General features: G+C 38.5%; 5 protein-coding genes across 5 annotated transcripts; 4 read left to right on the forward strand and 1 right to left on the reverse strand.

The window, feature by feature from the left end:
* The first annotated feature begins 1,127 nt into the window (after nt 1-1,127).
* On the forward strand, nt 1,128-16,501 carry c3h7orf25 (chromosome 3 C7orf25 homolog). Its single transcript, XM_034059077.2, has 2 exons — nt 1,128-1,314; nt 14,486-16,501. The coding sequence occupies exon 2, from the start codon at nt 14,502-14,504 to the stop codon at nt 15,750-15,752; it is 1,251 nt and encodes a 416-aa protein (XP_033914968.1). The 5' UTR covers nt 1,128-1,314; nt 14,486-14,501; the 3' UTR covers nt 15,753-16,501.
* Nucleotides 16,502-24,065: 7,564 nt separating this feature from the next.
* bag1 (BCL2 associated athanogene 1) lies at nt 24,066-28,768 on the forward strand. The gene is made up of 7 exons (XM_034058228.3): nt 24,066-24,175; nt 24,849-24,974; nt 25,279-25,361; nt 25,934-26,047; nt 27,629-27,736; nt 27,968-28,030; nt 28,522-28,768. The coding sequence occupies exons 1-7, from the start codon at nt 24,139-24,141 to the stop codon at nt 28,609-28,611; spliced, it is 621 nt and encodes a 206-aa protein (XP_033914119.1). The 5' UTR covers nt 24,066-24,138; the 3' UTR covers nt 28,612-28,768.
* Nucleotides 28,769-49,624: 20,856 nt separating this feature from the next.
* LOC117394701 (uncharacterized) lies at nt 49,625-59,011 on the forward strand. Its single transcript, XM_033993182.3, has 7 exons — nt 49,625-49,819; nt 51,101-51,245; nt 52,480-52,593; nt 53,266-53,410; nt 53,830-53,978; nt 57,470-57,609; nt 58,309-59,011. The coding sequence occupies exons 1-7, from the start codon at nt 49,708-49,710 to the stop codon at nt 58,494-58,496; spliced, it is 993 nt and encodes a 330-aa protein (XP_033849073.3). The 5' UTR covers nt 49,625-49,707; the 3' UTR covers nt 58,497-59,011.
* A 614-nt stretch (nt 59,012-59,625) lies between these two features.
* On the reverse strand, nt 59,626-70,671 carry LOC117394702 (cytochrome b5). The gene is made up of 5 exons (XM_033993183.3): nt 70,400-70,671; nt 64,683-64,811; nt 64,120-64,149; nt 63,551-63,585; nt 59,626-60,198 (listed from the first exon to the last, which is right to left on the reverse strand). Exons 1-5 carry the CDS (start codon nt 70,532-70,534, stop codon nt 60,117-60,119), a joined length of 411 nt encoding a protein of 136 aa, XP_033849074.1. The 5' UTR covers nt 70,535-70,671; the 3' UTR covers nt 59,626-60,116.
* On the forward strand, nt 69,087-117,111 carry LOC117394524 (uncharacterized protein C18orf63-like). Its single transcript, XM_059015064.1, has 15 exons — nt 69,087-69,172; nt 74,063-74,202; nt 74,336-74,414; nt 74,589-74,645; nt 77,226-77,337; nt 78,308-78,349; nt 104,689-104,759; nt 105,393-105,505; nt 105,739-105,835; nt 105,917-106,002; nt 106,326-106,509; nt 112,188-112,838; nt 113,835-113,960; nt 114,262-114,351; nt 116,447-117,111. The coding sequence occupies exons 2-15, from the start codon at nt 74,069-74,071 to the stop codon at nt 116,567-116,569; spliced, it is 1,965 nt and encodes a 654-aa protein (XP_058871047.1). The 5' UTR covers nt 69,087-69,172; nt 74,063-74,068; the 3' UTR covers nt 116,570-117,111.
* Nucleotides 117,112-124,306: the final 7,195 nt, after the last annotated feature.

Here is a 124,306-nt window from a genome sequence, read left to right on the forward strand (position 1 = left end):
AAAACACAGGAACTGGGGTGCAGAAAAATGGCAGCAGGTGCTCTGGACTGATGAGTCAAAATTTGAAATATTTGGTTGTAGCAGAAGGCAGTTTGTTCGCCGAAGGGCTGGAGAGCGGTACACGAATGAGTGTCTGCAGGCAACAGTGAAGCATGGTGGAGGTTCCTTGCAAGTTTGGGGCTGCATTTCTGCAAATGGAGTTGGAGATTTGGTCAGAATTAATGGTCTCCTCAATGCTGAGAAGTACAGGCAGATACTTATCCATCATGCAATACCATCAGGGAGGCATCTGATTGGCCCCAAATTTATTCTGCAGCATGACAACGACCCCAAACATACAGCGAAAGTCATTAAGAACTATCTTCAGCGTAAAGAAGAACAAGGAGTCCAGGAAGTGATGGTATGGCCCCCACAGAGCCCTGATCTCAACATCATCGAGTCTGTCTGGGATTACATGAAGAGAGAGAAGCAACTGAGGCTGCCTAAATCCACAGAAGAACTGTGGTTAGTTCTCCAAGATGTTTGGGCCAACCTACCTGCCGAGTTCCTTCAAAAACTGTGTGCAAGTGTACCTAGAAGAATTGATGCTGTTTTGAAGACAAAGTGTGGCCACACCAAATATTGATTTGATGTAGATTTTTCTTCTGTTCACTCACTTTGCATTTTGTTAATTGATAAATATAAACTATTAACATGTCTATTTTTGAAAGCATTCTTACTTTACAGCATTTTTTCACACCTGCCTAAAACTTTTACACAGTACTGTATACTGACAACTGTCAATCAAATCACAAGTGATCCCACAAGTACAATATGCACTACTATCAAGCCATTCATATAACAAGCAGCAATTGGCTTCTTATTAATCCTAATTATGTCTTGCCCATGATTGTGTTACTTTGTATACAAATGATTAATAACCACATGATGACGACATCACCAAGAAGCTCTTGACATGAAATTGCATATAAGAACATTAGAAAGACAGTTAGTTATGTGAGTATGTAATGACCTCTAGTGGTAATTTTTATACCGGCATCTTCACCTTTCTCGGGTTTGACCAGCGCACACACTGCTATTGTCCTATTTTCTACCTCATTCAAGTTCGGCCAATAAAATTGCTGAAAGTGATACCTGTCGGAGGATTTTCAACAACACTCCGCTGAAGAGAACGGAAGCGGAAACGTTTCTTGAACTGTAAAAATACTGTATCTCTGAGATTGCGTTCTCTTCCTGTTTGAACGTAAGAGGCCGAAGTGTTGCTGGGTACAGAAACAGCACACATTAATTTACAACGTGAAGGGGAGAAATAGCGTGAGTATATTTACTGTAGATATTTTGGAGTTATTAATTTATTTTTTAAGTGTAAGACGCATATCATAGATGTTTTTTTTTTTTAAATGTTGAATTAACTTTGCAATACAAAAGTAAAGTCAAGCGAGGAGGTAAAACAAATACACAGGACACGTATTAGGTTTCATCTAGTATTTAAGACTGTGTCGTTATGTGTATTGGCATTTTATCAGGTTATTATTAGCCCAACAACATCCATATACCGGTCAGGTATGAAATCGGATTATTCTTGACAACTGTACTGTAGCGCTACTTATTTATATACTCGTTAAGTATTGGTTTCGACCATTCACATTAGTTATGTTTTTATACAGAATATTTCAGTTTTTAAAGTTTATAATTAAATAGATATGTTTAGCACTCGTGCCGGGTTTTGTCATTCTCAAATTCATCGTCTTTTGTCTGAATTGAAACAGAAACGTACGGCGAGCCGTTGAGTATAAATAGTGACCGTGAGAAATTTGCATGCCTAGTATTGCACCAAACAGATGGTTGGGATGGGGGTTCGGGGTATCCCCTTCCTCGAGAATATTTTGGACAATTTTCTTATTAATATTTGTCAATGGTTTTATTCACATGAAGCGCTTTGTGGCAATTTCTATTGTGAAGGGGGGGGGGGGGGGGGGCTTGATAATTGGCACCCGAAGGCGCTCTGGTGCTAAACTTTCATAATAGTTTATCACCAATTTTCAAAACGATTTGGATCCATTTAACTTATAGCAGTAAACCATTATTGGTTTGTTTGGTGTTTTCAATGAGAAACAGTGCAATGATTGGTTTAAAAGTTTTGGGGTTTTTGTGTGTGTCATTAGAAGTAACCCCATAGAAGTGGTACACATTTGTGGTCTTTTCAAATCTTATAAAAGTATTTTGTGAATCTGTTTCACGCTTATACATTTGGCTTAACACTCCTACAGGTGCCCAACTTTGTTCAGTCATGTAACGTTTTCTTAAGAAATATGGTTGCAGTCTTGTTATCCGATTTAAGTATGACTATTTTGTGGGAGGTGAACCGCAGGCCAGCTACTGAGTACGTGTCCCTGCTTCCATAAATTATGTGTATTTTAAGAAAAATAGGTGTACATAATCAAGGCATCATTTATGATTCTGCTGTTAGTAATGCTTCAGGACTGTTGGTGTGAAAGTGTATGCCCTGACTGCGCTTCCAAGCAGCTTAATGCTGCAGACATCTGGGTACTTTTCATATGAACAGGTCCAGTGCCTACAGATGGCACGAGAATAAGAATATAAGAACATAATTTAAACAATCTTACAGTTGCAATGTGTACAATAGCTTGGTCCAGGTCATTTTAAATGAGGAACAGTGATAGCCCACTAAGTACATTACCCCCACCCCTATCCCATCCAATTTTACACCTCTCAGAATTACACTCAGCTTTCTGTTTTTAACCAGTTCTATGTCCAATTGCTTGTCCACCCCTGTGTTCTGATTTGTAATTATCAATAAGGATTTCATGCAGGACTTTGTCTAAGGCCTTTTGAAAATCAGGATAAATTATATCATAAATGTTGCCATCATTTACATTAGCTGTAACAGCCTCAAAAAAGTCAAGCAGGTTAGTTAAGCATGACCTCCCTCTTCTGAATCCATGCTGGCCAATCCCTAGTGTTGCTGTACACATAGTCTTAAAGCTTACCACTTAATATTGCTTCCGGAAGTTAAACTACTGTAATATGTCTGTAATTACCTGGGTCTGTCTCATCCCCGTTTGCAAGCTTCCAGTCTTCAGGGATCTCACCAGTGTATATTTCTACCCTTGGTTCCTTAAGAGCCTTTGGATAAATCTCATCTGGGCCTGGTGTATTTTTTAGCTCCTGTAGCTTATTTAATAACACTACTTCACTGATGCTGAAATATTTAAGACCTGTGTGTGTGCAAACTGGCGGCATATTATTTGTATCCTTTGGTGAAAACATAAAAAAAATGGTTTGTGTTAATACATCAGATATTTAGCAGTCCTCATAAACCATGTTATCGTATTCATCCCTTAATACCTTAACATCCTGTTTTAACAGTTATTTTATAATATTGGAAGAATGTGGTATTATGTTTAGCATCCCTGGCAATACTTCTTTCTTGATCTCTTTTGGCCCTGCTAACATCTATTTTTACCTGTTTAAGCATCCTCCTGAATTCTTCCCAATTGTTTGCTCTTCCATGTTTCCTGTAAGTCATATATAGCCTTATTTTTTTATTGATCTGTTTAACCATCTTGGTGACTTCTTGTTAAACCTGGTCTTTTTCATTTTTGGTATATTCTTGTCCTGCATGGCTTGCATTATAACATAAATCTGTTCTATTGTACTTCAGCTGTCATATCCTCCAGTTCCCCTGCCCAGTCTATTTCTCTGTTCATGTCTTATCCCGTAAGTTAGCCTTTCTGAAATGATACGCTTTAGTTTGCACACTTTAGTTTTTTGTTTACTTGACCCTAATGGTTCTTCTACTTCTATATTACATAGCAGGTCCTGGTTGTTTGAACACCTGATCTGAAATAGCTCTGTCCCTTGTTGGGTTTTTGACACACTGGGTCAGGAATCAATCATTTACTGCATCGATCAGTTCAGTTTCTACTGTACCACATTCCATTGAAATTGCCCATAATTACAGTATTCCTGCCCCTACATGCATTTCCAGTTGCTTCATATAATGTTTTGCTATCATTCTAACCTGGGGGTCTGTAACATACCCCACTAGAAAAAAACTTCAGTGCTTTAACCAACCAGTTCTAGCCAGATTGAGTCGCTTTGTTTAGCAGTTTAATAGGCTTGTAACAATAACGATAATCAAATTGTTTATCGATTGGGACCCCACGATAACAAATCGATAATATTATTGAAATCGAATATTCCATGAAATTAAAAACATGTCTTGTATATATTAACTTACTGTCAAGAACATAATCTGTGTTGTTACTCTAAAAGTTACTGAGAACATGCATCTGTGAACAAGGATGATGATGCAGAGGTCAAGAGTAACCTGTATATATATTTTGTTTTAAATCAGTCCCAACTGTAGCAGCTTGAAACTAATAATATTTAACATTACTACGTTGTCACGTGCAGCTGTTTTAGAAAGGTGTTTTTTTTGGGGGGGGGGGGGTTTACCTTTTCATTTTGAAGCAATGCACTATCCGCAACCTTTTTCTGGATCGTAGCTCAACGTATGTGAGCCAATGAAACATTGCAGGTTGTACAAAATAGTCTGCCACCAGTAGAATGCAAAATTATTGCACACGATCTGCTGCAGTATTTGTAGATTATTATTATTTTTTTAATATATTAATTTTGGACACTCTCGCAAAAATGTTCACTCTCTTAACAATATCAGTTGAGATCTCCTAGGATACTTAACCCGCACCGGATGCCCAGATCTACCAATCAGTGAGGAGAACCCAGTGTGGTTATTGGCTGCTGTTAAGTTTCAATCAATAAATCCTGTCCAGTTTTCTTTCTGAAATTGAAACAAGCTTAGAATCGCATCGGGAACCTGTAACGTTACACTTAATTGGATTTAAGTGCAATAAATACAAAAGACAGTTTTCACGGTGAAGAATGAATTTCACGGTCTGTGTCACATTTCACGTCCGTGAAATAGGTAGGGCCTTAGTAATGTACTGTATAAGTGTAAGCAAATCCACGTGGGTGAAACGCTTCTCTGAGCACGCCAGTATGTGACGCGTTTTTGGTTGCGATGTGGTATGTAGATTGATTAGGACTATACATGTATGAAAGATATTGTACATGTCTTGGTTGCGATGTGGGCAGTAAGTCAATTAATAAATCCACATACTATTTATTATTTATTATTATTATTTATTTATTAGCAGACGCCCTTATCCAGGGCGACTTACAATTGTTACAAGATATCACGTTATTTTTACATAAAATTATCCATTTATACAGTTGGGTTTTTACTGGAGCAATCTAGGTAAAGTACCTTGCTCAAGGGTACAGCAGCAGTGTCCCCCACCTGGGATTGAACCCACAACCCTCCGGTCAAGAGTCCAGAGCCCTAACCACTACTCCACACTGCTGCCCAGACACGTATGAAAGCGATATTATACATATTCAAGTATGGGTATGGAAAATAAAATTATTAACCAGAGTTGTTGAAAGTTCTGTTTCAGGAAAGGGTAGGTTACCTGTAATGTACTGTTTGGAAAAATAACAATATAGTTGTATTCACTGAAGATAATGCAAATCTAAGTGGCTATGCAAAGTCATATAAAGTTTTGATTAAAATATGACAGCAAAAAGTGAAATGCATCTCTGCAGCCGCGGCACACTGGAAGGGACTGCTGCTTTCGCTAGCACAAGCTGGGCCATGTAATTCATAAAGGCCACCATACATGGGGCGATTTTTGTCGTCGGTGAATTTATCGTGAGAACCTTCTCACCATACACGGGGCGATTTTTGTCGTTCAGTGAGAGAATGGCAGAAGGATGACTGGCGGTGCAACTTTTGCTTTGTCTGTGTTAAAAGTTGCAGCTTGTGCAACAAATTCACGGCCCGCGATTTTCTTACAGCATATATATATATATATATATATATATATATATATATATACACACACACACAGAGCATATGGACTATAGTAGCATATATCAACCAAAAATTATAGCAGATCGGCATACAATGTAATTAAGTGTGTGCTGTATATGTAAGGTACTTTATAGCATTGTAACGACCCGACGAGCTGGCAAGAGGATTGTGTATGAGAAGTGTAGTGGAAACGACGCAGACAGAATAACCACAACAAATTAAGAGAAATACTAATTATTATTTTGGCGTGGACTGTGGCTGACAGCGGTTCTGTTTATTGTAAAAAAAAAAACAAAAAAAAAAAACTAGTAAACCGTGAATTTCAAAAAACGAAGACCCTGCTTGTGTGAGTCCGCTTTATTTTCACACGCAGTATCATAGCGTGTTAATGCATCATTATCTGTCCTATTAATTGTGTACAAAGTAGGACTACGGTAAAAAAATAATCATAAAAAAATAAGTGCGCTAAAACCATTTAGTTTCAATTTTAAATAATCATTTTTTTGCATTGTACAGTAATATGAACAAAGCATCACAATGCATTTTTTGTTACCGGTAGCTTATATGCTAAACTGTAAAGGAAGTGCGCTATAGCTGTAGATGTTTATTTGAGCTTATGTACTAAGGCCAACTGTAAGAAAACACAATGTTATTTTTCAGGGCAACAATCTATTTATTTCAAATGTAGCACTTATGTTTGTGTTTTTTAAACCGGTCACCTAATTTGTTTGGACAATCTATCTGATGTCTGGTTTAGTGAGGGACGGACTATGTCTTTTTTTAAATGTAATTTCAAAATGTATTTTCTAATATTAGAGATTGACTGGTAGGTCTGTCCTGCCTAGGCTTTTCACATCTAAATATCAAAACCTCACCTGACGTTAATCTCGGCGGCAATTTCTTTAGTTGCCTTACTCCTTTCATTTTTATCATGATACTCTTTCTTTTTCGTATTATATAAAGATGTATATTTCTCATAGAGATCAATCATTTCGCAATGCACTCCTGTTGCCACGTAACTACAGACACCATTTATTTTACCACGTGACATCAACAGCAGAACTTATAGGTTGATTCCGAGCGACTTGTTGCCAAGAGTAGAGGGGAGCTCCATTCTCTGACGACCTGTTTCTCACAGACGAGAGAAAATTTGTCATCGTAGACGGGCCGATTTTGTCGGACCGACATATCACAGGCGACAAATCACCCCGTATGGTGTCCTTAAATTGTGACCAACCGCTCTATAAAGAGGACTTATTGTTCATTTTTTAAACTGTTGCTGTGAGGGGAATTTTTTTTTAAGCTTTTTAACTTAATTATCTTAATTTTTAACTTAATTATCTAATGATAATCATCATTAGAATTTGCACGATAATCGATGTCAGCATCAGAGTTCGATTTACAACACGAGTTTTTAAAACAGAATGTGAAGCCCTCCTGTATAAGCAAAACTAATGTTGGCAAAATAGAAATCTGAAATTATCTTTAATTTTTTTATTTTAAAAATCTGAAATTGTGTATTTCTGGGTGTAATTCCAAGTGCCTGTTTAATACTGTGTACAAAATAAATTAACATTGTATATGGGGATTCAGGGATGTAGATAGAAGCCAGGAAAAATCCATGTCTATTTTCATAAAAATCCTGGCAATTTTCATGAGATGTTACTGGAAAAACTCTTCTTACCTATCTTATGTCTCTGTGGCAAAGACAAGTGAATGAGTGGCCTCTTGATTGGTTTCTGGAGATTAGGTGGATTCAATTGGCTATCTCGGTTACTAGTTACTGTCCCGCAAGTTTCAGTGACGGAAAGAATTATGTAATTAAAGTAGAAAGCAAAAAATAAGAAATAGGTGCTGTTTTTTTATTTTATTTTTACCGTTTCTAAATTGGAATATTTTAATCTAGCTAACGGTGTGTCATGAAAATGCTGACTTTTTAGAACTATGGCCCAGGCAGCCCAGGGCCGGCCCAGATTTAGGCCGCAATTTTGATGTGGCCCAGGGCCTGCAATCCGAGACCAATGTGGTTGCATAGCTCAGTAGACACTCCCATACTCGAAAGGTAAATAGAAAGCTGAATGCTCTGCTAGCAAAGACAGCAGTGGATCAATATTGAATGGTCATTATTTCTACATCATACAACTTTTGATTTATAAAAAATATGAAATAAAAAAAATAAAAATAAAATTTAGCAGGTTAACTCTCAGGTTGCTTCTTTCACATAATACACGAGCTGCAGTGCATTAATAATTATGCTTAATTGTAACAATTACATAAGAACATAAGAAAGTTTACAAACAAGAGGAGGCCATTCAGCCCAGCTTGCTCTTTTGGTTGTTAGTAGCTTATTGATCCCAGAATCTCATCAAGCAGCTTCTTGTAGGATCCCAGGGTGTCAGCTTCAACAACATTACTGGGGAGTTGTTTCCAGACCCTCACAATTCACTGTGTAAAAAAGTGTCTCCTAATTTCTGTTCTGAATGCCCCTTTATCTAATCTCGATTTGTGACCCCTGGTCCTTGTTTCTTTTTTCAGGTCAAAAAAGTCCCCTGGGTCGACATTGTCTAGCCTATACCTTTTAGGATTTTGAATGCTTGAATCAGATCGCCTCGTAGTCTTCTTTGTTCAAGACTGAATAGATTCAGTTATTTTATCCTGTCTGCATACGACATGCCTTTTAAACCCGGGATAATTCTGGTTGCTCTTCTTTGCACCCTTTCTAGAGCAGCAATATCCTTTTTGTAACAAGGTGACCAGAACTGATCACAATATTCTAGGTGAGGTCTTACTAATGCATTGTAAAATTAACATTTTAACATTTTTTATAGCTTCCCCACATTGTCTAGATGAAGACATTTCTGAGTCAGCTTAAACTCCTAGGTCTTTTTCTTGGATTCCTTCTTCAATTTCAGTATCTCCCATATGATATTTATAATGTACATTTTTATTGCCTGCGTGCAGTACTTTACACTTGTCTCTATTAAATGTGATTTGCCATGTGTCTGCCCAGTTCTGAATGCTGTCTAGATCATTTTGAATGACCTTTGCTGCTGCAACAGTGTTTACCACTCCTCCTATTTTTGTGTCAACTGCAAATTTAACAAGTTTGCTTACTATACCAGAATCTAAATCATTAATGTAGATTAGGATATCAAAGGACCTAATAATGATCCCTGTGGTACACCACTGGTTACCTCACTCCATTTTGAGGTTTCTCCTCTAATCAGTACTTTCTGTTTTCTACATTTTAACCACTCCCTAATCCATGTGCATGCATTTCCTTGAATCCCTACTGCGTTCAGTTTGAGAATTAATCTTTTATGCGTGACTTTGTCAAAAGCTTTCTGAAAATCTAAATAAACCTGTCACAAAGACTGCCGGAGTGGGTGGAGCCAGGAAATAAAACAACGAGAGAGGTGGAGTTTTGGTGAAGCTGAGCGAATGCTTTCGCTCAGCATTTAATAAATAAACAGAACAGAAAATAAAAAGGTTGTAACAAAACAGCACACGGCACGTGAAGCCAAAATAAACAGACAAACAAAAACGGACTAGACAGACAAACACGGTGAGCAGATATTTTATCTATTCTTTTTAACGTTAACTTTACCTCCGTCTCCAATCCCGTTCTCCACTCACCGAACACCCAACCCCGAGTGAATGAAACGTGCATCTATTTATACTGTTGTGCTGGGATTCAATTACTAATCAATTATTCACTTGAATCCCAGCACGTGAATTAATTCTGTGCAACCCCGTGCTCACATACTATACTTTAAATGCACGTGCAGAGATGTGCAATCTCGTGCCTAAATACAATTATACATTTTAAATACTCGTGTTACACAGACCCGTTTATATCCCGTGTACCAATGACTATACACCAACATTTAACACACCACACGTAACATACAACATATCACACACACATGCATACGGGCAGGGCACATTGCCGCATATACCCCCCCTTGTGCGCAGCACACATGGCCTCAACGACCACCTCCCCCCTTAAAAACCCAGCAGTCCAGGACAAAGTCTCGGGCTGGGAAGGAAGGCTTCAGTGGGCCCATGGCTGGCAATGCTGTCAGCACCCCTGCCGGTAGTGGCACGGCTGACAGCATGCTGGTCCACTCCTGCAGCGAAATTGCTGCGGGGGATGCTGGTCTCCTGACCTCTCCCCCTTTCTTCGTAGCCAGTAGCTCCCCTTGGTGGGGTTCCGACCACAGTACTTCCTGCTGTGATGCGGAGCAACAGGCAGCCCCAGGCGATGCGGAGCGGCTGGCAGCCCCAGACGATGCGGTGCAACAGGCAGCCCCAGGCGATGCGGCGCGACAGGCAGCCCCAGGCGAAATGAAATGCAACGGGAATGAACGAGATTCCCAACTCTTGCTGTAATCATTTTCTGCATACAAAAATGTACTTTGGGATGACCGGTGCTCCAGAAAGGCATCAAACATGTATCAGAATAATATGTAAACAAACAAACCAAAATGTAAAATAACTGCAAACTGAACCACAGCAGAAGCAACAGATGCACACAGAGAGTCTTTTTGAATGTCGAGTGTTTTTTTTTTTTTTTTTTAAAGGTATGCCTACAGTTTTTGTTTGCTATCCTGTAGAAACCCCACCATATGTTATGTAAAATGAACATTTTTGTTTATAGTTGTGTATGCTTTGGAGTTTACCGATTTACAGGATTAAAACTGGAACCTGATGTTGTGAAGACCATAATACATAAATATTTAAATTGATTTTCCCTTGTTTAATAGACGGACTAATTGTATGTTGTAGGTAATTAGTATTGTATTTAAAAAAAAAAAAAAAAAACGGTTGAATTGTCATCCCCGTGACGTCACACAACATTTCCCCCTTCCTCCGTGATTTTGAACAAGTTTACCGTGACTGCTTCATGATTTTTAATACAAATTTCTGTGATAAAATCCCAGCCTTACTAATCAGTTATAAAAATAGGAATAATCAAACCAAAAATGTCACTCTCCTCCATCTAAAAGACTGAGGTTGGCTTGTCAGAAATATCGAGAGGAATTTACCACAGAATGGTCATGCATTAAAAGTGGAGTGTCTCAATCTCACGTCTGCTGTGAATTCTGCCGGACAGACTTCTCTGTGAAAGATGATGGGCGTCATGACTGTATCGCTCACATAGGCACGAAGAAACACCAGCAATAAGCAAAATCTGACACCTCATTACTGTACGTTTGTGCAAATGGGTTTTGAGGTTTAACTTGCTTTAAATAATGAATTAAGTATTGGATACTAAACAGCATTTTGTGTTTTGATAGTTGCAGAGTAGTAAAAATGGAAATAAAAAAAAACTATGTTAAATCTTTCTTGAGGTGTTGTTATTTTTAAGGTTGAATATTATTTCAGTCCAGGTTTGATGGCACTTACTCTTCATTACTAATATTTAAATCCAGAATAAATAGAATAACAAATTTTTTAAAAAAAAGTGTTTAAGTATTTTCTATTGGGGTTGTTCATTTCTAAATGTCATGTGTTTACAATTACCAAATTATAGATTTCTAGGGCTAGCAGCCCCTGTCCTTAAAATTCCGCTATTATATTTCCGCTAGTATTTTCTACTTTCATAAGTTGGCGTCTCTGTATATACTATACAATTGCTACTGTGCTGCATTGAAAAAATATATATTAATAAGAAACATCTGCTACAAATCAAGGATTACTATATATCCCAGTAGGTCTTCCATTCTGAGTGCAGGCTATCGTTCCATAAAAAAAACCAAGCAATTCGCCAAATTTTAGTCCAGCGTTTCAGTCACATGTGACTGCGCAAAGGCGCCTTAAACCACAAATGTGAACAGGGTTGCAGACCTTAATCTGAGGTGGCCGTGGCTCAGCCCTGTAGCGTGAAAGGGGTCTAAGCTATTTGGTAACAACATTTGGATTAGTAGGCTACGACTATTTTATTAGTGATGAGTGATTATCAGTTTTACAAGTTGATTCGATATTTGAAAATAATCCCGGTTATCGGTTATTCTAATAACATCATTCTTAGGGGGGAAAAAAGTCACAAAAAGGTTCCTGATTAAATGTAACTTTTTTCAACAGCACTTTCAAACCTACAAAACATACAGGATGCATATATTGAAGTCACTACTAAAGCAGCATAACCAATATATAAACAATACCATTACAGAAACCATTTTTAAATAAAGAAGAAAAGCACTTGCAATCTGACAAAGCACTCTCTTGCTCTCAACTGCCTGAAATCTTCTCTTAAGCTCTTTTGAAGTGAACCGCTGGAATTGAAAGTGGCTGAGATGCAGAAGTAACTTTTATGATGAGTGACCATAAAGAAAAAGTGAAGTTTTATAGTAATAATAATCAATCAAAATTGTGCAGTTTATTAATCGTTTTGAAGTCAGTTTCAGTGTTTAATAATAGGAAATTAACTGTATTTTCGATTAATCGCTCATCACTACTATTTATATATTTTAATGAATATTTGCTGTTATATATTTAAAAAAAAAAAAAAAAAAAAAAATGCAATTCAGAATCACATGCATTGCATCTTGCCTTTATTATACTGGTAACTGTACACAATCTGTATAACTAGGGCTGGGGGTTTTCAATTAAATCTGTTTTTCTACAAGAAATGTGTTTTCTGTAAATTAAGTTTTTATTTTGTATAAAAGTTTCAAGTGTGTGGAAAATCTCTGTACAGCAGAGATCCGGTAAAACTACAATTCCCAGATTCTCCTCACCCTCACATGCAATCAAAGATGGGAAGGATGGGCCTGAAACTATTTCGCTGGTCTGGTGTACAGAATGCCTCCACATACGGTTCTGTAACAAGAGAACAGGAAAGCTTACTGTGAGAGATATACAGTATGCTGAAAACAAAATGTATTTTTAAAGTGAAATGTGGCATTGTGAGCAAATGTTACTGAGGATAGCTCCCGCGAGATCAGTGTTTCAAACTTTATTTGAATGAAGTATAAAAAAAATAAAATAAAAATAAGATTGTTGGCTTTCTTATCATACAATATGGATACACATTTTGGTGATGCTACAGTATACACAGATCTGAAGAAAGAGAGGAACTATAGCTAAGTGAAACTGTAGACGGGTTGGTCATTAAAAATAAATAAATAAATAAACCTTGTGTATTGTGCAGAGGAGATTTACTTTGTAATACAAATGTTTTATATTACATTATGGAGGTATCATTAGCATTGCACTGGAGGAAATCTCAATTTAACAATGAAACCATTAATCAAAAGTCAAATATTAAAAATATAAATAAAATCAAAACAAACACCCAGCCCCTTACTAACAGGAATGTGTTTATGTAAGTTTAAGGTGTTTTGAGAAAATCTTCAATTTAGTATCTGTCAACCTAATATTTAATTACAATTATGCAGATTGACAGATAACCTAGAGAGTGTGCTTTCTCTTATGCCTTACCAGTAACTAAAGTTGCTGCTCCAAAAACTTGAAAAATACCTTGCTGAAAAATTGTAGCTTTGCTGCTTTCCGCAAAGGGAAGCTTCATGTTCATATCAACATGACGTTAAATAATTTATAAAATGAGATGTAGAAACCTCCAGTGTAAAAATTCCACTTTGGAAGATATGATTACAGCATACAGTACTGTTGATGGCATCCCTGCAGGTGTCATCACTGATTTACATTTGTCTAACAGTACTATAAATGAGCATTGATGACCCAAAACTTACTGCTTTAATAAGCCATTTCTGTAATTTTCTAAATAAACTATGGGTGCACTGATAATCGGTAGCCTATCTGCATGGCCCCGATTTATAAGGGGGAGGGGACACAATTGGTTATCGGCAGTTTTTGTTATTTTAGCCGATTTTAATGTACACCGATATTCAAGCTTGAATTTCTTCCAGCACAGAATTTAATGTTTGGTCAGACGCGCTTACTAATGACACACTAACACTCATTTTACCAGTGCTTTGTAAAGTGCAATCAAAATGTAGTTAACACGACTCAAAAGACCAGTGTTTAGATTTGTTTTTAAGTTTCTGAAGACAATAGGATAGCGAGTTGTGTGCAGAACAGACTTGATGCTATATTAAATCCAACGATGAACTAAACTGCAAGTAGACTATTATTCTGATGCACGTCGTGTGGAACAAACACTAGATCTCTTGCTCGAGTTTTGGTTTCTTTTTGTTACTAATGCTTCCTTACGCCTCTACACTCCCATCACAAAGCTATAGGTTAAGCCACTTCTATCAAGGTGTCATTACCTTTAACAAGCAGTTAACCAATTGACTATTATCTGTAATTCGTTCAGGAAAAGCAGCTGTGGATTTTTCATGGGTGTACATACATGTGGGAACCCATGACATCTAGTGGTCAACCCATTACATTGCAGCCAGGGAACAAGCTCTTATTCGCATACTAAGTTTTGATTCTGCATCACAGTAATCATATCGATCCACTTTTAAGAATCAAAACACCCGGGGCGGATGTGATTCTTATAAACGGACTGCACTGTAATACATAACTTGAATGTTCATGATGCTTCTAATATATTTTATTGTTATATTGCAGGAATAATGCAACCATCATGTCTGTCCAGTCCATGCTTCGTGAAAGGATTGCAGTCGCCAAAGCACTCTTAGAAAGAGTTGAAACACTGTCCTGCTCTCGCAAGGGTGGTGTAGAAGGCAGGGCCAAGCTGTGCAGTAAGCTGAGGGCTGAGCTCAAATTTCTGCAGAAGGTCGAAGTCGGTAAAGTGGCAATCAAGGAGTCCCACCTCCAGAGTACTAATTTGACCCACTTAAAAGCCATTGTAGAATCAGCTGAGAGCCTGGAAGATGTAGTAAGTGTGCTGCACGTCTTCACATATGAAGACCAATTTGGGGAGAAGCAGACACTGGTGGTGGATGTTGTGGCGAATGATGGCCACACTTGGGTGAAGGCCATTGGGCGTAAAGCAGAAGCTCTTCATAATATATGGCAAGGGAGAGGGCAGTATGGGGATAAGAGTATTGTTGAGCAGGCTGAAGATTTCCTTCAAGCTAGCCGACAGCAGCCTGTGCAATACAGCAACCCTCACATCATTTTTGCATTTTACAATGGGGTCTCCAGTCCTATGGCAGACAGCTTGAAGAAAATGGGAATATCTGTTCGAGGAGACATAGTTGCTGTAAACTCAGTGCTATGCATTGAAGAGAGCGAGGAGCTGACAAGTGACAGCAGTTGTGATGAAAATGATGATAATGATGAAGAAGAGACAATACCTGTTACCAAAGTAGACAGAGACACCATCGTCGCCAGCTTGGCTTTCCCAACTGAAGTAAAAGTAGATGTATGCAACCGGGTCAATCTAGACATCACCAGTTTAATCACCTATGTGTCTGCACTCAGCCATGGCGGATGTCACTACATATTTAAAGAGAAAGTGTTGACTGAGCAGGCCTCCCAGGAAAGGCAGGATAAGGTGCTACCAAAACTGGATGAGTTCATGAAAAACAAAGAACTTTTTGCCTGCCAGTCAGCAGTCAAAGATTTTCAGACCATTCTGAACACTTTAGGAGGGCCTGGGGAAAAGGCCCGTGCTGCGGAGCTGATCCGGAGACTTAACGTGGTACCGGATGAGCCTTCTGAACGTGCCTTAAGATTGGTGGCTAGCTCCAAGGTCAACAGTCGCTCTGTCACGATCTTTGGGACAGGAGACACTCTGAAGGCAATCACCATGACTGCCAACAGCGGATTTGTCAGAGCAGCATCGAACCAGGGTGTCAAATTCAGTGTGTTCATTCATCAACCAAGAGCGCTGACTGAAAGCAAGGAATGTAAAGCTACTTCTTTGTGAAAGGACTGCAGCATGAATGTGTGTGTGATTACACAAATTAAAAAAACATCTCCCAGTTAGATTACTAACATACTGTGATCCAAAAAATAAAATACTTAAACTAATAAACACAACAAAGAAAGGGATATGCGTTCAACAATGTCGTTGAGTGCGCTGTAGCTCAATAGCAGAGTCAAGTTTCTAAAGTAGTATTTTTACGGGTTTACCAAAACTTGTTTTCCTTTTGTCCCTCTTTTAGTCAGTTTGCAGAATGTAAATGCACATATACACACTTAATTAAGTAAAAATCATACATGATGTTCATTTTCCTTCTGTTGTATTACAAAATATCTAAAATAAAAAATACAAATACCTCTCCAGTTTTTGGGTCTATAGAGAAAAACTGCAAACACTTTAATTTATCAAATCTAGCAGGGGTGGCGACAACAGTTCAAATTCTTCTTATTGTGTTTTGTTGAAGTGACTTATAGAACCTTTGGAACACTAAGCAGAGCAGGCTAATTCCTGTTCTGCTTAAGGAGTATAAAATGGTATTAATTAGAAATCAATAGGAAACTATTTCTACAAGTTGTGTGATGCTAGTTGTTTAAAGTGCATTAATATAATCTACATTACACGTGTATGCAATGTTGGTGCTGCTTTATAAGTTGCAGATTGATGCACTACAGTAATACAAATGTGTATCAGAAATACAGTATAAAAATGCTTGGAAACATACGGTTAAAATAAAGCTGCACTCTCAAAATAAATTCTTGCTTTCAGTGTTATTTTGTATTAATAGTGGCATTGTATTTGGAGACTGAGTTATGGAATTGCCTCCTGTGCACGTTACATAAGCACTAGATTTGAGATAGTTTGGATGCAATCCAGGATTGTGGTGGCCATGGAGGACGCCTGAAGTCTCTGTCATGCTCCTCAAACCATTTGTGCACAATTCCGGCATGGTGGATGGGTGTATTATCATGAAAGTAGCCATCGCCATAAGAGTACAAGTGCAGCATTTTTAAGTGAACTCGTTCGGCCTTCCGGATTAAGCGAGAGACCCATGAGAACATGCCCCACACCAGGACTTTGTTAAATCTAATTGGTTAGATATGTGCTAATGCCATGGCCAGGCAGTGTCTGTTTATTTATATGTTCATACATCTATGGCACTGATATGTTAATCTATTCATATATTTAACACCCTAAATAATGCAAGATGTTGGTCATAGTTAAGTTACGTTTAGTAATGTCTGCTCAAGCGCAGTCTAGGGCCAAAAGTAGTAGACTTTTTTAAACATTCTATGTAGTAGTATTATTATAGCAGGACTTTACTGTGCTGCTTGTAAAACTAAAGTTTACATTGCTTATATGGAAGGTCATTCATGATATTTCTTAAACAAGCTGGGTGAATTGCAGCATACCAAAATTAGTAACTAGTGGATTAAGCAGGTATAGTCTACTTGATTGGACTAAAGTTAGTACACCTGCTAATCCAGATTGCAGCGTACCAGAAGTTAATCATCACAGATAGATCATCTGCTAAATCACACTAAACAAGATCCTGATTGCAGAGTACCAAATCAGATTTGTGATGATCCTCTTCAAGCGGATTAGTACTATGAAGGATTACACTAATTTAGTATGCTTGCTCGTCCGAAGCATTTACTGCTTGTGTGTGTTTGTATATATATAATTTTTTTTTTTTTTTTTTTTTTTGCAGACAGCTGCATTTTTCCTCTGAAATGACCAATACATCTGAAAACTTTATTCCATACATTTCTAATGTCCGTCACGTTCGGGCAGTCAGATCTGTGAGAATAAAGTCTTGCACTATATATATAAATGCCCTACATTTAAAATAAACATTTTAATCACGTACCTTTTGATACCATGTTTTGTTTAATGCAATACCATTTCAGTTCATATGCTTTAACTAAACAACAAATGGTCCATTCATTAAACTTTTCTGTGCACAGCAGTGTCGGCAATTTAAATGCAAGTGTGATCTGCCAGATTGAAATGTGCACAAAATATGTTTGGTGTAATAAAAATGTGTCTCTCTTAGTGCAGGGATCCCTTTATATATTTATCTGACACTGAATTCCGTATAACGGATGTGTAAGGTTTACACAACTATGGCCAAATGTTTTGCATCACCAGAATTTTAGGATTGAGACATAATAAAGAAAAATATATGAACATAATTTTTATCTTTTATTTAACATCTGGAATCAAAGAAACTACAAAATGATATCGCAAAAGTCTACCGGAAGCCATAATAGTATAGTGTTAGATTTAGAAATGTCACATTTTTCAATTTGTCAGTTTTTTGTTAAGTATATGGAAAACTACAAAGCGGTATGTAGTTTAATATATTAATGTAACATTATTCAGCAGGTTTCATTTGACTTTATGAAGCAAAATGAGTTAATTCTATGGGGTGATGCAACACTTTTGGCCATAGCTGTAGGTTAGTCCACATTATCGGTCTAACTTGTTCCGATCAGTTAAACCAGTTACCGGGATTATCTGCTTGGTACGCTGCAATCAGGATTAAGTTAGTGCAGGATTGTCTAGTCCACAATGTAGTCCACTTGATGTGGACTAAATCACTGGTACGGTACAATTGACCCACCAGATTTTTTTTTTCATTTATTTGTACTTAAATTTTCCAACATCATGTCTCTGATGTCTAAATAATTTGGTCAATTTTCTCTATTATGTAATACTTAGGGTGTTAAAAGAACTTGAAAAGCAAATCAACAGAAAATCCAACCACAGTCTTAAAAAAAACAAAAAAACTATAACCAGATAGTGGAGAAAGCGTCTCTGCAGACAAATTAGTTAATCAAAGTCAGACTTGTTCCAATTGCCTTTTTTGATGCATTTGCTAGTTTTGACACAGTGCTGATATAATGTACATTTGAGATGCCTACAGAATTTTGAGTTAGCATTAAAAATAAATAATTAAAAAATTCTTGTCAATGGATCCTGTAAATCAGTGTTCAGGTAGTGACTACTGGTATGTATGGTTGTCAACAGCAGTGGAGACTGAAACCTAAACTGTAAGTGAACACCATGTCCTTACGAAAGGCTCCAACTTCACATCATTCTGAAATAGTAGCTTTTGAATCACTATTTCTTACAAGTAATAGTCTAGCTAGTTACTGTTGTCTCTTGTTGTATTGTGTATTGTGTATTGCTGCACATTTATTTTCCAAATGATTGTGATTTTATGTTTTTTTATGTGTAAATGTCCGAGCCACTGTGGGTTGCTCCTAAAGCAATTTTACTCCTCTCACATCATACACTACTGGGAGAAATTCACAAAGCCATTTACTTCAAGTGACATGAGTTCCATTTTATTCTGAAAAGAGAAATTTATATTTAATCACAAAACTAGAATTAAGCACACTACGAATTACATTGTTGAGTTATTTCAAGTTTTGTTGCTCAACATGAGCTTTTCCTTTCAGAAAAAGTGTTAATTTAAAGTTAAAAGTATAAAAAGTTGTCAGGATGTGAACAATGAAAATAAAAAGTAACAGTACATTATTTAAACAGTTATAGCAACAGGTGGGGACGTGTAACGCTATATTTTTCGGAACCCTGCTACTTGGTCTTTAAGGCGTGTGTTTGTGTAACAGAAGGGCTAAATATTCACCTTCATTTACACATTATTAACATTGTCGGTTTGATGGAGGGGTTAAATGCCAGTAGGGGTGGAGAGAAGTGAAATTCAGTTGATAATGTAGGACCATAAGAGTATTTAAAGGGTTAAACTTATCTTTAATGATTTAGCACAAGAAAGAAAGTGAGAGGTTTGTAACAGTGTAGCTTGGGGGGGGGGGGGGGAGGGGGAATAGGCCCCTGGTCACCATAGTAACATCTGAGTCCTGGAATTGGCTTTGAGTTAGGCGAGAATGGATGCACCTGGTTGTCAAGGTCGGATGTTGCAAAAGGAATAATTCTGTTTAAGGGAGAAGCTGTTCTTTGTTCAAGAGAGTTATACAGTCAATCAGAGGAAGGGAAGAGCAGGCATAACATCTTAAACTGCAACGCTGCTTTCAACATCAAGCAACAAATAAGTCAGAGAAAAGGCAGCTGGCATATAACATCTTTAACCAACAGCTCCAAACATGCTGGCACTGGTCACATTTACAGCAAGAGATTCCCACCAGACACTGAGCGAAACTGGGGGTGTCTGGCCAGGAATAAAGACAAACTCTACTGCAAGTCGGCCCTCTGACGCTAGTGGAACCACAGACGATGTTAATCATACCCTGCATCGAGTGCAAGACAAAGACGGAGTATTCCCAGTTCAACTGAAAGAGATTTAACAGAATCTAGATGTGTGAATGTAACACACACACACACACACATATATATATATATATATATATATATATATATATATACACACATATACACAGCGCCTTGAAAAAGTCTTCACACCCTTGTTCCACATTCAAAATGCATTAAAGTAGGAGTTTGTTTCACTGATCTACACAACATCATCTACACTTTCAATGTGAAAGAACAATCCACCCTTTGTCATAGCAAACCCAAATTAGCTCAGGTACAACAAATTGCCTTAACAAGGGACATAAGTTAAATAGAGCCCACCTGTGTCCAATCACAGTAGATCAACTGATTCGAATACACCTGGATGAAGAATCAAGCTGTTTCTGTTGTATGAAGTGAATTAGAAGCAAATGGCAAAACATGCCGAACAAGGAGCTGCCAAAAGAACTCTGGGTTAAAGTTATTGAAAGGAACAGATTGGGGGAAGGCTATAAGAAACTTTCAATGTCTTTGAATATTCCTTGGGGCACTGTCAGGTCCATCATTGTAAAGTGGAAACAGTTTGACACCACCAAGACACTGCCTCGATCAGGCTGTCCCTCCAAAGTCAGTAGCTGTGGCCTAAGGAAACTGCTGAGGGAGGTCACTGTGAGGCCTAAGATTGTTCAACAATTTCAAGAGTACTCCACAAACATGGCCTATATGGGAGGGTGGCAAGAAGGAAGCCATATGATGTGCCGCATAGCTTTTGCAAAGAAACACTTAGGGCACACTGCACGCATGTGGAAGAAGGTTTTGTGGTCTGATGAGACCAAAGTGGAATTTTTTGGTCTCAATGCTAAGCGATATGTGTGGCGTAAACCAAACACGGCACATTACCCTGCTAACACCATCCCTACAGTAAAGCATGGTGGTGGCAGCATTATTATTATTATTATTATTATTATTATTATTATTTATTTCTTAGCAGACGCCCTTATCCAGGGCGACGTACAGTCGTAAACAAGAATACATTTCAAGAATCATAGTACAAGTATTAATACAATTAAGAGCAAGATAAAATACAATGACCTTGGTTCTAGCAAGTACAAAAAAAAGTATATGACAAAATACGATTCAATAACGGAGAAGATAACAGTGTCAGTGATAGTTACATCAGGATATAATTAAATGTAAAATACTACAGATTAAATAACACTTGACAGATTACAGTATTCTAAAGTACAGGATTAAATGCAGTAAAATAAGGAGCAGATAGAGCAAATAAAGCGCATTTAAGGAAGAGTGATAAAGTGTCCAGAGGGAAAAGAGGAGTTCTACAGGTGCTGTCTGAAGAAGTAAGTCTTGAGGAGGTGCCGGAAGGTGGTCAGGGACTGGGCAGTCCTGACATCTGTAGGGGCGAGGGTGGAGAAGGAGCGGGCTCTGGAGGTACAGCCAGTCTTCTAGTGCAGGAGGAGCGGAGAGGTCGAGTGGGGGTGTAGGGAGAGATGAGGGTCTGGAGGTAGCTGAGTGCAGTCTGGTCAAGGCATCTTTAGGCGAGAACACAATCTTGAACTGGATGCGAGCGGTGATCGGGAGGCAGTGGAGTGAGCGGAGCAGTGGAGTTGCGTGGGAGAAGCGAGGCAGAGAGAACACCAGGCGGGCAGCAGAGTTCTGGATGAGCTGGAGCAGACGGGTGGCGGCTGCAGGGAGGCCAGCCAGGAGGGAGTTGCAGTAGTCTAGGCGGGAGAGTACCAGGGCCTGGACCAGAAGCTGGGTGTAGTTGATGAGGAAGGGTCGGATTCTTCGTATGTTGCTCAGGAAGAATCGGCAAGTGCGTGCCAGAGTGGAGATGAGCTGGGAATAAGAGAGGCAGGGGTCCAGGGTGACTCCGAGGTTCTTAGCTGAGGAGGAGGGAGAGAGTGTGGTAGATTCCAGAGGAATGGAGATAGAGAGATCAGAGGAGGGGGAGGAGGAGGAGGAGGGAAAGAAAAGGAGGTCAGATTTAGAGAGGTTGAGTTTGAGGTAGCAGACAGACAGGTAGAGATACGGGAGGAGATGGTGGAGTCAGAGGTGGGGAAGGAGAGGAAAATCTGAGCATCATCAGCATAGAAATGGTATGAGAAAACCATAGGATGCGATGAGGGGGCCCAGGGAGCGGGTGTAGAGAGAGAACAGGAGAGGAACCAAGACTGACCCTTGGGGGACTCCTGTTGAGAGAGGGCGAGGTGTGGAGGTTGCTCCATGCCAGGTTACCTGGTAAGTGCGGTTGGAGATGTAGGAGGAGGACCAGGCCAGAGCAGTGCCAGAGATTCCCAGGTCAGCGAGAGAGGATAGTAGAATAGAATGATCGATAGTGTAGAGGTCGAGGAGAATTAGGACAGAGGAGAGAGAGGCAGCTCGGGCAGAGTTTAGTGAGTTAGTGACAGACAGGAGGGCGGTTTCAGTGGAGTGAGCAGAGCGAAAACCAGATTGGAGAGGGTCGAGCAGAGAGCTGGCGGTGTACAGCCCACTCGAGGGTTTTGGAGAAGAAGGGTAGGAGGGAGACAGGATGGTAGCTCTGGAGGGAGGTGGGGTCAAGGGTAGGTTTTTTGAGGAGGGGAGTGATAGAGGCTTGTTTGAAGGCAGAGGGAAGGGGAGGGGGAGGGAGAGGTGTTAAAGAGTGCGGATATCAGAGATTTTAGAAGAGAAGAAAGAGGCAAAGTCATCAGAGGAGATAGAGGAGGGAGGAGGAGGTAGAGAATAGTTTACGTGGGTTGTTAGTGGAGGCTTGGATTATAGATTGGAAATAAGAACATTTAGCAGAGGAGACAGCGGTAGAGGTCTAGGGCAGCAGTCCATCTTTTGCAAGGAGCAACAGGTGCATACAAGTAGGTGGCAATGAGGTTTCAAGGTGGAGGAAACTTAAACTACCTTAAGTGAAATATAAACAAACTGGACTGTCAACAAAGTAAACAATGATTTATAATTCCGTGTGAACGTGTAGGCCACTGCAAATTAAAATTAAGACAGGTTATATAGAAATGAAAATAAGCAATATACACCGACTCGGGGATATAATTAACATGTATCATTGCACTTCAAAGTTTTGCTATACGTCAGACAGAGTAACAGTTTAATCAGATTGTTGATCTAATGTTTGTTCTCAGTAAATTAATTGTCTTATCGTGTAGACTGTAATCCCCATCTACACAGTCTTTTTCTTCACGTAGTCAACACAAGCTAAAGTCAGCAAAACATTCATTGGAATTTCCGGTGTTTATTGAAATGCCGTTAACATCGTGGATACACATTTTTGCTGAAGTCGACATTTTTCATGAGTGTTTTCTGTTGCACTGGATGTGTTTACTTTGTTGGCGCGGCGGGGATAACAAAGTTTATTTTTTGTTTTGATTTGTAATACACTGTTTCGTGCTTTATGATCTCTCACTAAAATGTTGCTAATTTTCATTAACGATATAGACATGATTCTAATTTGTAATTTTAAATTGTATTGCAGTATTGTGCTTAAATTTTAAAGCTGGTTTTATCAGCAGAACAAGTTTCTATAGTTACATGTATTAAACAGCAGCCTCGCAACAAAACTGTACACCATAAGTTCAATAGTATATTCGCCTTTATCGTTGTATTAATAACAACAACATGGTATACATATATTATGTGGAAATATTGGTACAGTATTTCACACAAAGTTATAAAACGTGTGTAAAATAACTTCTTTAAAAAGTTTCTGAAACGTTCCTTATAGCGTACAGCATGTAAGTACAGTGAAAGCATCACGGGTAAACATTGTAAAGCCCATAGAGGTATGATAAAGTATATTAAAAGGCAAACCAAAACTATGCTAACTGCATAACCACCGTGGAAATGTTCCACAAACCTATGAGATTCCCTTTTGTGCTCTGCACACGGGCCAACCAGGGCAGTAAAAGGCACATTAAAGTGAATAATTTCTGCCGACGAGACAGAATCAACAACAACTAGAAACACGCCATACTGAATGAATAAATAATAAAAAATAAATAAAACCCTTTGCCCCGCAAAAAGATGCCTGGAGTTTGTGTGCTTCCTGTCTACAGAGGAAGTGTTTCAATATTTGTGTACACCTACCGCAGACATGGCCGAAAACGCAGTGACATTGACAGTTGCACATGGTATTGTTTTATTTTTTGAGCCTTATTTAAAACACTGGTTTGTGTAGACTATTATTATGTTGGTAAATGGAAACTATGGATCATTTTCTTGTGTGGATATCGGTGGCATAAAATGTAGGTCAACGAGCACTGCGTTTCTTTGCTTCACAATTTCCCCCGAAAAAAAGGGAGCTCGTATTTATATCGGATATATTTTCTATTTTCGGTATTCTGCCTGACAAAAAAAAAAAAAAAAAAAGGCATCCTAAAAAAAGAATATGATTCTTGTCAAAAAAAAAAAAAAAAATCCGGCATACAAATAAATGCATTGTACCACTTTTGCACGAAAGAGGACACAGTAGGGCTCTAAATATGTTTATACATTACAGGTTCTATTTGGGGGTATTGTTATTTAATTTGTAGTATAGGCATGCATAATAATAACACTACGCACAGTTAATTTTCAGTACAGTTGTTGGGGTCAAATGGAGAAACTAACTGTCTAGAATAGTTCAGGTATAGCCTGCACAACCCGTTTTAGAATGATGCAAATGTGTTTATCGGTTTGTTTAGCATCAGAAAAATCTGCTTAGAAGAAGAAGAGCAAAGCAGTTCTAATTATTATCGTTCTAGTAGAAACAGACCAACATCTCAGTTTGCATACACACAATTAATACCCGTGTTCTGCTTTCAGGAACCACCAAACATAACATCGAAGTGAGAGGAAGCGAGAGTAATGAACCACTACTGAATGATTTGGCAGAAGCTATTGCCCAGGTCACTGGTGTACCTCTTCCATCACAAAAACTTATATTTAAAGGTAAACGGCACTGTACAAAGGTGTACTTCCCTGTGGTATTCAGTAGATGGCAGCAATAAGTTACACATGTCCAAGCTCTGTTTTAAAAAAAGACAATACAATAATTAAAAGTACTTTAATTAAAGAAATACAATTTAACAAAATATATTCAGGCTTTCATTGCAGGCCGAGTGCATTAAAGGGCTAATTTTTTTTATTTTATTTTTTGTTTACTGTGTTGGGATCTACATAAATAACAAAGTCTAGGTAAGTTAGAACCAAATTGCATCAATAAATACAGCCATGTTTTCCTCTTGTCCAAAAGGCAAGTCTCTAAGGGAGATGGAGCAGCCTTTATCAAGTTTTGGTGTGAAACAAGGTTGTAAAGTCATGATGATTGGAAAAAGGGTAAGTACTGTATAAAGTTAATCCTGCTTACCGGTATAAAATGAATATAGAGAGGTGTGTAACAGTCTTAACACCAATACTTTAATTTTTCTTGTGTGTCTAAAGGAAGTTGACAATATACGTAATTACATAATGAAGCAGATAATGAAAAGCGCAAAGTGTATATGCTCATATTTTCTATAAATAAATACATAACAATTGTAATATTCTAAAAATCACTAAACAATTTAGTTGTATGTAAGAGCAGTGTAATGATGACATTGCTTCTTACTAGTTTCATAACATTAAAATGATTAACATTTTTACAGAAAACTAATTTATTATCATAAGAGGTTATTTTTATCTGTTTTATGGTGATCTACTTTTGCAAGAGTTCAAGCTCAAATCTGACCACCAAAGGTGACCTCATTTTTCACAAAAGGAGCAGTTCATTGGCTAAGCTACTGAAGACTACGTAAATGTTGAGAACAGATTTTGATAATTCTGTGCATGGAATTTGTTATAAAATGTTATATGTTTTTTGTTATGCTTTTAATACTAAAAAGTACATATATTTGCATTCTTGACAACAGAATAGTCCGGAGGAAGAGGCAGAACTGAAGATATTGAAGGATCTAGAGAAGTCAGTAGATCAGACATCCAAGAAGCTGGAGAAAGTTGATGGTGAGCTAACAGGTTTAAAGAATGTAAGTATCAGGGGTGTAACGAAACACTAACAGAAGACAATTTTTATTCTTATAGATGGTATTTATTCATACCAACTATAAAACACATTTCTAATCTTGGTGAACTACGATGAGCTATGCTGGGCTTGTAATGATACATGCCTCAGTTACATTACGACATATCTTGTAAACAAAGTATTATAATTCATCAATACACAAAGAATCGTGCCACTCCTAGTAAGTTTTGTATTTGGTTAGTGCAGATTGTTCTGAGAGCTTGGGCAGGTTTAGGTTCTGTCAATCCGTGAACCATTGGGTAATCAAAATGGGGTCTGTAAAATGCACCTATGTACCTATTCTCACTCAAGAGTTCAGTCAAGCTGAAGTGGTGTTTTAGTTCCCCTGAGCAAGCTGCGTCAGCTGGCTTCGGCTGCAGTCTGCCTGACGTTACCTGCAGCAGCGAGCAGAGCGGCTAGCTTGCTTCACTGTGCGACACCTCTTGTGTTGGTCCCATGTATGCTATCATAGTAAACTGAATAGCTTTTGAATTTGAAGATAAGACCAATGTGATTAATACCCCATTCAGCTATTTAGTATGTTATAGACATGTTTCTGTTTTATTATACAGTATATATTTGTCACCAGTAGATACTATTACCATTATTATATACATTTGTGTTAGTGTAGATATTCAGGGGTCATCCAAAATGATCATCAATTACAGAAAACGTACACAGTATGCCAACACCATACTTCCCCAGCAGAACTTTCATATCTAGTTGTATTTAAAAAACATTGTAGTTTACAGATGTACTGTAAATGGCCCTTTTAATACTGTTTGCCATTCAAATGTACATTATGTTTTACTGATAAACACATTTTATCAGAAAATAACGTGATATGCCCAAGACAGGTTTTAATACACTGAGAAAAATACTCAGAGCCTATTGATGTTCCATTACCTTCGTAGTCTCTTGTGGACTATGTAAAGAAACTGTGTGCTAACAGGATCCTTTGTATGATGCTTTGCAAGATTTCAGAAAATGATAATTTTGGACAGCCCCTTATAAAATAAATGTCATACATTTAATACAAGGTCACATTTATATGAATAGTTTGTACATGATGATTATTATTATTATTATTATTATTATTATTATTATTATTATTATTATTTATTATTTTTTAGCAGACGCCCTTATCCAGATAAGGGCATCTGGCTAATTGTTACAAGATATCACATTATTTTTACATACAATTATCCATTTATACAGTTGGGTTTTTACTGGAGCAATCTGGGTAAAGTACCTTGCTCAAGGGTACAGCAGCAGTGTCCCCCACCTGGGATTGAACCAATGACCCTCTGGTCAAGAGTCCAGAGCCCTAACCACTACTCCACACTGCTGCCCTTATTAAACAAAATCCTGTCATAATTATAAGAAATAATGCAACCAAGTTTCATTATAAGTAAAAATCGATTCTTAGTCTTTGTAATAAAAATGACCAGAAACAAGATGGGGAAATAATAGCCAGGTGGATATGTGTGTACAATAGCTTGATCAACATTGATTAATGGGTTTGCATTTAACTTGTGTTACACAGGGTTTCTTAGCAAAGCATCTTCAGGCTGAAGCTTTAAGCAAGCTAGATCAGCGAGTTAAGGTGGCAGCTGAACAGTTTATGAAGATCCTTGAACAGATGGATGCCATGGTAGGTGAATATTGTTACATTATAGTAAAAGAAAACAAAGAAAGATCAGAACTGCATTTTATGATGTTAAACTTATTTGATGTAACAAATACCTTAGTTGATGTTACAGTGTCAATACAAGTCGAGAAAACAAGAAATTCCCTTAACTGAAATTGTTTATAGTATGTTTAATTGCCAGGTATAACAATGAACGCCAGATTAAAATAAATATTGAATCTCCTGTGTTTTTAGAGTTTGCCTGAAAATTTTAGCGACTGCAGAATGAAGAAGAAAGGATTGATTAAAACTGTTCAGGTGAGTTATTAGATAAGATATATATGTAGTGCTTTCAAATGTTTTCTTCCGCGCTTCCATAAAGCACATACATAACAACAGGCAAGCACATAATTAAATAAACTGAAAGGTGGGATTGTCAAACCAACTATATACAATTTGTACACTTTTCTGTTCATTTCAATAATGGGACATTTATTTAAAAGCTGGTAGTGCTACAGTATTATATTTCTTGCCCATTGACTGCCCTGTTCTCTTCCTGATTTACATTCATACTGAGAATGGTTTCCTGGATTTCATCAGAACATCATTGTTTTCATGTACAAGAGAAGGTTATAAGGTTTTTTTTGGTTGATTTTATCCCTACAGTCCTCTGCATCTACAATTTGTATTCTTACCATTAATTTCATATTTTTCCATTGGTTAGTGCTTCTACAAATTGAGTCATCTTAATAAACAAGTTTTAAATTAATATTTTGTAATTTTATGTTGTTTTTTTGGTTTTTTTTCAGGCCTGCCTCGCTCAGTGTGATAAGATAGAAGCAGGCATTTCAGATCATCTTGCAAAACTGCAATCAAAGAACTTGGCACTGTCTGAATAGGAAGAGCTTTCCTAGTAACCTACAGTACATTGCTCTGTGAGCAATATAAACCATATACAGTGCTCCTTCTGGTGGAGCAGGTTATTTATCTGTAGTAAATGATAAATGTGAGTGCTTTTTATGGACACCAATAAATATTATTCCTGTGTCGATTCTATGTTGTATTCTAAATTGTGCTTTAAATTGTGATGATCAGCAGAGGTGTGGTATCTGCTATGTTATATAACATGTATCTACTTTGATAAAACATCAAATCTAAAAGTGACCACCTTGGGTAAGAACAAGTCACAACTCAAAAGGAATGTTTATTTAATTACTACACTTTCATACAGTTGTCATTAATGAAAGATAATTTCATTCTTGAATAATAATTTAAAAAAAAAACACATCAAGGTGAACAGTGCTCCAAGATACAGATTTTAAGTCCTGTGTTGATCTCAGTATTTTTGCTACAAATGAAGAAACTGTATCAAGTAATTGTCATTTCACAAAATATATTCAGCAACTTTTGAGTAAGTGTTATAAAAGCAAGCAATCATAATGGTTGCAGTTTTCAGAGACATTTTCTTTGTTGTTGTTGTGTTAGAATTGTTGGAAATCATCAGCTAAGTTTGTAGCTGTGTGGAAAAATCTTCTTATGAAGGTACTCTACTGTGTCATCCCAGTCACGCAGCTTCTCAAACTCATAGGATGGTATCTAGGAAAAGAACAGTGATGTCAGTTTTATCAGCTCAATTAAAGGGATCATTAGAATCAGGTGTTTAAATAATTAGGTAGATCTTCAGGGGTGAGTTTGGGAGTTTGAGTTTGGGAGGCCCCACCCTATATAAAGAAACTTTGTGAGTTTGGTCTTCACCATACACGTCATGCCACGATCAAAATAAATCTCTGAATACCTCAGAAAAACAGTTATTGATGCTCATCAGTCTAGAAAGGGTTACAAAACCACCAATCCACTGTCAGACAGATAGTCTACAAATGGTGAAAGTTCAAGACCACAGTCACTCTACCCAGGAGCGGTCGTCCTACCAAAATCTCTCCATGAACAAACCAGAAAATCATCAAGGAAGTCACAAAGAACCCCAGAGTAACATCCAAGGATCTGCAGGCCACTCTCACTTTGGCTAATGTGAGTGTTCATGACTCAACTATCAGAAAAAGACTGACCAAGAATGGTGTTCATGGAAGGATAGCCAGGAGGAAACCACTGCTCTCTAAAAAGAACATTGCTGCCCGTCTGAAGTTCGCCAAAGAGCACATAGATGATCCACAAGACTTCTGGAACAATGTTCTCTGGACAGACGAGACAAACGTAGAACTTTTTAGCCTCAATGAGAAACGTTATGTTTGGCAAAAATCAAACACTGCGTTCGAACAGAAGAACCTCATCCCAACCGTCAAGCATGGTGGTGGGAGTGTGATGGTTTGGGGCTGCTTTGCTGGCTCAGGACCTGGACGGCTTGCCATCATTGACACAACCATGAATTCTGCATTGCATACATATGAATTTCCATGGTAATAGCATGCGTTTATGGTAGTGATGGGCACCAATATCGAAATGTTGATGTAATATCGATCATTTCCATATCGCAATATCGTGGGATTAAAAAAAAAAAATTCACGTACACTCGCAGAGTATTGCTAATACTAGAAAAAATACAAACATAGTATAATAACGGTTCATTTATATTAAGATATAACAAACCCTATCCATACCAATCATTGTCAGTCTCGTAGGCAAACACCACACACTAAAGTATTATTTAACAATTTTATTCCATTGATTTAGGTGCCAAACACTATTTGCATTCTACATTATTTTGAGATATGCGCATGTGTCAGCGGTTCATTGCATTTTGTCCGTGTGATTACTTACGCTATTATTAATGTATTTTAAAATGTGAACTTTCGCTATTATAAATTATGTACTTTTAAAACATCAAAACACTTCTCAAAATAATGCAAAATCCGGCATGAAACTGTACTTGAAGATTCAATTACTTCCAGATTGGCTAGAAAATAACAACCCCGAAGTCTCTGCGCAGTGAAGTATAGAAATATTTTGGTTTTGAGGTGGCTGACGATGGAAATGTAAAACAATATGAAACAATAAACCTTGTTTCTCTCCATGGATATTGTGAAGCAAAGCACCACTAAGTTACAGTAAGTTATTGCTCTTAATATGTAAATATCTGTTAAAGTCTATATATATATATATATATATATATATATATATATATATATATATATATATATATATATATATATATATATATGCAATACAGAATATCTACATTTGTAAACAAGACGTAGCTTCTCTGTCCCTTACCTCATAGAAGATGTAAGGAATGAGCCTGTTGTAGGAATGGCTTGGTTTGGTTGAGGACAACTAGTGCATTCAGTATGTGGCTTATAGACTTAGGGTTTTGTTTAGGGGCTATAGATATAGTAAAGCTATTCAAGGTGTAAGGAGGTCCTGGTATTGGCCACTTTGCCAACTCCTGCTTGCAGCATGTTGTAGACCATTGTCAATCCTCCGGGCTCCACTCTTCCACCCCCTGCTCTTGTATCTGACCCATGACTTGCTTCAGCATCTCACAGCCTGGGCCCCTAAGAGCCAAGAGGGCCTCCCCCAAAATACACAGGTTCCTGATGGCCATTGGCCCCCTGTCCAGCTGCTCTTGGCTCTCTGAAACCAAGCAGACCATCAATGTACTACATGGGTCCACATACAGCTGGGTACAGGCATGTAGTGCAGTCACAAGTCCTGCATCTGTCAGTCTCTGTGAATCATGCTCGAATTGGAAGCAAAGTGCATTAAATGCATTGTTTTCCAACACAGCTTCTGGGTTCTTTAGTCCGGTCTGGTCATGCTCCAAGACAGCAATCCTCTGCAGAACTGAATCAGCCACTGTTTCAGACACAGTTTCCAAGACAGCAAGAAGCTTGAAAACCTGTTTGGCTGATACGCAGCCATGGAGACGATCTAAAAATACCTCTTGATGCATGATTGTGGATTGCTTGTTTGCAGACCTAATTCTGTCAGAAGCATCTTCTTGTAGACACACAGGACTGCTACTTAAGTAAGGATGATCCTTAACTGTTGAAAAATACATAGCTTGAGAAATCGCCGTGTGGCACAATGACTTGACTTTTTGCAGTCACAGGGTGAATGCAACTGTCTACTGTGACTGGCAATAAATCGCAACAAACACTGCCCATTCTGTATGGAGCTGCATCTTCCTATACCCGTGGTCACACTCTGGAATCGTCGCAAGATGTTAAAAGCCATAGTAGTTTGAAGGATTCCCCAACAACTTCCTATACGGAAGGAAAACACAAAGTTTGTGTATGTGTTATTTAGACCACATATGAATACTAATGATACTAGAGATCATCTATGACCCATGCTTCACTTTATGTGAACACATGCTGAAACAATCTAGTGTATCCTTGTCGAAGAATGAAAACCTAGGTAATAAAAATAAAACAAACGAACAAAAAATATGTACTTGAATTGTGTTAAAAAACAGACTGTTTGTGTTCACCAGGAGTATCAAAAGTAAGCTGTATACATACAGGATTATAAATAATAATAAAAACATTCAACACTTGACTTGAACAGCAAGGTTTCCTTTAAAATGCCAGTGATAACATTAATAATATAATATTGATACTAGCATTTTTACTGGCACTGAGGCAGTTTATTACACTGATGCCAGTAGCTGCATGGCACTACTACTGAAAAGTTTTTTTTTTTTTTTTTAACATAACTATCCATTCTGCTTCCCTTAAGGTTAATAAAATATATAATTATTTCTTCAGCACTCCTGGCTGCTGGGTTTGGGGTGGGGTTCTTAATCATTAATGATTTGATGATAATGTTTACTAGAAACTCCAAACTAGGCTCATGCAGCAGTAGATTCTCTTGGCTCACTTCGTATAATTCCGTAACAATAATATTTCAAATCAGCAAGTTTGTGATTTACATTTAGCAAAACACTCTGTGAAACATTTATTACATAATTGAAAAGACATTCAGAAACACATTTGTTTTGAACTGTCATAATAATACTGGCCTGTATTGTCTGAAGTTATTGCCTAAGGAATGAACGGAGCAATTACTGGACAGTCCGTGTATGATGGAGTCTGAACTACCAATACAATCTCTCATTAAATACCACTCAGCCAAAACCTCTCTCCTGAATCTAAATATGAATGGCGCAATATTACATAACTGTCCGTGTATGGCTTTGTTGTTGTTGAAAGACGGTGTGTCTGTGCTCCAGTCGAGCTGACAGTCTGTGATTGACTCTCGGCAGTTGCAGGTACAGGATTGGCTGCTTTCGTCGATGCAAAGTATTGATTGGCTGGTTTTGGTGGATAATAATATTAATTTGGACAAGTTGTGTCTTTGTTTAGTATTTACTGTCCAATAGTGAACTACGCTTAAAAATACAGCAAATCAAAAAGGAAAAGCCAGCACTTGCACCAATCGATTTTAAATTTGATTCACAGTTGGTGCTGAGACATTCCAGCGGGCATCTATCGCTAGAAGTGAAAGCTGACGGTACTGAATCAATTTAGAATCTGAAACTGGGGGGGGGGGGGGGGGGGGGCACTGGACCTAAACTGGACGCCGGGCCTGGGAAGTATTTGAATTTAAATCGGAATCTGAATTCAGTATTATTTCTAATACTTCGTTCTCAATGAGCAATTTTTGCCATTTACAGACATCGCTGTCATTTTTGTGATGGTTTATTGTATGTAATTCAGTCAATATCTAGCAGAGGGCACAGTAGACCAATAAAAGGTGTTACAGGAACCTAGTGTTACAATATCTTGTTATCAGAAGTTTTGTAGGCTCAGTAATTCAAGTTTAAAGTTGCAGAATGTACTGATATGTTCGTACTCCCTGGGGACCTGAGAGCAGTGAACGTACCAGTACATTCTTACTACTCAAAGGGCTAGAGAAACGCCATCTCCAAACCTTGAAGCACTTGAAAACATAGCACAACATTCCCTGATAACACTTGCAGTGCATTATGACTTCAAAGTTATGACTTTAAGGCTATGACATTATTATTTATTGATTTTTTATTTTATTTTACTTTATTTCTTTGATCACCGATTGCTATGATAACACATTTATTTATTTATTATGTTGTACTTATTTTAAGGTAATAAATAAACACAATTGTCTATAGATTTTTTTTTTAATTAATATTACTATTTTACATCTCATTAAATTATGTATGTATGTGTGTGTTTGGAGATTAGATAAAGTGGTATTTAGTTCAGAAAATAGAGGTACTTTCATACACAGAGAATTGTGGGAGTCTCCAACCAGCTACCCAGTAACGTTGTTGAAGCTGACACCCTGGGATCCTTCAAGAAACAGCTTAGAGATTCTAGGAACAATTATGGCTGTAACTAGCTATGAGGACACCGAGGTCGTCATCGATCATCAATGTTGATGCTCATGTAAAAATTCATGGTAAAGTACAAAAGACTCCTTCATTTTCTCGGTTGGTTTGCCGTGTAACATAAATTTGGAGGTTGAATAGAAAATACCAAGCAGTCATATAAATACTGCAGCTATAGCTTGAAACCTAATTTTGACCTCGGTAAAATGTCAGCTCTGGTTATGGCCCTGGGAACAATAAGCTACAGTACTAACAACCAAGCGAACATGATGGGCCGAATGTCCTCCTGTTGTTTGTAACCTTTCTTGTGTTCTTATGTTCTTATGATAAGATGTTGTTCGCCTTCACTAACAAGGGGGCAGCAGTAGTTTTAGTGGTTATTTGCATTACAATTATCACTCGATCTCTACATCGTTTCCGAGGATCACCAGTGGGTGGAGCTGAGTGACGTCACGCAGCAGCCCTCGAAGAACGCTTATCTCAGTGATTCTGTGCAGAACTGCGCAAACATGTGCAGATGTTAAATCAATGTCCCATTGTAAGTGACTCTGCATATAATGCACAGTTCACAGCCTACCTCTGTAAAGCACTTTGTGATGGTGGTCCACTATGAAAGGCGCTATATAAAAATAAAGATATTATTATTATTATTATTATTATTATTATTATTATTATTATTATTATTATTATTATTATTATTACGGGCTCGATCCCAGCCCACCATGTGCGCCTCCTGGTGGTTACAGTGAGAGCTTGCTCACAATATATATATATATATATATATATATATATATATATATATATATATATATATATATATATATATATATTGTAAGGCAGCGGGATGTGTGAAACAGCAGGGAGGGGGTTAAAACCTCCCTGAAGAAAAAATTGCGCCTTTTGTTCATTGTTTTATTGTTTAATTTCATTCATTAATTGTTTTGTTAGTTATTTACGGGAGGGTATTTAAGACGTGCAGCCAGTCTGCACGAGGCTGCTGAGTAGAAGGAGGCAGAAGTGTGGTGCTCTGCGTCCGAGCAGTCAAGGAAAAATTAAGTGCTGTGTTAAAAGTGTGTTTTGTTTTGAGGTGCCAGGTAAACGGCTTAGCCGTCCTGCGAGTGAGTTAGGGAAATACCCTGTGTAGTTAGCGCTCCAAAGCGGAGTTAGGTTTTGAGAAATTAAAAATAGCGCATCAGCGCTTAAAAACTCCATTCAGTGTGTTGGATTGTATTTTTAAAGGGGCAACGAACCTGTGTAGCAGCGTTTCGTTTACAATATATATATATGTGTGTGTTACAGGCATATTGTGAAATCAAGCATTTTGAGAAATGCCTAAAACTTTCACTCTGCCTGTTTTACTCAGTCATTTCACAAAATGCCTAAATATTTAGGCATTTTGCGAATAAAAATGACTGCCGTTATAGGCATTCAATTACACTATTTGATTGATTTAAAGGTTTTCAGTCATTTTGTGAAATGACTGTTTCACTCATGAAATGCCTAAAAATGTCATTGCATTTCATGAAATCACTGGCGTCAAGGGCATTCTATTACACTATTTGACCGATTCAAGGTTAATTAAAAGTGAGGAGAATCTGTCATTTTTGTGTTAGTATTGATTACATGAATTCTTTAAATGTCAACTTTTCAGAATGTTCACTGCATGTCTTGTGGTTTATAACAAGCGATGATTATAATGAGAGATTATAATCAGGGGTTCACATACATTTTATCATTAGGCTCTCACATGAGTACCAGCAGAAATGGTTTGGTACTCACCAAAATTAGGGGTCATCATCCAAGTCACTGTCTAGCTCCACCTCCTCCTCTGACAGTTCAAACAATTGGGATGCCAAGGATCAGGGGTGCAATTTTGGAGATAGATTCTATTTTTTTATTCATCCACATACACAGGAGAGAAGGTTTGTGTCATGTGAGAAGTTGTAATGGGGGCTTGATTAGGGCAGTATTTATGCACCCCTGTCAAGGATGCTGGGTTCAGGATCCAAGGTTTCAGTGGTCATCTTACACATGAATATGCATCAGGGCAGAAAGGCGAGAGGCTGATAGGGGGATCGATATTTGTTTTTTAAACTGTTGACATGTGAAAACCCCCACGCTCTCAAGCAGCACTGCTTAATGGCAGTGTCAGAGACAACAAACAATAGTTTCTGAATGTTTAAATAGGAGTCCGGATTGCTGGTTATTACACTGTAACAAATCATCACCCATTTTCTATTTATTTCAGTAGCCTACCACCAAATTCCAGCCCTGGGGATTCAAAAGCAAAAAAACAGAACACTTCTTCACTTGTTGAACACGTTAGCTTGACGGCACAATGGTATTTATAGAAGGATATGACTGAGGGAAAAAAGTATTATTTTAAGTAAAATGCTTAAGTAAATGTATTTTTTTAAACTCATCGACACCTCCTCTCATCCGCTTCCACAACACCACTCCCTGTAACTACATCCCTCTTCTCTGAATGGACAGCTAAATCAAGATCCCTGCTATCATTGGTTGTTTCAAGTGTCCATTAAAAGAACATGATTGATGCTATGATTATGAACTAGAGTGATTCCACCTATGGCTCTCCATTTATTTTATAAAACCTTGAAGCTGCCAATGATAGCACTAGCATTTGATTTTTATTGGTGCAGATGCGTACCAGTTATGTGAACCCCTGGGGCCGTATTCACAAAGCTGACTTAAGTCTAAGACCCAAAAAAAGGGCTTAAGTCGTTTTTGCTGACTTTGTTATGACTGTGTCCGAGTCCAAGTCCGTTTCACCAAATAATTTTCTGGGGGGTCTTAACTTAGACCAGCGTTTCTGTCCTCGCGCGACATCTTCACTGTCTTCCACATGTAATTACAGTGAAATAAAAGCAATGCAGAATGTTATGTCATTTTTATGTGTATTCTATTGTAGGACAACTGTGGGCTCAGAAGACACATTGCTGTGGTTGTTATGTGTTGTACGTGTTGTGTGTCGTGTTAAGCAGGTATGCATGCGAGTGTGTATGCGCAGCCGGGAGTGAATGGGGTTAGTTAAATTGCACGGCTGCGGAGGACTGCATGTGTGCGGGGGTCGGTGGTGTGCGTGGGAGTGATGGATGTTAGGTTTTAAAAAGTGTGTGTGACAGTTACAGTTCTGTTTGGTAGTGAATAAATAAAAGACGACTAAACGACACTCACTTTGCCAGTGACTTTATTGATGGCGCCGTAAAGAAAAGGGACGGCGCTATATTGGTGTTCAGAAGCAGGATACGGAGATGGAGATGGAAGCGATAGAGTCAGCGCTGAAGCAGGAAACTACACACCAGGAGGTATGGGAGTCTCGTTCAGTTACACGGAGCCAAGATGGCGGTGCGGCGTCACTGGAGGCAGCCATTGGCTGGGCTTTAGATAACAAGAAGGAGGAGTTTGCAGAGCCAGATGGCGGGCCAGAAGTGAACCAGAATGTAAATATAGGGCAAGGCAACCAGCTAACCCATAGTGGGCAAGGCTACACTCCAACATTGAAATATGAATGGAAGGTAAGATGGAAGGCAAACAACTGTGGATTAAATGAATGGGAGAAGGCAACACATCTATTTGACTGCATAACTGACCAGGTACTTGAAAACCTGCAATCTGATATAACAGGGATACTCCACAATTATGCATTGGAGGTTGGGGGAGGCAGTTTAGATAGGCTCCGTAATGAGCGCTGTGTCGTGCACAGCAGGGGCAGGGATGGAAGTGCTTATGCTGAGCCGACCCAGGTAGATGTGACAGCCCCAATCGCAGTGCCAACCCGGATTGCGATGCCAGCCCCAATTAGTGTGCCAAACCAGATTGAGTCACCAACCCGGATTACTGACCTGAGTGGAAATGCCAGAATGAGGGGAGCTAATGGCGCCGAAGTAAGGCCTTACCGCAGCACAGTCAGAGCAGGTTGTTACAATGGAACTACTAACTGGGAAGCCTATTTAATACAATTTAAAATGACTGCTCTAATTAATCAATGGAGTCCCAGCGAGAAGGCAGGGCAGCTGGCGGCTGCATTAGAAGGGGAAGCCACGCAGGCGCTGTTGGATCTCAGGACAACAGAGATAGAGGACTATGAAGCCTTGCTCACAGCCCTGGAGCGCCGGTTCGGTAGGAGTGAACCTGCTGTAGGGTTTAGACAGCAACTGGCTGTTAGGATGCGAAGACCAGAAGAGAGACTAGGCGTCCTTTCCGCAGACGTGCTCTACCTGGCCCGCAGAGTGTACCCGGACCAACTACCCGTTGTGCATCAGCACTTTGCCACTGAAGCCTTCATATGCACCGCCCCTGCCTCTCTGGAGTAGGCTGTGTCCCAGGCAGAACGAGTTGAAGCTGCGCTTAAGGAAGATGACCCATCTGGCCCTGCTGCCCCAGAAGCAAGCTGGCACAGCTTCCCTACTGCCAGGCAGACCCAACTTGAATGTCCAAAGAGCTATAGCAATCCCGGGAACCCGCCATGGATGCCCAATCTGATTGCCATGATCAGATCCACTACCACAAAGGCCCCCGTGCACCTCCGTCTCGCCCACGCCTGCGTGCAATCCAGGCACATCCAGCATCGAAAAATCCCCTGCGCAAGCAGGTTTGAGACACCCTGTTTATCTGCAAGGCTATTTTTTTTAATTAATATGAAACTCTACTGCAAGCGCTTTTCCAAATTCACTGCATGAAGTCATTTTTGGCCAGATTCAAGAGATGCCTTGGATATTTCAGATAATAAAAAACTTACATCCTAATTTTTATAACTAAGCTCTCATTGTTTTCTTAATATAATGAGGTACATACTCCTGTCCTTCTTAAATTACCTTCCGTTGGTTATCATTCAAGGTTGGTAAATCCCGCTTTTAAAAGATAAAGCTTTATCTTTTGAAGGTCTAATGCCCTTCTAGAATTATACTGTGTGTCTGAGACTGACTTTTCATTCTTTCATTTTTAAACTCTACTTTCCCTGTAAATAAATACTTCTGTTTATTACTGCAGTAGAACTTAAATAAATGCCTTTTTAGTTTTAAATGTAACTCTGTCCAACAGTTGCTTTTTCTTTTGTAATACAAAAGCCTCTGTATTTTTGGCTCACAAGCATCATCCCAATTAAAGTCGCTACCATTCTAATAAGAACTGATACTATAGACAACTTTTCTAATTCAAATAAAAATGCTCGCTTCGGCTGCCAAGTTTTCATTAATTTCTATAATATAATGAAGAGAACTGACATTACACCATATACTCCCTTATTCTGTTACCAAAAGGTATTTCATTAGTTATTTTTTTTTTAAAAGATTGCTCATTATAGAAAGGCCTTGGATTCAAAACTGCTGATTACCAGCCAGTCCCACTTCAACTGCCAAAACCTATTTTTTCATGCCCAGCACAGCCTTGCTACGAGCAGATAAAGAAGAGGTCACAAAATTAGTTATTTTCCTTCAGTGGGTCCACTGTGTACAAAGGTTATTAAATACAGTTTACACTTTATTGTCTTATATTCAAACATAAACCTTCCTCTGTTGTAATAAAACATTTACACTTATATTCTATTTGAATTATTCTAGAATACCTGTCTTTAGCTTAATGACTACTTTCAGATCAAGCTTACTTCTTTTCTAAATAAGAAACATGACTGTGAATCCATTAAACTATAAGCTTGTTAATATTGAGAAATAAGACTTCTTTTGTTATTACTATTTTTATTATACTAAAGCCCCAAACGGGCAAAAACACTTGTTAGATCAAATATGATGTTTCTATTTAATTCAAACATTATTTCTCTTTAGTTTATTTCATTCTGTTCTTTATTAGATCAAAATACTTTTTAAAACCTCTGTGCTTAGTTGCAATAAAATCAAATAGGTATAACATAGCTTTTTTTAGTTTTAAACATTTGTTCTGTCTAGAAAGGATTACTTTTTGTTTCTGTTAATTTTCAATACCTAGTCTTTATTAATTCAAAGATAAGGGAGGCCCTATTTTTAAGTCTGACCAGCTTTAACAAATGCATACAACATGTTTTTTCTAACATTAACTTTGTTCAGTTTTCTTAATTCAAATTGTTATTCTGCTCATAATTTGCTACAATAATATTTCTGCTGACTTTATATTATTTTAAAATACATTACAGTCATTACAATATTTCTTGCAGTTTCACAAATGTTCAATTTGTATCCCAAAGATCAGCCTGTTTCCAGTAGCTGTGGCAGTCTTGGGTCAGTTTCTGCTCTCAGTGAGTTTGTCAAAAGCACCACAGATGTGGGTGACAGTCTTTAGAAGTCTGATACAAATTCAAAGCGTTATGTTTGGCACAAACCCAACACAGCGCATCACCCAAAGAACACCATCCCTACTGTGAAGCATGGTGGTGGCAGCATAATGTTATGGGGATGTTTCTCATCGACAGGGACTGGGGCACTTGTCAGGATAGAAGGGAAAATGAATGGAGCAAAGTACAGAAAAGTCCTTGAGGAAAACCTGCTGCCCTCTGCAAGAAAGCTGAAACTGGGACGGAAGTTCACCCTTCAGCATGACAATTACCCAAAGCACACAGCCAAATCCACACTGGAGTGGCAAAGGAACAAAAAGGTAAATGTCCTTGAGTGGCCCAGTCAGAGCCCCGACCTAAATCCAATCAAAAATTTGTAACATTATTTGAAGATTGCTGTCCATCAACGCTCCCCAAGGAACTTGACAGAACTTTAACAGTTTTGTAAAGAAGAATGGTCAAATATTGCCAAATCTGGGGCTCCCGAGTGGCGCATCCAGTAAAAGCACTTGCGTAGAGTGCCGGATGCGTCCTATAGTCTGGACGTCGCGAGTTCGAGTCCAGGGTATTCCTTTGCCAACCGAGGACGGGAGCTCCCAGGGGGTGGCACTCAATTGGCCGAGCGTCGCCCGGGGGGAGGGAGGGTTAGGTCGGCCAGGGTGTCCTCGGCTCACCGCGCACCAGCGACCCCTGTAGTCTGGCCGGGTGCCTGCGGGCTTGCCTGTAAGCTGCCCGAGAGCTGCGTTATCCTCCGACGCTGTAGCTCTTGGGTAGCTGCATGGTGAGTCCGCAGTGTGAAAAAAAGAGGTCGGCTGACGGCACATGCTTTGGAGGACAGCGTGTGTTCGTCTTCGCCCTCCCGAGTCAGCGCAGGGGTGGTAGCGGTGAGCTGAGCATAATAAAATAATTGGCCATTCCAAATTGGGAGAAAATAATAAAAATAATTGGCAACGACTAAATTTATAAAAAAAAATAATATATTGGCAAATCTAGGTGTGCAAGTTGGTAGAGACCTATCCCAACAGACTCACAGCTGTAATTGCTGCCAAAGGTGCTTCCACCAAGTATTGATTCAGGGGGATGGAGACTTATCCAATTATGATCTTTCAGTTTTGTATTTTTAATATATAATCTTTTTCTCAATAAAAACTTTTTTCCTGGTTACAAGCCCTTTACTTTAACCACTGGACCACACAGCCTCCGTATCTGTGTTTTGTATATAGGTACAAAATGGAGTGGCCGTGTATACAACCTGGACAATGATAGCAACACACCTTAATTTTGCTGTTGTTTTAATATACAATGGAGGGGTGTCTAGAGAGACAGCTGGTACTGTAGTCCTGTCAATTCTCTTGGTCAAGGTAATTCTATGGTAGGTGTTTCAAAATGAAACCTGTTTCTGAAATATTTGTACTCTCCATTAATTGTTTCTAACAAGCCATTATTAGATTGATGTTTTTTTGCTGCTAGCTTAAATCAGCTACAAATGTTCTGTCCCTTTGGTGACCAGTTGATTCAGGTTTCACTTTTCGGTCTGTAATATACATAGTACCTCTGACATGTATTCTGTGGTATACATTTACTATGGACAAGGCTATTTACCCACAGGAGAAAATATAGGCCTCGATTTCCTTGTTGCAACAGAACTGGCATTCAGTTTATTGGTGTTCCTGTTTTTCTGTTTTTCATAAGGATACCAGAACAGTTTTACAGAAAACAGTACCATTCAATTAATGTGCAGGTTAGGGTTCGGGTTAGGCTCTGATGCCTATCTCTGGCTACTAAATGTTGTGGCTAAATGTCCATGCAGAACCCACAATTCATTTATTCTTCAAAAGAGCAGTGTGGGCCTTCGCCTACAAAATTGAGCTGTGACAGGCGGCTATATTTACCACATATGGCTATATAGGGGCGTTTTAAATGCAAATTTCCATGTGTGAGCAACTTTAGTAACATTGAGATTTATTAACACCTATTACTTAGAGTATACGAGTACCTTACGCAAGATTGATAAATCAGGATTTAATTATGCGTGCAACAATTATAAACTTTATGCGTACAAACAAACAAGTAACTTATTCACGCACAAATGCTAAATTTGGGCCCTGGTGATCATCTGCTCTAATGACAGTATTATGACAAGTGTTTCGAATTGTTTTCAGTGAAAAAGTTTAAATACCCCCCCCCCCCAAGACAAAACCAAAAAATATGTATTTTTGTTGGACAGGTTTGTTGTAGAAAACCTCTTCTTGGATAAGTACTGTATGTGAGATACAGCCTTATAATCTTCCCTGTTGTCCTAGTGGCTTTATCTGGAAATATAACAAAGAACTTCAGTGCTGAATCACCTAGCCTAAATGGAATTTGTATTGGTGAGTCATGTGCAGAAAAAAAACAAGGGTATAATTATCATAATCACCCTATTTTATGCATTCAATTCAAATGTTTTTTTGGGGGGTCACCATGAAAAAGTACATGTACAAATGTGTATTATTTTTTCTATTAAATATGAAAAACAAAAACACAAAAAGTTAGAATGGGCAGAGCAATGTCTGGGACTCTACAAGGCCAAACTTTATGGGAAAATCAGAGTATCACAACAACTATGAATGTTTAGTTACCACCATGGCCACTAGGGGTTTATTGAGTGGCTATATCTAAATTAGTCACTCAACTGAGTCTAAAGTAAAACAGAAAACTGTAGCATCAGCATGGGTAGTGTTATAAATCACTGTGTCCAATAATTAGTCTGTTTGGCAGTTTATTGTTAAGCACATTTGTATGAATTGTGTTATAAAACAAGTATTATTTTCTCTTCTTTTATTAGCTGTGCTGCTGGGAATTTCCTGTTTAATTTTCGCAGTGAGAGTCCTGTTGGTGGTATGGAGGCATTTTAAACACGATGTACACCAGGTCTTGGACTTCATACCAACGTTGCCCAAGGAGACCTCTGAAAAGAAGAAGGGAATCTATGTTTAAAACTGATGTGTATTGGTTTGTCCTGCTGTGGTAATACTTGCTTTCGTGTGCTCTGAATACTAACAAAGTCACAATCCAGTCATTCTGCTGTGTATCATGATACATACAACTCCTTGTTTTATGCAGGGTACAGTATCACATTCAAGTCTCTATGTGCAGGACTGCACTGAACACTGCAGAGCAAGTATAGGCAATTCTGTTTGTCTTGTTCCTAGTAGGCCCTGAAAGATGAATTTATATTCATACAGATCATATTGTTTTATTCAATTGATCTAATTGGTGGTGGGTGTAAACACTGCCTTCACTTAAATGATAAATGATATTTTTCTTAATTTAGAAGTGGTATTATTTAAATATTTAGTCTGATTTTAATCCTGTATCACATTGAATTAGACAGTGCATTTGTGTACATTGAATCTGAAATCCATTGTTCAGCATCATTTGTATGCCAAAAATGTTTGTAATGATATAAAATATACTCTGTTCTCTGGCCAGAACAGCTGAGGCGCAAACAGTGGTTTGCAAGAGTAATTTCAGACATTACTGAAAAGACACTAGTTAGCTTACCATTTGTTATTTCGTGTTTTTTTGTTTTGTTTTGTTTAAAATATTATACAATGTGCAGTGCTTTTGCTTTGATTTAATTCACCTCATGGAATTTGTAAAGCATTCGCTACACTACCCTCCCTTCTTGAACTGCAATTAGTACCTGATTTGTCATTATAGTATTTTAGAACAGTCCATATATTTCATTTTTTAAATTAAATTCAGCCTACATTTAAACCTATATTGAAACAGTAATAAAAAAAGATCATGCATTGTTTTTGCATATATTCTATAAAAACTTTGATAATTTATTTTTGCATTACTGTTATGTAAGATACAATGTCTGTAATTTTTTTTAAAAAAAATTTGATTATTAAACTCACAATGACATACTCAAATGTTAAGTTGTTCTCCTGGTGGTGATTTAATTTTCATTAGTCCAAATTCATATTTAATATAGTCTACACCTTTAAAATTCCCTTTCAAATAGTAACCTCATTATGAATGGCAATTTCGGCAGATAAATGTCACACTTTGATGTGACTTCAGCACATCAGTTCTCAAGGGTCCTATTGAGCACTCTACTGCAAATGGCAAACAAGGTTTGCATTGTGCCGTGCACTCATATCACAATTCACCCAAAAATGTCTTTTCTTGACCCATAAATGTGCACACATTAATCAATCATACATTAAAGCATGTTTAGACAGGTCAGTAACATTATTCTCCCACCATGGCAGCAGTGTGGAGTAGTGGTTAGGGCTCGGGACTCTTGACTGGAGGGTCGTGGGTTCAATCCCAAGTAATGGGCACTGCTGCTGTATCCTTGAGCAAGATACCTAAATTGCTCCAGTAAAAACCCAACTGTATAAATGGGTAATGGTATGTAAAAAATAATGTAATTGTATGTAAAAATAATGTGATATCTTGTTTAGGTGTCCATTTACTTATCAAATAACTGTTGTATATGACCCTTTGTCGTTTTAATACAACTAAAGCCTTTGTTCTATATGGGCTAGAGTTCCAACTTTACAGCACAAATTATACCCATGTACCTGGAATGATCTAGTCTTGAACTTGTGCAGGTTTGTGGTACAAATTGATAACAGTCAGTTGCCAAACCAATGGCAACTGAGATGCAATTAGATACAGTGCTGTGAAAAAGTATTTGCCCCCTGTCTGATTTTCTGCATGTTTGCACATTTTTCACATTGTATTTGGTCAGATTTTTTGTGGGTTGTAGTAGTATAAAGAGGGAGTCTGAGAGAAAAAATGACACCAAAGTTTGGTGCTTCTTTCATTTGTTTGGTGTGCAAGGTAATCAAACATGCAATCTGCAGGTGTGAAAAAGTTATTGCCCCCCCTAGTTAACTCAACCCAATTAAAGGGATAATTAGGGTCAGCTGTTTGAGTACTTTGGTTAACAACCAGACCTGATTTGGGCCGGCCCTGCCCAATATAAATCTGAAAAAATTTTGGCCCTTACCATCAGAGTGAAGTTGTCAGCATACAGGTTCGAGAGGCACATCATGCCACGAACAAAAGAAATTCCTGAAGACCTCCGGAAAAAAGTTGTTAATGTCTATCAGTCTGGAAAGGGTTACAAAGCCATTTCTAAGGCTCTGGGGCTCCACCGAACCACAGTCAGATCCATATTGTCCAAATGGAGAAAGTTTGGGACAGTAATGAATCTTCCCAGGAGTGGCTGTCCTGCCAAAATCTCTCCAAGAGCAAGGCATAAAATCGTCCAGGAAGTCACAAAGAACCCTAGAACAACATCCAGGGATCTGCAGGCCTCTCTCGCCTCGGCTAAGGTCAGTGTTCATGACTCCATCATCAGAAAGACATTGGGCAGAAATGGGATTCATGGCAGAGTAGCAAGGCGAAAACCATTGCTCACTAAGAAGAACATGAATGCTCGTCTCAAGTTTGCCAAAAAGCACCTGGATGATCCTCAAGTATTCTGGAAACAATGTTCTATGGACAAAGGAGTCAACGGTGGAACTTTTTGGCCGACATGGGCCCTGTTATGTCTGGCGAAAACCAAACACTGTATTCCACAGTAAAAACCTCATACCAACGGTCAAGCATTGTGGTGATAGTGTCATGGTTTGGGGATGCTTTGCTGCATCAGGACCTGGACGCCTTGCCATCATTGAAGAAACCATGAATTCTGCTCTATATCGGAGAATTCTACAGGAGAATGTCAGGCCATCCGTCCGTGAGCTGAAGCTGAAGCGCAGCTGGGTCATGCAGCAAAACAATGATCCGAAACACACAAGCAAGTCTACATCAGAATGGTTGAAGAACACAAATTTAAAGTTTTGGAATGGCCTAGTCAAAGTCCAGACCTAAACCCCATTGAAATGTTGTGGCAGGACCTGAAACGAGCAGTTCATGCTCGAAAACCCACAAATGTCACGGAGTTGAAGCAGTTCTGCATGGAGGAGTGGGCCAAAATTCCTCCACGGCGCTGTGAGAGACTAATCAATAACTACAGGAAGCGTTTGGTTGCAGTTATGGCTGCTAAAGGTGGCGTAACCAGTTATTGAGTCTAAGGGGGCATTGGGTGTTGCATAACTTTCTTTAATAAATAAATGAAATATGTATACATTTTTTGTGTTATTTGTTCATTCAGGGTCCCTTTTATCTAATATTAGGTTTTGGTTGAAGATCTGATAACATTCAGTGTCAAAAATATGCAAAAATGCAGAAAATCAGACAGGGGGCAAATACTTTTTCACGGCACTGTATTCTGGTGTCTGCAGCCATTAACTAAATGTGACAGGGCAAGCCTGTCTAAAGTTTTTTGTTGTTTTTGCCGCATTCCACATGCAGGCGGATGGTGCAGCCAATTACCTTGCATACAGCTCTTTATTTAGTCTCTCCTCTTTCACCTAGCTGGCAGTCTCCTCCAGGCATCTTTGCATTACACTTGAGCGCTGATCAAATTGGATGTCCAGTGAGAGGTCCTGAAACTCTAAAACAGCCAAATGACACACACAGAATCCTGAATTGACTTCCCTCCAGGGTTTGTGAGCTGAATCAGAAGCAATACTTTATTGGCTGCTTATGTGTGCCCTGACTGTTAGACATTTTAATTCTGTAAGACTGTTTTTGATTCCCTGAATTCTGCTGTACTTGGGCCTGCCTTCTAAATCAATCTCACATGCTTGCAGTCAATACCTTTTACACGTATCATTGTGAGATTGTCCATAAGGAGGCAATAGCGATGCAGATGGCAGGGCTGCCCAGACAGCAGAAAGCTTTTCCTACAACAGTTTATGGCAGTGCTGTTCCAAGGCTGCTGCAAGGGTCTTGGGCAACAAAGTCACCTGCATTTTGAACAGCAAAAGGCCTGGACGCTCGACCGTGTCAGAGCTACACCTGCAGGATGCCTGTAAGAGCAGAGCGGAGGAATTTAAGGGCTGTAATAGAGCTGGTTATCATTAAGCAGCTCCTCAACATTCTGCACATCAGAGCTGCCAAAGGGATGTACCGGGCTTCAAATCAGACTACTACTACTACTACTGGTACCACGAAGAAAAAAATAATAATACTGCGACTACATCTGTACAATTGCTATTAATAATAATGATAACAATAAAACAGTTGGATATATAGGGATGTTCAATAACTCTGATCGATAGATTTTACAAGTCCAACCATTATTTTACAACAGAGTTGCCGGAGGTCAGGGTGGCAGACCATCTCTAGTATGTCCAATAAGAATGCATGGGCGGGGTCATGAATTTATTGCCAGTCTTTTGGATCGTTTCCAGGTCGCGACTTTGCTCGCTAGCGTCCAGTGTGGGTGCAGCTTAAGTGGCGCAGCTGCTCTCCGCAAATTTTTTAATTTTTTAATTTTTGGGGGGGGAGGGAGTAGTGGTGAAAAAAGTAACTTATGCAAGGCTCGTTTCCTTCTGTATTGTGCATTTGTCTTTTTTGTGCATGACGGTTCAGAGTGAGAGGTAATGGCTGGACGTTTTAGTTACACAGTGTTCAGAAATTAGGATTTAAGAGTTATATTTTTGTGCAAGTTGTACTGGTTTTACTCAAAAGTGATTCCTGTTCAGGTATTTATGAATGGGAATAATAAGAGACATGCACTTCTTTCTTGTTTGATGACCAAGAAAAATAACTGCATTTCTAAAATGTTCAATTATACAAAAGTACCAAATTTAAAGGATTGATTAAAAAAAAGTCTGTTTAGTTTTTGCAATTTATTTTATTTACTAAAATTAAAGTGTTTCATTTTTTTTTCCAATCAGTGCATATTCTATGTGATTTCACAATATTTATTCAAATGAATAAAAGACAGCTTAGATTAGGTTTATTTATAATGTTTTTAATTTGACATTTTCCCAAGGAGTGCTAATAGTGGGCTGCAATGCCTAATGCAGCTGTACAGCTGGGCCTCAGATAAAAAAAGTTTGAGATCCCCTGACCTAGTTCACCTGTGTGACATTGACCTCCATCATGTCCTTAGATTGCAAGAAACCAAGTGTGGAAGACAGACTAAAACCATATCCTGGATAAAGTACAGACATTTTATAGTCGGTAAACCCTTAATAAGCCTATGTATTTTTTTTATCAGTTTCTTATTAAATTTATGAAAAAAAAACAGATCTTGACCTCTCTACAAAATAAAAAAAAAATGTTAACATGTTTCTGTAACATAAAATTACAAATTCAGTTTTTTTTATTAAAACAAGTTAGGTGTACATTTTATTCTGCCCACATTTAAAAAAGGAAGATATCTTGAAAGTGTCACGTTCAATGCATGTCACTCAGCAAATGACAATCATTGCAATTGAATCAACACAGCATACAGTCAAATACCTCCTGTAGACAGGTTCTCATCTTGCACAGACATTATGAACATGTCAATGTTCATGGAATACACTGAAGTTCTCTGTTAATGCAGCATCCCCCACAGTAATTCACATGCTGCCAAGAATGGGCTTTTCAATAAATCTATTGTTTGTCTCCATAAAAAAAATTGGATCATCCTTAATGCTTCTTAGCCTTGCTACAAGTTCATTTTAAACACAGCTGCAGAATACTGATCTTGGATTTTCTTCTGTATTCCCCAGATTCTAACCACATACAAACTATGACAGAAAGCTCCAAGGAACCAGACTTGTATGTACTTCTAAACCTAGGTATTCTGTGGCAATCAGAGTAACAATTTTAAATTGTGTGGAAAGTTTGTTCAAAGACTAAAAAGTGAGGCAGGAAAAGTAGTGCCCGTAAAACGATGTTCCACTGCATTACAAAGGTACTGCAAATAATGCTGTTCTTATTAACATAACTTACAGTAGGATGACTTCTTGTGTTTGTCAGAGTCATTTCATGCACTGCTCTGCATGCTCTGCCCCACACGTATAACATATACCAAGTCATACATTGTGAACCAAACAGATGTGAACACCTAATAAAAAGTAGTTATATACAGGAAGAATAATTGTTTCTACCTTTATTTATGTCTGACTTTATTCAACAGAAACATTTTTTGCCTTTCAAGAACCAGGAGTTCAGAGCTGTGGACACTAGAGAGCACTCAGGTGACCTGTCCATTATAAACAAGTCATGAACTGGGTGCTGCAACTTCAGTTGACATTTTGGGGGTCACCTTAACTTTACGCACGATAAACATCTTAGTTAAAAGTACAGCTTGAGATGTCACCACCTGCCACAGTAGGTCCAAAGTCTTCATGATAAGCCTTTCATAAAGATACACAGGTTGTCAGAATACCTCAGTTTGCAGATTTATTGCCACAACACACGCTATTGCAGGACAGACCACATCAGATCACATCAGATTGTTAAAATTCATTGGTAGAAAAAAAGAAGTAAGAGATGGCTGGTTCAATTTCTCCGAGTCTGCATGCTACCCTCATTGTTCTTTCAATGCTGACTTTTGGTCTTACTTTATTCTTTCATGTTGCAGCATCTACGGTATCAATTAATGGTAAGTCGTTCTTAATTTTTTTTTCATTTTTAAAACAAAAAAAATGTATTAAGGCTTCTTTGAAAAAGGTACCAGCAACTATGTTTCATACTGTGTCTGTATGATCGCGCAGTCATCTTGTGAGATATTGTTAAGCATTAACAGCAAGGCACAACATGGATTAGGAAGGGGGTGCTCCCAAAAAGCAAAACTGCCCTTGGTGAATATCTATTATATGTAACTCCTTTGCACTGTTCTGGCTGATACAGCTTGCACACAACCTTTATTCACCTGGCTTGAGTCTACCTATAAACACCAAGAAATATATATATATATATATATATATAATTGCTTATAGAATATGGTTAATTAGTGATAGATTTGTGACATAAAGGATTGTAATTACCATTTGCAGCCATTGGAAACCCTCATAAAATATAGCAGCCACCTTTACAAACTGAAACTAAGACAAAAAAATGAGAAGAGTAAAAGCAACAACCATTTGATCTGTTTTGATACTTCTATAGTACCTAATACTAGATACTGTACTATAGAACACTGACTATCAAAACAGATCCCAAGATGGTTGTTGCTTTTACTCTTCCATTTTTTTGTCTTAGTTTCAGTTTTGTAAAGTTGGCTGCTATATTTTATGAGGGTTTCCAATGGCTGCAAATGGTAATTACAATCCTTTATGTCACAAATCAACACTAATTAACCATATTCAGAAAGCAATTATATATTGGTAAATATGGCCTATAACCCCCCCCCCCAACTTCCAGGTTCATACCCAACTGTTTAATTATACACATTTTTTATCCAAATCGGATCAGCTGTTCTATTCCTATCTTGAGAACATCTAAAACAGAATCGGCTTGGTATTCTGTGACCTTGAAGTGGAGGTCAAATGTCAAAGCTCTCCCACAATCCTTGTATGTGCCTTAGTGACCTCCATAACCTACTTAGTGTGCGGGTAATGAAGTGTGAAAGACGGACAGACAGATGGAAAGTATAATTTTAGTATCTGCTCCCTGCTTTGCAGGATGCAGATAAAAAGGTGGTAAAACAGCTGAACATGGAAAAGGACAGAGTTGGAAATAAGAGGAGATAGACTTAGGACAGAGGGTAGGAGACACTTCTTTACACAGAGAGTGGTGCCGAAATGGAATGGGTTACCTGGTTTATGTTGTTGATCCTGAATCATTGGGATCCTTTAAAAGCTAAGGTAAAGTTTTGAGATCAATCAGCTACTAGGAACCGGACAATCGTTACATTGAAAATGTGCAATATCTTTACACACAGGTTTGTTTTTAACAACACATCAGAATATTACTGAAAAGTTTGTACTGCAAATCACTCCAGACGCCTGGCTCGTATCAATATGGACATTGATTAATGTGTGGAATGGGCTCTGGCTTATCTATGTTTTCATCACTCTGTTCAGAAGGTAACTCCTTTTCTTTGTTTTCATTTACTCCCTATACCTCTCACCGCTCAGGTCTCTCAATACAAGAAGTTACAGCTAACAAAATAATTTCATACATCTTACATGATATGCACTTCCATTTGCTACAAATGTCTCAGATGTGCAATATTAAAAAGAAACATGGTGTATTAAACACAGTTAAAAAAACTAAAAACTGCAGTTTTCATTCTGTACTCACATGAAGTGGTAGGAGTGTCTTCTGGGGCTTCAAAGCATGGTACGAGGCAAAAAACATGTCAGTCAATAGGGGAAGCAGCTGGTTTGTTAATGACAGGAAAGAAGGCAATGATGGGGTGCGGACGATTTCTTCAGGTGAAACAACCAAAGAAATGCAACACAACCCAAAAGCATAGTTTTATTTAAAGTAGTATTGTACTATATATCAGGTTTTACAATGAAAACATATTAACCATACCATGTGTTTCTTCCCAAACTGCAAATTTTAGACGAATATAGCAGATAAGTGCAGATTTTTTTATGAAATCATTTTTCAGGAAGACTAATCTTGGACTACCTTACCTAAGATAACATTAGTCCATGATTTGTGCTAATCGGTGTCTGTGATGTTTAAAGATCAGGCTGTTTATGGGCATGTTGAAACATGTAAAATGGTAAATGACAGTAAAAACATAGAACCCCAAGTAGACAGCTGGCTAGCTTACAAATAATGTGAATGTTTAATAATAACTTTAAAATACCAGCCACAGAATTTGTATTGAATTGCAACAGATGTCCTACAGAAATTGGAATTCTTTTATAAGAAAATCACATATTCAATTTGAAATTGCTTGGGACACCCATTGACTTGACTAGGAATGATCTGTACAAGATAACGTGCATGCCATTTCCCCCCTTTTTTCATACACTGTACCAGATGGAGAATTGATTGATATCACACTGTCACTTTACAGGGAAGTACCAGCTAGGCCCTAAAACTACAGCAACAACAAATTAAAAATAGAACTTAGATCAAATACTACTGCTGCAATACTATACAATTTAAAACTTGCATAGCAGCGAAATTTGATCTGTCAACAAATGCTATGCCACTTAAAGAACAATGATGAGGAATGTTTAGGAAAGGGTATTATATTGGTGTACAACATCATCTCTAGGGCATGGGAGGGGCTGTGTGCAGGGGCTCTGACTCTTTAAATAAACTTAAAATCATGACTCTGTTTTATTTTTCAATCAGAAACCAGTACGGTCCTGTCTACTGTAATCCTGCTATTCACCCTCCCATGTTTTATATTTTGTGGATTGCAAATAACCTGTTGAACATTGGATTTCTGTTCCTCTGGGACAGACAGTAAGTGAGTTTGTTCTTATTTTATTTTCAAACTGCATCCTGTATGCCACTACTGTACTAGCAGTTTTAGAGCTTGCCTCAACCACAGGGTCCGAATTTAGGGCAGCCACAACAATGCAGCCCATTACAAATACCCATGAGAATGTTTTAGAAATGTCAGACAGCTCAGTTGTTTCTTGATAGGTTTCTATTATTTATTTGGATGTTTCTGTCAGAAATATAAAATGAGGCATACAGTACCTTGCAGAATCTATGGCCCATGGACCCCTTTAATACTGTCAGTAATCCAGAGCACAGATCTCTGGGTTCATTACCGTGAAAAAGGCATACACACAGACATCTTCCAATCAAAAATGCATATATATATATATATATATATATATATATATATATATATATATATATATATATATATATATATATATATTGTTTTTATTACTTCTGATTTTAGGTAATGAGGTCTCAGGCGGGGATTATGGACCAATTGTAGATTTTCTGGTCATTATGTCATATTATAATAACAACAAAGGCTATTTTAGATATTCTGTATCAAAAGTGAAGGAAGATAACAGACAACTATGATCCTAATTTAGGATGCAGCTATACAAGCTCAGTCAGCCTCTTTACAGAAAGTAAAACTGTAACCAATTCAGTTTTCTGAATTATGTACAGGTGCCTGGTTCAAGCCCTGGGCTTACAAATCCTCATTCCTTACTCCTGCTATGTGATGCTTAGCATTTCCTATCGGAATTTGTACCAACATGGCACTTGGTTAAAAAGCAACAGTTCTTCAGATCTCTGGAACGTTAGATATCTGGTGAGTATTATTTGTTTTTTAATGACAGCTGTGAAGTGCTTGTTTTTCTCTTTAATATATACTGTGTTACCCTAGCCTACACAATGTGAATAAACCAAACTTCCCACAGGTGCAGTGATGTCCCAAAATCATGCATTTACTACCAATGCAGAATGACTGGGTGGAAAATGCATTCTTTATTTTACCACATAAACTTGTGTTTCTGCAGTGGCAACTGCAAAGACTGGTATCACATTGGGAGATGTTGCTTTTAAAAATTGTTTTGTGCAAGTCTCTGAAGGATAAAACTGGCAACAAATGCCCAATTGCTCCACACACTAAAAAAGTTGTGGTGGTCAAAGAATATGCAAGACTGTAAAAAAGATGTATACATTTCTTACCCATTGTGCAGTGTGTATTTATATTATTGCTTATTTCAGGTACATAATGGATTAGCACTGTATGCTGCGTGGACCTCTATTGATGTACTTGTAAACTTTGGAATCGTGCTTAAATACAGTTTTGGATTGATGGATCCTGCAGTAAGCACAGCAATGCTCTCCATACTGCTTGTAGAATTAATAGTATGGTAAGATAAAATTCACTAAGGTATTTTATGACAATGTTCGTATACAACTATTTCAACTTACACTCTTAAATAGTTGCATAGTGGAACACTGACTAAGATCATGACGTCATGATGGGTGATGTAAGTATAGACGCAGTGCAAATAATTGCAGATGCACAATTTAAATTGCATTACGGCCATGCAATTATTTTGCACAGTGCAATATGTAAGTTTAAGAGCAATACAAATTACTCAACACACACAAATTATGATCTGCAATTATGACAATGAGGGTCTCAATGAGCGCATCAGTCTTTTTAGCAGATGCACTTGCAGTTAGGAGTACAGTATGACATTTGTGGAGCGCGAAAATACAAAGCAAAAGAAAATGTCAGAAGCAGCGTCCTCTTGGCGCACGGAAAAGAAAAGTTTTCTGAGGAGGAGCTGAGAGTCCTTACAGCTGAGGTCACGCAGCATGAAACAGAGTTGTTTGGTAAAGCCTCAGCCAACATCAGTTATGCTAATATCCTTAGGAAATTATATGTATTGGCCTGCCCTTTTTAGCATAATATCCAGAAATGTGCCTAGCACTCTGGAAAAGGCGAATTGGGCTATCCCTCCAGACATTCCAACTGTGCTCTGAAAGGAACCAGAGAAGTAGTGCAAAGAACACAGCACTTTCACATGTGTAGGGATAATGGTCCCTAGATTGATGCTGGGGTCTAGCTCATCCCTCAGTTCAGCTATTAGGTCTGAGATGACCTGCGGAGTGAGACGATAACGCTTTAGCACCCACCGCATCCTCCTGCATCCCAAACAAAGACCCTGGGATTGAATATGCGGGGTCTTCTTCATCTTGCCCTTCTCCTCCGAATGTGTTCCTGCCTCTCCTTAACAAGAGCCAAGTGTCACCGCATCAGGTAGTGTATCACAGCAGCCACCATGAAGGCAATGACAGGTCTCTGCAGGTGTGTGATTTTATACAGCTCTTAGTTACTTGCTTCTACAATGGATTGCACCTTGTAAGAGGAGGTGTAAAGTTTTTGGAGGGTCAGCAATTGCCTAAGTGCAAGGCAAAATCCTTACATCACATTATAATGTTTGCGCCCGCTTAGCAACAACATCCCGCCCAATTCCATGCTCTTTTTTCATTTGAATGCATTTCGTTATCATTTTAATGGATTAATGATGGCAAAGTGCAAATGTGATAGCGGGTGCAGAACGCCAGGTGAACACCATTCTCTTCATCCGCAGCATTTTAAACGACTGGTAAAATCAGACTTTATGGCCGCTAAACACCATTTACGGCAGCATTATGGGGGTTTTGCACCCGGAAATCACTGCGCGTATCCTTACAATCACCCCCCATATGAGCATGTAGCGTTGCTGTAGGTCCTACATTAATGCTAGCATAGGGCACATTTAGAACTCACTGACTTTCCAAATACACTTCTGGTAGGCAGTCTTCTTCAGTCTCTTGTTTGAGTCAGCTGAGTGAATGAGCAGTTGTGTGACTGTTTTTCAAAGCCTGTTTTGATTCATGAAACCCTTTTCAACTGTTTAAGAAAGGTGTTTTTACATCTAAAAGCACTATTTAACCTAGGAAATAACCACAGTACTTAAAAACATTCCTTAAAAACAGTCCTTGAAGTTCTGGGAAGAGAGCCCCGATTTGTAATCCCTATGCTATGAATAAAGTTTCTATGCTTTGATTTTATTTTAGTTCATAATCAAGTGATTTAAATAAGAGTAGCTTGTTGTAACATAAACATTGCACTGGAGCAAAAGCTTAGTAATCTGACCCAAGGCCTTGCTACAAGAGTCTTGAGTCATTTAAATTTCAACTAATAAAATGTGTTTTAAAGGGCACAGATGATCGGACACGTTTCAGATCATAATCTTGTCAGCAATAGGCCTAGGCGGTGCATGATGGCAAAATAGTTGGACTGACGGACACAAATAAAAGCTGTAAACTGGATTCATTCTCCTGCGTCTTTTTGAGAACTTGTACTGTATAATAATTTATAGCACAAAACAGACCTCGAAACCACTCAGGGATGCTACAGATATATATATATATATATATATATATATATATATATATATATATATATATATATATATATATATATATATATATATATTGACATTGTTTTTTTTTCAACATAAGGTGGCCAAATAAATGAAGTTTAACATAGCACTAGCTTGTACTTTAAAACACATTATGCCTATTTAAGCAAATTAGAAAAACAGTAAGGATAACAGGCTGCACTGTTTTTTAAAACCTTTAAAACTGTTAACCTGTTCTGCAGTCCTACAGTACCTATACTAATTTTGAACACCATTTCCATCACTTCACACCAATTGAAATCAATTATTAATACTGACTATTAAGCTTCTAAAGACGCACTTACTATCGTACTTATAATCAAGGGGCATTCAACGTATTTCATAAGATATATTTACAAATTAAAATAACTGCACTCTTAGTAAACTTTCCAATATCTATATGGGGCTCAGATCGGCGAGAAGAATGGACGTTAAACCAGCCAAGCATTGTCTCCTCGAATGACATTGATATGCAACTAAATCCTATATTTTGGACCTTGGTGATACTGCAACAGGACCGTCACAGCCTTGTTTACCTGTGTATCCAAAAACTGTCTTTGGTAAGCAAAACCATTCATTTTCATCAGAATATTAAAATATGTTTTCATATTTAGAGTACAGTAAATCAGGCAGATGCGGTTTTCTGCTTTCCTTGCAGACACTTTTTCAGAAGTTCAAAAGACCCCACTTTCACTGAAAATGGAGTGAAGGACTGGAAAAATCTAAAGAAAAAACTTCAGAAACATTCATAATCTGGCACGACAAACAGTTTTCTGAAAGGTGGCATTTGTTCAAACAGTCGTAGGAAGTATGTTCTGACTGTAGCGTCACAGTTATCAAATTCTCACAAAACGGTGGTGCGTGAAAAGAGACAGTATGCTACGAAAATATTTTGACACAAGTTCTGTAAAATCAGATTCGGATCAAGCTGTTTGTATAGCTTACAACAATTCGAATAAATGTAGAAATTGTGAAGAGGATGTTCCAGGCAAGGGAATGAGCGAAAAGGATTCAGAGTTTTCATCGGCTGCCTCCTGCAGCGGTATGGGGGGCTCAGATCGGAGGGAAAAATTGATGTTAAACCTCCAAGTACTGTCTCCTCCAATGACATTGAAATGCAACTAAATCCTGTATCTGTACTACAGTGTTGATTTTGATATCCCAGCTGCCCAGCAGTCTGGCAGTTGCGCAATAGGAAAACGAGAAATACGTTTGTTAGACCTGCTTTGTGCGCTTGCAGGGGGAAAAACAAAAAAAAACTATCTTCTCTCACAAATATTTTTTGTGTTGGTCAGAACAATTTCTTGTGAGGGTTTGAGCAATTTATTTTTTAGCCTCTTATATGTGCCGCCTATGGCAATAGGCTTACTGTATGACCTGTAATTGTTATTTTGTTCCTTCAGGTTTCTGCTTGAAAACTTTGTCCTCGAAAAGTATGTTCGCTACACTTTCACAGTCTACCCTGTGGTGATCCTAGGTCTAGCAGGAATGTTTACTAGAAACTACAGATTTGACAGTATAACTACAAACACAATTTATTGTGGTAAGTAAATTCAATATGAGAGTCACAATGTGAGATTTTATTTGAATCAAAGAAAAAACATATGACTGGTCAATATTTGACAATTCAGACTTTTACCAAGCTTGGTTCAAGCAAACTGATGAACTGTTTTCCTCTATGCCATAGTTTAATTTCTAATCCTCAGATACTCTTTCTTTCATGGACTCCATAAAATCAACATGGGCATATCAAAGGAAATATATGGGTGAAGTAAGGAATGCATTTAGCCATTTGATTCTCTATTGCATCATGCATCTGCACTCCTATTGCTAAATAGTTAAACAAACCTGCTGAGTTAAAGTCAATTGTTTTCAGTCTAGGAATTTTACAGTGCACGATAAGATAGTGACAAATGTAATGTTTAACTAAGGGTGCACTGCAAGTACATGAGGAATACATTGGCTGACACTTGTGATGCCCTTAAAACCTAGACCGAATTAATCATCTATCAAGATCTGCATTTACAGGTGTGAAAGTCCAAGGCAACAAGTGCTTTGAAACTGCAATGTTCTGTCTCCTGTGCTTGCTATTCCAGCCACTTGCCTGGTTCTGGTAAATTCACAAAAAAAAAGTGAACACGGCAGAGAAAATGCTATTTCCTTTTTTAATGATTTAAAACACATTCTGTATTTAGATCGCCCCGTTTAGATAAAGGTTTTTTTGTTTGTTTGTTTTTTTTAGGTGTCCTTATGGCCATTGGTGCTGCGTTCTGTGTTTTTCGGTTAATAGCAATTTGCTTCTATGATTACAATAAACCCAGCTCCTCCCCTTTGGTTGAAGACTTTGGATCAACAGTTAGTTTGCCTGCATTGAAACTAGATGTGGATAGAAAATTTGGAATTATAAACAACCAGTGCTCAACAGCCTAGTTTTCATGACATCTCACAACATATAACCAGTTCAAGGTAAAATGTAAACTGAAATATAATTGTACAAAATCTAAATGCATGCACATTTAAAATTTCAGAAACAAAATATATATGACCCTATATGCTTTTGTGCAGTATAGCCTAATTTTACTCAATCGTTTAAAGTTCTGGCTCAATAACAACTTAATAGGCTAAAGATCTCCTGAAGATGTTAAGCAATAAAAGGTAACACTTTTCAACTCTGGATTTCACAATAGGTAGTTGTGACCTATCCTAGACCCAGTTTTGTGGCACTCTACCAAAAAAAAAGTTGTTATGCAATACTGTCAAGTGAGCTGGTCTCTCACAAATCATTGAAAAACAAACCTTGTTTTTTATATTGCAGAGATATTTTAAAGTGCTGTGTATATACAGTATTAAACTTACTGTATCAGTATTAGTTGTAATCAAGAAAGTTTTTCAATAGCTGTCTTTTTTTTCTTGTGAAAGAATAAAGAAAACAAAAAAAAAAAAAACATTGAAATTACAAATCGTGAAATAAACAACCCAGGAATTTCATTCAAGGGCTCTTAAGTTCTTTAGTAATATTGATGTGTGAAATCCTGCTGCTGTTCTCTCTTACTTGTAAAAATGTCCTTCCTCTGACTTAAAGATGTAATAAACAAAGCATAAAAAAAAACTGTTATTAGCAGAACTACATTCTCACAAGTGCCTTATTAAGAATGTTGCTGGTATTTATTTGCTTTGTTTTCTTGACTTTATATTTACTTTGCACAGCATGAGACCCAATTAAAACAAAATTAATTTCTGCATAAAAGAACAGAACAAACATAGAAAGCCACCCTCTAAAGAAGAGCAACAGAGGCCATTTAAGGCTAGGCGATGGAACCAAGAAACCCCAGAAGGGAGATATCATTGCAAAGGATGTGGTTATTCCATTTCTAGAACACCATCAAGTTTCTAATTAAAATGTGATTCCCTGGTGAACATTAGTTGCACTATTCCATAATTATCCCTTTTCTGCACTATGCTTTGTAAGAAACCAGACTGATTTTTAGCTTGTTCAATAAGAGTGGACAGCACACACATTCCTCCCTCACAAATCCTTCTTGTCATAATGGCAACAATATTTTTAATTATAAAATAACAATTAGTTTATTTATTTTGGACTGGTATAGACCAGGACAGCTTACATTACAGGGTGTTACAGACTAGAAGGTGCTCAGGTCAGATACATTAAACAGGAAAAAAGAAAACATTTGTACAGCCCCACACTATGCAATGGAATCAGAGGGGGAAATCCCAGAGACTGTAACAGAGATTAAGAATAGAGTAGTGGGTATACGATGTATGTCATTATATATAAATCATTTTAACAAAGCTTTTATGGTAAGTGAAATGAAAATAAAAAAAATCAGTACTTGAGAGGCAGATTATATTTTTCATACATACATACATTTCAAAATATGTAAATACATACTTAAATCTCATGGAGAGAAAAAAAAACAAACTTTCATATATTATTTAAGGAATTCATTGATTCAGAATCAGATGTTCAAACAGTTAAATTTCTAGAGATCCACAGTAGCTCAGTTTTATTGACAAATTCCTAAACAGTGGTTATTCTTCAGTCATGTATAAGCGATACATCAAAGTAACAATGGTTGCTGCTATTCCTGGAATAACCCAGTTGGTCCACCAGCTGAAACAGATAAAAGGAATAGAGCTTTAATTACATTTTATTTTTTTATTTATTTTACCTTTTTATGATGTTTGCAATCATTCTGGTGGCAGAAGCTTTATCTTGCCAGATATAAACCAAGAAACTTGATTGGTACCACCCATTCCTGAATTCTATAACGACATGGTTGATCTAGCCTAGGTACATATGTCAACTTAAGAGTTGCTCCTTGACTGAAGTAAAATTAACTTAACACATAACATATCAAAAGTAATATATACATATATAAAAATAAAAACCTGAAAAGTCTTCATTAAAATACACCTGTCTCTGTAAGGTCCCACAGTTGGGTAGTGCATTCAAAGCAAAGATAGTACCATGAAGACCAAGGAGCTTTCAAAACAACTCCGGAATAGTTGTGGAAAGGCACAGATCAGGGGAGGGGTATAAAAAGATTTCAAAGGCCAATGACAACTCTGAAAGACCTACAGCGTTCTATGGCTGAGATGGAAGAAACTGTTCATGTGTCAACAATAGCTCAGGTACTCCACAAATCTGGCCTGTATGGAAGAGTGGCTAGAAGGAAGCCAGTTCTGAAAAAAGCCCATGTAAAATCCTGCTTGGAATTTGCAAAAAGGCATGTGGGAGACTGAAAAGATGTGGCAAAAGATTCTGTGGTCCGATGAAACAAAAACTGAACTATTTGGCCTAAATCCAAAGCGTTATGTCTGGCACAAACCCAACACAGCACATCACCCAGGTAACAGCATCCCTACTGTGAAGCATGGTGGTGGCAGCATCATGCTATGGGGATGCTTTCCATGGGCAGGGACTAGGAAGCTTGTCAGGGTAGAGGGCAAAATGGATGGAGCTAAATACAAGCAACTCCTCGAGGAAAACCTGCTTCAGTCTGCAAAAAACCTAAGACTAGGACGGAGATTCACCTTTCAGCAGGACAATGACCCCAATCACACAGCCAAAGCGACACTGGAGTGGCGTAAAAACAAGAAAGTGAATGTCCTAGAGTGGCCCAGTCAAAGCCCGGACTTGAATCCGACTGAGAATCTGTGGCAAGACTTGAAGATTGCTGTCCACCAACGATCCCCATCTAACTTGACAGAGCTTGAACAATTTTGCCAAGAAGAATGGGAGAATATTGCACGATCCAGATGTGCAAACCTGGTAGAGACTTACCCCAAAAGACTCACAGCTGTAATTGCTGCCAAAGGTGGTTCTACCAAGTATTGACTCAGAGGGGTGAATACTTATCTATCCAAGACATTTCAGTTTTTTTTATTTTTCATTGAATTATCTTGCCTCTTCAAAGTGTTGAGTAGATTGTGTAAATCAAATGAAAGAAATCCCATTTAAATGCATCAAGATTTCAGGTTGTAACACAACAAACTGCAGAACTGATAACCTCTACGTATTTTGCGTATCCGCTACGCATTTTGAGTTGGTAATACGCGGGTTCGCTTTTATCATAGATGATACGCAATAATACGTAATCCATAATTCGCTCATCGTCTATGATGTTGCCTGTAGTTAGAGAAAGTCTAACGTCAGGGTCAGCCTTAGGGCAAGGCAAGCAAGATAGATTAACCAATCAGGTTTTGAGTTTAGTTACGCGATAGAATAACCAATCAGCTTTTGAGTTTAGTTGACGATGCAACCTCTGTTTAAAAAAAAAAAAAAGTTATCGTGGGTTGACTGACAGAAATTCCTACCACCCAGTTTCTTGTATAATCACTGTCATTCTACTGTAGCTTATCAGGCTTTGTTGAGCTGACTCGCTTGTGTTTCAACTGCCAGTTTCGGACACACTGGAGGGAGTGTGAAGTACTGTGACTTGTGAGGAAATTATTTCAAACTGGCTACGGTACCTTTGTTTTTTAATTAATACATTAGTTATGCATTCATTTTTGTCTGGGGAAAAAAACCCACTTGCGTTTTTTTAAAAAAAAATGTGCTCGGTTTAGATAACTGCATCGCATGAAAAGAAAATACAGCTGAATGAGGATTTTACGAGAATGGCGAGGGAGTAAGTACAAACATTTATTATAATAATATAGTACAATATTTAAGTTTAATTTTCTGTTTTTGGCTCATTGTCCCGTTTTTCACAAACGCCTGTTACCATACAGGGATGTCAGTAAAATTTGATTTTACAAAAATGAGCAGTATTAACATTGTTAATGTGGTTAAGGTACGTAAGGCTTCTGTTTACTTTGCAAGTAGTGTACAATTACATTGTAGATAAATGCCGTTTCATTGTGCTTTAAACAAGTTATAAACGGCTGGTTTGTGATTTTATATTGAAGTTCAGTAAGATCATTAATGTAGCATTATGGATTTTGTTAACGGTAAAATATTTTTTTATGCAAGGACTGAGAATGACCGACCCGCATAAGTGTAATCCTGTTTAACTGTATAGCTAAATATTTACGAAAAAAAACACCATACAAGTAAGCATGTTAAAGTGGGACAATACTACTACTACTACTAATAATAACGTAATATCAGAACTACCAATATATGCTTACTGATATTAACTTTATGAAGCGCTCACTACAAACGAATGGATCGAGTCTTTTTCCTTGAAATAATTTTCAGATGGTATAAATTAAAAATGTTTAATCTATAATAAGGTAAACAAAATTAAATTTTAACTGAAACAATCATAGCTAATCTCATTATTTTATTTTTTTACTGAAAAATTCATACTCAAAACTCACCAGAGTGTAGCATTTAGCTGTTTTATACCCTAAAACAATTCTGGGGGGAAGCACCCTGGACCCCCCCCTCCTCCCCCGATGTCTGCGTGAAAGAGTGCTACTCAAAAAAAAATGTCAAGGTTGGCAGGTCTGCAAACTGTGAAAACATCCAAGGGGGGTGAATACTTACTATAGGTCCTGTATATAATATATATATATATATATATATATATATATATATATATATATATATATATATATATATATATATATATATATGATTACAAACATCATAAAAAGATAAGGAACAGTGAAAAAAAAATGAATTAACTTTGTTGACTTAAACATAGACATTTCAACTTCTAAACTACAATAACATTCTGTTATGAAGATAAAAGCTGCCCCCTTTAAACTCCTTTGTTTTTTATTAGTAAATGTTCAGAAATTCCCTAAAATTATAAACCAGCACTGAGCATTGGACAAGTCTGTATAATTTATCTGCAGTTTGTTTCTGTACTGACATTCCAGTGCAGTAATAAAACTTTAGAAATAATACATACACCCAGCCATAATAACAGTTGCCAATACTTCCTACAGTACATTAAAAAAAAAAAAAATACTATCTATATATTTTTGGGGCGTTTGGAGGCGATACATACCTTGAAGTCTCACTTTTTGTTGTAATTAACGTGTCCTGAAATATAATATCAAACTTAATGAACACAACTCATTCAAGGATTGCAACAGAAACATATCATTTGAAATAAAATATAAATGTATATTATCATTAGATAAACAGCAGCCTGTGCTTAAAGAACATTTAATATTTATGTTAGCATTGGAAGTCCTTTACATACATTTTGTTAAGAAATATTCTTTAGGGTGGCTTCTACAGTACTTTATGTGCTTTTATTTGTATTACCTTGTTTATGTAACCTTGTGTTTATTTTTTTAAAGAACAAATCAGTAAAATTACATATTAACTGTTTATCAAAAGGAAATGTGGTGTTTGGCCTTAGACAAGCGATTGAAAAGAAACCAAGGGGAGAGCAATCTGACTTCCCAAACAGATGTGCTTGGTTATTAAGCCAAGGACAAGGACAGCAAAGACTAATTGTGTATGACTAGTCTCCAGTACTAGGCTTTTAAAAAATGAATGTGTTAAACAAAGCAATACACTAACTAAAATATATTTTTTTCAGGTAATTTATTAAAAATGTCAGCTTACCGCTGGTCTCTGAATTTTGGGTCTATCATCCTGTGGGTAAAAAATAAATAAATAAACAAGGTTACAACACGTAAACCACATTCCTTTCTCCCAACTTCTGCTCAGCTGCTGGCCTCTGTCATTGAAACTCAGGCGTTGGCAAAAGTCAAGAGATTTTTATCAAGTGCACGTTTTCAAAAAACAAACTTAAAAAAAAAAATAATAATTGGAAGAATGCACGAAAGTCAGGCCCGGGGGGGAAAAAAAATAGCTCACACTCATGAGATTCTGTTCAATACTGGAAAACTGAACATTGTAATTATTTATATATATATTTTTCTCTTTAATTCTGACCAATACAAATGTGTAGGCACATTTTTTTTTTGCTTTTAGTGGCTGTGTTCCCAAATTGTTATAAAAGCAAATCTCAAGGCTGCTCTCAGTAAAGACACTGTTTTATGTTTGTTTGGTAGACTTCCTGCATCCAGTTACAGCCCACAAAAAAAACAGAATTTGTGTCTCAACCCATTTAGACAATGGTAATAAGTGTGTTTTCAATTAAACAAGCATAAATAAATGCTTACAGGATGAAGTTCACCTATCATGTACATGCTGGTCATTTCCCGAGCATCTGTAGAATGACCAACATCTTCAAAGCTCTCTGTAGCATCACCTCCAGCCTGCTCCCGGAGTACTTCCTCTCCTCCTGGATGCTGCAAGACGGAAAGCAATACAGACAAAATACAACAGGTTGAAAAGGAAAGATGGGAAATATGTTTGCTAAAATTGAGCTAACCAAATACCAGGCAGGTCTATTACTTACTAATCTAGAGCTTTTACTAATCTAGAGCTTTACTGTAAGGTGAATGTAAGGTTTTGCTTGCCAATACAAATCCACAACTGTTCTGAATTTTCATCAGTGCCACACATGCCCCTTTCACACTGGCATGCTCTACCCGGGTTTGACCCGGTGTCATGCGGGTTGGCTATGTGATTTCACACTGCTTTTTGAAGAAGCAGGGTCGACCTGGGTGACAGAAGCAAGAACACAAAGCGAGTACACAATGCTCCGGAAGCAGCAATGTTCACATGACCACCCTTTCATCTGTTCAGGCCTTCAAGATGGCGTGCTTGTTACAGACGCTTCCATCCACGCTTTTCTGGATAGAATCGTCAGCCCAAATATTTATCAGAGCAAATGTTTCTTTATTCCTGCAATCTGGCTCATGGCATGTCCCAAGCAACAGAAATATGGCTAAATAGAATAAACAGAGATGTTCCTTGCGGTAGTGAAACCTTCACGCAGGCGTGGCTGTTTGTTACTTCGTCCGCTTATGAACACCAATCATGCATTTTGCCTCGCTTGACCAGAGTACGTGGCTTCACACTACGCGGGATTGTGACCCGGGTGACCAGAACCCAGGTTGAGACACGTCTAGGAGCACCAGTGTGAAAGGAGCTTAATTTAATGTATATATCACTGTAGCAATTCCCCACACAGCTCAGGAGAACCGAGGGTTCAGTGAGCGTCCTCCAATCCCACGACCAAGGCAGCTTCCTCTTTTACACCCAGAAACTCCAGAGCGGATGTCAGCGAGCTACCGGCCTCTGGAGGACAAAGGCCAACTCTGCAGGTGTCCGCCTGAACTTACTAGGTGTCTGGCCAGCAGGGTCCGCTGCAGCGCAATGAGGAGAAACAGTCCCTGCCAGTTTTGCCTCCCTGACCCACGGGAGTGCCACAGCCAATGCGTCACTCCCTTCGGAATCCCCAGTGAAGACCGGCGACTTCGCATAGCCAGGACTTGAACCTGCGCACCACGTGGCTGTGCTTTTACCAGGCGAGCCCCTCACACCATAGATTTTTAATCGAGTTCCCGGAATTACCAAGAGACCACAATTTGCCAATCTCAAAGTATGTAGGAATAAGTAAGGAATTCACATAAATAGCAGGGGCCTGAATCATGAATAGCCTTGTGAGGCAGTGTTTTCGCTGTCGCATGTCACTACAGTACTAAATAGTAGCTCACCATATTATTTGCCACTGATTATTATTATTAAAAGTTAAAATACTTTTATGTTGCAGCAAATCCTCTCACATCCTACAGTAGTATAAAAATAAAAAAAACACGAAACCATGAAACACAATGAAAACTACGGCACTGAATGAAAACATTTGTTCTCTATATACAATACTGCATCCATCTTTATTGATGTAAACAGGAGCTCTAGACCTGCAGGACAGTATAAATTGGTGAACAGTGTCTTAGAACGGCAGCCGTTCCAAGCGCCAGCCACTAAAAGGGCCACTTGTTCATGGGCAGTCTGAGCTGTGGCAGTCAGAGCGAGGACAGGTGGAGTGATGACCTTTTCCAAATCCCTCCCAATGGCTACTAGAGGCCTCATTCCTACTTTGACACCTAACGTCTGGATCCCCTGGACAAAGCGGGCTCACTCATTCTCCACTCCCAGAATGAACACTGGTAAGTACTTGCTGCACATACCGTTACTAACTCCTTCTCCCCCTATGCTGCCTGCTACAAACTTGAAAATCTCCTTTTTCAATTGTCGTTCTCTGACTAACAAATCTCTGCTTCTCAGTGAACTTATAACTGATGTCAGTCTTGCTATTCTCTGTCTAGCTGAAACCTGGAACTCTGTAAACGACATGCACTCGCTGCACCTAGCCACCCCAAAGGGCTATTCCCTCTCTGACAAACCTCGCCTCACTGGCCGAGGCGAGAGCACTGCTGTTATTGCAAATTCTGTGCTCGCTTCCTCAGTTCTTTTTTTGCCTGCCTTTTTTGGGCATCTCATCATCAAGCTCCCCTCTCCCATGTCCCTCACCCTTGCTGTTATTTACCGTCCACCTAACAATAACTGCTTTTATTGCAGAGTTTTCTACTGACAAAATCCTACTCCTAGGTGACTTCAACATTCATGTTGACTTGCCTTCCTCCCCCCTAGTGACCGACTTCAACACGCTTCTGGACTGTCTTGGACTCTCTCAATCTGTCAACGTCCCCACTCACAACCGAGGACACACCCTGGATCTGCTCATCACCATGGGTCTTGACTCCTCAAATCTCTCTCTAAAACTCAACTTAAGAATCTCAATATAGCTGCCTTGAACCCTGTCTGCTGCTGCCTTCCCCCCTTCTACCATCTTCAAAACATCTCAAAAGTCCATCCCTACCTTTCCCTCCCAGATGTGGAGATACTTTGTCATGCATTTGTCTCCTCTCGACTCGACTACTGCAACTCTCTTTATGGTGGTCTCCCGGCACGCACCATAAACCGACTGCAGCTAGTTCAGAATGCCTCTGCCAGGATCCTTACCAGATGTAAAAAACATGATCACATCACCCCCCCCCCACCCTCTCTAGTTACTGCATCTTGTAAAGCACTTTGTGATGGTGGTCCACTATTAAAGGTGCTATATAAAATAAAGATTGATTGATTGATTGATAGGAGAAACTGACAAAAATTGAAAAATATGACATTTCAAAATCTAACATGAAATACTGTACTATTATTATGGCTTCCATTAGACTTGATTTTGTAGTTTATTTGTTACAAGACATTAAATAAAAGATCAATATTATGTTTATTTAGAAAACGATTCAGTACCGTCAGCCAATCAGCTTCCAGCTCTAGCGGGCTCTAACAGATGGTAGATGCCCGCTGGAACGTCTCAGCACCAACTGTGAATCAAATTTAAATCAATCCGTGTGTATACCGGCTTTTTTTTAAATCACATTCCTGCTTAGAACTGCAAAGAAATGAACTAAGAACAAGACACAAACCAAATGTTCAGTATCTGTGTTTAAGAATTGGTTAGCTGAAAAGTATTTTGATATTGAATTTGATACAATACTATCCTCGGCTGGATCCGCCAAACAAGACTCAAAACCAACCAATCAAGCAGTGAATCATGTTCCTGTCACTACCACACCAGCCAATCCACTCCCTGTCAGCTAAAATGATGCTTCAATAACAAGCAGTTTAGAGACTTCATCGTACAGACTGTTCAGTAATTGCTGCATTCATTTCTCAGGCAATGTCCAGATTATAAATAGGGATTTAAAACCCTAACAAGTTGAAAAAAAAGAATCGATTTATTAATTAAAAACTAACATCCTTGTTTTTTATTTAAAATATGCCCGGGACTATTTTCATAGAACGTCTTTACTCAGAGGAAAGGTAGCTGATGAATCAGTACAAGTTCAAGATAAGGTTTTGAGGTGCTTTTTTTTTTTTTTTTTTTTTTTTAAAACAACAGTAAAAATTGTTTTCTAATAGCAATCGTGCCCTCCTGATGATGGCTCTACCGTGTGATAGTTGACCTTGACTTTTGTCTTTGGCCTTCAGCTCGGGACGCTTAACTCCCGTCGTGGTCAAAGTGGTCAACTATCACACAGTAGAGCCATCATCGATGGGCACTATGACTTTATATATATATATATATATATATATACACACACACACACACACACACACACCCTTCTTTTGTCACAAAAAAGTACTGATTTCTGTTAGATGATCTTTCCTTTCTATCCTGGTTCTCATAAATAAATGTTCCCTTGGCACATGATTCTTACAGCAGATACCATTTGACCTATTTCCATATAACATTTATTTGACATACACCATCAGCAAAACTGATAAACAAGTGCAGAAGTCCATTCCCTACTGCCCAGGAAAATACATGTATCTTTTGCGCAGGGGTAGATTTGATCAACGTATACCATACTGAGATAAGCTACCCATGGATTTTTTTAAATCATTTTACAGCCCTGGACTGGACCAAACAGCAACTTTTAGGGATAATGCTGGGATAACCAAGGATAGGTGGTTGTACGGTTGTACAAATGTATTGTTATGATCTTATCAACAATTTGTTTAGTCTTGATTATATTTTGTACTGAAAAATGATTGTCGATAATCAAAACTGTGAAGGGGAACATCAGGGAGTGCACTGCCAAATAACTGGATAGCCTAGAACTGTGGAGTGTGATTTACAGTTATCAATTTGAATATCTTTTGCAATGTCATCCATGAAGACAGTCATCCAGTGGTATGTCAATTATTAATTGCACTAGTAAATGTTTGTACCAATGATGATTCTAGTGTGCTACTTCGAAACTTGCTTTTATTTTTTTCTCTCTACATCTGGTAATTTATTTACAGTGTTTGAATACTAAAAATACATAGAAATTAATCAATGTTCCACGAGAACTGATTGTTGTAATTTCCACAGTACATGCATGGATTTTAACACAGAGGAAATCTAAAAAAAGTGTTACATATGACATTTCACAAATGTCACCTCTGATGTGCATGATCATTTCGCAGCGAAGTGATGCCCATCGAGAAATCACATCACGTTTTGGGTATGGCAGCCTTGCATGCACTTTTAAATCGCCAATTTGTATAGCCTGATTTTAACAGAGTACACACAGAGCAATCTTATCTCTTGTTAATAAAATAAAACATACTGTTTCTCTGTCCTTCCAACTGTCTTTCTGTATGCAATTTTAGAGTTTTGCATCTAGAGAGCCGCTAGTCTACCTGTGATGAAACCTACTCAGGGCATTCTTTAGCACAAATGATTGCATTGTAATTCTATATAAATACAAAATTATAACATTTATCTTCTATATAAAAAAATACTTTTCTACCTTACCTAATGTACCATTGGTAGTCCAAGACTTGTGCTAATCAGGGTCTGTGAAAGCAAGCTGTAAAACTTGTTTTGTCTATCGTTACATTATTTAAAAATAACCATGTTATATATATATATTGTGTTGAAAAAAAAAGAAAAAAGTTTGTATGGTTTCTGAAGTACTTTATAATGTTCCCCAGTATTTTGAAAAAAAGGACACCATTTCCATGGTGCTACTGTAAAAATATATTTGTAGTGCATTTTTATAGGAAGTGTCAAATGCCTGGTCCTGGGGGAGCCTCCCACTGAAAAATGCTTGGTCCTGAAAGGGTTAAATAAGCATGTACCACTTATGCACAGCTGCAGTATAGTATTACAGTTTAGGAAGGAACGCGTACTAGTGTATAGTATAAGAACACGAAAATTCACTCTGCTTGTTGCAATATCTGTCACAATGTTGTCTACTCTTATTACAGACAATGCATTTAACAATACCAGTGCACAACAGACATTTTAAACAGATCTACTTTGTTTTTACGTTTTAATAGAATGAATCGAGAATTGTTGCCAAGTTGCATCTTAGGCAATTGTTATTGTAAGAAAACCATGTTTGCTTTAAAAGTCCTAAACGTATCTTACCTCTTCCAAGAATTTCGTGACATCATATATCTTGTTATGGATAATAAGCCATGTGCTCTTACAAGAATTATGTTGCTGTACTTCTTCCAAGCTGTAGTATTTAACTTCGTCTTTACTTTCTTCCTTTTCGACCATTTTTGTAAAAACAATTTGCCCTTCTCTACTCAGTCGGCGTTGCAGTAGCAAGCTATGTCACTGAACTTCCTGGCACACAAACATACTTGATGAAGTCCCGCCTAGAGAACCTTACACCCACTGCTGATAATTGCAGCTGAGATCTCAAGCGAAGGGTGATTGTTTTACCAAACGCTTCATTGGTTAATAAAGGTGCCATTCCAAGAGGCCACTAGTGACGTAATGAGACAATGAACTGTGGGGATAAAGTTTTGTAGGTGGAAGTTGATAGGAAATAAGAATGCCAGAAGAGTCAATCCATGCTAACGGGGGTGCATTCTGCCCTAATGATACAAGGAATACTATATATATATATATATATATATATATATATATATATATATATATATATATATATATATATATATATATATATATATATATATATATATGAACACAGTGTTTGAAATGGAAAAAAAGCAGGTGTAGCCGGAGATAGTGCGGGTCTGTAACGTGACCTAACGTGACATTGAACAACACATGATAGGCTATACTGCATCCCCTTCATCATCGGAAAGGTGGAAACGAAACTTGGCGTGTTTAAAATAAAAAAATAATAATAATGTATTGTTCACTATTAACGTATTACATAGTAATTCATCCCCTTTATGCATGTCCCCATTCTGACACAAGAAAAGGAAAATAGAATATGGTACATGTCTGGGGTACGGCGAGTACACAACTCCGATTACATTTGTGTTAAATTGATCGTGTTTTTTTTTTTTTCATTTTATCATGAATACAAAATAAAAATGTGTATCTTATGTGTACATGTGTATTTTATTACAAGCGCCCGTATCTTCTCCGTCTCGTTCACCTCCAGTCACATCAAAATCATAGCAACCATACAGCAGCAGACAATGCAAATGCAATTGTGGAACCTAGTATTAATAACGGTAAACATAACTCTGCATTACATTAGACTGTAATAATGATTGAAAAATGAGTATTTCCTCTGTTTCTACATTTATCACAAAACGAGTTTGATAAAAAATATACTTCATGTTTCGGGCTATACACACTATAGCATTTATTCACCGTTTTCTAGGGTAAAAAAAATCGAACCTATGGTATGGCACTGAATACTACCTTTATAATAACATATCAGACAGCATAATTAGCTGTATGTAATCAATGCCTACCTGCGTATGCTACTGGATATAATTAGATACGTGATTTGTTGTGTAGTTTACATTTAGTAATGGGCGGCGGTAACTGATGCACAGAAGCTACACCCGGACGTTTCACGAAAACTTGTAGTCAAAACAGTCTGTTTATTTTAACATACTAAACATTGTGCTTTACCTGGAATTCCGATTTCCTCAATTATGTTTTCCGATAATTTCTGTTTGTATTCTTTATCGAGATATTTATTGTGCTGCTTATCATAAAGAACTGGATATTGCTGCACTGTTATAATCACAGACCTCCCCCCCATCTTGCCTGTGATATTTGGTCCGCAAATGTGAAAGAGAGGGTTGTGAAAAACCTGTATAGCGTTTGAATTGACGTCACGTTATAGTGTGTGAAAAGTAAAAAACTCGGCTATGAAAACGCCTTTTCTAAGGGGGTGCAGTATCTCATGACTATTACAACACCTTTTCTGCGGGTTGCACTATCTATTAAAACACCTTTTCTGAGGGGGTGCGCTATCTCATAAAACACATTTTTCTGAGGGGGTGCAGTATCTCATGACTATTACAACACCTTTTCTGCGGGTTGCACTATCTATTAAAACACCTTTTCTGAGGGGGTGCGCTATCTCATAAAACACATTTTTCTGAGGGGGTGCAGTATCTCATGACTATTACAACACCTTTTCTACGGGTTGCACTATCTATTAAAACACCTTTTCTGAGGGGGTGCGCTATCTCATAAAACACCTTTTTCTGAGGGAGTGCAGTATCATCTATTAAAACACCTTTTCTGAAGGGGTGTATCACCCTTTGTAAACAGGGTAGAAAGGTAAAGTTAACCACTACGATTAAATTATTATGATAGATAATAACAACAAATAATTTAACAGTATGTCATATTAAAAGGTGTTATTAAAACGATGTGATTTATGTCTGTGGTACAGCAAAATATTTTTTCTCGTAAATGTAGCTTTTTTAAGTTTAAACGTTTATTGTATTTTACAATGTAATTGTGGCCAATTTAAAACAAAAACGAAGATATACAGGGTATTCAACGATTAAAGTTCACTAATAGAAAATACCACCTAGTGCCGCGAACCCGCCCTTTAATTTCAACCATTTGCGCATGCGCAGTAATATCTACTTTTTTTTTTCACGTTCTAGCAATTTCCCGTGGCTCATCACCGGTAATACATTAAACAGCTGAAGATAGAAGTTTATTTCAGAATGTACTCTTAGTTTAAGTTCAATACTGTGTCCAAACTACTGCATTAGTGGGTAGGGTACTGCAGCAGTGTAGTATTATATTACACTCTGGTGCTAACGTGGAAGTTTACAACATGAGTCTTTATTATTATTGAGAACAGTCTGGCCTGGTTTAAGTCAAAACTGTACCATGAACGTTGATTTAACTCACTTAATATTACAGGAAAATAATGTAGAATACCTGAGAAGCATGTATGCATTTGCCAGGTACAGTGGATATAATCAATAAGCAGGACTTTAGCAGTTGGGTTAGACTAATTGTGATTTGAATCATTTGATTTTAAGTGACAGCATTTTCGGCATCATAAATAGTATCAACTATATTTGGGCAGTACGACTTGTTACCGTATTGAACTATCCATTACAAAATAGTTTACAGTTTCCCAATTCAGGAGCGCAGCCATTCGGACACGTCACTAGGAATCTAACTGTCACGCGACGTTTCAGCAGGTTGAAAAAAGGTTTCAAACCAGAAGGCGGGATGATTAGTTTTGCATTCTGACAACCTGAGGTGATTTTTTCTTTTACAGGCAAGTAAGTTTACAGTGTTATCTAAATAGAAAACTTTGTATTTGTACCTAATTGTATTATTATTATTATTATTATTATTATTATTATTATTATTATTATTATTATTTATCTGAAAACTCTTATTTGAATAAGACGCAGCGCAGCGTGTCATTGTTGTACCTTAATTTATAACTTCATATTGGCCTACCCGTATTTATTGGGCTGGTGTTCAATTCAGACAAAATAAAAACAATGAAAGTAATTTAAGTTACGTACTTTCTAAGTTAAGCTAACACCGTTTTATTTTTAAATTGATGAACATATTTTCCTTATCTTCTATATTTATTCATTGCATTTGTTCAAATGAATCAAGCTAATAATCAAATACATATAGATAATTTTACTCTAATCATTTAAAATATATATATATATATATATATATATATATATATATATATATATAGGATTACTTTACACAACTGTTGGCTGTTTTATAATCCATGAATGCTGTATCTTTGTGCACAGTAAACATAATTTACATAATAAGGTACAAAATTAAACTCCTTTTTTTTTAAAGGGCAAAATGAATGGAATCAATTTACAATCCTTGTTCTTTGTGAGTTTACCTGACCTGCGCAAGCTGTGTGGTGTAAATGTATCTTTGCTCTGTGACCCCAGTGATGGTGATGCCAGAAATAAACAGATGAAGATGTGCAGGTAAAGGGGCTCTTGTGCGATTTATTAATCTGGTGTAACTGAGTGGATTGTGTGCAATTGACTCTTCATGAGTTGTTTTGGGTATTTGACCAGAGAGAGAGCTTACAGTACATACATTTTTCTTTCATTTCAGAGAACTGTTGTTCCTTTATCCAGACCTCCTTGCTTCTCCTGTACCAGGAACATGCAGTGAAATCACTGTAATAATGGCAGTGAGTGGATTGAAGAAAATATGTTTTATTATTAAAATGTTTTATTGAAAGCAACCACATTTAAAGACACAAACCTTTTCCACACTGAACTCTTAAAATATATTTTAAATTGACACACATTTTTTATTATTATAAACTGAAAAATATTTTGTGTTGAATTTTACTGTATTTTAGATTACATTTTTCAAATCTGGAAGTATACAAGCCTACACCCAAAGACATGAAGCTAAGGTAAGCTACTCTTATTGGTTACACTGTTTACACTGTTATATGATAAATACACAGTACACTGAAGGCTAATCTAAAAAAATGCAGTTAACAAACAACAGGGAATTATATTTACAGTGTAATGTTTAAAGTCATTAGGAGACATGGGCTATATTTCCAAAACATCTAAAGAAACAAACAACATGAGAGTGCTTAAGATACCTTCAGTAACATTACTTAAATGTTTGATACAGTAATGCGTCTCGTATCCGACTGCGGTGGGACCAGAGTAAGGGTGGATATGTAAAAAGGCAGATAAATTAATCCTGTTTTAAATACCATTGTACACAGCTGTAACAATTACTATATTCACACAATTATTGTTGAGATTCAGCTTTTATTAGGGAGCTCCCCTAAGTCCCTTGTTTAGAAAGATACAGGGTATCAATGCTTGTGACAGGGTAGCTGTCTGCCATGTGGGTGCTTGCATTTGCTGCTGAGTGACAGGCAGGACATCGAGACGGAGGTTGAAGTTGATACGCCCCGCAGGCAAACAGGATTTATTTACATATCAACACACTAAACAGCTCATGTAACACTACAAGCAATGGTAGCGCACAGAGTACATACAACAGAGTGTACAAACACTTTGGTAGAATCTACAATCTCTGAACTAATCTTCTCTGTTCAATAATAAACTAACGTTGCAGAAGAGATTGATCATGGCGGATAAATGGTTAGGGCGGATATGTGACAGGCGGATATGTGACAGGCGGATATGCGACGGATTACTGTGTTAGTTTTGTAAATTCAATGGGTTTTTCTCTTTTCATAAAACAGGAGTTAATTAAAGACGAGTAAACTCTTTGACAATATGTCCCACTACAGCTTAAAGGATATATAAGGACCTTTTTATTTTATTGTGTTACATGTTCCCATGTGTAGCTTCAACTGTTGACTTAAGGTGTGTGTATTGTTTTAATTTTTTTTTTTACATTTTGACCACTTTTTTAAACTTTTAAATTGCATTCCTTGCTTCAAGATGGCTTCCCATGGACCTCTCGGAACTACATTTCCCATCATCCTCCTGCTCACATATGTAACTGAGATGGATTTACCAATGAGCAGGAGGGTGATGGGAAATGTATTCTGAGAGGTCCATGCCGGTACGTGGGAAGCCAGCTTGAGGCAAGGAATGTGATTTAAAAGTTTAAAAAAGTGGTCAAAATGTAAATAAAAAACAGAAAAACAATACACACACCTTACGTAAACAGTTGTAGCAACATATGGGAACATGTAACATAATAAAATAAAAAGGTCCTTATGTACCCTTTAAAGAGCAACTTTGTATGGACATGACATATCAGATTTATCTTAATGTATTATTTTTGTTGTTTAGATTGTTATTGGTGACATTTTAAAACAGAACAGTTCAGTAATTCAGATAGATTGAAATCGTTTATTATTATTATTTACTTCTTAGCAGACGCCCTTATCCAGGGCGACTTACAATTGTTACATGATATCACTTTTTTTTTTTTTTTTTACATACAATTACCCATTTATACAGTTGGGTTTTTACTGGAGCAATCTAGGTAAAGTATTATTATTATTATTATTTATTTCTTAGCAGACGCCCTTATCCAGGGCGACTTACAATCGTAAGCAAAAACATTTCAAGCGTTACAATACAAGTAATACAATAAGAGCAAGAAATACAATAAAACAAGTAAAGTACAAGTTTGACAAACCACAATTCAATAATACAGCAGGTAATAGTGATAGTTACATCAGGATATGATTAAATAGTGATAGTTACATCAGGATGTGATTAAATACAAAGTACTACAGGTTAAAAACTTGGCAGATTACAGTATTCTGAAGTACAGGATTAAATGCAGTAAAATAGGGGCTGATAAGAGCAAAATAAAGCACATTTACATGAAGGGTGATAGTGTCCCAGGATACAAACAGAGGAGTTCTACAGGTGCTCTTTGAAGAGGTGAGTCTTAAGGAGGCGCCGGAATGTGGTCAGGGACTGGGCAGTCCTGACATCTGTAGGAAGGTCATTCCACCACTGCGGAGCAAGGGTGGAGAAGGAGCGGGCTTTGGAGGCAGGGGAGCGTAGCGGTGGTAGAGCTAGTCTTCTAGTGCAGGCGGAGCGGAGAGGTCGAGTGGGGGTGTAGGGAGAGATGAGGGTCTGGAGGTAGCTGGGTGCAGACTGGTCAAGGCATCTGTAGGCTAGTACAAGAGTCTTGAACTGGATGCGAGCGGTGATCGGGAGCCAGTGGAGTGAGCGGAGTAGTGGAGTAGCGTGGGCGAAGCGAGGCAGAGAGAACACTAGGCGGGCAGCAGAGTTCTGGATGAGCTGGAGCGGACGGGTGGCGGACGCAGGGAGGCCAGCCAGGAGGGAGTTGCAGTAGTCTAGGCGGGAGAGTACCAGGGCCTGGACCAGGAGCTGGGTAAAGTACCTTGCTCAAGGGTACAGTAGCAGTGTCCACCACGTGGGATTGAACCCACGACCCTCCAGTCAGGAGTCCAGAGCCCTAACCACTACTCCACACTGCTGCCCATTTATAAGGGCCTTTTTATTTTTACTGGCAGATGGATTCTCCACAGAGAGTACTACCAGGTGTGCTGCAGACATGCCTCTCCTATACACTCACAGCTAAACTTGCTCCAAACTGGAACAAGGCTGGACACCTACTGATTCAAGGTAACCCCAAATGAACCCGACATGTATTGGTATGGTCTAACCCTAACCTGGCTTGGCGCTTCACAGGCATGCTGAAACAATACATGAAATTACTTTGTTTGTGACAACTATTGAGTCACTGATTTTTATACTTTAAAAAAATAAATACAAATGTATTTATATTTCAGGGCCCACTTAAGGGTCTGAGGTCACGAGTTACAGCTATAATTAGTATTGATGGTGTGTAGAGTGCATTCAGTTATGTATATCAGTTTTCAGGGTCTCCACTTTCATTGTAAATCAGATTATTGGCTAGTTTCACCGTGACAGGGCTCTGCACTTGATTCACATGTGGTGGTGCTGCTGCTTGGCTGCCCTCCCAGTGACCTGTCTCCAGGTCCCCCAGTGCGTGTGTTAATGTTCTGTCTGGTTTATCCCTGGGTGTTTCTTCTCTCTTTGGCTGCATTGCAAAGCTGTATTATTCCACACATCCCAAAACAACAGTAATAAAAACATACAAATTGGTGCATAAAGCATGGTTGAAGTTACAGCCTACTTTACCACAAGGTAGCAAAGTCATTCCAGTATATTGGCTCTACAAAAACAGGTACTTTGTTAAATGTCTTCAGCATTAGTTTTGATGTGGTCACTTAAGATCTAATGTTCTACTTTTGATTGTGAAAGGAAAATAAAACTGGTTACAAAACTAATAAGAAACTATTTACATCAAGGATAATTGATTCCTTAAATTAAACATATGAGTTGCCTATTGCTAGTTTAGTTATCATGTTCATTTTATATTATTATTATTATTATTATTATTATTATTATTATTATTATTATTATTATTGTTATTATTATTATTATCCCCAAATCCCCAAAAATAGCTTAATGGGGACTTGGTGCTGTATTCATTTAGTAGGATAAAGAATTTGTAAATTAAAAGTATTTCAGAAACAGCATTAAATTATTATATTTTTTTTCATCCAAGGAAGGGACTTTTTGACAGAAACTGGAAGGAAAAGTGCTGTTGGTAGGTGCTATACATTTGTATGATTATGGTTACGGTTCATGTGTAAAATCGGTAAATCTATAGATTAACTAGTAAATGTGTAGATTTACCAGCTCAGCGGTTAATGTATAAAATAACTAAGGAGATGGTAGTTAATGCTACAGCATTTGAAGTGAATTAGGAAATAAACTAACGTCAGGGAGCTTAATGACAAAAATAAAAAAAATATATTTTACATACTGTACTTGGGTAATTTGGGTAACTAATTTATTATTTATTTTTCTTAAACTCCAGCCTTAGGATTTTTTGTATTATTTTATTAATCTTTCTAAACTTCATCCCTTCTTGTAATATTATTTTTATAATAATAATAATAATAATAATAATATTAATAATAATAATAATGTATATATATATATAGCAGAGACCATGTATTAATGTTTTATCCTATACACGGACATGATTAGAGACCGATTTCTAGTTTTATTTCTAACGATTTTATCCCCCCGTGTCTTTCGCTTTATGTAAATAAATAAATAAATAAATAAATAAAATTGACGATAGGGCAAACATTAGGCATGGTAATAATTACATCTCTTCAGCAAAACTCAAGTCTCTACTAAGTGTGATTTAGTATTATTAAGTTGAACTCATTTAGAAAAAAAGCATAACCTAAATGCACGCATGTTTTACATTTCAGTGAGAATCATACAGTGTGCAACAATTTTGCCAGCAAAACATTATTTTGTATTGTGAATTGTTGTTGCCAGACAGTGATGGTGAATGTAAGTAAAATAGATTGTTTACTACCATCTCCTTAGTTATTTTATACATTGACCGCTAAGCTGGTAAATCCACACATTTACTGGTTAATGTATAGATTTACAGCTGAGCTGGTAAATCTACACATTTACTGGTTAATATATAGATTTACCGATTATTTATATATATATATATATATATATATATATATATATATATATATATATATATATATATATAGTGCCTTGCAAAAGTATTCAGACCTCTGACCAATTCTCTCATATTACTGAATTATAAATGGTACATTGAAATTTCGTTCTGTTTGATATTTTATTTTAAAACACTGAAACTCAAAATCAATTATTGTAAGGTGACATTGGTTTTATGTTGGGAAATATTTTTAAGAAAAATAAAAAACTGAAATATCTTGCTTGCATAAGTATTCAGCCCCTGTGCTGTGGAAGCTCCCAGTTTAGACCGATGAAAGAAATTGCCCTAACCAGGACACAATTACCTTACCATTGGCCTCCACCTGTGAACCATTAAAGTTGCTGTCACATTTTCTAGATAAAAACCCCACTGTTGAAGGATCATTGGTCAGGCTGTGAATCTGAAGGAAAATGAAGACCAAAGAGCATTCTACAGAAGTTAGAGATAAAGTAATACAAATGCCTAGATTAGGGAAAGAGTACAAAATAATATCCAAGTGTTTGGATATCCCAGTGAGCACAGTTGGATCAATAATCAGGAAGTGGAAGCTGCATCACACCACCCAGGCACTGCCAAGAAAAGGCCGTCCCTCAAAACTCTGCGCTCAAACAAGAAGGAGACTTGTGAGAGAAGCCACAGAGAGACCAACAATCACTTTGAAGGAGCTTCAGAGTTCAGTGGCTGGGAGTGGAGTAATGGTGCACCAGTCAACCATATCAAGAGCTCTGCATAACACTGGCCTGTATGGGAGGGTGGCAAGAAAGAAGCCGTTACTCAAAAAGTACCATCTGAAAGCACGTCTGGAGTTTGCCAGAAAGCATGAGAGTGACCCAGCTGCGATGTGGGAAAAGGTTTTGTGGTCAGATGAGACCAAGATAGAGCTTTTTGGCCAAAACTCAAAGCGCTATGTGTGGCGCAAACCTAACACTGCCCATGCCTCAAGACACACCATCCCTACAGTAAGTATGGTGGTGGCAGCATCATGCTGTGGGGATGCTTCTCATCAGCAGGGATTGGGCATCTTGTTAAAATTGAAGGAAGAATGGATAGAGCAAAATAAAGGGAAATACTGCAAGAGAACCTGCTTCAGTCCGCTAAAAAACTGAAGCTTGGGAGGAAATTCACCTTTCAGCAGGACAATGATCCCAAGTACAAGGCCAAAGCAACATTGGAGTGGCTCAAGAACAAAAAGGTGAATGTCCTACAGTGGCCCAGTCAAAGTCCTGATCTCAATCCCATTGAGAATCTGTGGCACTATTTGAAAGTTGCGGTCCACAAGCGTCGTCCAACCAACCTGAACAACCTGGAGCAAATCTGCCAAGAAGAATGGGCCAAAATCACTCCGACACTGTGTGCAAAGCAGGTACATACTTACCCCAAAAGACTTAAAGCTGTTATTGCAGCGAAAGGTGGCTCTACCAAATATTAATGTGTGGGGGTTGAATACTTATGCAAGCAAGATATTTCAGTTTTTTATTTTTCTTAAAAATATTTCCCAACATAAATCCAGTGTCACCTTACAATAATTGATTTTGAGTTTCAGTGTTTTAAAATAAAATATCAAACAGAACGAAATTTCAGTGTACCATTTGTAATTCAGTAATATGAGAGAATTGGTCAGGGGTCTGAATACTTTTGCAAGGCACTGTGTGTGTATATATATATATATATATATATATATATATATATATATATATATTGTAACCGGTTGGTATTAGTTACGTAATGTGTAGGATAGCCAGAAGGTGTAGAACAGGGTGAACAGATGGACGCCACACAGGAAATGCAAAACTACAGTAACTTTTATTGTGCTGCTGCTCTTTCTGCGTTATCCACAACACAACATAGAGTGTCCCTGTAGTCTTGAGGGAGTAAATCATACACGTAATAAAGTTCAGGATTGTCTCAGGTCCGTCGCTCACCATCCACTTAAACCTCCTGGCGTGGAACTGCAAGGTGAGTAGGTTCAGCTTTCTAGTGGGCACTCCCAACCCTTATAAACCACAGTTACTTTATTCCTGCGTTGCATACAGTTCCTCCAGTCCCCTCTAGAGGCAGTGCACAGACAGGCCACCCCTCCTCCAGCGAGTACGTTGGTTCAGCTCTGCTGCTCCTGGGTTACAGAGGTCCTGTACTGCAAGGTGGACACGACTGCCCCTCCTGGTACTTGGTGGAAGTCCTTTATATGCTGCAGGTCTTAAAGTTAAAAAGTATACCGTCCAGAGACCAATCCTAACAACTAATAAAACAGTACTTCAAATAAAGCACACGGTGTTTTTTTCTTCCACTGTACACCGTGTGCGCCAATCTCTGCTTCTCTCAGCCTTTGTTCCCCGTAGCTCAGAGATATAACAGTCACTGACTTATATGCATTGTAAATCCACTCCGTTGAGTAAAATAATTAAACACGCTGTTACTTCACGTCTCACCAGAACAGACGCGCACTTTCTGTGTGCACAAGCAGTGTGGTACTTCCCAGCAGCGTCCTCGGTGTTGTTAGTGCACCGCAAGAATCTTAACAATCAGTCAGTCCCACAAAGAACGCCAGTTCCCTGTACACATTAACACAGGCCGTCTGTCTGGTAACAGCGAATGAATAACAATGCAAAACCTGGGTTTACATACCCTTTCTTTAAGCCTCTGTACTTCGTCCAACTTTAAAAGACGTTTCAATTGCTGGTTGTTTTTATAAATCCGAAGTGCCTCTTCAGGTTAATAAAAGAAAGCTTACAGCTTTCCTTCTTCATAAACTGAACTGTGCTTCGTTGTTCAATTTAAATCTTCCACCGTACGCCGTCTCCAACTACTTCAACACTTTTAATATTGTAGACTTTCGCCGTCTCTACAATCAACACGGAACTCTCCACCGTTCCTACGACCCCCCCTCTCATTAGCTTCACCAGTCAATTTAAACCTGCGCTAATTACCCAGTACGCATTGACTGGTCACGCTAATGATTATGGGTTCTGTAGTTCACTCTATCCCTTACTTCTCACAACGGGATTTAAAAACAACCAGCAACACATTCATCTCCTTTATACAGCGATTTCATTTTGGTACAACCGTTCCTTTTACTTCCTTTACTTTATTGTACCCTCTGTATACCTCATTCCTTCTACATATCCTCCCACTCAGCTCTAACCTACCGGTTCGAGCGACCTTACTACCCCAACAATGTATTCTAGAGAGGCCATCAGCATTGGCATTCTGCTTACCACTACGATGTTCAATTGTGAACTTGTAAGGCTGTAAAGCTAGAAACCATCTAGTCACTCTCGCGTTCCGTTCTTTATTTTCCTTCATCCATTTCAGCGGCGAGTGATCAGTGACTAAGATGAATTCTCGTCCTAACAAATAGTACTTTAAGGACTCAATTGCCCACTTCACAGCCAAGCACTCCTTTTCCACTACTGCATAACGAGTCTCTCTAGGCATGAGCTTCCTGCTTAAATACATGACTGGGTGCTCTACACCATTCTTTATCTGCGACAGTACTGCTCCTAGTCCTATTTCAGACGCATCTGTCTGCAAGATAAATTTATTTGCAAAATCAGGTACCGTTAATACTGGTTCACTACACAATATTTTACTGATCTCCCGGAACGCTGCCTCCGTCTCCGTGGTCCAGTTAACCTTATTCAAAGCTGACTTTTTAGTTAAATCAGTTAGTGGTGCTGCAATGGTTGAGAATTCTGGTACAAACCTCCTGTAATACCCTGCCAAACCTAAAAATGCCCTCACTTGCTTTTTTGTTTGCGGGGTTGGCCAGCTCTTTATGGCTTCTACCTTACTGACCTGAGGTTTGATAATACCACCACCTACCACATACCCTAAATACTTTGCTTCTTTCAAGCCTACATAACACTTCTCAGGGTTCGCTGTTAAACCTGCGTCCCTTAAGCTACCCAAAACGGCTTCCACCTTTTTTAAATGATCTTCCCACGACTCTGTAAACACGACAATGTCATCAATATACGCAGAGGCATACTCTAAATGAGGTCTTAGAACTTTATCCATTAGGCGTTGGAACGATGCCGGTGCGCCATGCAACCCAAAAGGCATTACCTTATACTGGTACAATCCCCACGGTGTGGAAAAAGCTGTTTTCTCCCGTGCACCCGGTGTTAATGGGATTTGCCAATATCCTTTGGTAAGGTCCAACGTTGTTAAATACCTCGCCTTACCTAGCCTCTCAATAAGCTCATCTACCCTAGGCATGGGGTAGGCATCAAACTTTGATACAGCGTTTAACTGTCGGAAGTCATTACAAAAGCGCCAAGTGCCATTGGGCTTAGCCACCATGACAATTGGGCTACTCCATGGGCTATGTGATTCTTCGACTACGTCTAGGGTTTTCATTAACTCTAGTTCTTTCAGAACATCTGCTTTCTTTGCTTCCGGTATGCGGTATGGTCTGACTCTAACTTTAACACCCGGGGCTGTCACAATGTCATGCTCTATAACACTTGTTCGGCCCGGAGTTAAGGAAAACACTTCACTGTGCCGTTGTACCATTCTACGTACTTCTTGTACCTGTTTTTCTGCAAGGTCCGGTCCTACATTTATTTGACCCTTTTTACCACCTTTCTCCATATTATTTTCTACGGGTGTCTCTGGACTGCGAATTGCCTGTCCAGTTTCAACTGTTAAAGCTTCTCTATCTACCCATGGCTTTAATAAATTAACATGATATAGCTGTTCCTTCTTACGCTTATCATGTTGGCGCACCTTATAATTTACTGGCCCCACTGCCTCGATAATTTCATAAGGTCCCTGCCAATGGGTAAAGAGCTTACTTTCTGGAGTAGGGACTAACACCATCACTCTATCTCCAGGGTTAAACTGACGAACTTTAGCCAGTTTGTTATACTGCACTGCCTGTTTCCTCTGTGCCTGTTTAAGGTGACTAGTGACAATGGGAGTGACCCTATCTATCCGGTCCTGCATTTGGATAATGTGGTCCACTATATTTTTACCTACTTTGTTTTGCTCCTCCCACGTTTCCCTGGCAACGTCTAATATTCCCCGTGGTTGACGCCCATACAACAATTCAAATGGCGAGAAGCCTGTGGAAGATTGGGGTACTTCTCTAACTGCAAACATTAAGTAGGGTAACAGTAAATCCCAGTCTTTCCCATCCTTGGATATCACCTTCCTTAACATTGATTTAAGGGTTTTATTAAAACGTTCTACTAATCCATCCGTTTGTGGATGGTAAACAGATGTTTTAATTGGCTTTATTTGCAGCAATTTACACAAATCTTTCATCAGTTTACTGACGAACGGGGTCCCTTGATCCGTCAGGATCTCTTTGGGGATTCCCACCCTAGAAAATACCTGGATTAACTCTTTGGCAATGGTTTTTGATGCCATGTTCCGTAAAGGAATCGCTTCAGGGTATCTAGTGGCGTAATCTAAAATTACCAGAACATATTCATGTCCCCTAGCTGATTTATTCAGCGGACCTACCAGATCCATAGCTATCCTTTCGAAGGGTACCTCTATAATAGGCATAGGCTGTAGAGGAGCTCTGAAACTAGGTCTGGGGCTAGCTCTTTGACATTCAGGACAGGATTTACAAAACCGTTCTACTTCTTTGTTAATCCCTAGCCAATAGAACCTTTGCACTATACGTTGTAATGTTTTCTCACTTCCCAAATGGGCACCAAACAAATGATTGTGTGCTAATTTTAACACCAGTAAACGATATGCCTTGGGTACCAACAGCTGTTCTACTTGATTACCATTAATTACCGTAACCCTATACAACAAGTCATTTTTAATGAGATAATGCTCTTGTGGGTTAACAGTTACATTCTCCACGGGCACATCATTAATAGAAACCACTTTCTCTCTAATGTTTATTAGCGTGGGATCCTGCGCTTGATCCCGCCCAAAATTCCTGGTTGAAGGAGAAAATGTATCATACCAATTATCTACCCCACCGTCACTTATCTCCACAACCTCTTCACCAGTTTCCTCTAATATGTCATTGGGGGAGCACTGGGTGCTTACACCTTTCCCCGCCCTTTTTCCAACTTCTCCCACCAAGACATTTCTACCTGGTGACACTTTCCATTTTTCTAGGCGTCTTTGTCGACGACTCTTATAAATTTTATGGGGCCGTGGCCCTTCAAACAAGGATGCATCGCTAAATGGAAACAATGTTGCTAGACTCTCATCAGTAGTATTCCCTACTGTATCTTTTAGCTTTGGGCATGCCAATTCCCTCTTTATGGTTACCAGGTCTTTGAATCCTGGATAATCTCTACCAAGGATTACACGATGGGGTAAACTGCGCACCACACCCACTCTCAGAGTGTACACTTGCCCTTGAAATAACACAGTAGCCAGAGTGGTGGGGTAACATTTCACATCCCCATGTATACATGTAATACCTATGGTGAAATTATTGTCCAATTGGTTTGTAGCTATTAAATCTGCTGCTACTAACGTTAATGAGCTACCAGTATCAATGAGAGCGTTAACTATGGTTCCATTTATACCTACTTCTGCTACATAGGGAGCTTTGCCTTCCAGCTTCCCTGGTATTACAATGCTACCACAAAAGTGATGCCCCATATTGCACTGCATAGGCCCTTCCGTCTGCGGACAGTGCCTAGCAATGTGACCCATTGCATTACATTTATAACATTTGTAAAAAGAGTAATCAATTCCCTCTCGTTTACATGTTATACCACGCCCCGCCCCCTGCATTTGTCCCTTCACGACTGTATGCCGCTCTTCATTACCCCTTGTAGAGGGCTTACCCGTCTTGAAGTAGACGCGCTGCTTCCTTTCCACCGGGTCAGGTGTTGAAGTTTTAGGACTGGGGTTCGCAGTTGTGCGCACCAACTCTTCGGCCGCTAGTTGGCGTTCCACCAATGAGATAAACTCATTCAGTGTAGTTGGATCTCCTTGGCCCACCCACTTTCTCATAGGCGATGGAAGGGCTCTGAGATATCGATCCATCACCAGGAGATCAATAACCTGGTGACTGCTGTTCTCATCTGGTTTTAGCCACCGCTTGGCTAAGTGGATGAGATCAAACATTTGCGATCTTGGCGGTAGTGACATCTTGAAGCTCCATGCGTGATATTTTTGGGCTCTCAAAGCAGTAGTAATCCCAGCCCGGGCTAAGATCTCAGCTTTGAGTACGTCGTAACTGTCAGCTTCCTCTTGAGCCAGGTCAAAGTAAGCTTTTTGGGCCTCTCCAACCAGAAAAGGTGCGACAATTCCGGCCCACTTATCACGTGACCAGCCCTCTCGTATTGCAGTCCTCTCGAAGGCTAAGAGATAGGCCTCGATGTCGTCTCCGCTTGTCATCTTGTTCAGGACATGTGTTGACCTGATTGATGCATTGGTTGCAGATGGAGTAGAGGAAGTAGGGGCTGTAGCCACTTGTTCCAACCGTTGAAAAATAGCCACTCTTTCTACCCTTGCTTCATGTATCTGTTCATTCTGCAACCGGTTTGCTTCCTGTTGCGCACTGGCCATGTTTATCATGGTCTGTAGCAAGACGTCCATGTTTGCCATGTTCAATGGTGTTCTACGGTCAGGTGGGTACTGTAGTTGAATCCTGCAGTTTTGGCAATCCCACCGCTGCCACCAAGTGTAACCGGTTGGTATTAGTTACGTAATGTGTAGGATAGCCAGAAGGTGTAGAACAGGGTGAACAGATGGACGCCACACAGGAAATGCAAAACTACAGTAACTTTTATTGTGCTGCTGCTCTTTCTGCGTTATCCACAACACAACATAGAGTGTCCCTGTAGTCTTGAGGGAGTAAATCATACACGTAATAAAGTTCAGGATTGTCTCAGGTCCGTCGCTCACCATCCACTTAAACCTCCTGGCGTGGAACTGCAAGGTGAGTAGGTTCAGCTTTCTAGTGGGCACTCCCAACCCTTATAAACCACAGTTACTTTATTCCTGCGTTGCATACAGTTCCTCCAGTCCCCTCTAGAGGCAGTGCACAGACAGGCCACCCCTCCTCCAGCGAGTACGTTGGTTCAGCTCTGCTGCTCCTGGGTTACAGAGGTCCTGTACTGCAAGGTGGACACGACTGCCCCTCCTGGTACTTGGTGGAAGTCCTTTATATGCTGCAGGTCTTAAAGTTAAAAAGTATACCGTCCAGAGACCAATCCTAACAACTAATAAAACAGTACTTCAAATAAAGCACACGGTGTTTTTTTCTTCCACTGTACACCGTGTGCGCCAATCTCTGCTTCTCTCAGCCTTTGTTCCCCGTAGCTCAGAGATATAACAGTCACTGACTTATATGCATTGTAAATCCACTCCGTTGAGTAAAATAATTAAACACGCTGTTACTTCACGTCTCACCAGAACAGACGCGCACTTTCTGTGTGCACAAGCAGTGTGGTACTTCCCAGCAGCGTCCTCGGTGTTGTTAGTGCACCGCAAGAATCTTAACAATCAGTCAGTCCCACAAAGAACGCCAGTTCCCTGTACACATTAACACAGGCCGTCTGTCTGGTAACAGCGAATGAATAACAATGCAAAACCTGGGTTTACATACCCTTTCTTTAAGCCTCTGTACTTCGTCCGACTTTAAAAGACGTTTCAATTGCTGGTTGTTTTTATAAATCCGAAGTGCCTCTTCAGGTTAATAAAAGAAAGCTTACAGCTTTCCTTCTTCATAAACTGAACTGTGCTTCGTTGTTCAATTTAAATCTTCCACCGTACGCCGTCTCCAACTACTTCAACACTTTTAATATTGTAGACTTTCGCCGTCTCTACAATCAACACGGAACTCTCCACCGTTCCTACGACCCCCCCTCTCATTAGCTTCACCAGTCAATTTAAACCTGCGCTAATTACCCAGTACGCATTGACTGGTCACGCTAATGATTATGGGTTCTGTAGTTCACTCTATCCCTTACTTCTCACAACGGGATTTAAAAACAACCAGCAACACATTCATCTCCTTTATACAGCGATTTCATTTTGGTACAACCGTTCCTTTTACTTCCTTTACTTTATTGTACCCTCTGTATACCTCATTCCTTCTACAATATATATATATATATATATATATATATATATATATATATTATATTATATTAGTGCTGGAACAAACACAGGATTTTCATGTTTGGATAGTCACTCACAATTTAAATATTCGTTCAGATATTCATTAGTTTTCAAAAAATAATTAAAGCTATTATATTGCTCAGAACGCAGACAGAGACAGCATAGCAGCAGGGGCAGGGGACGTTCCCTGTGTGTGTGCCTTTATTTTACAGCAAGATGTTACAATATGTAACACGTTAAAGTAGAAAAATATCACAGGAGTAAAGAATACGTTGTGTAGGCCTTACATTACCCCAGTGAATTAACTATAAAACAAAGGATGTCAAATAGCAGTTCATTAAACGTTGTTTTGTTTATTCCCGAAATAAATAGAACATAAAGTTGACACCACATTTTATTTATTTATTTATTTACTTTTTTCCATTCCTGCCATAACCGTTTCTTCACAGTAAACTGTGGCCATAGACACGTTTTCATAAAGTAATAACATGAGGTTTACTTGTGTCTTTTTGTAGCTGAACAAGCAAACGAAAACTGCAATTTAACTTTAAACACTTCAAATTAAACAAACATGGAAATTACATTGTAAAAGGAAGGGGAAAAAAACTCACAGTTTGGTTCTCGTTTATTACATTCCACATAACAAAGACACAACACAAAATATATACAATCATTACAACATTTCCAGCAAGTTGGGCACTGTTTAAGCGAGGCATTTCAGAAAGACATGCTTGCCTTTTTTCTGTCCCATGAGATTCTGACTCACTGTAAAGCAGCACAATGCTTTTTTCACCCAGATGGCGTTCCTTAGAGATTGCAATGTGTGTGCACGCATAATCGGATTTGTTTTCTTTTTGCTGTCTAAAACTTTTAAATAGAGGCTCAGGCTCAAGAGCTGCTGTGTTGGTCCTGTTTTTTTATTTTTTATTTTTTTTTAAATACAATAATCTCACGTATCACACAAAGCTCTTTTTCATTTGCCATGTTTGAAACTGTCATGCAGCTTCTGGTGAGGCGGTAAATAAGTGCAAGCTATTTTTGTAATTTCTAGTGAATACGAACATATGAATTTTGTATCCAAATACATTAGTTATAATATTTGTCCCAGCACTAATATTTAATAAAATCCGGAACCGGGTACCCACTGTGAAAAATACCCACATACCCGAGTCTTTTTCGGGTAATGATAAAAAAAAAAAAAATCGCATTCATTACTGTTTTTAGTGCATGATACTTATTTAAATACTATATAGTACACATACATTTAGTCCATTCAGATCTGTTGACCTTTTTCAGTACTGGAAACATCTAAATAAAAATAATAAAAAAAACATCTCAGTTTTAATACAGTTATTAATGTTAAATGCGCTTCATGCTGCAGGATTCTTGGACATATTCAGCTGCTGTTGTTGTTGTTAACATGGCATCCAAGCAAAGCATTGTGTGGAATTTCTTTACCAGAGCAGGAGAAAATGGAATTTGCAAACTCTGCCAAGGAAATATTTAATTCAAAGGAGGAAGCACTAGCACACTCACTTAACCCAAAACAAAATATGTAAACGTTTCATGACAACAATTTACATTTTTATTAATCAGAAAATGCTTTCTAACATAACTCTGAGATGGTTAGCTTGTAATATGCAGACCTAACTACAGTAAAATACTACTCACTTAAAATTAAAATAAAAAGTCTGTACTGTAGGTCTATTTTAGCATTACAAAAATACTCAACCATTTCTTAAGGGAGACAAAACGATAGGTTTTCTGACGAAACTTGTTTCTTGAAAGAACTGTGCTCACTGTTCATGGAGGCAGTTTAATCGTGATGTGAGCGTCACTGTTGTCACATGAACACATTTCAACATAAGTTGTAACACAAATTAGTTAACAAACAAAACAAACACACATTATGCCAGCGCTGCAATAGAAGCTAACCATTTCCCCAACCCTATCATGTCTGCTGTTTTTCTTTTCTTTTTTAAACTACAACTATACTTATATCAAAAAGTAAAGTACTAAAGCTTTTTATGGAATCTTTTTAAGATAAAAAACTACATTATAAAACCTTAATCAGGACTATATACTTGACAAATATACAACTGGACTTCATTTTCATAAGGGACAGCAGAATGGCACTGATAATCAGGTACTAGTTGTTATTCTCAGACTAATTACAATTTTAAATGTAATTCTTCTGATTATTTTAACTTATTTTTAATTAAAATGTAAATGGCTTCAAATTACATTTTAACATCTTGACTTTTATGATACTTGCAGTCATTTAGTTCTGAGTTTTGTTGTCCATAACTAAGGTGACCATATGGCTCTGTATTCAGCGGAACAGTTTGGGATAGTTCAGGCTTTTCAACTCACAACCCAATGCATTCTGGTAAATGTTGTCCTGCTTCTCTTAAAGTTAAGAATGGTACCTGAGACAGGTAAAGCCCGCTGCACACAGCCCGACTCAAGCCATCCCAACTCATCTCATCTGAGTATGCACAGATTTTGCAATCAGTTGTGCTCAGTTTTGGTTTGACGTCACAATTGAGTTTTTCCCGACTGGGTGTCGCACACTTCTAAGACTGAATTAGACGGACCACAACTAGATCCTGGTGATTACTATGTATGCAGATTTAGTTAATACTGCCCTGTACACATTTTTGTATTAACTTAGCCCAATATAGCGACCCTCATATTATGCATGGCATCGTATGCTGATTAGACGACGGAGACAGCGCTGTGAGGCAACCAGAAGCACTTAGCCTATTAATTAATTGACCATTTACACCGTGCAAACATTTCATTCAAGCAGTGTATGACTTTTTGTATAGCTTGTCTACTACACTTTAGCCTGTGGTAAATAAAATCCAACCTGTTGATTTTTTATTTGACTGGTGGTTTTTTTTTCAGCGTGTGGATCTAGGGGCTTGTGATTTGTGACCTATTGGAGATCGACACACCGGTTACTTCTGTTTTAGCGCAGTAAGAAAATATAGGCTGCCAGTAGATTGATAATAAAAAGGTAAATTGATCATTTACCTTTGATTAGTAAACGCCTAAAAAAACCTATTCAAATGTGCACATATCTGATATTTTGGAATTCAGGACACTCAGAGCAATTCAAGACTAATGTATTTTTACCTGTGGAACTAAAGCTGTCAATATTCCGCCATCTTGTGACAAGTTACATGACAAGCTACGTCACTTAAACCTGCTTCACCATTGGTTGACACCCTTATGACTAATCAGTCTCAGTCAGTCTTGGTCGGCAACCGCTGCACACAGACAGACTGATCACATCCGAACAAAACTGCGCCTGAAAAAGATTCAACATGTTCAATCTTCAAATCTGAAGACATCCTGACTGAAATCTGCATAATCTTCGTTTTAAGGGCACGTACACTGATACGATTCATCCAAACTGTACGGCCAGTTGAGATGAGATGAGTCAGGACGGCTTGAGTCGGGCTGTGTGCGGCGGGAAACATACCAGAATGCATTGGGTTGCGAGTTGAAAAGCCTGAACTATCCCAAACTGTCCCACTGAACACGGAGCCATATGGTCACCTTATCCATAACTGAGTCTTAACACATTTTGTAGATGAATTTACCAATATGTGACCGGAATGTCACTTTCTGATCAGAAAAGAACATATGATGCTTTATCTTTCTCGCTCCAGTGGCCAAACCTCATGAAATTGTTTGGAATCAAGAAGTAAAAGAAACGGAATACAGCATTTATCACGTGTGAGATAACAGATAAGTCAAATCAGCTCACAGATAGCTGCAGAGAATTGTATTGAACAATTACCAAAACTCAGCTGTGGAGCAACAGAATGACTGGAAAACATTTTTTAAAAATATGTAAAAGATACAGTAAATAAGATCTTAATATTTGAAGCTATTTCATTAATTTTGAAAGACATTTAAAAATGGCAGATTTATTTTTTAGTGTTAATATTTACTTGAGCTTTTGGAAATGTATAATGAAAAGTAAACTTAACAGTCCATACACCCTGTCATAAGGCACTAATAGTCCCGAATTAATTAACCCTGAACTGCATGCTGTGGTAACGCTGTTAGTTTTTTTTTTTTCCCTTGCATCTGGAGAAACGATGAGGGGGTTTACAAAATCCCAATAATAAACAAACAAACAAATTAGTAAATAGCTTTAGTACTCCATAAACTAAAAATAGTGCTGTAGAGGATTACAAATTCAGCAATGCTATGGCAGCGTTTTATAAAAAAAAACAAAAAAACTAAGATACATGGAATGAGAGGCAATGAGGCTGCTTTTCAAAGCAAAGAGTAAATGACTCATGTTTTTCAAAAGGAAAAAAACATGTCAGTTACAAAACTGGAAAAAAAACGAGCAGGTTAAGTAAGTTTTCTAATGCCATATGAATATAAATTATGTACAAACTATAAATATAAACTCGTTGCAATGAAAACAAGTTTGATAACATGCTAGTAAAAGTTTAATATTAGACTAATCCTTGGTGTTAACACTTACAGGGTAACATGCTTCTAATGGTCTTTTTTTTTTTTTACAGGAGTTTAAAATGACAGGAGTGTTGCCTACTGTGCTTTATTCAATAACATTGTAAGAGAGAAATGTAAAGTTTATTTTCAGGTTTTTAAATTAGAAAACTATATCATGTAATTCCTGTTGCCATCTGTGGCAGGCTGGCTGGGCGGTGACGTCAGACAGAAGCAGGGACGGGAAAAATACTGACACCAGGCAAATACTGCAGTTAAAGGCGGCGCCGTTTTATTTAAATACAAAAATAAATCAAAGGTTTAAACAAAAAGAAACTTGCTCACAAAGCGAAAATAAATATTTTAAATAAAACAAATCACAAACACAAAATACAAATACAGGTCAGGCTGGGCAGTCGCTGTCACTGTTCCTGTATATTTTAAAGCTCGTTTTCTCTCTCCTCGCTCTCTCCACTGTCGCTCCTAATACACCCACCACGCAGCTAAAACAGCAGGACTTTTATATCCTGGCCGAGGGGTTAACTGGCTATCAATTTTCTCATTACCCCTCGGCCACAGTCTGCACAGGTAGCATTACTATGCGTGACTGCCAGCTAATTCAGTAATCACCAGCTGACAGTCACACATTCCCACGAGGTTTTTTTAACCCTTTGCGGTCCATTTATTAATCGCGCGTCAGGCACGCCAGGTCTAATTAATTTTCACACGCGCAGTTAATTTTATACGCGCTGTTTAAAAGTATTTTTTTTCACAGTCAAACGGGTTTAAATGGCCCTGCATATCAACAAAGCACACACTAGGCATCTCCAGCCCCGCCCCAGCCTTTTGTTTGCTATAGCGTTCAGCTATGTAAGAAATAAATAATAATAATAATAATAGTCGTACATACCGATCGATCATCTCCCGATCACTCGTTTTATCACCAAACTCCTCAATAATGCGATCCAAGTCATTATTTTATTACTATAACATCTGAAAAAAGCTCTGCAAATGTCCATGATAGTCTCAGTGCGCTGACGCACTTAGCCAGCTTGTTTACTATGGACGCCCATTATCTGATACCTGATACCATGTATGACTATTCATGAAATACGCCTTTTTTTTGTTTTGTTTTTTTTTTCCGGCTCCTGTCGCTACCACTCGGCAATTGAATGGTTTTCTCGGCTTTTTCCGGAGAAAAAACGACTAAACACCCGTTTATTGCGTTGCTATAATGATGTCGGACCCAGTCCGACAAAGGACCTGTGAGGAATAATTGCAATGTCGGACCCAGTCCGACAATGGACCGCAAAGGGTTAAACCAAAACACGGCTATGCTATAAATACATTTTTAAATAAATACAAATCCACACGGCGGTTCGCCGTCATAAATAATAAATACATAAACAAACAAGCACGACTTTAGCTGTCATACGTTTAAATACAATAAAACACATAAACAATACAAAATACCACGGGTGGAGCCAGCAGCTCCCCTTTCTTTGCGCGGCTCCGGCCACAGTACTTCCTGCCACGAAAGTGCAGCTGGGGGAGCTGGTCTCCTGACCTCCCCCCCCCCTTCTTCATGTCCGGCAGTTTCCCTCCGTGGGGCTCCGGCCACCCAATTTCCGGCAGCGAGACTGCTGCGGGGGGAGCTGGTCTCCTGACCTCCCCTCCCCTCCCTCCCCTCCATGGGGCTCTGGCCACAGTGTTTCCTGCCGCATGGCAGGACTGGTAGCGACCCCAGGCGAAGCAGAGCCCCCGGCGACCCCAGTTGCAGCAGGACCCTCAATGACCCTAGGCGACGGCAGCAGCAGCGGACCCTCGGGAGGCGACGGCAGCAGCAGCGGACCCTCGAGAGGCGACGGCAGCAGCAGCGGACCCTCAGGAGGCGTCGGCAGCAGCCGCGGACCCTCGGGAGGCGACGGCAGCAGCAGCGGACCCTCGGGATGCGAACTCGGGAGGGGAGCCCCTGGCCATGGAGGCGGCAGCGGGAGCTCCACTTCTCCCTCGTACCCTGTAAATGTAAATGCAGAGGAGCAGGCAGCCCCAGGCGATCCAGGCGTGGTATCCCTGAGTGGTGCAAGGCAGGCATCCCTGGGCGGTGCAAGGCAGGCATCCCTGGGCGGTGCAAGGCAGGCATCCTTGGGCGGTGCAAGGCAGGCATCCTTGGGCAGTGGCGAACTAGCATCCCCGGGCGATGGCGAACCAGCATCCCCGGGCGATGCATGACAGGGCGGCAGCAGTCCCTCTGGAGGTGACGGCAGCAGTGGACCCTCAGGAGGCGATTGCAGGAGGGGAGCCAGGACCAGCGGTGGTGCTGGGGTTGGCACTCTTCTCAGCCGCTGTGACCTGGCGGTTTTCCCCCTTGCTCTTTTTAGCAGCCTATGCAAGGGCAGCTGCGGACCACCAGCCTACTGTTCCAGTCCGTCCTGTCGTGAAGGGAGAGGCAGCTCCTGCTCCTCTCCCTCAGGTGGTGGTGGTGGAGGCAGAGGCAGCTCCTGCTCCTCTCCCTCAGGTGGTGGTGGTGGAGGCAGAGGCAGCTCCTGCTGCTCCGCTCCTGGCGAAGGCGGCAGGGGCTCCTCCCCTTCTGGCAGCGATGGAGGCGGACCCAGCAGGTACTCTTCCTCCGCTGGCAGAGGTGGGAGCGGCAAGTCGTCCTCCCACGGGGGGTGGAGGCGGAACCAGCAGGAACTCACCCTCCGCTGGCATAGGTGGGATCGACACACAGTCCTCCCACTGAGATGGAGGCGGAACCAGCAGGAACTCTCCCTCTGCTGGCGGAGGTGGGAGTGACATACAGTCCTCCCACGGCGGTGGAGGTGGAACCAGCTGGTATTCTCCCTCTGCTGGTGGTGGCCTGGGCTGTGGACATTCGGCCTTCCCCCTCTTGGGTTGTGGACGCACCAACACCCCCCTCTTGGGCTGTGGACGCTCAGGCGCAGGACGTTCGGGCTCCTCCCACGCAGGCACAGGATGTTCGGGCTCCTACCTCTGGGGCTGTAGTGGGGGTGGGCACAGCAGGCGTTTCTCTGGCGGGGGGGGCAGTTCACTGGGAAATGCCCCCACTCCCCACAGATGCAACAGCAATATTGCACTCCCATGCTGTGGAGGAGGGCTTCCCAGCCAACCTCCTCCTGTGGCTGTAGCCCTAGTTCCACCTCCTCTTTCTGAGGTGGAGTGTGGTAGCAGTCGGGCGACACGTGGCTGACTTCGCCAACTCCTCCCCCCTCAAGCATGTCAGGCAGACTTGCCCTGGCTGTTGCTTCCTCCAGCTCCTCTTTTTTCCTCCCACCTTTCCTCTTCTTCCTCCCATCTTTTCTCCTCTCCACTCCACAAGTAATAAAAAAAAAACGAAATAGAAAAATAGCAAAAACGAAAAAAAAAACCAAAACTGCAGTATCCTACTCTGCCTGCGTCCAGGAGGCGCTAGTGATCCCACGCAGGACACCATGTGTGTCAGGAATGGCTGGGCGGTGACGTCAGACAGAAGCAGGAACTAACACAAACTGACACCAGGCACTGCAGTTTCAAAATAATATTAAGACACGGCGTGCCGTTTTATTTTTAAATAACAAAAATAAATAAAAGGTTTAAACAAAAAGAAACTTGCTCACAGAGTGAAAATAAATATTTTAAATAAAACAAATCACAAACACAAAATACAAATACAGGTCAGGCTGCGCAGTCGCTGTCACTGTTCCTGTATATTTTAAAGCTTGTTTTCTCTCTCCTCGCTCTCTCCACTCTCGCTCCTAATACACCCACCACACAGCTAAAACAGCAGGTCTTTTATATCCTGGCCGAGGGGTTAACTGGCTATCAATTCTCTCATTACCCCTCGGCCACAGTCTGCACAGGTAGCATTACTATGCGTGACTGCCAGCTAATTCAATAATCACCAGCTGATAGTCACGCATTCCCACAAGGTTTTTTAAACCAAAACACGGCTGTGCAGTAAATACATTTTTAAATAAATACAAATCCACACGACGGTTCGCCGTCATAAATAATATATACATAAATAAACAAGCACGACTTTAGCCGTCATACATTTAAATACAATAAAACAAATAAACAATACAATATAACACGGGCGGAGGGGGAGACCCCGTTCTAAAAATAAACAAACCATGTACAGGGCTGCTCGCCCTGTTACACCATCAAAATGAAAAAATATAATATATGTGCCCAAAACAGCATCAAACTATATTATATCTACTTTTCTTATAAATATAACTTCCCAAGACTCTTCCTCGCTTGACTCTGCTCGTCCTCTGTTCAGAAACACGGTCGGTGCTTCTTTTTAGGTGTTGAAGTAAAGCAGTGGTGCTGTGACGGTAGTTCATTTTGCCTTTACAGATGCTGCACTGCACACGTGAATCTTCACCAAGCACTGCATATACATTACAACGTGCACCGCCATATTGGAAGTTTACGGTTTTCAGTCTGTTTTCTGGGGTGTACTGCTCACAATACTTTGTTTATTTATTTTTAAATAAAGGCTACTTGATCTTTTTGGTAAGAAACTATATCTGCGCAATAACTGTATTCCGTATTGGAAGGCACACGGTTATTAGGCCTATTATACCATGTAACAATTTTTTTTTTTGGTTTCTGGGTAGTAAGTGTTATTTCCTAATTGCTTATGCCTCAAAAGTATAGAAAATGGCTATTATTCCCCACAAACTTTGCTTTTGTGACCAGGACAGTGATATTTTGAAATTTACCTATTTCCAATGAGAAAACGGGCAAATTTGTGTCTTTTCGTTCACATAGTCAGAAAAAAACAACATATGAATCCAAATTAACATGTATTTATACTAAAGTAATACAAAAATGACTACAAAAGATTTAGAAGCGAGTAGTTTTTCGAGATTTACGATTATACTGTAAATCACTTTCACAAATCAGCCCCGAAATGTAGTCTCCCATCATGTTCTCGTTATACTGTCCTTGGTAGCGGCGTTCAAAGTCCAGTATATCCTGGTGGAAGCGCTCGCCTTGCTCCTCCGAGTACGCTCCCATGTTCTCCTTGAATTTATCAAGATGAGCATCAAGGATATGGACTTTGAGGGACATCCTACAGCCCATTGTGCCGTAGTTCTTCACCAGAGTCTCAACCAGCTCCACATAGTTTTCGGCCTTGTGATTGCCCAGGAAGCCCCGAACCACTGCGACAAAGCTGTTCCAAGCCGCTTTCTCCTTACTAGTGAGCTTCTTGGGGAATTCATTGCACTCCAGGATCTTCTTTATCTGTGGTCCGATGAAGACACCGGCTTTGACCTTTGCCTCAGACAGCTTAGGGAAGAAGTCTTGAAGGTACTTGAAGGCTGCCGACTCCTTATCTAGAGCTCTGACAAATTGTTTGTTTCATAAGGCCCAATTTGATGTGCAGTGGTGGCATCAGCACCTTCCGGGGGTCCCAGCCGTACTCATCATACTTCAAGGCGTCCAGCAAGGTCTTGATGCTGTTGTAATCCTCTTTGAGATGCACCGAGTGAGCCAGGGGAAGAGACGGGTACTTGTTACCATTATGGAGCAGCACGGCTTTGAGGCTCCTGGATGAGCTGTCAATGAAGGACAGTATAACGAGAACATGATGGGAGACTACATTTGGGGGCTGATTCTTGAAAGTGATTTACAGTATAGTCGTAAATCTCGAAAAACTATTCACTTCTAAATCTTTTGTAGTCATTTTAGTATTACTTTAGTATAAATGCATGTTAATTTGGATTCATATGTTGTTTTTTTCTGACTTTATGTGAACAAAAAGACACAAATTTGCCCGTTTTCTCATTGGAAATAGGTAAATTTCAAAATATCACTGTCCTGGTCACAAAAGCAAAGTTTGTGGGGAATAATAGCCATTTTCTATACTTTTGAGGCATAAGCAATTAGGAAATAACACTTACTACCCAGGAACAAAAATTGTGTTACATAGTTATTAGTGGATCACAAAGTTATGACAACCAGGATGATGTTATGTTGTTTTCTTTCCGATTTAGTTCCTGAGTAGTTGCTGCGGTTATTATAGACAGAATTACGTTTTATATAAAGGGGACAGTTTTTAGCCATCTGTTGTACTTTGGGATGCTTAAACGTAATTCTGTCTATGGCTATTGCATGGTTATAAACAATATATAATGCTGTATTAACGCTCTATAATAAAGTTATTAAGTATATATTAAATATTTATAAAACATTAATAAGCAGCACCTTAATATAAAGTTTTACCCTGTTTCTAATTAGAGCCTCTGTCCTCCCGCCAAACACAACGTTTGTGGCATGCATATGTTACGTGAGCAAGCTAAAGGACTTTCATTGGGCAAAATGAAATCAAACTAAACAGTCTGTATTTATTCATCTACCAGCTCACATTGAATGTGCTGGCAGTCTTACACAAGTACATTTTTCAAAGCCTTCGCCACCGTGGCGAACTTGGGGAAAAATAGTTGAGCCACAAGGGAAAACGTTTTGCTTGTGGCGAGCGGCTAGCGGGAACGTAGGTACCTCTAACAAGATTCAGAACGAATAAAAGCAGAAGTCCAAGAAGCCAAGTACAAAGCTGTAAGCTGTAAGATTAAACAACCGACGATGGAAATGCAGCTCCGCTGTCTTGTGTTTTCAAGTATGACTGACAGTGGCCCGAAAGAATGATTGTTCTATGAAAATGTGTTACATTTACTAAAATTTACTAAAATTACATTTACCGATTTAATCAACTAGCCCATAAATTAACAGATCAAAGTTTTTAATCGAGTGACAGCCCTAATATATATATATATATTGTAAGGTAGTGTAGTCCTGGGGGAATGGGACTACGTCTCCCAGAGGGAAAAACCTTTTAGTTTGGTTAATTGTTTAATTTAATTTGTTAATTGGTTTATTGTTAATGATCCCCTGCACCTGGTAGTGATTGTAAATTAGGACCAGGTGCAGGGTATATAAGAGGTGCAGTCAGTCTGCACAGGGCTGCTGTCTAGAAGGAGACAGGTAGAGGGTTCTGTGTCCAAGCAGCCACGGGAAAAGTAAGGATTTTGGAAAAATACTGTGTGTATGTGTTTTCTGTTGTGGGGAAACGGCTTAGCCGTCCCACTGTATAGTCAGGGTGTTCCTGAGGTTTAGTTAGCGCTCCAAAGGAGCTAGGTGTTGTTTTGTATTTTGTTTGTTTTTGTGTTTATTAAAAATTGTGCAACCGCACTTAAAAATCAATTTCTGTGTTTGGGTCTATTTTTAAAGGGGCAACGAACCCGAGTGGGTGAGATCTTTTACATTTGGTGGCAGCGTGTGTGGGCGCCCCTAGAGACCCAGAAATGGATAATGATTTAAAGGCATTGATCGAACAGATCAATAGGAATACTGCTGCTATGCAAGAGAGCAACAGGAAGTGGAGAGCACAGAGGGGGCTCCCGGATCCGGAGCCTACAGAGATAGAGCTCATGTTCCAGAGATGGGTGGAGAGTGCACGGGAACCTGGTGTGCCGGAAGCACCGCTGTCTCCTGAGCAGGACAAGGAGGAACTGTTGCTGTCCCGAGAGCCAGAAGGGGTGGAGCTGCAGTCTCGAGAGCCAGAGGGGCTGGAGCTGCCGGATCCGGAGCCAAACAGGCTGGTGCTGCTGCTCCAAAAGTGGGAGCAGGCAAGAGAGGCACCGCTGGCTGCAGCCCTAGAGGGGGTGGAGCTACCATCCCGAGAGCCAGAGGGGGTGGAGCTGTCACAGGAACCACCGGATGCAGTCAAGGGGGAGGAGGTGAGCAACCCACCTCCAACAGAGCCTCAGCAACAGGCCGAGGGAGACACTCCGCCACTTTCAAGTGCGGTCCCGTGCTCCAGCTACATGGACACCAGTCCGGAATGCCCCGACCTCCCTCCACTCGACCTTATGCCCAGGTCGCAGCTCTGCCAGGCACAATTGGGTGCACGGTCCCCAGCTCCGCTCCTCCCGGAACCTGAGACGTCACGCCGTGGGCGTCAGACGTCGCGTGCGCTCCCCCTTCCTTCCACTTTGTTCCCCACAGGGTCCCAGACGTCGCTGCGCCGGTCCCGAGCGACCCACTTCTGCCTGTCACAGCCCACTCCCGGTCAAAGGCCTGCGTTTCGGTCACCCAGGACAAGCCGTCCTGGTCCCTTCTGGCTGGTGCGTGGTCCCTTCCTGAGTGTGCCGGAGGAAGGACCGACCCACCCTCAAGCACGCCTGTGGAAGAGGGTGAAAACCAAAGACTTGGGACATGAGGGTGGGTGGGCTTTTAAGGGTGGGGGGGGGGAGATGGCCGTTAAATGGCCGGTGTCTTGTAAAGACAAGGGGGAGGAAGTGTAAGGTAGTGTAGTCCTGGGGGAATGGGACTACGTCTCCCAGAGGGAAAAACCTTTTAGTTTGGTTAATTGTTTAATTTAATTTGTTAATTGGTTTATTGTTAATGATCCCCTGCACCTGGTAGTGATTGTAAATTAGGACCAGGTGCAGGGTATATAAGAGGTGCAGTCAGTCTGCACAGGGCTGCTGTCTAGAAGGAGACAGGTAGAGGGTTCTGTGTCCAAGCAGCCACGGGAAAAGTAAGGATTTTGGAAAAATACTGTGTGTATGTGTTTTCTGTTGTGGGGAAACGGCTTAGCCGTCCCACTGTATAGTCAGGGTGTTCCTGAGGTTTAGTTAGCGCTCCAAAGGAGCTAGGTGTTGTTTTGTATTTTGTTTGTTTTTGTGTTTATTAAAAATTGTGCAACCGCACTTAAAAATCAATTTCTGTGTTTGGGTCTATTTTTAAAGGGGCAACGAACCCGAGTGGGTGAGATCTTTTACAATATATATATATATATGGTTAGATACTTAAACAATATCGTGGTACTAGTGCAAATGACTAGCACCTTTTGAAACTTGCTAGTCCTGATGTAAACTTACTGTCCTTATGTGAAGTGCCTAAATTGGAATCAGCAACAACAATTGGGGTCCCTACAAATAGGCTTACATTTTATTTAACTAAAAAATAAACACTGTTGTAAACATATATTTATAAAAATAATAATTTAACAAAGGCATCTTTGTAAACACTTTACAGATCCATCAATCACCTGTTTGCACCTTGTTAGTGAGTGATTACTGAGCGACTGCTGTACTGTGTGCTGAGAAACTGACACTGCAGCACCAGATGGGATGACAGAGGGAAAATAATCAGCTGTGTCGCCTGAAATTTGCCATGACGTAATCTGTAAAATAATTCTGACCGTCAAACAGGCTCAGAAATCCAGTGACTGGAAAAATTATTTGTGAAAAAAAAACAGGTAAACAGCCTTGTTGCTTCAGAAATGTACTGCGTTGTTACTTATCACCGCAGCTCCTTGTCTCTGGTATGATCGCTAGAAATATCAACAGCCCAATACTTTGTATACTGCATGATTATTGATTTGTACCGAGATCTGGTGGTATTCTGTTCAACTCTATTACATAAGAACATAAGAACATAAGAAAGTTTACAAACGAGAGGAGGCCATTCGGCCAATCTTGCTTGTTTGGTTGTTAGTAGCTTATTGATCCCAGAATCTCATCAAGCAGCTTTTTGAAGGATCCCAGGGTGTCAGCTTCAACAACATTACTGGGGAGTTGTTTCCAGACCCTCACAATTCTCTGTGTAAAAAAGTGCCTCCTATTTTCTGTTCTGAATGCCCCTTTATCTAATCTCCATTTGTGAACCCTGGTCCTTGTTTCATTTTTCAGGTCGAAAAAGTCCCCTGGGTCAACATTGTCAATGACCTTTGCTGCTGCAACAGTGTTTGCCACTCCTCCCATTGTTGTGTCGTCTGCAAATTTAACGAGTTTGCTTACTATATCGGAGTCTAAATCATTAATGTAGATTAGGAATAGCAGAGGACCTAATAATGATCCCTGTGGTACACCACTGGTTACCTCACTCCATTTTGAGGTTTCTCCTCTAATCAGTACTTTCTGTTTTCTACATGTTAACCACTCCCTAATCCATGTGCATGCATTTCCTTGAATCCCTACTGCATTCAGTTTGAGAATTAATCTTTTACGCAGGACTTTGTCAAAAGCTTTCTGGAAATCTAAATAAACAATGCTGTATGCTTTGCAATTATCCATTGTTGATGTTGCATTCTCAGAAAAATCAAGCAGGTTAGTTAGACACGATCCCCCTTTCCTAAAACCATGCTGACTGTCTCCCAGGATATTGTTACCATATAGGTAATTTTCCATTTTGGATCTTATTTTAAGTTTACATATAATAGAAGTCAGGCTTATTCGTCTGTAGTTACCTGGTTCTGTTTTGTCTCCCAGGTCAGCATGGGTGCCCGAAAACCCGGGTACCCATAGGGTTTTAAATTATTCCCCGGTATCGATTTATTAATTTGAGAATTTAAAGAAAATGTAGAAAATATGATAATACAAGCTTTGCATTAAGCCTGTTCTTAACAACATAACAACATCCTGTTGGCTTATGTCAGTGATAACTCTGTGATCCATTAATAATAACCTAACAATACGGAATGCTTTATCTACAGTATTGTGCCAAAAAGATCAAAAAAGATCAAATAAGTAGCCTTTACTTAAAAATAAATAAGCAAATAAATAAAATAAAAATAAAATAATGTGGATAACATTAAGTAAGTGTGCTTCCTCCTTCTGAGTGAAATATGTCCTTTTTCTCCTGCTTGGTAAAGCAATTCCACTAATGCTTTGCATGGATGCCATTGTTCTGTATTCACATTTAGTGATCAAGAACGACACTTTATTGTTACAATCAAACAGAACCACATGTCCCACTAACTCTTTACGACTGCTGTCAAAATCCAGCTGGCTCGATTTACGGTAGCTATTGCAAGAGTCCATAACTCATTGTGGGACCCTGAGCAAGTCACTTAACCTCCTTGTGCTCCGTCTTTCGGGTGAGATGTAATTGTAAGTGACTCTGATGCATAGTTCACACACCATAGTCTCTGTAAGTCGCCTTGGATAAAGGCGTTTGCTAAATAAACAAATAATAATAACGTAATAGCGGTGCTGTACTACTGCATTAGTTTTAAAACTGAACATAATAGCCATGTTAACTACAGCAGAATATGGCCAATAGATGTCGCAAAGAATCCTGCAGTATGGTGCACATTTAACATTAATAACTATTTAAACGGAGATGTTTATTGTTATTATTATTATTATTATTATTATTATTATTATTATTATTTCAACGTTTCCAGTACTGAAAAATGTTACATATGTCTACAGATCTAAAGGGACTAAATGTATGTGTACTATATAGAAATTAAATATGTATCATGCACTTAAAACATTAATATATGTGATATATATTTTTTTTACATTACCCAAAAAAGATCCGGGTACTCGGGTATTTTTCATAGCAGGTACCCGGTTCCGGATTTTCTACCCGTGCTGACCTCTAATATATATATATATATATATATATATATATATATATATATATATATATATAATATATATATATATATATTATATATATATATATATATATATATATATATATATATATATATAGTACTTATTTTAAGCAAAATACACAATTATTTTCAAAGAAGCTTTGTATAGTCAGGGTCTCTAATAAAAAAGTCTTAAAAGCATGTCTGAGGGGGTACCAGTCAAGTCGTCCCAAAACCAGGTAGGCCCAAGCACTGTCGGACATAGGTCAAATCTGACGTAAATCAACTTGGATTATTGTAAAATCAGTGGTAAATTCGCCCTGCATCCAATTTGACTTACATCCAACAGTGCTTTGGCAGACCTGATTTTGGGAAGTGTTGCCTGTGAATCAACTGAGCATGCATTGCAGTTTTCAATTTATTTTCAGTGTAATATGCTTTTGTTTTACAGTAATGGAACTGAATGTCACAGAAGCACAACTCTGTATAAGTTTAGAAGCTTATACCATCCGTTTGCCACCAGCAAAGGGGAGTATCTATTTATATTTATTTGTTAGAAATTAGTATTAGTACACTGAGGTGCAAGAACCACAGTAATAAACCAATCAACACTTAGCCAATGGGGTAAACAGGCAAGGAAACATCATTTAAAAACAAATCACAAACAAAACTAGAATCCTTAAAACGGCTTGTATGAAATTACAAAAAAATGCAACATTTCTAAATCCAGGTGACTGTGTGAGCAAATTAATGTTTACCTAAATCTGTTGGCATTATAGGGAGAATCAGAAAAGGATTAACTCCTGTGTAAGCAGGTACCAGGGGATCACACAAATAAGGAGCAGTCTGAGATTTTACACTTTTAAATATTATTTTTACATCACACCTCATTGCCAGTTTAGGCCAGTTTAAACATTGCACCATAACACAATGATGTTAAAATGCTTGTTTTGTCTGTATTGATTGACTACTTTTGCATACCCTGTTGTGTTTTTTTTTTGTATTCCTACAAAGCTTATAACTAATTTTTGAACCCCAAAATACATATACATTAAATTGTATAATTATATGTTTTTGTTGCTGATTACAGTTTTAACTTTTGGTTTATTATTTACAAAAATCAAATGTGATTTTATAGTTTTTTTCTTTTATCAGCAGCTTGAAGACTTTGATATTTCTGTGGGAATTGTAAAGAACTTCTTCAACAACAAAAATGCTGTAATTCAGAAGTACTCCATGCCAAGCAACTGGTGTTATGTATTGCCTAGGTGTGTTTTTATTAACTAGTTTAATATTCTAAAAAAACATGTTTTATATTTAAGGGAAAATGGCATTGCGAGTCAATAAAGTCCAAGAACGTAGGATGAGGGCATTATGTGGACGTGGTTTCACGATTACTGCGGAACACATTTGTTGTTAAAAGTTTACTTAATAAAAATAGTCAAATCTGGAAGTAACATATTAAACAACAAACCATTGCTTTTGGTTCTTGTTCATGCAGCATGAAAATGGGGCAGATTATCAGTGTCAGTCATACCCTCTCACCAGACTGTCCATTCCAGTCATATGAAGATATTCAGAAACACTGGAATAGTCTGGTAAGAAATAAAAATCACTGATTTTTTAATTAGCATTGCAACGTTAGCCTCAATTGCTCAAGCAGTATTATTGTGTTTTAGTATGGCTACCGGCTCCCCCACATTAATGAGGAAGATGCTGTCTATTGCAGTGTGTACTTCAAACTTATAGGAGAGAGGCTCTTCACGTATCCTTTAACAAACAAAAAAAAGCAAAATGCATTTGGTTATTTTTGGTTGTTTTTTAAATACCACTAATGTGGAATGGTAGTGACACCTTGTGGCCAGACAATCAATGACATGTTTTTATTCTGGCCTCACAGCCAGAATGTTTAAGTCGAGTACAGCAGATTGTTAAAACAAGTACCGCTCTCAAGATTATAAAATAGCAGAAACATCCTGGGCAAGTTGTTTGTAAAATGTACAGTAACTCTAGCTAGTTTATTGTAATGTCAAAGTAGTTTTCGACACAGATGTCCTGTTGGTTTTTCAGTCTTAATGCCTGCTATAGTTACCCATTTTGTTGCATCAGAAGTCTGCCTGTACAGCATTTTCCGAGAGTAAATTTGGAAGGAGTGCTGAGTTTGTTTCTTTCAGACCTAAAGGCTAAGCTGCAGCATCTCTGTGGCTTGCCTGTGAAGATGACTAGTAAGCCTTGCTATTCCACAAACAACCTTACCAACCCTCACTCAGAGGTAAGGGTATTAATCACTGTATGCTATATGCAGCATATCTGTAACATCACTGTTCACTATATGCAGCTATTCAGCGTGATTGTAACATTATTGTTTACCCAAGCAAATTTATGCTGCGAAAAGAACAATATATAATTATTAGTGAGGCTTGCGAAGCAAGAGTCCCCACTTTAAATCTTCGACATACTTCTTCTTCTTCTTATTCTTTGGCACGCTACTCCTCTTACACCGTTTAAGCTAGAAATGCCGTTCAAACTTTAAAACGTGTAGACCGGTCTGGAATAGTGTGCTTGTATACAACTTTTTGATATATTTTATACTTTTTAAACTATTAAGCTTTTTGTCCTTTTTTGTCTATCTTCATTCACTTTAATGGGACTTTTTTCAACATTCTAAAGCTCCCCATTGTTTAAAAACACCCAGACTTCCAACATTCTATTTACTGTAAATGATGTAACTTTTGACACTAATCAGCTACTTTGACCACTTTCCCAACAAGTAAAACAAAAAGTTAGAGCATATGGAACCTTCTGCTATTCAAATCTGAAATCAAAACAGAAATAACTTTGACCAATCAAGAGGTACACCTGTTTTAGTAACAGCACCAACTACATTTTCTCTAACTTTTTATAAACAACTGAAATTTTGACCACTTTCCCTAAAGCAAGCCCCACAACTTTACTTGTAAAGTTACCATCTAGTTGAACTGAGTTGTTTCTCCAGGTATGGTCTTACATGGTAAAGTCCTATAAAGGCTTGTTAAATGGTAAAGTGAACACAGATCCCCATTCAACCCTGTGATACTTAGGGTCATAAACTTCCAGAGACCTGAAACAAATTGCAAAGCCTGATAACCTTACTCCCAAGAGAGTAGTGTTAAAGTGCATTGCACTTCAAAGGCTACAACCAAGAAATATTCAAAGAAAGGAATGCACTTTAAAAAAATAGCATCTTTAGCCACAGAATTATAATCACGGTCCAAAAGTTTTCACAGTTTAAACGCATTCAGCGTATGTACAGTTAAAGGATATAACTATATGTCCCTCCTAAAGTCAAACTTCCACTGCCTCATAGTAGTAGGAGGGTGACAACGGGTTCTCAAGACAAAGTACAGTGCTGTGAAAGCTTGAGTAACATACTCGGCCAAAGTGGAAGGGGCACTCACCAACCCGCCTGGCCATCGTGGTGAGTTATGGCCAACCTCCCCCATGATGAAAGCACAGACAAAAACATGGCCCTCATTCCCCGGAGGCTGGATTGCCGCCGACCAAGGCAGCGGCCGGTTAGGCATGAAGGCAGAGGGTGCTGAGAATCACAGGGTTACGATTTTAGGCTGCCACAGAACACTGACCCTGGCCACGTACAACTGCAGATCTCTTTCAGGTGAAGCAAGACTTCAAGAGTTGGAAGAATCAAGTGGGATATCGTAGGACTAAGCGAAGTACGGCGAAAAGACGAAAGACTACTAGAACTCAAGAGCGGATGTCTTCTAACGAGGCACTACAGATGAATGAACAGGGGGCATTGGATTCATTGTCCACAAGAGAATCAAGAATAACATAGTAGAGACTGACAGTGTGTCAGAGAGGTCCACAAGCTATCCAAGCTATTCGGATGAAGAAGTCGAAGATTTTTGTGAAGAAGTACAAGAACTACACGAAAATGGGAAGAGTCACTATAAGTTCATCATCGGTGACTTCAGCGCCAAAATAGGAACCCAGCAAGAGGATGAGAATTCGGTCGGCAAATTTGTATATGGCGTCAGGAATGAGAGGGGCGACGGACTACTTCAGTTTGCAGAGAACAAGAACTTATTTATCATGAACACCTTCCAGAAGAAACCCAGCAGGAAATGGGCATGGAGAGGACCCAACCGAGTGAAGAATGAAATTGACTACATACTCACCAACAAGCAACACACCATACAAGATGTCTCAGTACTGAACAATTTAACACAGGAAGTGACCACAGACTTGTAAGATGCAAAATACACCTAAACACAGCACTGGAGAGAGCGAAACTCGTGATGACAAAATTCAACACAATCAACGTAGAAATGCTCCAGAAGCAAAGCCTGGTGTTTCAACTGGAACTGAAGAATAGATTCAGCGCTCTTCAAGATCTGCAAAAAGATTAAGCAATCGTAAACAAAATCTATGAGGAAGTGACGCAAGTAATTGTAGAAACAACAAAAAACATTACTGGAACAAAATGCAACATCTTCAGCCTTCTCATTTCTAAATTGCCGTCTACTTTACCAGATGAGCCGATGCAGATGAGTAAAACATTCCTTCTCTGAGGGCATTTCATTTCAAGTTATGTTTCCATGGACACCGTGAATTGCGATGGACCAATCAGTTTTGACATTACAAATGATGTTGGTGATGAAGGCCGAACTGTACAATCATAAACCTGTAACCATACAGCAGAGTTATAAAATTGTATTTGAAAAAATTAAAACAAACAACCTATGTTTTCTATGTAAGATCATCTTTTTTACTCGAAGTGTATGAAATACAGTGAGTATATGTTATAGCATTGTAAAATGTCTTATGCAGTGACTTAGAAGATCAATATGAAACCTAGCATATACAATGAATTCAGGAAATGATATTTGCATTGCACAATTGTCTGATTGTTTTATTTGTATGTGCTTTGTTTTGCTGATTCAGTCTTTATTAAACGAAACATATCACTATGTGAGCTACAAGATGTACTGGTGAGATACTTTGCTGCATAATCAGTTGCTGTAAAACTGGTCTAGTAATATTATTGACTGTTTACACACAACATGTATATACAGATAAAAAGTACACACAAACACATGCACGTACACATACGCATAAACACATACTGTGATTGCACGGCACTAAAGATGATTAAAGACAAAGGTTCTTTATTTTAGAAGTCTATCTAAAGTTATCTTTTTAAGAAGTTCAAATGGAAATTTTTGTTCAAACTTATGTACAGTACGAATCTCTCCTTTCTCCTCTTCTGTTGACGTCACACTTTCCACGTCTTCCCAAAACACAGCCATATTTTCTTTGTACGTTAGGTAAGAGCAACAGTGGGGGAGGGAGGGTATTTTCACGCTAAATGTAATGCTAGAAAGTACTTTTTTTTTACCCGGGAAAGGGAATTGATGCCTGGGTATAGACACGCTGCTGTGGTGCTGTCTGCTGGGCGTTAAGAAAAAAAAAAAAGCGACACGACGCAAAGCACTGGTGTTTCCAAGGCTTTAGGGTGCTAAAAGGCACGGTGCAAACTTTGATACACAATATAAAAAAGTAGGCATTAATGAATGGGTTAATCTGCGCTTGCTGTATAGTTCGCTCACCGATCTGAGTGACTCTCGTGGCGACATGTTCTGCAAAATTGAGCTACAACAGTACATTCAAAGTCTTACACAGAGTGTATACAATCTATGTTAGTAACTTTTACCCTTTTCCAGGGTCCTAGATAAACATTAATGTGATTCCTACAGTAAGTGATCATACTTTCATTTAATACAAATTAAAGCTAGTTAGCCAAGTATTGCAGGGTTTTGTGGCAGACTGCAAGCACCAGCCAAAAAGGGAAGCTTCTCCAGAGTTATATAAACCATTTGTGTATATAAATATAATTTGTACACCAAAGTGATTTTCCATTTGAGAAGCCATTTCCATGTTTTTCCATTTCATATGCCTATTACTTGATATTAATGTACTGGACTTTTAATTTCAAACCATGTTTGTTCAAGTAAATGCCAAGATGTTATTTATTGTTATTGGTATTTATTTTAATGAAGCAACAGTTAACAAAATTGAAAAAAATACTTTAAAAATGAAAGAAAAAATTGAACTTACTGTAGAAATCGCATTTGCAGAAAATGAAACAGAAACAAACTTCTGAAAAGTAAAATATTCTCTGACTTGGTAGTTAATTAGAAACGGTGACATGGGAAAGTACGTATACTCAGAATCTTGGAAGACTAAAAATAAATGTAAGGAATGAATATTTTTTACAAACTTAAAAATTGGTCTTTTTTTGTGTTTTTTCTTTGTATAAAATACAAAAGAAAAAATTGAATACATGAAAAAATAGAAAACAAAACACAGCTTATGGCTTACCTTTTCTGTATTCTGCAAATTTACTACCAATTAATACTGCTTCTTATCTTATGTCTTTAATTTAGAAATTGCTTCACAATTTTTCTCTTCTGGCTCACTTGGTATTATGGTATATATGTGACATTGTTTGTTTTTGTGCCTGAAATATAATTTCTCTGTTTCATTGGTGTCTGGTCTTTCTTTCACCACTTTTTTCTGTGTAATACATTATTGCAAAACCGAACACTGGATTGGGAAAATAAGGTTCTGAAGATCAATGGAGCCTACTTGAATAACCTACTATTTGCTGATGACATCATCATATTTACAACGTGCCCAGAAGAATTACAAACAAGAATACAAGAACTACTTGAAGTTTGAAGAAGTCAATAACTATGTATACTTAGGACAGTTAGTTTTGGTAATGGAGAACCAAATGTGTGAAATCAACAGAAGAGCAAATGGGCTGGAGTGCCTTTGGAAGATTAAGCATGATTCTGAAAGAGAAACTACCCTTATGCCTCAAGAGGAAAGTCTTCGACCAATGCGTGCTGCCAGTGCTAACTTACGGATGCGAAACCTGGACCCTCAGTGCAAAAATGACTCAAAAATTACAAAATGACTCAATGAAGTATAGAAGTATGGATGCATGCTGGGAATAACAAGAAGAGACAAGAAAAGGCAGGAATGGATAAGAGCGCAAACAAAAGTATGCAGTGTTATTATAAGAGCGAAAAAACTGAAATGGCAGTGGGCCGGGCATGTAGCAAGAAGATGAGACCATCGCTGGACCAAGGAGATACTAGACTGGATCCCAAGAGATATAAAACGACTGACCAAGAAGAAGACCTCCAGGAAGATGGCAAGATGAAATTAGGAAACACGCCAGAGCAACTTGAATGAGAGATGCAGCAGACAGGCTTTTGTGGAAGAATCTTGGGGAGGCCTTCATCCAGCAGTGGATTGAAAAAGGCTGAAGATGATGATGGTGATATATATACATAATTAAATCTTTTATTTAACATTATGTAATCTTATACCCCATCTCCATTGGCACAACCGACCCGTGAGTGCTCGGTACGGGTACGGGTGGTTCTATACTGGATATTTGTCGAGCCGAGCGAGAACCAACCCATAAAACTCCAGCCTCACACGACATCTGAATCTGGCTGCAAGCCAAGCTGAGCCAGGGCGGAGTTAAGGATTTTTGTGATTAAATGGTATCAGCCGTTTTTTTCCAGTGAGATCATTTTGAATACACACCTGGTGACTATCTGGAGCTGCTTAGTTTGTGGCAATTGGTATTAACTTGCATACTAGTTTAGTACCGCCTGCCGTACTCACCATAGGATCATCTGCAATTAGTACCCTACTTTTTAGTTTGTTGCAATTCACCCATAGAGTCTAAATTGGAGAGTAAATTACTCAATGGACCAATAATCTTTTAATTCTCTAGAAAATGTTGGTTACCAAAAAAGCACCACTAAGTTCTGACTTGTTTATTTGAATGTTTTGTATTTTTTTCACATTTATGCATTTGTTTCAAATATGTAATTATTATTTTTATTTTTTTACTTTATTGTATTAAAGGGATCACGTTCCAGGCCAGCAAATCTCACGACCAAGGCTAACTATAGACCTATTCTAACACAGCTTTCTACCAACATTCGTCAGAGCTGTTCAGAGGGGACTGCACTGGGGCTTCCATTCAGCCAGCAGAGGATGTACTGCAGCTCACAGCCAACTATGGTGTCTGCAGAGAAATATTCAGAAAGGTCAACATATGTTACTGAGATTCAAGGAAACAGCACACCAATAAATGCTCATTTCACACAGCCATCTAACTCTTCTACCCTTCTCCAAGGCAGGAGTGAAAGCAGAATAATTCCAATATTCAAGAACAACATTTTGCAGCTAAATGTTAATGTCACGAAAATTCTGGCAGAGAAGAGACAACAGAACTTTGCAGCAGCATCCCTCATATCTGGGAATAATGTAGGGGTAATGGTGAAATCAGGCACTTCCCACCTTCAGAGGCCAGTGCCTTGTGTGACTAATACCAAAGCTGCTTTAGCACAGCAACAACCTGCAACCAAGTATTCAGGAAATCCTGTGTCTCATACTTCATTTACTAGCAATGGGAATGCCTTACTCATGGGAAACCCTGGAATGTTACGACCACAGTTTAGCACAAATAAGGCACCAACTCCAGGTCTTCAGAAGTTTGGCCGTGACGGTAAGGTGAGTAAATCACAAAACCTCACAGCAAGGTCAGTTTCAAAGTAAGGAATGCTTGTAAACTGGGCCTCTAGATTTAGAGATAAATCAAGCAATATCATATTGTTTAGTTCATAAATCTTAGAAAGTATGAAAAAACTAGCCTATATATTATTACTTGAATGAATAAAAACTATTGAGAAGGTCAAATGTTTTGACATTTTGTATTATATTATTTAATTTTTTGTATTATTATTTTGTTACTTGCATATCCACCTGCTAGTGATAAAAGCCAGGACCAACCCTTTGGACTAGGATTTTTAAAATACATCCTGCTGGTTTTTGTTTATACATCTGGCACTACAAAGTCAACACATACTTCACTTACAGTCCAGAATGACTTCGTTAAAAATTTTAAGTATATTCCTGCATATTTCATCAGTGAAGTTCACCGTGAAATTAAACATGCAGCTAAACATGTTGGTACATTTTTTATCTTTTCCAACACACTGAATATGTTTCTTTGACAGTATGTAAGTCCGACCTATCAATCATGGTCTGTAAGTCCGACCATGCAAAGCCTTGAATTTGCCTAGGAACACCCAATTCTGTCTCAATGTCATGCAAGTTGAGGGAAAATGTTTGTTGGTATTAAATGAGCTGTGCAGGAGGTCAAATGAAATTCCTTGTGCTGTTTTGGGGTTTGTTTTTTACAAAATATTGCAAAATATGTTTTCCATGCAATAGAGAAAATACACATTTTTAATTTGTTGTTTTTAAAAAGTCTATTAAGCAGATACCAAATGCAGTGTTTTGTTAGTACCTTATATCTTTGTTTCACTACTGTATATTAAATAATAATAATAATAATAATAATAATAATTATTATTATTATTATTATTATTATTATTATTATTATCTGGTGGATCTTATTGTGTCTACTGTATCCCAGATAGCAGCACAAGTAGTGAGTTTCACAGCTGTTTTCTACAAATTAACTTTTGTGTTCTTTTATCTTAGACTACAGATGTGTTTACACAAAACCGGTCCAATCAAATTGGAACAGTGCTTGCAAAGCCCATGGGCTCAGGGCCTCTGGTAACACAGCCTGAAAAGAAGAATGAGAGCGTAAAGAGAAAACCTCAGGTGCGTACTGTGTGATCATTATTGCCTGGTCTGCTGTGCAAAGTTTGTCCCAAATCTTATGCTTGCTTATGTTGATAATACTTTTGTCTGGCAGGTAATAATTTTTCTTTAAGGTAACTGACTCATACTGACTTTTTTTAAACTGTAATGTAGGTTTGTTCAGTACCTAATATGTGCACCTAAATTACATCTGCAAGGAGCTATAGGTGCATGGAACCTTTGTTTTTCATTGTCTTTTGCTGAGAAAATTAAAAACAGCGATTAACTTAACTATGTGACTTTTTTACTTTTTGGTAAACAGGAAAGTGGGTTGGAATCGAAACCAAAGAAACCTAGAGCAAAAGCTGCTGTTCAAGATGTGGATGTGGAAGAGTATGCAAGAAACAATCAGGTATAACAAAAGCCTTATATGCTGTTATTTCGGAAAAAGCCATTATATGTAACACTGTATTAAAGTAACAAAAATACATATACCAGAAGTAAGGACAGATTGTGAAGGCCTTACTTTACCCAACTGAAATAACAACAAAGCAAAGTATGGCTTACAATATGTTTTGTCATGTGTGTATTTCAACTTTGCTTCTGACCAGCAGCTGACCAAATGCGACCAAGGTGGGGATATCCCAGCTAAGGAAAATCACAGCAAATGAAATGGGTGTCAGCCATACCTGACGCTTTCCTATTAGTGACCAGCATCTCCGACCTACTCAGTCACAGGGTGTCATCAGCTCCGCTGGTCAGAAAAGGGTGTTGAAAAGGAGCAAGCCTACCAATACCTTGATAACAGTTCAGCTATTTTTGATAAAACATGGTAACCCTTAGAACAAATTCTTGAGGGAATCAATGTAGACTTGCCCTCCAATTGATTCAGAATTGCTTGACTGGACAATCCCTGTGGGGTACTGCTGTTACAAGATATAACATTTAGGTGTGGCCCCTTTACATTGCTGCTTTAAGAAAAAGATACACTTTGCAGCCTGTTTCCATGTTTCTGACTAGCCCTGTGTAATTACTGACTTGTTTAACATATCAAGCCACATTTGAGGTGACATGTGGCCTTATTGGTATTTAATGAGCACTAATGAGCCTTGGATAAAGGCGTCCGTCAAATAAAGAAATACTAATAATAATAATAACTAATATGAGCTGGCTATAGTGCCCTCCAAAGCACACTGTGTACTTTATAATGTCCCCTAGAGTGTTCTAAAAAAGGACACCAATTCCAAGATGCTACTGTAAAAAATACATAAATATAGCCCAAAACACTTGGTCCTTAAAGGGTCAACCACATTATATATAATTATAAGATATGCATGTAGTCTGCATTTTTCCCATTTATCTGTTTTCTTTTATTACAGGTGTTTATAAATTAATATTACAGCTCCCTTTGATGCAGTACCAAGCATCACCTTCAAAGCTGCCATTAACTGAAACAGCTTTCTTATGTGAAACAAATACTGACTAAGTAGTGCACTGCATTGAATATTCCTAGCTCAATTGGAATGACAAAATTAAAACAAACAAAAAAAGAACCATTAAAACCACATTATTAGTACTTTTAATTTTCAACAATGTAAAATATGTGCTACAGTGTTGCCAGGGATATAGGAATATCATTATTATTTTAGGTTTAATATCTCACAGGACTATATGCCAAAAGGAAATTCTCTTAACACAACTGGAAATAATGTGTACAGTCTGTTTTGACGCAGTCATATTTAACAAAAATGCTATAAATCCTATTGACTGTGTGCTACCAATCTCGTTTAATTTACACACCACAGCCCACCAGAAGAGGTATGTAACATCCTGTACACTTTCCAATCATTTTTTTATTTTTAAAATTGCTTCCCACCCACCTCGTCTTCGTATTCCGGTGTGTTTTTTTATATGTACATCGAGCGAAGTCTGCGACTCAGTGAGTGCAATAAGTTGCATTAGAAATGGATAGATTAATTTGCTACACAAGGTAACGGTTGCAGGGACCAGCACTGGTATTTACATTTACTGGATTCGAGGACGACCCATGCACCAGTGCATTATTTGTCAGGAGGTTTTGTCAAACAAAACTCTTAATCCTGCAAAATTGAGTAGCCATTTATCTACAAAATATTCAGAATGTGAAAAAAAAAATTTTTTATAACAAAAGAAACAGGAACTCTGCCAGCAGCAACTTTCAATGTATAAAATGACAACATTCCTTGATGAATTGGTAGTAAAGATTCATACCTAGGAATCTCATTAAGTTAGGTATGTTATATAAATACTTTACTTTCTACATGTACTTATACATATACATATACAAATTAGTTTCAAAATGCTGTTGTGAAAAAATGTAAGTGGTCTGTGAGAAAAATTCAAACACCAAGGTGGTCCCTACGTTGAAAAAGGTTGGGAATCAATGGTCTAGGGTCATCCCTTGCCAGGCTTTATGTTCATATGCACATTTTTTATGAGGTGAATTAAAACTGTTATTTTGTTTGTAGCTTTTAAAGGTTAATAGTGTTACTCTTCAAGCCTGGCTGAAGATGCGTGGCATTTCTGTGAAGGCAAAGGACAAGAAAGAAGAACTGGTTTCTAAAATCATGCAATGTATCAGTGAACCGTGAGTTTGCTCCTTGTCATAAGGACTAGAAATGCTTAAAAAGATGGAAATCTATGAAACTAATGACAGTGTTCATAAAGTTTTTTTTGTTTTGTATTCCCCTCAGGATTTCAAGGATTTTGCATGTTTTATTAATTAAATATGCCTAATAAATAAATGTGCCTGGTAAAACATAGATGCACTAATACGTTATGAAAGTGTTATATATATAATAACTTGGAACAGTTTGAAATTGAGTATTGTTGCTTTTTTATTTATTTGATTATACATTTTAAATGTAGAATTCTGTTTAAAACATTTAGTCCAAAGCTAATCAGTTAGCCGTTAAAATATTGTGATTGCTGGTTTAATCTCCATGTCTTGTAAAAAAAAAAAAAAAAAGCCAGAAAGCTTGGTGCTCATTGTATGCTTATAATAAAAAAAAGAATTAGCATTAACTTGGAAATTTCTGTAGGAGAGTCTAATGTGCAGTACATAAGATATACCAACCAAATTTGCTAAAGTAAATAGATTGCACCTCATTTTTGTAAATAAAAAGGAATAAAAAAAATACAAAAAAGTATTATTTCTCTTTCAATGAATCAAAGTTAAAACTACTTAAGACAACTGAAACACTGTGTATATCTGCTCACAAGATGACAAGTGCCTAGAAGTAGAGTTAATGAGATGTGATATTATCTCTGCACACATTTTGTATACTGGATTTCAATAGTCCGTTTAGCCAATCAAATGTTTGAGCCACATGGTGGTGAACAATAAGAATACAATGTTTCCCAACCCATACATCGGTCCACTATGTCACTTTTAAACAACACAGTCAGACAGAATGCAGGGATAGAGGCAACCATGGAACTATTTAAAATTAAAAACCCTAAGCCATGTCATCTTGATGTTGAATCGAAACATGAGAAGTTTTTTTCATTGGAAGAGCCTAATATATGAAGTGTACAGTTATGGTGCAACCCAAATATCTGTTAAACATAGTTCATAGGGGTATCAAGACTATCATAGGGGTGATAAATAATTGTGCTGCGCCATTACTATGTTTAGAAAATCGCATTCATGTATGTTAACTTCCGTCCAAATTCTAGGTAGATCCTGTACTGTATTTACTGTATCCTGAAGGGAAAAAATTTACAATTAAACATATATGGGTTATATTTATGCTAGGCAAGGCTGGCCTAAAGTGGAAAACTTGTCATTTTAACATAATATCTTCAATTCCAATTACGTTAAGCTTCCATGCATTACTGTGCATTGTTAAATATGAAACCAACACAGAAACAATCTCATGCTTCATAAAATTATTTTCAGTTGAACACTGTTGTTGTCTGACGGAAGTCATTCTGTAAATTCAGTCATAAAAACTTAGATTTTTTTAATGGGATAATAATTCAGCATCAACAACGGTGATGTAACCTATTCCATACACTTAGCACTTTCTGTGTGACGAAGTGTCTCCTCTGTTTCCTGTGCTAAGTATTATCTCCATGTAATTTCCAATTGTGTCCTTTGGTTTCTGTGTTGTGCTATTGGTTAGGTTTAACTTGGTCAACTCCTTTTAAGATGTTAAAGACTTCAATTCCCCCCCCCCCCATTCTTCTTTCTTCTTGGCTAAATATATTTAGTTTTGAACACCTATTTACAACTTATGGGCAAAATCCCAAATGTGATTATAAATCAATGTACAGTATGTATCAAGAAAAATGAAAGCTTTATGTTCAACCCAAATTACTGAATACGGATCAGGTACTTCCCACCTCTTTGAACCTCACAGAATTAATTCATTTAAGGCTGCAGTTTGGGTTAGCAGATAATTTAGATCACTTCTTTGATCATTGATTTAAAGGTCATTTTAAGATGAAAATATCAATCCTCAGTTCTTATTACACCCACTGAATAACAGTGATACTGTAATGCTTCCAGCTAGCACAACAATGGTTAGATTGGGATTGTTCAAATACAGTGTTTAGTGACACATGGAATTGACCGGTAGAGTATGGCATTATGGTTACAGTTAATGAAATCTGCTATTGTTTGAATAGTTACCTCTCATGTATATCTAGGACCTGCTTACCAGTGAATGTTAAAAATACAAAAGTGAATATTTAATAGTATGAAGACACTTATTTGTAAATGTTCATTACTATTACCTACTGAAACATTTGAATAATGCTGTAAGCAACATGCAAACCTGTGTTTGCAATGTTGAAAGCTCCTGTGTTACTCCTTAATATATTCCCTGTTGGATCATCTAGCTTGCCAAAATCAAAAGTGAAAAAAGCAATCTAATGAAAATGCCATTCATTTCCATTTTATTTTGCTAAATGTGAATGCGTGCAAGACTAAAAGTAAGTTTTCACTTATGTTAACAAACAAGCGTACTGTATGTAGAAAGAAAGGACTTGCACTGAAGATCTCAGCAATTCAAACATTGCACTCATTTACATTATTACCATGTGAATAGGCAAAAAACAATTACTCAAGTTAACAGCTTTAAATAAATTTAACTTTCATGTCAGTTTTAATTAAAAGGCACATTTAAACTAACAGAAAGTGCTGAATTTTGTTTACCCCACTAAGGCAAAGGCTTGTCAAAATATACAGAATATTTTATTTAGATTGTCAAAGTACAAGTATTCCGTAAATCAATCTCTTTTTTTTAACTGATGTATTACATATATTCAGGACAACTGTCTTGCATATTTTCTTGGATAGTAAGAACAGTTTAGTATCTTGTGACTGACATTACTGTTCTGGTTACTTTTAAAGTTCAGTTTCTATTACTTTAATTGCAAATTTAATTGCTGTTTAATGTATATGTTCACAAACCACACAAGTTGATGAAAAATACAAACCTCAAAGCCATGCAATATATGTGAAACAGAAAGAGAGGATTAAAAGGCATTGAAATAAAAGTCACACAGGAATATGAAATATCTCCAGGAAATCCCTTAATCCACTTCAAAGGGATGCATTAATTCTGCCTTTAACTGCCAATATTTACAATTCCTGTTGAAATGCAGTATTCAAGTATCTGAGTACAAACTGGCTAACATCAAAGATCACATTTAAAGCTCAAGCACTAAACCCCATTAAATGAAGACTCATTTGTGATCATTATGTGATTATTTGAACCCTGGAGAAGACATCAGATTATTGTGGGTTTTCCTTTACAACAGCAGTCCAGCAGATATGATTCTCTAAAAGGCAGACTGGTATTTTTTACAAAAAATAAAATAAGAGATTCTGTTTTGCAATAAAAAAATATGAGGCACGTGATTAATACCCATACAACTCTATTAATTGATACCATGTGGAACATAAATATATACTTAATGATTGTTAACTGGAACTCCTGTACAGTTAAACTGCTTTGAAAGTTCTCCATTCTTTTATGCAGAATTAAATCAATCAATTCCATGTGTCATTGCATTTTCTAAGGCCGGAGATACACAAGCATTTTTTTTCTTGGCAACTGAAATTGACAATAAAAATTTCCAACTCAAGTTGTCAACAAATTTTCCATTGGCAATCAAGTTGCTAGTCTAGACCACTGCTCTATTTTCAGCTCAGTTGACAATTTTTCAATGTGCTATGTGTGTTCAACCAATGATATTGCATCTTTTAATTGCCTGATTTCACTCTCAATTTTGCTCTATAGAAAGTATGGCACAGACAAGTCAATGCATGAGATAACTTTGCAATTGATCAATTTTTTTCATTATAAAATTTTTGATGGGATGTTAGATATGCGGAATATAGACTGCAATAAAAAAGAAGACGAATAAAAGGAATTAACTAATATTTTGGGGAAATAACCAGCGGAGTTCAGAGGTTCTTTGGTTTGTCTTTTGCCTCTGCTGGGCCACTACAGTTTTTCTGCATCAACATCTTTTCAAAACTATTCCAATTACTACAGCAGCTGCTGAAACATGTTTACTGCAAACAGGCACCATCTTAAAATTGCTTAAAATAATTGTCAATTTTCTAGAATTGACAATAAAAATTCTCATGTATCCCCGACCAAAGGGTATAACAGCATACATATTCTCCAGGGAGTTACGTTGCTGCCAGACCCATATGCACTCCAGAAACTAAACTGTGTAAAACTATACAATGGTAATTTTAAATGAGTGGACTCAAAGCAAACTAATGAAACTGGCTTCAAAATATGACAGGCTGGGCCTGGCCAAGAAAAATGTGTTTATAAGTGTTTTTTTTTTCTAATGTGGCCAACCTGGGAAGTTTTTGTCCTGTGTCAAAAGGTCACTGAGATGTTGTGTTTCAAAGATGTGTCCAGCAGTGGGCCGGCAGTGAAAACTGGGGTATTGCATTTGTACCAGATCGTCATTCTTCAGGTCAGCCATACAGTACACCAGTATGGTAAACTGATTAGTTGTGAGCTATTGGTTCATTAGTGCTACATAGAAATTGTTATTGCAAAATAACATTGATAGAAAGGGGTATTACACTCCCTAAAGCAACAGTAACCGTTTTTTCTGGTTTTCTATTTTACTAAGATGGTTTGTGATTCAGTATAATCACTGTATACTAATCCAATAATTGTACTGTGTTACATCCCTTATAAAAGTTTACCAAAGGGCAATTCCATTGTAACTGACGTAACTTTTAGAGCAGAAATTTTGTGTTTCTTGGTCTCAAACAGTACTACCTAAAGCGAGATTGGACAAACTAGTTTTACCAATGTATAAACCTAGCATATATATAAACCTATATATTCAAGTAAATAAGAAATTAGAAATGAGTTATGAGAACAGCTGCAAACAGCCAGTCCTTCTGTTATCCAGTGAGCTGACATTATTTCATCTTGCTGCTTTATATATTACGTTTTCTGATAAATCTTCCTGCAGTACAGCTTCACATTCATTTAAATTCATCGTCAGTGTCATAATTTGGTGAAGTTGCACCTTGGCAATAAAACTATGGCGACACAGAATGGTTAGCTGAGTTTTGAGCTCTTCTTTGGCATTGTGTAATGTTGATTCAAGCAGTTCCTTTTTATTGTTAGCCATCCATTGGTAGTATTGTATCTTCAGTAGCATTTCTTTGTATTACCTGATCAATATAACTATCAAGGTCTAGGCATGTTTCACACTGGCCAAGGTAGGATTTCATCTGCCAGTTGCAAACTGACTCACTGACTAGGAGATTACCATTGGGGATATTTTGGCAAACTTTTTTCAAACCATCTCGTAGTATCTCTGTGTTCTCATGGTAACAACAGCAGCAGACATTGTAGTATTTCTCACAGATAGGTTGAACGTGCACGGGACGTAATGCTGCAAACTTTGATTTTCCGATTTTTACATCAGGATATTCATTTTTGAAGAGGAGCTTCAAGAATAGACATCATGAGCACATTTTTCTGCATTCTCTTTTTTGTGCCGTCTTCATTTCTGATGGTAACACAGTCTTTTCGTCCAGGCAGTTGACGGGACATGGAATCACTTATAAAAGGCACAAACCTGTCGTTCTGTTTCATCAACCTCAGGTCTTTTTTTGGAAGCTTGCTTATCTACCAGAGCTAAACCAAATTTAGTTACCAATTTCTTTACCACTACACTTTTCTTTCTGGGGCTCTTTGGAGTAAGTCGACTTACTGCCTTCTCGAGTGACTTAGCAAAAAAGGGAACTTTTGATGGTGAGTTTGTCAAATGATTCTCGTTAAAGGGTACATAAGGACCTTTTTATTTTATTGTGTTACATGTTCCCATTTGTTGCTACAACTGTTTACGTAAGGTGTGTGTATTGTTTTCATTTTTTAATTTTTTTGACCCTGCCTAAAGATGGCTTCACATATACATGCTGTAGCAGGGCAGGAGCCCTGCACATGAAGAGGGGGTTTGTGTGTGAATACATTGTTAATTTAATATTGTGTAAATGTGTGTAATGGTTATTTAATTTATTGCAGTACCTGACGCTCCTGGGATCGCCTGCCTGCTGTGTGTGATTGCCAGCTGTGGATGATCAGCGGGTAGGTGTGTTCCAGCACAGCGTCAGGTATAAAGAGGTCCTGTTTGTTCACCTCGGGGCTGCTGCAAAGCCACGGACAACGGGCTGAAGATCGTCCACGCTACCCGAGCATAGTGAGAGAAATAAGTTGCTGGAATCCTCCGATCGCCGTGATGGTGAACCGGGATCGGAGCCAAAAGAAGCTGCCAAAACCGCCGACAGCCGGAGTCGGGGTTTGTGTTGATACATAAAGATTAGTTCGGGGATGGTAGATCCCTTTAAAGTATAACGAGGTGAGCAAGCGGGACCTCCATGCATTAGGGAGTAGCGCACGCCGTTTTTACGGCACCTTTTATTTTATAGTTTTTTGTATTGTGTTTTATTTTGTTTTTCGTACGCTGGCCGTATGCACTCAGTGAGCTACCATGGTTGGTAGTGTCACGTGAGCTGTTGTGTGTATGTGTGTAAATAAATCCTGCGCGCCTGCGGGGCGTGTCAATTTCAACCTGTCTGGTCTCCTGCCTATCACTCAGCAGCGAATGCACGCACCCACAAGCAAGAACCCTTTCACACATGCATATTGAAGAAATATTGGAAACAGATAAGGGTTCACATGTATGAGAACTTAAAGTAATCACAAAAATTCTGAAGTGTCTTGTTTTAAGTACAAGAACTGTTATGTATTAATTTGTAAGTGATGTAACTTTGTGCACTTTTTTATTGTAAAATATTGATTAATATAAAATATAAAATAGTATGGAAGCTTACCTTACTTAGTCCACTATATAAATCAACCACTTGCTTCTCATGAGATGTTAACTTGTTTACAGATGCTTCTTGATTGCATAAGGGTATTTTTTCATGAAATGATGTCAACAACTGTACAATTTTCCAAAATGGCTGCCAGGTCACATGACCCAACAAGAAGCATACTAATGTGTATTATGTAATCTACTGACTTTATTTTATATGATTCTTAACTGTTTCTGCAGAAACTGAACTTTTTTTTCCAACTATTTTGTACTATTTTTCATGGAATTGCCCCACATTACATGTGCATGGTCATTTTGCAGTTTTCCCATGCTTTTCTCACGGTTGTACTACGCGTTCACCATAGTTTATCATGATGCTTAATATGTTTCACCCTACCGAAACAACGTGCTTTACAATATGTATTTAGTAACTCAACAGTACTTGCACACTTCAATTGTACCTTCTTTCCTTTGCTGTCTTCCACAACGAAATTCTTATGGTCACAGGCATATTCGTCTCATTTTTTTGTGTTTAGGCATTTTTTTTTACATTTTGCCACAATTTGCAATTCTGTTTAAATTCAATGACTGTGTAAGTAGTCCCTATCTTACAGTGATACAGCTTTAAATCTCGCGAGCAAGAACATCTTGTTTTAAATCTCGCAAGCGTGTTACAATCCTCCAATAGAAAATAATTTGCTGTCACTGAGTAATTGGGGTAGATTTAAAGTATTCGGAACGAATCAATGAGAGTCAGGAAGGAGGGACATTGCCCAACTGCACTGGGATTTAAAAAAAAAATAATTGTAGGTATTTTTTTTTTTTTTCATGGGGAAGAGGTCAAGTCAACATGAGTTGAGTAACCATTTCGAGAATTTTTCCAGTATTTATTGTATATACACTGATTTCATTGTTTTTGTATCAGAAGCCCTATGTATAGCTGATCACAGATAGTGGATGATGTAACTGTCACATGTGGTTGAGCCACCACAGAAAAAATAAATAAATAAATT

This window comes from Acipenser ruthenus, chromosome 3 (assembly GCF_902713425.1).
Source record: "Acipenser ruthenus chromosome 3, fAciRut3.2 maternal haplotype, whole genome shotgun sequence".
Taxonomy (NCBI): domain Eukaryota; kingdom Metazoa; phylum Chordata; class Actinopteri; order Acipenseriformes; family Acipenseridae; genus Acipenser; species Acipenser ruthenus.

Coding starts and splice junctions, on each gene's coding strand:
- c3h7orf25 (XM_034059077.2), top strand. CDS start 14,502: ATGTCTGTCCAGTCCATGCTTCGTGAAAGGATTGCAGTCGCCAAAGCA.
- bag1 (XM_034058228.3), top strand. CDS start 24,139: ATGGCCGAAAACGCAGTGACATTGACAGTTGCACATG. Junction 24,975..25,278: donor ACAAAAACTTATATTTAAAG/GTAAACGGCACT, acceptor CTTGTCCAAAAG/GCAAGTCTCTAAGGGAGATG. Junction 25,362..25,933: donor TCATGATGATTGGAAAAAGG/GTAAGTACTGTA, acceptor TCTTGACAACAG/AATAGTCCGGAGGAAGAGGC.
- LOC117394701 (XM_033993182.3), top strand. CDS start 49,708: ATGGCTGGTTCAATTTCTCCGAGTCTGCATGCTACCCTCATTGTTCTT. Junction 52,594..53,265: donor CTGTTCCTCTGGGACAGACA/GTAAGTGAGTTT, acceptor AATTATGTACAG/GTGCCTGGTTCAAGCCCTGG. Junction 53,411..53,829: donor TCTGGAACGTTAGATATCTG/GTGAGTATTATT, acceptor TGCTTATTTCAG/GTACATAATGGATTAGCACT.
- LOC117394702 (XM_033993183.3), bottom strand. CDS start 70,534: ATGGTCGAAAAGGAAGAAAGTAAAGACGAAGTTAAATACTACAGCTTG. Junction 64,150..64,682: donor TGATAGGTGAACTTCATCCT/GTAAGCATTTAT, acceptor TTTTACCCACAG/GATGATAGACCCAAAATTCA. Junction 60,199..63,550: donor ACAAAAAGTGAGACTTCAAG/GTATGTATCGCC, acceptor TATCTGTTTCAG/CTGGTGGACCAACTGGGTTA.
- LOC117394524 (XM_059015064.1), top strand. CDS start 74,069: ATGAATGGAATCAATTTACAATCCTTGTTCTTTGTGAGTTTACCTGAC. Junction 74,646..77,225: donor CCCAAAGACATGAAGCTAAG/GTAAGCTACTCT, acceptor TTTTACTGGCAG/ATGGATTCTCCACAGAGAGT. Junction 78,350..104,688: donor TGGAAGGAAAAGTGCTGTTG/GTAGGTGCTATA, acceptor TTTGTTTTACAG/TAATGGAACTGAATGTCACA.